This window comes from Podarcis erhardii (genome assembly GCF_964252035.2).
Source record: "Podarcis erhardii genome assembly, chromosome: 11".
In the NCBI taxonomy this organism is placed as follows: domain Eukaryota; kingdom Metazoa; phylum Chordata; class Lepidosauria; order Squamata; family Lacertidae; genus Podarcis; species Podarcis erhardii.
This window is the reverse complement of record NC_138501.1, coordinates 12,791,349-12,935,527: the sequence shown is the minus strand read 5'-3', so window position 1 is coordinate 12,935,527 and position 144,179 is coordinate 12,791,349. Positions and strand designations below refer to the sequence as shown.

The window sequence follows — 144,179 nt, the reverse complement described above, 5'->3', positions numbered from 1 at the left end:
TTCAGACCAAGGGAGTTGGTGTTTGCTGGCAGACAGCTTTAGGGGTCATGTGGCCAGCAGGACTAAACCGCTTCCAGCACAACAGGACACCATGACAGAAGCCAGAGCGCATGGAAATGCAGTTTACCTTCCCGCTGCAGCAGTACCGATTTATCTCCTTACAATGGCATGCTTTCAAACTGCTAGGTTGGCAAGAGCTGGGACAGAGCAACATATGCACATATACACAGGGGAAAAAAACATAAAAAAAGATATTTGTGGACTGAAGCCAGGGCACAAACGTGAATCGTGTTTACATGTTCACGTTTGTGATGTGTGAAAGGTGGATAGATCCATCCATTAATAAATGGAGCCCTTGGGAGTGGGGATATTGGTTTCATGGAATCAGAGAATCAAGTTTGGGAGGGACCATGAGGGCCATCTAGCCCAACCCCTTACAATGCAGGAATCTTTTGCCAAATGTGGGGCTCAAACCCGCTGGCATGCTTTTGAACTGCTAGCTTGGCAGGAGCTGGGACAGAGCAATGGGAGCTCACCCCGTCATGGGGATTCAAACCGCCGACTTTCTGATCAGCAAGCTCCAAAGGCCCAGTGGTTTAGACCACAGCGCCATTACTGGGGTACAACAGCGAGAGAGGGCTGAGAGTTTTCCAGAGGTTTCTAGTTGGCCGCTGTGGAAACATGTTGGAACAGATAATCCAGCAGAGCTCTTCTTACATTTTTCATGAGCACTCTGTGCCCCTTAAAGTTGGGAGGTTCCGTGCAACTTTGCCGATACTGTATATGGGCAGTGGCATCATCCCAAAGGCTGGAGTAATGAAACACAGGATTTCCTTACGAAGTGTATGCTACAATGAGAGATGTAGAGAAATGTCATAAGGATCACTGCTACCCAGGAAGCATGGTTCTTCCCCTTCTTATCCCTCAACCCTGATGCACTGGACAGAAGGGAAGGGCAGATTACTGTATCAAACACAGTATGGTTAAACCCATAGATTTAAGTGGGCTTAAATATACTAGCGGCCAAAACTGTGGAAACCTTTTGGAAAAGATGTATTTCCAAGGTCTGATGGCTCATAACACCTGATTGGCTCTCTAAACACTCATGCTCATTGGCTACATTCAAGTGAAAGAAAGCTACTGTGTATCAACCTAAGCAGGTTGTGCTTCCTTTTTCTGGTTATTTGGCTATAACATTTGATAGAATACAGATAATTGATCAAACTTTGTTGCATTACAATTGTCATTAAATTTTCTTTCCATTGATATATAATTTTATGGTATTACTCAAAAATAAAGTGGTGTTATGAGCCATCAAACCTCAGAAATACACTTCTCCCTAAAGGTTTCCACAATTTTGGCCAGTAGTATATGTTCAGCAGTGCAGTCCAAATCATCAATCTGTTAGGATGAGCGAGATTGGATGCAACAAATTATTGGATTTTCCCAGCTCGGCCTGGGCCTAAGTCAACCAGCCAGAAGAATTTGCACTGGCATAAGTTCCACCCCTGAAAGGGGGTGTTTTAAGGATGGGGTTAGGAAAAGGCAAGGAGCAGTGGCGTAGCGTGGGGGGTGCAGGGGGTGCCAGCCGCACCGGGCGCAGCATTTTTGGGGGCGCACTCGCAGCTCTCTGCCCCTACCTGGCTCACTCTCTCTCTCTCACAGTGCTGGCTGACGGGGCTGGCCTGGCTCCGCGTCTCCGCCCGCCCACCTTGCGGAGCCCAGGCAGGAAGGCGGAAGAGCCGGGAGGCGCCGCTGCCGGGAGGGAGCCGAGGGCGCTGCCGGCGCGTCTGGCGGGGTGAGGCCGGGGGGGGGGGTCCGGGCTCGCCTCTCCTTTCCCTCTCCGATACGCGGGCGCGCGCGCGGGGGGGTCCCCTGCTTTGTCTCGGCTTCGAGGAAGGGGCCTCACCGCCGCCTCCTCGTCTGCTCCCTGCCTGCTTCGCCCGCACAGGGACCGCGGTGTTTGCGGGGGGGGGGGCTGTTGCTCTGCCGTCTGGTAGCTGTGCCTGCCCCCCCCCGCCGCCGCCGCAGCAGCATCGCTTGCATTCTTTCTTTCTTGGTTCTTGGGGGAGATCTGGCTGCTCTCCGCTCCGCTTGAAGGGGGGGGTGGCTTGGAGCAGGAGGGGCTCCTCTCTGTCCAGGTGGGCGAGGGATGCGCTGCGCGAGATTCTTTGTCAGGAGTGGCGGGGGGGGGACTTGGGGGATCCTCGCCCCCAGTGGCGTAGCGTGGGGGGTGCAGGGGGGGCCGGCTGCACTGGGCGCAACATCTGGGGGTTAGGGTTAGGGGGCGCAAATCCACGGGTTAGGGGGCGCAAATCCACGGGTTAGAGGGCGCAAATTACTTGCCTTGCCCCGGGTGCTGACAACCCACGCTACGCCACTGGCAAGGAGAGACTTAACACCTGTTCCAACCCCCTTTAGACTTTGTCAGATGATCTAGTAAAGGGACCCCTGACCATTAGGTCCAGTCGTGGCCTACTCTGGGGTTGCGGCGCTCATCTCGCTTTACTGGCCGAGGGAACCGGCGTACAGCTTCCAGGTCATCTGGCCAGCATGACTAAGCCGCTTCTGGCGAACCAGAGCAGCACATGGAAACGCCGTTTGCCTTCCTGCCAGAGCAGTACCTATTTAATTACTTGCACTTCATGCTTTCGAACTGCTAGGTTGGCAGGAGCAGGGACTGAGCAACGGGAGCTCATCCTATCGCGGGGATTCGAACCGCCAACCTTCTGATCGGCAAGCCCTAGGTTTAACCCACAGCACTACCCGTGTCAGATGATCTAACAACCTGGTAAATCCTAGCCAGCAAAAAGGAAGAATTCAAAATTATTCATATACCCCATGAATGGAGTTTGGAATAGTTGTAACATAAGCCAATGTAAGTTGGGGGGGGGGGCTTGTTATATGCCTGCTGCCCATGCCACATGCCTGCACTGTATTTGTCACCTAAAATCAGGTTACAGTGGTACCTCATGTTAAAAACTTAATTCGTTCTCGAGGACTTAAAAATAATTTGGTAAGTTGTGTGTCCTTGTTTCTCAGTTTGATCCTTTCACATGGTTTTGTATGTTCTGTGATATTTTGTGCCGTTATTTTTATTGATGAGAGTTTAGTACAGTGGTACTTCGGGTTAAGAACTTAATGCATTCTGGAGGTCCGTTCTTAACCTGAAACTGTTCTTAACCTGAGGTACCACTTTAGCTAATGAGGCCTCCCACTGCCGCTGCATTGCCGCCAGACAATTTCTGTTCTCATCCTGAAGCAAAGTTCTTAATACGAGGTACTATTTCTGGGTTAGAGGAGTCTGTAACCTGAAGTGTCTGTAACCTGAAGCGTCTGTAACCCGAGGTACCATGGTACTATTAACAAGCTGTCCCACAGCTGCAAAGAAGAGGACTGCATGTATATTGTAAAGGTGAGGTTTCCTTCCATCTTTGATACGAGGTGTGGAGGCACCAAAAGTTTGGGAATCTATCTTAGAATAAGGGCTGGGGCCCTTCCCAAGAAAGGATAATAGACTTTGCATAAGCTAAACTATAATGTCTAATGTATCTTATCAGGAGCAATGTAGCTATAAAAATGTAGGACAAAAAAAGGAGTAAATGGGTCATTGGTTACAAACAATATTGAATAGGTTTAGTCTTGAGGTTTTGATCCAGAAAACAGCCATTGTAATTTGCATGAGAGAGGTCAAAGAGATGCTGTGGTTACAATAGTTAATGGCTTTGCTATAGCTAAGCAGAGCTACAAATATCCAATGGCCACATTCTCTCAAGTACCTTGTTCACGCTGCTATAAAAATGTTTATTGTTAGTAGCACGAAATGGCTGAACTCAAACTACTTCATTACCTAAGAGGGGAAATGGAAAGGATTTTGGAAGCTACATGATGCAGCAAGACAAAAATCAGAATAAAGATGACTTATGTGCTTTTAGCCTTTAGTAGACCATTAGGTGATGAATGTTCATCTGTAGTCTCTGACGAGCTTCAAAATCACACAGCCAGGAGCAAGTTCCTTCCTGAGTCATTTAAGCAATATTTGATAGCACTGCAACAAATCATAAGATTGACTCCTGGATAGTACTTATATCGCCTTCAGCAAGTGATAAATGCATGCCTTCCTGGCCCAATAATGATAAAGAATTTTTATTTAGAATTGCCTGCCAACTGGCAATCAAAAGCTGGTAAAAAGATAAGAATTGTTCAGATTCTGATTTAATGGTTCTTAAAAGAAGCAGATTGGGACGTGGGTGGCACTGTGGGTTAAACCACAGAGCCTAGGACTTGCCGATCAGAAGTTCAGCGGTTCGAATCCCTGTGACGGTGTGAGCTCCCGTTGCTCGGTCCCAGCTCCTGCCCACCTAGCAGTTTGAAAGCATGTCAAAGTGCAAGTAGATAAATAGGTACCGCTCCGGCGGGAAGGTAAACGGCGTTTCCGTGCGCTGCTCTGGTTCGCCAGAAGCAGCTTAGTCATGCTGGCCACATGACCCGGAAGCTGTACACCGGCTCCCTCGGCCAATAAAGCGAGATGAGCACCGCAACCCCAGAGTCGGTCACAACTGGACCTAATGGTCAAGTGTCCCTTTACCTTTATAAAAGAAGCAGGTATATATCAAACATTATTGGTAGGTAAGGACCCACAGAGCTGGTAGTTGATAAGCAAATGTGATTATATTTATCAAGTATTAGACAGTGAGTATGGGTGGGTCTCGTTACAAAAAAATTAATGGTTTCCCATTTGCTTACAGACTGTACTCATGATAAATTCAGTCTGGGAGTATTCTGTATTCCAGTTATCTCTACGTCACACCCAGTTAACAGGGCATATACTCCAATGTGTATAAAATATGCACACTTAGGTGTGTATACATGCATCTTACAATTAATCCTGAATGTGGTAGCTAGACTGGTGACTGGGAGTGGCCACTGAGACCATATAACAGCGGTCCTGAAAGACCTCCATTGGCTCCCAGTTCATTTCCGAGCACAATTCAAAGTGTTGGTGCTGACCTTTAAAACCCTAAACGGCCTGGGCCCAGTATACCTGAAGGAGTGTCTCCACCCCCATCGTTCAGCCCGGACACTGAGGTCCAGCTCCATGTGCCTTCTGGTGGTTCCCTCGCTGCAAGAAGTGAGATTACAGGGAACCAGGCAGAGGGCCTTCTCGGTAGTGGCATCCACGCTGTGGAACACCCTCCTATCAGATGTCAAGGAAATAAACACTATCTGACTTTTAGAAGACATCTGAAGGCAGCCGTGTTTAGGGAAGTTTTTAGTGTTTGATGTTTTGTCGCTTTAAAAAAAGTTATTATTAATATTCTGTTGGGAGCTGCTCAGAGTGGCTGGGGAAACCCAGCTGGATGGGTGGGGTATGTATGTATGTATGTATGTATGTATGTATAAATAAATAAATAAATAAATAAATAAATAAAATCATCATCATCTTACATTCTTAGGCGACTTCATGCATCTGGGGGAGCAGGATGCCGCAATAGTGTAATTTCACTTTATTGGTAGCATTTTAGGCAGCAAGAAGCATTTTACAACCAGATTGCAGTGAAAATGGTTCTCTTGTTACTCCCTGGAGATCTCTACAGTTTGCAACATAAATCAGCATGTGTTTCCAGGGACTACTCCATTTTTCAGATAATGATCTAAGGGTTGCAAGTGTGTTTTGCCACACAAACACTCCCTTTCATGGATGGTCAGGTAGCGATAGCGCCACCAAGTAGTAATAGGGTAAAGTCATTTTCCCCAAAGTATTACACATTCCCCTGGGTTTCAAAGGGTGCGTGACATATTTTTTAATCGTGATTTTTTTTAGCTGCAGAAAACAATTCAAAGATAAAGTATTATTATTAAAACTACCCCCAAATAATCTTTGCCCAAGACTAAGCTCTCAAAATAGGTGCGCAATATGTAAGTTTGGAAGCACCAGGATAAGGGATTCACAGTTATGTAGCACATGCCTCCAGATACTCGATGGCCCTTGTGGTCTCTTCCAACTCTATGATTCTATGATTCTATGATTCTATGATTCTATGTGTCAGGGGCTCAGGAGCAGAGGCACAGGAGAGGGAGGAAATGGAGAGCGAGGGGGAGGAATCCGAGGGAAGCACAGGAGATGAAAGTGGTCCGAGGGATTCCATGAGCCTCTCCAGCGAATCGGAAGATTCACAGAAGGGAGCGCCAATGGCCAGGGCAAGGGGGGTGCCAAGGGGGAAACCCCAGAAGGAAGGGGCCAGCGGGGACTCCCAGAGCAGCAGTTGGAAATCAGGACCAGCTTCCCCACCAGAGCGCAGTGGGGGGGAGGAGTCCCAGGCATCGGGACCAGTGTTCTCACCACCAGCGAGAGGAGATGAGTCAGGATTGACCACGCCTCCATCGGAGAGCGGGGAAACGGTCAAGAGGAAGGTTACCGGCTGGGCGCGCGCGCCAAGTTCAAATGTACAGGCGAGCGGCACAGCAGGTAGGGAGCCAGGTCCTAAAGCCCGCCGGAAGGAGGGGCAAGACTCAGGGGGGTCAGCGTCAGAAGAGTCCAGAAAGGAGGAAACCCCAGGGGGCAGAAGGACCCAGAGGAGGAAAGAACAACGGAAGAGGTGGAGTAAGGCTAGAGTCTTAAACTGGTGTCTAGGAGGCGGAGACTCAGATGGAGCTTCGCCGGTCTAGCTTCTAAGATGTAGAGTTGCACGCTGCGGTTTGGAAATGGAAACTAACCTTCAATAAAGACTTTTATACGTTATTACTGGCTAGCGTTGGTCCTCTGTGAGCTGGGACCTAGAGGCAGCTCTGACACTATGATATTACTGTGGTATTTGAAAACCATCAACAAATTTGCGCTGCACATTCTTAAAATGTGGCAGGCTTGCCAAAGCCCGCATAAACCACACTTCAGAGACTGATCTAGGAACTAGCCACCATGTCATTTGAACCTTTCCTATGTGCTAGAAATAATAATAATAATAATAATAATAATAATAATAATAATAATAATAATAATTTATTTATACCCCGCCCACTCTGGGCGGCTTCCAACAGAATATTAAAATACAATAGTCTATTAAACATTAAAAACTTCCCTAAGATGTCTTCTAAAAGTCTGGGAGTTGTTTTTCTCTTTGACATCTGGTGGGAGGGTGTTCCACAGGGCAGGTGCCACTACCGAGAAGGCCCTCTGCCTGGTTCCCTGCAGCTTTGCTTCTCGCAGTGAGGGAACCACCAGAAGGTCCTTGGCGCTGGACCTCAGTGTCCGGGCAGAACGGCGGGAAATATTCCAACACTCCCCATATTTATCCTGCAAGTTTTTTTGTACTTGGCTTTTTAATAAGTAGAAGTGATACAGGTCGAAATGATTTCTTTCAATATTCTGAAGAGCGACAGCAGAGCATTTCCTAGCCACAGAAGCAAACAAGTGAGACCTGCAACAAAATGTTGGAACAATGAGCTCTCCTGGTTGGCGCTCCAGCCAAGCCCACCCTCAGCCAGCATAATCCATCAGAGTTCTTTGCCCATTTTTCTAACAGTCAATATTTAATGCCCCTCCATTTCAGAGGGGGGAGTCTTTTTAAAAATTGTACTTCTACAAACTTACTTTTTCAAAATGTACCTCTGCAAGCCTCCAAGCCTGCTTCTGTTTCCCTCTTGAGTTTCTGACTGTGCTATTGGCTACGTAAGGATCTGCACTGACATAACTAGTTTACTATTAGCCTATAGGCCCAGGAGACTGCCTGATGTGCCATAATCCCAGGAGCTCCCACTTCAGGAAAACATCCTTACATATTTACTTTCTGGTGCTCCCTGCACCTCTAGAGGAGACACACCGAGGGGCTCCTCACTACGAGGTTTAAGAGTGATCTCTGCTCCCTGTTTTCTAAAGGTAAAACCTCACATATCTATTCCTTTTTGCAAGTGTGACTAAGTTTTCTATATGCACTCAGAGTGCATGCAGTCCCTTTCCTTGTCTGTCCCCTTCTCCCCCAGCAATTTCCTTTTCCATACTTTTCCCAGGGTCTGTCTGAGGTAAAGTTGGTTTCCAGCCTATTTGCCTGCTGCTTAGCCTGGATAAAACTGACGCAAGATCAGCTGAGAGAGAAAAACAACTAGAGGAAATGGAGGAGGTTATAATTGCTTCCTGGACCAAGAGAATGCACCCACCTTTTGTTTCTCAGTGAATCAGCTTTGCTGAATATTTAGCTTGGTGTTCTTGGCTTTTTTTCAGCAATAAACTAAACCTGCCGGAGCTACATTCCCTACAAGAAGTGTCTTGGGAAAGAATAATAGTGTCTAAAAGCAGCAGCCCCCCAAATCCAGTTCATCAGTGTGCATACTTAAACTCTTCCTGCCCCATACCTCCTCAAAACCAATGTGTACATTTTGTAGGGATGCGGGTGGCGCTGTGGTCTAAGCCACTGAGCCTCTTGGGCTTACTGAACAGAAGGTTGGCAGTTCGAATCCCCGCAATGGGGTGAGCTCCCGTTGCTCTGTCCCACCTCCTGCCAACCTAGCAGTTCAAAAGCACATCAGAGCAAGTAGATCAACAGGTGCTTTTGTGACATCACAAGAAACCCACAGCCAATGGCAACAGCTGAGGAGGCATCATCTTCATTGCTTTGAGCCTCACAATGGCGGGTGGACCTATCAGTGGTTGTGTGCTTGTTTATTTGGGACACGGGTGGAGCTGTGGTCTAAACCACTGAGTTTCTTGGGCTTGCGGATCAGAAGGTCAGCAGTTTGAATCCCCGCAATGGGGTGAGCTCCTGTTGCTCTGTCCCAGCTTCTGCCAACCTAGCGGTTTGAAAGCATGCCAGTGCAAGTAGATAAATAGGTACCACTCCAGCGGAAAGGTAAATGGCATTTCCGTGTGCTGCTGTGGTTCTTAGCTGTTCAGTGGCAAGCTACTTTTGAAGTTGTAGCCTTTAACTGTCATGAATAGTTCTGTCCTCAGAAATGGAGAAATCTACTTTGCACAAGTTAAGAGAGAGATTTTGTTGGAGTTGAGCAAGAGGGAAAGTAAAAAAGGTAAAAAGGTAAAGGACCACTAGATGCTTAAGTCCAGTCAAAGGCGACCATGGGGGTGTGGTGCTCATCTTGCTTTCAGGCTGAGGGAGCGGGCGTTTGTCCAAAAACAGCTTTCTGGGTCATGTGACCAGCATGACTAAGCCACATCTGGTGCAACGGGACACTATGACAGAAGCCAGAGAGTACAGAAATGCCGTTTACCTTCCTGCCGCAGCGGTACCTATTTATCTACTTGCACTAGTATGCTTTCAAACTGCTAGGTTGGCAGGAGCTGGGACTGAGCAACGGGAGCTCACCCCATTGTGGGGATTCGAACCGCCAACCTTCTGATCGGCAGGCCCCAGGAGCTCAGTAGTTTATACCACAGCGCCACCAATGTCCAAGAGGGAAAGTAATGTGTCTTCAGAATAAACATTCAGGCTGGCGCTTCTCTTCTGCTGCTTAATGTTCTGAATTTCAATAGTTGTTTACCATGCTTGTTTAACTTATATGAACAAATTTAAAGGTGTCTGTATTTTATGTGGCAGCAGGAGATTGTTGCCAGATCTTTTTGCAAACAGCTTCAAGGGCAGCAAATAATTTACTGCAAAATCAAATCCATCTATGACCACTGAAGCCAAAACAAAAAAGGCAAGAGAACTCATTGATTAATACCAATTTGTAAGACCTTGCCCCCAGGTTGGAAGTACTGTGTATCTGAGCCTTGCAAAAGCGAAGGAGATTGTTATTGTTGCCCTGTTAAATCTTAGCAATATTTTTTGCATTGCATTTCTTAACATCTATTTGATCCTTGGGTGGGAGGGTGGATAAATTCAAATTTCCCCGATACAATTTATTTGGCTATAAAACACTCCTTTGTCTTCACTATTAATGGCAAGTCTTTGTTCTCACAGACTGCTGAGGGAGGGAAGCGTTGAATGAACTCAGCTCATCTTGAGGTAAAAATCCCACCCAATGCTATCTCACAAAAATTGCTTGATAATAGGGCGGGGGGGGGACTCAATCCCTTATTTAGTTTTATTTGCATCAAGTGGCTATTATTTCCCTTATTTTTGTTGTTGCTCCTTCCTGTGTCAACACCATTCTTTCACAAAAAGGCCTGATTGCTGGACAGAAACATTTAGAAATAGATGCTTTGTGGGGGTGCTCCTCTTGTCACACTTTAACAAGAGCTGCCACGGTCATTTCACAAAGCCCTCCGTAGACACACAGCAGCATGTTTAATGCTTAGACATATTGCTGGGGAGGAATTTGCCCATGGGGACAGCACACTGCTCTAATCTCTTTGCGGTCCACAGCAGGAACTTCAGATCTATAAATTGCTTGCTAAAAGCTGCTGCAATCAGATGCACAGCAAAAGCATTCATAAACACACACACAGAGTGAATTGCATAGAGATGCTATCAGTCTTGTGTTAGGAATTAATCTTGGAGTATACATCTATTTTAATTTATGATAAATATTTGATTGTATCTTTTTCCAGTGTGTGTGCTATTATTATTATTAATATTATTATTATTATTATTAAATCAAATACCTTTATTGGCATCACAGTATAAAATGTTTCAAGTAATTGGAATAATTAAAAAGACAAGGGTGAAGCTATCAAGCGTTATAAGGTCACGCTATAGTTGTGCGCATTTGGATGTTCTGCTACGCCCTATCTATTTCCCGAAAGGATAGTTCGTTGGGAACCATTTCGGGTAAAATTGTAATATCTCTGTCCCAATCTGCCAGGAGAAACATATTTGACTTCTTCTTGAAGTTATGAGCCGGAGATCCAACATTTTGCTCAGCATCAGTTGGCGAGGTCTGCTGTGTAAAGGGCACTCTAAGAGAATGTGACCCATTGTTATTATTTATTAAATCTGCCTATCTTTTTTTTTATAATTTTTATTAATTTTCCAATTTTAACAACGAAAGAACACCAAACAATACAAACAACAACAAACATAGACACATACATACATTTTTGCTTTCTTAACCTCATTTTCATAAGCCTCTTTTCTCGGACTTCCCCGTACCTTCCCCCTTTTGCATCCTAATTTCAAAATTTTTCAGCAACCCTTTTAGCCAATTATAGTGTAACTTATTCTCCTTTCAATTACACTTTGAATCAAAAGATATATATAGCTGTAATTATACATCTTCCTTTCCCTTAACACTTTAACACTCCTCAATTTTATAGCAATTTTTAAGATATGCTTTAAACTTCTTCCAGTCTTCCTCCACAGTCTCTTTCTCTTGGTCATGGATTCTGCCGGTCATTTCTGCCAATCCCATAAAGTCGATCACTTTCGCCTGCCACTCTTCCAGCGTGGGTAACTCTTGTGTCTTCCAATACTTTGCTAGAAGGATCCTTGCTGCCGTTGTGGCGTACATAAAAAAGATCTTATCCCTCCTTGACACCAATTGGCCGACCATACCCAAAAGAAATGCCTCTGGTTTCTTATGAAAAGTACATTTAAGTACTTTCTTAATTTCATTATAAATCAGTTCCCAGAAGGCCTTAATCTTTGGGCAGGTCCACCAAAGGTGAAAAAAGGTACCTTCGGTCTCATTACATTTCCAACATTTATTATTGGGCAAATGATAAATCTTCGCAAGCTTGGCTGGGGTCATGTACCACCTGTAAATCATTTTCATAATGTTTTCTCTTAAGGCATTACAAGCCGTGAATTTAATACCTGTGGTCCACAACTGTTCCCAGTCAGCAAACATAATATCATGACCTAAGTCCTGTGCCCATCTAATCATGGCTGATTTAACTGTCTCATCAATTGTATTCCACTTCAACAGCAAGTTATACATCCTTGATAAATTCTTCGTATTGGGTTCTAACAATTCAGTTTCTAATTTCGATTTTTCCACCTGGAATCCAATTTTCCTGTCTTCTTTAAAGGCCTCCATTATTTGAAAATAATAGCGCCAATCTCGTACCTTGGACTTTATCTTCTCAAAGCTCTGTAATTTAAATTCACCACTTTCTAGTTCCAAAATCTCAGAATATTTTGGCCAATTAGTTCTCATATTAAGTTTCTTCACCTCTTTAGCCTCCATTGGTGATAGCCACCTGGGAGTTTTGTTTTCCAACAAATCCTTATACCGAATCCAAACATTATATAGTGCTTTCCTGACAATATGGTTTTTGAAACCCTTGTGCACTTTAAGCTTGTCATACCAGATATATGCATGCCAACCAAACATATTGTTAAAACCTTCCAAATCCAGAATGTCTGCATTTTCAAGTAGTAGCCAGTCTTTCAACCAGCAAAATGCTGCCGCTTCATAATACAGTCTTAAGTCCGGCAGGGCAAAACCCCCTCTTTCTTTTGCATCAGTAAGTATCTTAAACTTTATTCTGGGCTTTTTGCCCTGCCAGACAAATTTAGATATATCTTTCTGCCACTTCTTGAAACAATTTAATTTATCCACAATTTGTAGTGTCTGAAACAAAAATAACATTCTAGGCAGCACATTCATTTTAATCACTGCAATTCGGCCTAACAAGGAAAGCTTCAAGTTCGACTATATTTCTAAGTCTTTCTTTATCTCTGTCCAGCACTTATCATAATTGTCTTTAAATAAGTTCACATTTTTAGATGTCATGTTAATTCCCAGATATTTCACTCTTTTTACCATAATTAATCCAGTTTCCTCTTGGAACCTCTCTCTTTCCACATTTGTTAAATTTTTTTCCAAAACCTTAGTTTTTTGCTTATTCAGTTTAAATCCTGCAATCTGACCAAAAACTCGAATTAATTCTAAAACTCTTTTTGTACTAGTGTCTGGCTCTTGTAAGGTCAAAACTAAGTCATCTGCAAAAGCCTTCAATTTGTACTCTCTGGCTCCGACCTGAACCCCTTTCACCAGCTGGTCCCCCCTTATCATATTCAACAAAACCTCCAGGACTGATATAAAGAGTAACGGGGAAATTGGGCATCCCTGCCGTGTCCCTTTTTCTATGGAAAGTTCATCAGTAACCACATTATTTACAATTAGTTTTGCCTTTTGTTCCGAATATATTGCACCTATACCGTTTTCAAACCTTTGGCCTACCCCCATCCCATGGAGATTCTTCTTCATAAAATTCCAAGAGATATTGTCAAAGGCTTTCTCCGCGTCCACAAAAATCAAAACTGCCTTTGTATTAGTATTAACTGTCAACATTTCTATAATGTCAATTATATTCCTTACGTTATCTGATAAATGTCTACCCGGGAGAAAGCCTGCTTGGTCCTTTTGAATCTCCTCCACCAACACCTTCTTTAATCTTTTTGCCAAAATGTCTGCAAATATTTTGTAATCCACATTAAGTAATGATATAGGGCGATAGTTCTTGATCTGTTTCTTGTCAGCTTCAGTCTTTGGTATAAGTGAAATGAAAGCTTCTTTCCACGATTCAGGTGCCTTTCTCCCCTCTAATATTTCATTACAAACCTCCTTAAGCGGCTGTATTAACCATTCCTTTAGTGCTTTGTAGTATCTGGAGGTTAGTCCATCTGGTCCTGGAGATTTCCCTAATTGCATATTTTGAATGGCCCCCTCTATTTCTTGCTCGGTTATTTTCTCATTTAAAACCATCATACTCTGTTGCGAAATTTTTTGTAATCCATAGTTCTTAAGAAAATCTTCCATTTCTCCTTCATTTTCCGGCCCTTGTGCATACAGTCTTCTGAAATAACTCTGAAAGCAGTTACTAATCTCATTTGGCTTAGAGATATTCTTTCCATCCACCTCCAAACTTGTGACCGTATTCAGTTTCTGTCTCTTCTTCAGTTGCCATGATAGAAGTTTCCCACATTTATCTGCTGATTCAAATGTCCTTTGTCTCATTTGCTTAATTTTCCATTCTATCTCCTGATTCATCAATTCCATATACTGCATCTGGTAAAACTTAATTTCTCTCAAAATCTCATGAGACTTTGGTTTCGACCTCAGTTTCTTTTCGCCTTCTTTAATTTTATCCAAAATCCTGTCTTTCTTCTCATTTTGTTTCCTCCTTTTTAAGGAATTCTGCTGTATTAGGAAACCTCGCATCACGGCCTTGCTTGCGTCCCAGATCACTCTTTTCTCCACCTCTGTCCTCAAATTTATCTCAAAATAGTCCCTCAAAGTTTTTTGGGCCTTTTTGTAAACTTCTGGATCTCTAAAAAGGGTGTCATTCATTCTCCATCTAAAGGAACCAGTTGTTGTTACCTTCATTTCCATCTTTACCGCGTTATGGTCGGAGCATGTCTTTGGGCAGATTTCCACTTTTTTTATCTTTGGAGCCATTCCACTAGTAATCCATATTTGATCTATTCTTGTCCATGTCATCTGTGACTCTGAAAAGAATGTCCCCTCTCTCTCGAGAGGGTTTCTTGTTCTCCAAATGTCAATCAAGTCCATATTTTCAGTCATTTCAAAAAATATCTTAGGTAATCTCCCATCCTTTGAAATCACCTGTCTTTGTGCTTTGTCCATATTTGTAGAAACGACACCGTTCATATCTCCTAAAAGAATCACCTTATAATCCAAAAAGTCCATCAATGTCTCATGCAATTTCTTGTAAAATTCTGCCTTCCCTTCATTTGGTGCATATATGCCAACTATCAAAAACTTTTCTCCTTGGATTTGTATTTCAATTGCCAAAATTCTTCCATGTTCATCTTTAAAAATCAGTTTTGGGTCCAGTTTCTCTTTTACATAAATCACCACGCCTCTTTTCTTGACTTTATCTGATGAAATAAACTCTTGTCCTAATCTTTTGTTTATAAGTAATCTTCTATGTGCCCTTGTCACATGGGTTTCTTGTAGACAAATCACATCCAATTGTTCTCTTTTCAAAATATGAAAAACTTCACGCCTTTTTCTGGGAAGGTTCAATCCGTTACAATTCCAGGTTAGGAATCGCAGAGACATTGTTGGTTAGTTTCCTCCAGCCGCACCCTGCGGCTGTTCTTCTTCCGTTGGTGACTTAAGCCCAAATGTCAGGTTTCCCAAGTCTGTGTCAGATGTCGAGTTCAGCACTCCTTTCACCAAGTCCTCCTCGTATCTGTCCAGGAATTGTTCTTTATCTTGTACTGTTCTTATCTTGACTTTCTTTCCTTTGAAATTAAAGGACAGACCTTGTGGATATTCCCACCTGAAAGGTATGTTGTTCTTTTTCAGCAGGTCAACCAAGTTCTTGAAGTAGGTTCTTACCTCTAGAATATATTTTGGGATGTCCCTATAGATTTGCACAGTAGCGTTTTCGATCTGAAGAGTTTTCTGGTAATGCAAGTTTAATATTTTGTCTCTTTCCTCTTTGGATCTCAAAGTTATCAGGCAATCCCTTGGGATCTTTCTACCTTGCCTTCTGCCCAATCTGAAGGCAGTTGTTATCTCAAATTCTTCTTCCTCTAGGTTCACCTGCCAAAATTCCAAAAGTTCTGCCTATCGCCCTATATCCATAGAGCTCAGGGCAGTTCACAACCTAAAATCACATTATAAAAAAAAACAGAAAATACATAATAAAACAACTCAATAATCTTGGGTAGAATAGTGCATCAGGTATATTTTTAAGGGTAGTTCCAAGGTATGCACAGATGGTTTTGACCCCAGACTGATTAACGTAGATCACAGTGGTACAACAATCAACTTAAAAACAAAAATAAAATAGTATTGCCGTTAGTTCTTTATCATTTGCTGTGCTATTGCTACCTTGCTCAGCATACATTAACAGATTCTGGAGGAGGTCAGTTTTAATTCACTGATGGATGACAACAAGAAAAGCCTTGGCTTGGACCTGTTTCTCACATTGGCTTTCAGATCCCTTGCCAGTGGCGTAGCATGGGTTGTCAGCACCCGGGGCAAGGCAAGTAATTTGCGCCCCCTAACCTTGAGTGAGCCAGGTAGGGGCAGAGAGCTGCGAGTGCGAGCGCCCCCCCAGATGTTGCGCCCGGTGCGGCCGGCACCCCCCACACTACGCCACTGTCCCTTGCTCAGTGTGGCATGTCAGAAATTAAAATGAGCCAAGCTCTGTGTATGCTGCTGATCTCGTGGCTTCCTCAATGTGAGCTACCATCTCAGGCTAACTGTGACTTTGAGAATCAGCAAGGCATCCTGACTGTCCCCAAACCCCAATGCTCACCAGGCAAACATCACATCTCATACATCTTTGTGTGCAACATATCTAGCCAACGTGCTGCATCCGTAGCTGGTTGAGGCTGATGGAAGACGAAATCCAAAAACACCTGGAAGAAACCAAATGTTGGTTATCCCTTCTAGCAACACCCTGCAAAATTCCTCAGATAACTCTGTTTGCTGCTGTGGTCAATACTTCTTCATTTCCACAGCAAAGTCACCTTGAGATCTGAAACCATCGTTCCTGTTTTGCTTTCCTCTAAGATGGGTTTTTCTGAGATCCTCCAGACCATCTCCCATCATCCCTGACTGAGGAAGATGGAAGTTGAAGTCCAACAACATCTGGAGAGATGCAAGTCCCCCATATCTGCTCTCAGTTCACAGCAGTAAATAAAAATATCTAAGCGGCCATGCCGAAGCATGTCTATTGGCATTATGAAAAAATATTGCTTGGTAGTACCTCTATGTGGGCATCATTGCTTCATTTTTTTTAACATGCTCATTAAAGTTGCACCCACACATTCTACTTGCATCGAGGGATTTTTCTTTGCAGTATTGATTATGACTCATTTTTGCAAAGATGACAGCTCTGAATACAGCTTTCATGTACCCATGAAAGGCTCCTCATCGGGTGTGTGGGTGAGTATTTCATGTAAAGTTGTAATTTTTTAAGTGTGTGTTTTCACAGACTTTGTTATTAAGAGATTAAGGGCTTTGTTACAGTACAGCCGCTGATGTAGGCGGAGTCAGCAGGCTGATTCCTGTAGGATGCTATGAAGACAAAGGCAGCTGGGGTTAGTACCAAGCAGGCTTGGTAGTGCAGGATCCACAGGTCTTTGGCCCATGTAAGCATGGGCTACCAAACACATTGCTCCAAAAAAGGAGAAGAAGAAGATGCAGCTTAGGATCAGATTTGCTTATTCTGGTGAATATCTGCAAATAACAATAGTTAAATGGAAATGCAAAGCAGCCTATGAAGGGCTGGCTGAACAAAATCTGGGAATGTCTCTTTGAGAATGTTATCTTATCAAAATCAGGTGATAAGAGGAATTTCTTAAAAGTTTGATCCTATTTAGACTCCTTTCCCAATCTCCTTTCCCAAGTTATTTTGAACATCCTTTTCAATTCATTGTATATCATTTCCCAGTAAGCTTTAACCTTACTACAAGACCACCACGTACGATAAAAAGAACCTTCTTTCTCTTAACATTTCCAATACTTGTTAGATGTATATATTTTTGCCAGTTTACTCAGTATTAGATACCAACGATATATCATTTTCATATAATTTCCTCTTAAACCATAAGATAAAGGGACCCCTGACCATTAGGTCCAGCCGTGGCCAACTCTGGACCACGCTCATCTCACTTTATTGGCCGAGGGAGCCGGCGTACAACTTCCGGGTCATGTGGCCAGCATGACTAAGCTGCTTCTGGCAAACCAGAGCAGCGCACGGAAACACCGTTTACCTTCCCGCTGGAGCAGTACCTATTTATCTACTTGCACTTTGATATGCTTTCGAACTGCTAAGTTGGCAGGAGCAGGGACTGAGCAATGGGAGCTCACCCCTTCGCGAGGATTCGAACCGCCGACCTTCTGATCGGCAAGTCCTAAACCATAACATGCTGTAAATTTTATATCCTCCCCCACAAAAAAACACTCTGTGAAGTGAGTGAGGCTGAGAGACTTCAGAGAAGTGTGACTAGCCCAAGGTCACCCAGCAGCTGCATGTGGAGGAGTGGGGAATCGAATCCGGTTCACCAGATTGTGAGACTCTTAACCACTACACCACACTGGCACATGCCAAGAGCTTATGCCAAGACCCAACATTATGAATGGATTTTAATGTTACGGCAACAGAGGATTTCCCCAGAGGAATGCCACAATTAATATTCACTCTTCAGAGTAATGATATAGAATAGTGAATATGCTTTAGTCCTATGATACAAATGTTGGAGTGCTTTAGGCATGTATGTGATTAGCTGATTAGCTCCGACTCCTCCAAGCCAAGTTTGCTCAGTCAGCAACTGGCACAAATGATTAGCCACCGTGTTTCCGGATATGGGTTTATTTCCCCTAAGGCAGCCCTGAATGCATTCATATGATCAAACCTTACGACTGTAACATTAAAATTTGCTTTGTTAGCCTTTTATTTAACTATTTCAGATTATATGTGGTGGAGAAGGTATTTTTACATAATAAACGTTTCTGGCAAATGGCAAGATGTGAAGCATAGCTTATTCTTTTGACTCTCTACCCGTCTGACTTGCTCAACAGAGGCTCTGACATGGATTTATTTATTTGCTTCTTTCTTTCTTCCTCAGGAAGCGTCAGTCCTAAGACCAAACTTAGACATTATATGGGGAACATGCCACTGCTATTTCCATCTCGCACAGGGTTGGGTGGCTTCTGTAGGGGAGAATCAGTGGGACAGGGTGTATAAACCTTCTCTTCGTAGTTTGACATTTCCTTTCCATTGAAATGAAAGTGAGTTATGTAAATAGTTATGTAAGTTGAGTGAGTTGCAAAACCTATGTTGAATAGCAGACAGTGAAATGAATAATATAGTACTTAGGGGAAACCAAACTGCAGCAGAATGGAAACAGGGCTGGTTGTGATGAATACAGGTCAGAACAGAAATCAATGCTGCCTTACACCCCTAGTTGTAAGCTGCTGCCTCCTTCACCTGCATTCCCTATTATCTCAGCAAATGTTGTCTTAGGGCTACATTTGTCAAGTTAACATCCAAGTACAGTGGTACCTCGGGTTACAGATGCTTCAGGTTACAGACGCTTCAGGTTACAGACACTTCAGGTTACGGACTCCGCTAACCCAGAAATAGTACCTTGGGTTAAGAAATTTGCTTCAGGATGAGAACAGAAATCGTGCCCTGGTGGCGCGGCGGCAGCGGGAGGCCCCATTAGCTAAAGTGGTACCTCAGGTTAAGAACAGTTTCAGGTTAAGAACGGACCTCCAGAATGAATTAAGTTCTTAATCCGAGGTACCACTGTAGTGGCCTCCTTCAGTGTCAGACTACAGTGGTACCTCGTGTTACAAACACCTCGGGTTACAAACACTTCGGGTTACAGACTCCGCTAAACCAGAAATAGTACCTCGGGTTAAGAACTTTACCTCAGGATGAGAACAGAAATCGTGCAGTGGTGGCATGGTGACAGCAGGAAGCCCCATTAGCTAAAGTGGTACCTCAGGTTAAGAACAATTTCAGGTTAAGAATGGACCTCCGGAACAAATTAAGTTCGTAACCAAAGGTACCACTGTACTTCTCTGCCTCCGTCTGTCTATCTGTCTCTATCATCTATCTATCGATCGATCGATCGATCGATCGATCGATCGATCTTTCACAGTTCTACAGCAACAGCAATATTGTTCTTTATGGTCAGAGGCACCAATATCCACGCAACATTGGGCAGGAGCTTGTCGTGTGCACATGATGTCACATGTGTTTTTCCTTTCAGATGTGTGACGAAATCAAAAGTGAGAAAAATAGATTTGACGTTAGATTTGTGGTCCACCAGGCATATGAAACCTTTGTCCCTCCATATATTGCTGAACTACAGCTCCCATCATCCCTACCCATTGGCCCTGTTTGCTGAGGTTGATGGGAGTTGTAGTACAGCGGCCCTTGAAGGGCCTAAGGTTTCCCACACCTGCTCAATGGAAATGTGTAAGCTGGTGTAAGGTTGATAGTAGAAGGAATAGTCTTTCTTACTAGCTGTGCCCACCCAGTATAAACGTATGTTTTGAAATAATAATAATAGCCTTGGAAATTTTCTGCACAATCTCCTACTAAAAATTGCATTGAACAGGAGGTGCAATCCACATCCATCCCATGACATAATGTCACCTATTGTTCCTATTTAGTGCTCTGAGTCCTTAACTCCTTAAAGTACAGCATAATTTCCTGTGATTGTTTTGGGCCAAAGTCCTGCGCTTTCATCCATTATCCTAGCTCTCCCTGCTTTGCTGCCTTTTCATTTATTTCTTGAGCTGTATTGCAAAAGTGGCCCATTCACCAAGACACCCGTTAGTTTCTTCAGCTAATTTTTGTTCCTTTTTTCAAGCCAGGAGTGGGGAACTTGTGGTTGCCCAGATGCAGACTTCTATCAGGCCCAGTGAGCATGGTCAATGGTTGGAGATAATGGCAGTCATAGTCTCCATTCATGCTCCAGCCATATTTGGAGGATCACAGTCTCCATTCATGCTTTAAGCAGAAGCCAAACTAGGCTACATCACCATCTGGCGAACCATCTACTTCACAGACCCTTTTCGGCCCCACCCCATTTGGGAGACACTTTTTGTCGTTGTTGGCATATTAGATTTCGTTTGTTGGGACAGATCTGTAATTGCATAAATTCCATTTTCAATAAAGGAAGCATTTTTTAATAGGAAACACAAGAAGCTTACTACTGGAACAATGAGAGACAAAATGGCTGGACACAACTAGATGGGACCTAGGAGACCCATGATCAAAATTTTCAAATATATATATATCAATATATCATCCAAAACTGCTTTGAAGTCCATATCGTGATATCGTTTTCATAATTTTGGACCTGGAAATATATTGTGAGTCATGATATGTGTGTGTACTATGCAAAAATCCCAATGTGTGGGAAACTGTGAAGCCAGTCAATACCTCCACATAGCTCCATCCTTATTTCAGACATTGTGATTTATTGGTATATTGTGATATATCGCCCAGCCTTAGTTACGAATAGACCTAAAGTAGGTTAGGATTTTATTTATTGGTGGCAGGGAGACTTATTTATTTATTTATTGGTGGCAGGGAGACTTAACCATTTTTTCTGATTTGAATCACTCCCCTTACCCTCAGGTTGCTCTTTCTCGCTTGGAAGGAGATATACAGGTTGGTGTCGTGTACGTTCAAGTATACGCAGTATAAAAAAATTGTTACACACCACCCCTAAGCGGTGCAAAATTCGCAGGGTTCCAGGTGCTTACCCAGGGTTCAGTTTCCTTGGAATGAGGGATAGTGGAGACACTGGTTTCTTTATGATATATACTTTATTTACACATATATGGCCTGAGTTTACAACAGAGGGGCTCACAGCATTAACACCCCATGAGGGTCTTGCTTCTCCCATAACCGCAGCCTTGGATTCCAGCAGAAATCAGGCATGGCCCTGTCTCACAGGCTTCAGCCTGCAACCTTGCTTCCAACTTCTAATTTATACACACCTCAGCTTTCAACAAGGGACGTGGGTGGCGCTGTGGGTTAAACCACAGAGCTAGGACTTGCCGATCAGAAGGTCGGCCGTTTGAATCCCCGTGACGGGGTGAGCGCCAGTTGCTTGGTCCCTGCTCCTACCCACCTAGCAGTTCAAAAGCATGTCAAAGTGCAAGTAGATAAATAGGTACCGCTCTGGCGGGGAGGTAAACGGTGTTTCTGTGCACTGCTCTAGTTCGCCAGAAGCGGCTTAGTCATGCTGGCCACATGACCCGGAAGCTGTACGCCGGCTCCCTCAGCCAATAAAGCAAAATGAGTGCCGCAACCCCCGAGTCGGCCACAACTGGACCTAATGTTCAGGGGTCCCTTTACCTTTACCTTTACAGCTTTCAAATCTGACCTTAGTCTTCTAACTACTAGCAAGTTGAAGGAGGGGAGCCTGTCCATTTGTTGTCTGTCACAGAGCCACTTCCTTTCCTATCTTAATGGCCCATACGTAGAGGGACATTACTTCACCAGGAATCTAGCCTGGCTATTCCAGGAACTAAATCCATGGAATTAGAATCCAGGAATTAGAAAGGGGCTCAGGCATACAGCCTACCCCCCCCAACTCCTAACAGTATGCTTAAGTGCTTTCTTTCATTAAAACAGGTTTGCGTGTTCTTTGGCAAACTCACCGTCCGGAATCTTTGTTGCGATTAAACTCACCCACGAAAATAGCAGGCAAACAAACTTTGTGCTGGTCCTATTATGGCAGTCATATGCTTCTGTTGCAACGAAGAGGAAATGTGCCTCAGTTGTTGATCAATTGCACATGATAGCCGAAAGCGGTCCATGTTTATTCCAAGTGGATGCTTAATTTCCTTTCAAAGCCCTCTCTTCCACGGTTTGGGAAGTGGGAGAGCCCCGGGGTCATTGGACAAGAAGGATGAAACAATTGACTTGTTGCCATTGCTTCGGGGAAACTTGGAGACACAAACTATTCTCGGTCATTGCATAAGCAAGCAAGACTCTCTATTGGGGTAGCTAATGTGGTGTTCAGGACCATAGCTAGGGGGTGGTGAGGTGGGCCCCCGCCAGGGGCACAGGTGTGTTTTTTTGGGGGGGACACAAAATTGGCTAAAAAATATGTCCATAAATATAAATATTGATTGTTGTCTCATAATAAATGGTTTTTAATAGAGGGTGAATTGAAGGGGGGGGTTTAGAGGAGAGACAGAAAGAAGAGCTAATTTGTCCATGGCTAAGGGGTGCAATCTGAACGCTTCTGCCAGGAGCACAAGATCACCTAGCTACAGCTCTGGTGGTGTTCTCCAGATTGATTTTTTTTTTTTAATGTCATAACATTTTTATTGTAATGAGAGATTAGTTTTCATTCACATTAACAGTCTGTAGGCTTTTGAAATTGGTAACTGGCACATATGGGACCAGTGTATACACAGTTTATTAGGCGAATCCTCATCTTCGTTGCATTTTCTGGATAAACACATATGGATATGGTAAGGAACATTTTTTATTCCTTTTGGCCAGACAGCCTTGTTCAAGCTGGTGTCAGTGTGTACACCAGGAGTCCCCCATCTCCTTCATTGCAAATTTACAGATCTCCTTGAAAGCACGAAGAGCCCACTTCTTGAAGCCCACGCCATGAATCCGTTTGTGAGGGTTTGTAGTATATTCTAGAGTAACCACCTCATTGATGGCTGATCGTCCAGATGCTGATGAATCTGCTCCCATTTGGCCTGCAATTGCTCAATACCACCACCCCACAAAAGGTGGGGTTCTCCGTTTTGTATTGTCCTCCTCAATTAAGGCCAAGGGTTGCTTCACATGACTACTCCAGAATACAGCATTTATGGGGAAAGTCTTGCCTGCCCTTGCTTCTAACTGCATCAGACTGGCAAGATTCTTTGCTTGGAAACCAGCCCTCTCTAACCTGATGCCCTCCAGATGCCTTGGTCTCTTCCTCCTCCCATTACCTGGTCCAAAAAATCTAGAAGCCAGCAGACTGGGAAGGGTATGCGCAGGGCCGGATTTAGGTTTTATGAGGCCCTAAGCTACTGAAGGTAATGGGGCCCTTTATATGTCCAGCTGTCCTTTGTCAACAACAAATTGTTGCTGTTTTTTGTGTACAAGCACTCTTTAATAACAGGCACAACAGCTTGGCCTACATTCAACTGTGCTTCACTGCAGTCTGCAGCTCCATGCTACGTGTTGCCCTGCAGCCAGTCTATGCAGAATGTAGGCCCCCGATATATAGAAATGAGCAAACCAGTGATATTTTAGGGAGCAGGTGGGGCCCATTACTTACATCATAGGAGCCTACACAACACAAAACACGGTTGGTGTTTATATCTGAAGGAGCGTCTCCACCCCCATCGTTCTACCTGGACGCTGAGGTCCAGCACCAAGGGCCTTCTGGCGGTTCCAGCACTGAGAGAAGCCAAGTTACAGGGAACCAGGCAGAGGGCCTTCTCGGTAGTGGCGCCCGCCCTGTGGAATGCCCTCCCACCAGATGTCAAAGAGAAAAATAACTACCAGACTTTTAGAAGATATCTGAAGGCAGCCCCATTTAGGGAAGCTTTTAATGTTTGATGTATTACGGTATTTTAATTTTTTTTTGAAGCCGCCCAGAGTGGCTGGGGAAGCCCAGCCAGATGGGCGGGGTATAAATAATAAATTATTATTATTATTATTATTATTATTATTATTATTATTATTAAATCATCATTCGCTTTCATCATTTGTATGTAGGTTTTATTTTATTTGTTTTTTATCTTATATTTTGGAAGTATCCATCCAGTTTTTTCCCCTTTAAATTTTTTGGGGGCCCCCAAGAGAATAGGGCCCTAAGCTATTGTTTGTTTAGCTTATATGTAAGTCCGGCACTGAGTATGGGTAACTTGCATTTGCAAGTTTCAGTTTGGTGTTTGCAGCCAGAGCAAGTCCCAATATTAGCAGATGGGGGAGGAAGGCAAATATTCCATTTGTTCCAATGCCAGAGAGGTGGGCGTTGAATCTGAAATGGCACTCCCAAAGGGTGCGTGAAATATGGGCCAGTTAGAGGGAGGAACAGCTATCACACCTGATATGAATTCCCCATCTGTCTATGCAGTCCTGTTCAGTTCAAGCATTCTATTGAAAGAACAATCCCTTTTTCACTCCATACTCATTACCTTTGATGTCTCCGACATTTCTGGACATCTTTTATGCTGTGTGAGCATGACTGTACCTTTAAAACAGGCACCACTTTTGTTGTTAAAAAAGAAAACTATTTGTCAGCTGTCTCCTAGCACACCTGACTGCCAGCTGCAGGTAAACACTAGCAAGAAACAGGAAGGATATAACACAGTTGCTTCTTCCTCCTTGTCAGTCTCCTTGTCAAGATAAGAGTGCCTAGGATTCTGCAATTTATTTTTTCCGTGGGCAAAGGAGGCCTGAAATGAAAGCAGGCTTTTGGAATGCACAGCCTTAAACCACCAGCAGCTTGTGGCCTTATAAAGACGGCTGACTCGCTAACACCCTCTTAGTTATTTCTCTCTCGATAGCAATATTGGCTGTAAATCAAGTCTATACCAGGATTTGCAGCTTGCTCGCTGATACAATAAAGGGAGTGCAGTAAAAACAAAAGTGAATTTTCAAAATTAAATTTGCAGCCGTGCTCACATAACCTGGAAGCTGTGGGAATTACAGTCATTTATTTCATATTCTATATGTAGCTAATTAAAAACTCTCCCCCCCCACTTCTTTTTTACTATATGCACCCCAAACCCAGTCATGTGAAAGGCTTCAGTCCTAAACCCACTTAAAAAGGTAAAGGGACCCCTGACCATTAGGTTCAGTTGTGACCGACTCTGGGGTTACGGCGCTCATCTCACTTTATTGGCCGAGGGAGCTGGCGTACAGCTTCCGGGTCATGTGGCCAACATGACTAAGCTACTTCTGGCGAACCAGAGAAGCGCACAGAAACGCTCTTTACCTCCCCACCGGAGCGGTACCTATTTATCTACTTTCTCTTTGACGTGCTTTCAAACTGCTAGGTGGGCAGGAACAGGGACCGAGCAACTGGCGCTCACCCCGTCACGGGGATTCGAAACGCCAACCTTCTCATCGGCAAGTCCTAGGCTCTGTGGTTTAACCCACAGCATCATCAAAGTTGGTTAGAACGTGGTGTTGATAACGCCAAGGTTGCAGGTTCAGGGTCTATATACGACAGCTGCATATTCCTGCATTGGTTGGAATAGATGATCTTCAGTGTTCCTTCCAACTCTACAATTCTATGATTTAAAATAAAAGTGTGTAAGGCTACAATTCTATACACACTTATCTGGGAGTAACTGAAATCCATACAACCTCCTTCTTCTTTGATAATACTTTTTATTAGTTTTCAATTACAACAATCCAATAAAAGCCTCATTATAGCAATGCCAAATTCTAATACAATTAATAATACTAATCATTGAGATGCCAAATTATTTAATTTAGGTGGGCCTCCCGCATGCTAGAATTGATGGTTTGATGATTTACTTTATTTCTGCATTCCAAAATCTTAGAAATTTCAATTACACTCCAGTCAAAATAACAATCCCTTATATTGCAACTGCAGTTTTAATGACTTCCATTCGTATTGACACATTAAATGATTTATACATCGACAGGTAAAGTATTCAAACTATATCCTTGTTCTGCCTGTGTGCGGCAATTATTCTGTCCATAATACACCTACTTCTGAGGCACCTAGGGTTGCATCTCTCAATCAGAATATAGCATCCAAATCATAGACATGCTTACTCAAAACATGGAAGCAAAGATCTTGCTTTCAACAGAACTTTTTTTTAAGGGCAGAACTGCACTCATTCTCAAAGTCAACTTTGCATAGCAATGGTTGGGAAGCATTTGCATGTAGGAAGCAGTGGGCAGAAGGGGGTGTTTTTAACTTCCTCCCTGCATGCTATTTTCCCTTCCATCTCCCACAAACTTTCCCCTGGCTACATTTCTTTGCTTGACCAGAAAATAAATGCTGGCATTTGCTGGTTGAAAAGGAAGAGTTACAGAAGAAAAGCAACTAATGCAAAAAAAATTACACTCTCTCTCACTTCCCTCCTACAAATTCAAGGGAAGCTCTGTGGTAAAGTGTCGCCATTGCATGCAGATGTTTCAAGGTGCAATCCGAAGCATCTCAAGGTAGGCTAGGAATGCCCCCCATCTGAAACACTTGAGAGACACAGCCAGCCAGCGTAGATAATATCAAAACATGGTGGACCAATGGGCTGACTCAATATAAGGCAGCTTCCTAGCCCTCTCTACCTTGCAACAAGTTGGTTGGCAATACCATGAAGCTCAACATCAAAAAAACCAAGATCATGGCCACTGGGCCCATCACCTCCTGGCAAACAGAAGGGGAAGAAATGGAGGCAGTGAGAGATTTCACTTTCTTGGGCTCCATGATCACTGCAGATGGTGACAGCAGCCACGAAATTAAAAGACGCCTGCTTCTTGGGAGAAAAGCAATGACAAACCTAGACAGCATCTTAAAAAGCAGAGACATCACCTTGCCAACAAAGGTCCGTATAGTTAAAGCTATGGTTTTCCCAGTAGTGATGTATGGAAGTGAGAGATGGACCATCAAGAAGGCTGATCACCAAAGAATTGATGCTTTTGAATTATGGTGCTGGAGGAGACTCTTGAGAGTCCCATGGACTGCAAGAAGAACAAACCTATACATTCTGAAGGAAATCAGCCCTGAGTGCTCACTGGAAGGACAGATTGTGAAGCTGAGGCTCCAGTACTTTGGCCACCTCATGAGAAGAGAAGACTCCCTGGAAAAGACCCTGATGCTGGGGAAGATGGAGGGCACAAGGAGAAGGGGACGACAGAGGACAAGGTGGTTGGATAGTGTTCTCGAAACTACTAGCATGAGTTTGACCAAAGTGCAGGAGGCAGTGGAAGACAAGAGTGCCTAGCGTGCTCTGGTCCATGGGGTCATGAAGAGTCAGGCACGACTAAACGACTAAACAACAAACCATGATTTCTACCAAATGTGTTGTTCCACCAAAAGGAAGCATGTTGTTTGAGACATGGTCTTCGTAGAGTGTTTAGCAACTCTCCATATCAGGCTACCAAACATGTTGTTCAGTTGCAAGCAATTGTGGTTTGACGCACAAGTCTTTCCAAAGTATGTGGCAACTTTTTGCATCAGGCTGAATGTAGTTGTTTCGTTCCATCTGACTTAACTGGAAATGTGTGTGTGTGTGTGTGTGTGTGTGTGTCATTATTTCATAACTGGAAAGGTTTGCTTGTCTTCCTCTTTCCTTCTCCCATTTTCCATTTGAATAATGACTTAACAGATAATAAGACAGAAGAAAGCCCAGGGCCTGTTATTTGTTTATTTATTTTAATAAAAATGTCCTTTACCGCACCTAGACAATGAAAGGCACTTTATAAATAAACCATCACTGAAGCACAGAGCATATATGTGATTACAAGATGATTTTCAGGTATTGAGAGAAATATTATTTAAAAGTGAAATTTGTACATTGTTCCAATCAATCCAAAGGTGATTTTCATTTCAGATTGCACTCTTCTTGCTTGAATGTTTAAAATATTTAATAAACTTTAAAGCTGTATTTCCATAGATTCAAACTTGTATGAGAGGCTTCACCTGTGTTGCAGTGACTGGGCTGCGGACACCTGAGGTCTGAGCATCACTGGTAAGCATTGCTTGAGGAAAAGAATATAGAAATTTCATCCTGACACATTTTCAGGTAATAAGACTGCGCTTCCAAAGGCTATACCCTTTTCAGAACAGACAGCTGCATTGAAGCTGCATTTCTATACAGTGATATATTATTTTAGGGGAGGGGCTACTACTGACTTGCGAATATTGCCGCAAGTTATCAAGTTACACCCTAGAAGGAACTTTGCCCCGTGTCAAAGCAGCTGCCGTATAAAATGTGTTTATCGCTTGTTGGCTGAAATGATTCACCGCGTTCTCAACCCAGTGTTCCTCTAAACGAAAGCAATGTATAGTTCAAGCTCTGGACTTGTTAGTTCCCTAAGCAGAAAGAGAGTTTGCAAAGGATGCAGGTTCTGCTATTTTGGAGCAGCTGTAAAAAACAAAAACAAAAACAAAACAAATAGGAGTTCAATTAATGTGGCCTAGAAAAGTGATAGCTGATAGAGAGCCCTGCCCTGCCCCATTGGTTGGGTTGTAATGAGGAGCTGTTGCCTGGGAGGCACTATTAAAGGGGGCGGGGAGAAAGGCAAGTTCTTCCACCTGGGCCCCATATAAGGAAGAGCTGTTTCCTATATATTTACTCTTGCTTTCACTTGCATTTTTGCAGGGGCTGCCCTTTGCCTTTCTTGGCAGGAACATCAATGTGTTTGGTTGGTTGTTGTTGTTTTAAGTTAAGATTTTGCTATCTTTTTCTAAGCATTTGAATTTTGTATTTGTGCATTATTCTGCAGGAAGCACCTTGGGTGCCCTTTTCTTTGGCTGAAAGGCACAGATAAACAATAAATTAAATATATTCTAAATTCTAGAATATGTTATTTGTTTTGGAACGGGCTAATATATCGTCCTCTCATAAAATATCAAACTGGCCTGCAGCAATATATTAAAAAAGCACTCCAGTACAAAACAATCATTAAAATGACTGGCAACTCAAGGACATTTCAAACAACTGCAAAGGCCTGTGGGTATTTAAAAAAACCTCTTCAAGATACACCTGAAAGTCAAAAGTAAGGTACACCCATGCCATGCACACATGTGAATCTGCCACTTCAGTCTCTGGTATTGCCACTGAATTTTCTGATACCATCTCTCTCTGAGCCTTTGCACCAATGTAACACCTCTGCTGCTAAAAATAAGGAAAGGTGTTTCCCAAGACCGCCGCATGCCACCTGTTGAACATCCAGAATATATTGTTTCAACTGATAGCCAAAGCATTGTGGGTAGATATGGCAGCCTTGGGTGATATTGATCTTGCTCATAAAGCATATCGATACTGTAGTTATTTTCCCATATATGCAGGGCCAGATTTAAGTTTGATGAGGCCCTAAGCTACTGAAGGTAATGGGGCCCTTTATATGTTCAGCTGTCCTTTGTCAACAACAAACTGTTGATGTTTTTTTGTGTTGAATATATGCTATATGGTAATTTATGGACCTAATAGATATCTAAAGCCATTTGCACATGCAGAATGTAGGCACCCTATATATAGAAATGAGCAAACTAATGATGTTTTAGGGAGCAGGCTAGCAGGCAGGGCCCATTACTAACATCCTAAGAGCCTACTCAACACAGGTTTTATTTCATTTGTTCTTTATCTTATATTTTGTAAATGTACATCCAGGTTTTTTTCCTTTAAATTTTTTTTGGGCCTCCAAGAGAGTGGGGCCCTAAGCTATAACTTGTTTAGCTTATACGTAAATCTGGCACTGCATATATGTCTCTGTCTCCTTTTTAAAAATTTTGTTTGTTCATAAGGGAAGCCATCACGTTTGGTAGCTGGGGGGGGGGGGAGTATCAAAATTAGCCAGAAAATTGGCTGCAAGTCAAAAATGTCAACAATGCCTGAGTCACCATAAATTGTCAACGCAACTGGCAGTCCAATAATTAAGGAATGGGGTAACAGATTGCCTTCGCCAGGGCCAAAATATATTTCCCAGCCGGCTTGCAGTGCCACATATCCATTAGGTAAATTTAGTTTTGTTTGCGGGTCTATAAATTAAATATCTAGTTGAATCAGGTGGATAAAGTACAGCTCCAAGGGTGAATGGAAGAATGGAGAAAGCCAGTCCTGTGTAAGGGTTGGAGTGTAGGGCTGGACGGGGGCTCACATTTTGCTGGCCATAAAGCTCCCTGTGTGAACTTGAGCCAATCTCTCACCTTCCTCCTTACCTGCTTACCCGGGGGTAAGCCCCACTGAAGCCAATGGGATTTAGTTTTAAGTAGATGTGCTGCCAGATGCACTTTTTTAAGCACCCCCTGTGAAAACTATTTACGTATCAGAAAGTGCTGGTCTCTGGATCAAACAGGTGGTTAAGCTTTACAGCTGTACTATGGGTCTCAAACTTAATCCATTCCGGAAGTCCGTTCCAAAACCAAAGCGTTCCAAAACCAAGGCACACTTTCCCATAGAAAGTAATGCAAAACGGATGAATCCATTCCAGGCTTTAAAAACACACACCCTAAAACAGCAATTTAACATGAATTTTACTATCTAACGAGACCATTGATCCATAAAATGAAAGTAATAATCAATGTTCTGTACTATAAAATAAATAAGACAGTATTGTAGAAGATAAAAATTAAAATTATTATTTTTTTCTTAACTGCACTGATGATGGTCATTGTTTGGATGGGGGGCTTTTATCCATTTCCACAGTCACACAATCCATCAATCATAAAATGAAAAACAAGCCACAGACACAAAAATGAAAAATCCACACAAACAAAAACAAAAAAATAGCAAAAACAAAAGCACCAAATATCACCTCAGAACACTACAATTAGAAATAGAAGGCTTTAATTAGGATGGGGGGCCTTTAATTTGCTGCTTAAGGGTAAAACAGGAGCAAATAAGCCTTAATTAGGACGAAGGGTAAAAACGGGAGCAAATAAACCTTAATTACTATGCGGGGGACTCAAAATTGCTGCACAACAGTAAAAACGGAAGCTCAGGATCACATTCAGCTTCCGGGGCAAAGTTCAAAAACTGGAACACCTACTTCCAGGTTTGCAGCGTTCAGGTTCCGAGTTGTTCGGGAACTAAGCTGCTCGAAAACCGAAGTACCACTGTAATAAGGCAAATTTATACAAGTAGTAAAATCAGATGAAAGATTGGTTAAACATTTACCATGCTTTAATAAAGCGGATGGACCATTTTGTCTGTATATAATGGGTGTTAACAGGTAATCCCCCCAAATATTCCCAAAATAATAATCACTGTTGATTCTAGTGGAACTAGAAGAGCTCAAGAAACAGACTGCAGTGATTTTTTAAAATCTGTTAGTAATAGTCGATGACACCTAAGAAGTGGATGCAAAGATCTTAGTTTATTCCCACCAGGGATTTGAGAATGTCTTGGGCTACAAAGGCTCAAAAAGTTGTGAAAATATACCCAGAAACACTGCATTATAAAACTAGGATTGGGTTTTCATTTGAGTAGATGCCGGAAGTATTATAAATATGTTAAACATCAACCAACTTGATGGCTGTTTCTTATCTTTGAGGGTTAATTCTGCTTTGGAGGTCAAGAATATCAAACAAATATATATTTTTATATTAATTTACCCAGAATAAGAAGTAATATTTCTAGACCATATCCCTGAGGAGGAAGGTTTGGGGAAGTTGCATAGGTAAAATACAGAGTTCTGTGGAGTCACTAATTTGGCCCCGATTCAAAATAACTTACTGTACACTGCATGTCTCTTCAGAAGCAAGTCCCATTATGATCAGCAAGGTTTACTCAGAGATAAATGTGGCAATTCCATTGAACTTCAATAGTATGTACTTCTGAGAAGACAGAGATAGAACTGCTTTATTATTTATTTATAGTTTTTCTACCCACTTTAAACTACCATTTTCTCATTATTTATTTTATTCTAATAGTTTATGTTTGCAGCAGGGAGAGCATAATGCATCAGTGATTGTTAGCACAGAACTAGATGGTTCTGCTATATTATTCATTTTCTCACATTTATATCCCGCATTTTCCTTCTCCCGTGGAATCCGGCATTCATTCATGCGGTTCCCAAGAGGTCTCTTACACAGACACTTACCAGATGCAAACTTGCTTTATTTCTGTAAGGTGGCGTGGTTTCATGTGCCTTTAAACCACAATTTGCTGTTTTGGGTGGTAGATGGGAATCCCATTCATAAACGAGTGCTTTTCTGTCTCTGGTGCCTGCTCACTGAAATTCTCTGAAACCACTCAAATGATTTGCAACACCAACCAAGTAGTTTAAAACCCGTGGCAATATTTATTCCGTTGAACTTAATGAAGGTTGCTGGTGGAGATTAACTTTTCAAGGTCTCAAGTCCATCTCTACATTATTCGTAGTTTCCTAACTATTACCGGTACTTGCTCTACACCAGGGGTAGGCAACCTAAGGCCTGGGGGCTCGATGCGGCCCAATGGCCTTCTCAATCCGGCCCACGCATGGTCCGGGAATCAGCATGTTTTTACAATGAGTAGAATGTGTGCTTTTATTTAAAATGCACCTCTGGTTTATTTGTGGGGCATAGGAATTCGTTCATTCCCCCCCAAAAATATATATATATATAGTCCAGTCCACCACATGGTCTGAGGGACGGTGGACTGGCCCACAGCTGAAAAAGGTTGCTGACCCCTGCTCTACACCTCTGTGATGTTAGAGAACCTAAGACTCAACAGGCCAGGGCCAGCTCTGCCATTAGGCAGAGTGAGGAAATTCTCCACCCCAGCCACTCTTCCCAAGCTATTTCCTTGGGTTGGAACACAGAGCTATGGGTGCTTCAGACCTCTCAGACACCTCATAAAGCAGCCTGCTTCTTTCAGATGCACTTGATTGGATGTAATGTATTTTTATACTGCTTTCCGTTCAAAAGGAAACCCAAAGTGGCTTACAATCACAGGTGCTTAGTTGCATGTGTGTGACATCACAGGGGTGCCTGTTGCATCGGGAAGAGGCCAATAATGGGAGGAGGCATACATCAAATCATAATGGCAATGACTGGGTCTGCACAACACAATCTTCTGCTCAATGTCATTATTTGTAGCACAGGAAGGGGGCTTTGGAGGGTTCTGATAAAATAATGGAGTCTCTTTGATAGAACAATGAGAACACAGCCATTGCAAAAAAACCACCACTTTCTCGAGCATCGGCAAGCCATTCTAAATATTTCTGAAATGACCCTTCCACACAAAACTCAAAAACACACTCAGGAAAACGAAACACAAGCCTTTTGGGCTGCTAAATAGTGAGTCTGAGAGCCATAAGCCTGGCCGGAAACAGCATGGAAGAGAAATGTCCCATCACCTCACCATGCCCTTGCGGAAGAACCCCAGGCTGCCAAGGTAACAGACTCCCTATGGGTTGGCTGACCGAAACACCTCTTCAGACCCCTGAGCATGGCGCCTATGCCCAGCTCTGTGCAAAAGAGAAAGTGCAGTTCAAACCATTTGAGAAAAGGTGGAGAGAGGACCACCCACTCTGGGAAGTTTGCACTTCAGTGTGCCACAGGGGGGGCACTTGGAGGCAGTACCAGCGTCAGATTATTTTGTGCTATAGACAAGACTAACAACTTGCACCCCACCCCAAATGGCTAACTTCAATTGTCCACACCTGTCCACACCACAACTGTCATTTCATTTAAAAAAATAATGAAATACCCCAAACTTACACCTCTTGCTAGATTACAAACTTACAACTTGCTAGATTTATATTAAATTGCAATAATAAGTAACACAAGAATCTTTTATTATCTTTCTCAAATACAAAAGAACATGTTTTCGCACACAAATCATTTCGAATAATATTGTGAATTGTGGTGTTAAAATTTAAGTCTCTTAAGTTTCAACTTCAGGCACATCAAAATCTCACTTTGCATGCCTTTTGCTTTGCAAATGTTGTCACCAACTCCTGCTGTTCAAGTGCAGATGCTTGGGGCATGTTCAGTTGATATATCTGCCAAGCGAACTAGTCTCTTTTGCAACATTGTTGACCATATGTAAGTTTTTATAAGTGTGAGCTTTGACAAACTGAGTTTACCACTTGCCACTGAATCAGTCTCTTCTTCTCTAGACTTAGTAGTTCTTTCACTTTTCTTGACATCCTCTTCTTTTCCTCTGTGTGTTTTCCAGAAATATCTCCAATTTGTGAAACTTCTGCCTAAGAGTTTACATCGTCTGTAGTGGGAGCACCACATTCAGAGCCAAGAGCTTAGGAGGAACAAATGAAATCCACCACAGGCTCATCTAGGGGCCGTCCCTGAAAGGCTTCCAATAATTTGTCTCTCTGTGGTTCTTATGCACAGCGTCACCCATTGCTGTGTTTTCAAAGTGGGCATGTGAATATTATAGTCAAATGCATTGATTGGTTTGATCTGCAGTCAATTTTCAGGCGCTTCTTCCTTTCTAGCCTTTGCTTTGCTCAATCCACCAACTCCCAGGAAAACTCTCCTTTGACATATTTCTATTTGACCTCCATGTAGCACCTATTTTGGGATGCAGGTGGCACTGTGGTCTAAACCACAGAGCCTAGGGCTTGCCGATCAGAAGGTCGGCGGTTCGAATCCCCGCGACGGGGTGAGTTCCCGTTGCTCGGTCCCTGCTTCTGCCAACCTAGCAGTTCGAAGCTCCGGTGGGAAGGTAAACGGTGTTTCCGTAAGCTGCTCTGGTTTGCCAGAAGCGGCTTCGTCATGCTGGCCACATGACCCGGAAACTGTCTGCGGACAAATGCCGGCTCCCTCGGCCAGTAAAGCGAGATGAGCGTTGCAACCTCAGAGTCATCCATGACTGGACCTAATGGTCAGGGGTACCTTTACCTTTACCTAGCACCTATTTTAACTTACACAACTATATTGGATAACTATATAGCATTAGTTACAGGTAGGGAGCCGTGTTGGTCTGCCATAGTTGAAACAAAATAAAATAAATAAAATATAATAATAATAAAAATTCCTTCCAGTAGCACCTTAGAGACCAACAAAGTTAGTTATTGGCATGAGCTTTCGTGTGCATGCACACTTCTTCAGATACCTTATAAATATAGCACTGTATTTGTGGAAGCGAAGTCTCAAACACCTTCTTTTTCTTATTCTTTGGCGATCACTCGTAGCCGAGTAAGATTGTCTTCCATGAACACGGTTTTAACAATGAGTCCGTAAGTGACTGTGGAAGCCAATTCTGGATCGACACGCCCTTCCACAGTGGGGACATAGGTTTCTGGGTGGGAGTTTTCACAGTCCTGCCCCCATTACCATTTGCCAATTTGCATGTGACTTTTGGGGGGGTTGGGTTTGGGATGGGTTTTTGGAAGACGCCTCTGCGTGAATTTGTATTATGTGTGTACATCAGTGCACATTGACCAAAGCACAGTCTTTGTAATAAGACAACAACTGGCTGGTCTGTGTGGTGGGACAGAATGTTCATAGAATCATAGAATCTTAGAGCTGGAAAGGATCATCTAGTCCAACTCCCTGCAATGCGGCAATCTCAGCTAAAGCAACCATGACAGATGGCCATCCAGTGTCTGCTTAAAAACCTCCAAGGATGGAGAATCCTTAAAATGTCTTCAGCTCAACTTCTGTGCGAAAAGGAAAAGCTGACTGGTTGGTATCCGAATCTCAAATGGGGGCAGGCAGTCGGAGGACTAGGGAGATATCCTAGCATGGCTGAGTGGGGAGCCAGGTTTAAAAAAAAGAAATCTGAAGGAAGGGTAAGTTGCTTGAGGAAAAGGGGAGATGGGACAGGGATGCAAACACAGAGAGAATTGTGGGGTGGGATGCAAGGGGGAACTATTCTAGCTATCATGGGCCAATGTATGGTATGGAGTATAGGGCTGGGCAATATATCAATACAGTGAACCCTCCGGATATGAACTTAATTCATTCTGAGGGTCTGTCCACAACCTGAAAAGTCTGTATCCAGAGGCGCCACACATGTGGCACAATAGAACACTTCTACACATGCTCGAGGTGCACAGAGTGCTTCTGCGCATGGGTGCAGGGCAAAACCCAGAAATATATACTTCTGGGTTTCCCGCGTTTGCAACCCAAATCCGGAAGGATACATAAGTAGAGGTACAATTGTATATCATCCACAACCACTTTGAAGTCCATATAATGATACCGATTTCATCGTTTTTGACCTGGCAATATATCATGAGTCACGATGTGCATGTGTGATGCAAAAAACAGAATGTGGGAAAAACTGTGAAGCCACTCAATGCCTCTACATATGTCCCTCCTTTTTCCTCCAGACATCATGATATACAGTGGTACCTCGGGTTAAGAACATAATTAGTTCTGGAGGTCCGTTCTTAACCTGAAACTGTTCTTAACCTGAAGCACCACTTTAGCTAATGGGGCCTCCCGCTGCCGCCGCGCCGCCGTTGTGCGATTTCTGTTCTCATCCTGAAGCAAAGTTCTTAACCCGAGGTACTATTTCTGAGTTAGCAGAGTCTGTAACCTGAAGCGTCTTTAACCTGAGGTACCACTGTATTGCTATATTGAGATATTGAGCTGGTCATATATCACAACGTTAAAACCAGATATCATCCAGCCCTAATGGAGGGTGGAGCTGAAAGACGTGCCAGGTAGGCTGGTCAACAGTTACGATGGCTTAAGGAAGGGGTTGCTGATGGCAGAAATATTGCCAGTTGCGGCTTCTGTTGTCACTGGCATCTTTACTTGACAACCCAGAAGGCACTAAGTAAAGGGAGGACCAGGGCCATACAGACTGAATTTCATCTATTGATTTAAAGTTGTGCAGGTGGCCACTGAGCCTCTTGGGCTTGCCAATCAGAAGGTTGGCAGTTCGAATCCCCATGACAGGGTGAGCTCCTGTTGCTCTGTCCCAGCTCCTGCCAACCTAGCAGTTTGAAAGCACACCAGTGCAAGTAGATAAATAGGTACTGCTGCGGCAGGAAGGTAAACAGCGTTTCTGTGCACTCAGGTTTCTGTCACAGTGTTCTGTTGCGCCAGAAGCGGTTTAGTCCTGCTGGCCACATGACCCAGAAAAGGCGAGATGAGCGCCACAACCCCATAGTCGCCTTTGACTGGACCTAACTATCCGGGGGTCCTTTACCTTCTTTTACCTTTACCTATTGATTTAAAAGGGGACGCAGGTGGCGTTGTGGGTTAAACCACAAAGCCTAGGACTTGCCAATCAGAAGGTGGGCGGTTCGAATCCCCGCAATGGGGTGAACTCCCATTGCTCGGTCCCTGCTCCTGCCAACCTAGCAGTTTGAAAGCACATCAAAGTGCAAGTAGATAAATAGGTACTGCTCTGGCGGGAAGGTAAACGGTGTTTCCATGCGCTGCTCTGGTTCGCCAGAAGTGGCTTAGTCATGCTGGCCACATCACCCAGAAGCTGTACGCCGGCTCCCTCAGCCAATAAAGCGAGATGAGCGCCGCAACCCCAGAGTCCTCTGCAACTGGACCTAATGGTCAGGGATCCCTTTACCTTTTGAAACGGCGGAGCCTAGGTTGTGACTGGCACCACAAGAAACCGGTTTGGCCCTATCCAAAAGCGCACCCACCCACCCACCCACACCAGCTGCTACATTGCGTTTCCTGAGAGAACCCTTTCCCCGCAAACTACAATTCCCAGAGTCCTTTGGTGTGCGCGTGTGCGTGTGAAAGGCGAGGTTACAACAAGCATAAAATCGTTTCAATTTGTGGTGCAGACGCCTCTTGCTGGTCGTTGGACAGCACCCCGCTTCCCCCCGTAGCCAGCCAGCCAGCCAGCCGGCCGGCCGGTCTTCCCCCTCCTTTGGCGCGCCTCTTCCCCGCCTCGGGTCCCCCCAGGCCGCTCATGCGCGGTTCTCCTCGCAGTCCGCCGAAGCGCCTTCGCAGCCCCTCCGAGGCGCGTCTCTCGACCGGCATTCGCTCCGTGTCAGCGGGCTGGGGAGGAGGAGGAGGAGGAAGAAGAGGAGGAGGTCCTACCCATCTACCCTCCCGCTTGCCGGGGCTGGGGGAGAGTGAGCAGGAGCCGCCGCCGCCGCCTCATCCCTCCGCCACCCGGGCTGCGCGGGCTTCTCCCCTCCAGGCAGACCGAGGCCGAGGCGAGGGCGCAAAGCGAAAGGAAGCGAGCGGGGACGGCGACGCCTCCTTTCCCCCCGGCCGCCTGCCTCTTCGCCCGCGTCGGCTTCAGCGCAGCTTCCTCTCCGCCATCCCCGGAGCTGCGGGGAGGGGAGCCGAGACCAAACGCGACAGGACGCCGGTGCAGAAAGGGAGCTAGACAAAGGAGGCTGCCGGAGAGGGAGAGGTGAGTGGCAGGCGGAGAGAGCGAGGCGCCTTGTTAGGGACGCTTCCCCCTCCCTCCCTCCCCCGCAAAGCCCGGCGTTCCATTGCTTAGGAGGGTGGTGTCGGAGAGACCAGGTAAGCCCCCCCCCCGCCTTCCCCTCCCCTCCCCCGCAATCGCATCCCGCCTATCCAGCCTGCGGCGGCGAGAAGGCACTGATGGAGCGGCGCGCTCGGGCTGCTGCGTAAAGGTGGCGGTGGCGCAGGGCAAGGATCGTGGCTGCAAGAATGCTCAGCCCTTGGCGATATAAGGTGCTCTTCTTGGGAAGCTGGGAGAGGGACGGGGGTGGGTGGGTTTTTTTTCTCCTTCCACCTTTGCATCTCTCCAGCGATGTGGAGTCCGAGGCCTCCCCAAACCCTGGCACCCTTGGCTGCAGCCCTATGATCCATACTGGGGGCTGGGTGGGGGTGAAAGTCTGGGTGTTTTGTTTCCCCCCCTAATCCGTCCTCGGCTCCATGGCGCTGCCCTTTCCTTCCCAGGGAAAGGAGGGGTGCCGAATGGGAAATAACATGGCAAGAAGGTGAAGTCTCAAATACCAAACACACGCACGCCCCGACAAGAATTCAGAGGCATTAGGGGGAAGCGTCAGAAAAAAGGAAAGCGTTGGCTGATTTTTGTGTGCTTTCTGGGGATGGAGCTAGCCAGCCATGCTGCCAGGAGCTGGGTAGGTCTCGCAGTGCCATACCAATCGGCACCTCTGCCATTTTCAGGAAATGATACCCTATCGAGTCTTCTTCGTATATGCAGAGCTTGGAAAGAAAATGATGGTTTTCTGTTTTCTCTGAATTCTGCCATTGATTGGCTCAGTAAGTAAAGGGGCGAGAGTCTTCGCTCATTCCTCTCCCACTCAAATAGCAGAGAAGAATATGGACAGCATTTATGGGTTGCGTTTTCCTTATGGGGTTAAAGCGATAGAAGGTGCACCCACCCTCCCATTTATTTACAATGTCTCAAGATGCCAGGTTCGTTCTTGCAATAACTGCTGCCTGGGAAATCGGGAGCGTGTGATCTTTTAGTAGCCAGCGTGCACTTGACGGAAGTGGACAACATCAACAGTTGCAAATTTTTTAATTGCTGGTTCTGGGTGAAGGTAATAGTCACGAGGGAGAAGGTGGTGTGTACAGGTTGTTCAGTAGCAGTATTTCCTGGACTCAAGGACAAATGGAGGCTTCTTTACTTCTGTAGTTTGTTTGGTGTGTGTTTTTCCTTGGGAGAGAGGGTGTGGTGGCAATGCCTCTGTAATGCAGCACTGCTAAGCATTGCGTGGAAGCAGGAGGCTGCTGCTTGTGCCTGTGTAGTAGAAACAGATCTTGCAGGGCGGAGGGAAGAGATGTTACCTTAGGCTTAATTTCCAAAGCTCCCACTGTCAAAACAATATACTAAAATAAATGCGTAGAAGAGAGGAAGCTAGCTAACAGTATGTGCTAAACCTCGCCATAAAAATAGATTTGATTATATTATAATATATATATTCCAGTGAATATATATTCAGTGATATTCAACTAAGTTTTACCCACTGAAATTAATTAACCTAAGTTAGCCATTTTCATTAATTTCTATGAGCATTTTTACCAGTTGGCTTTAAACTCTCGACATTCAGCAACAGCTCAGTCCCATTCATATTTACTCAGAAGATATCCCTGTCTGAGATTCATGAGGCTTCATTCCAGATAAGGCTGTAAGTCATATATCCATTTACCTGGAAGTAATCTCCACTAACTCACTGGGGCTTGCTTTTCAGTAGACACAGAGGTGTCTTTAGGATTTTGGCCTGAATTTATTGAGACTCCTTTTGTATGATGAGTTTCCCCATCCACAGATGATTTCTCCAAGCTGCTGCAAAATGCATGGATCCTGGCTCCAGAGTGGCCAATCTGATGTAAATTAAAGGGTGATGCATGCTTTGGAGTGAATATGCTTTCAAATCAAATCCTGCCTTTCCTTAAAGAGGTGCAGTTTAAATACAATGGCATAGGCATATCTACAGATAATTGAAATGTACCTGTTACTCTGAACTGAAACCTAGAAGTGGTAACTGTGATAATGCTAAGCTAGATATTTCTAAATGATGAGTTCATGTTTTAAGGATACTTTAAAAAAAATAATAATAATAATGAAGGAAACTAAGTAGTTTGGAATATTTTGATTATACTCATTTTCAAGATTCATTCCTAGATCATGTTTATATATGGATTCATATTGTTTATGACACAGGTGTATTTGGAATGAACATGACTGTATAAGTGTGTGTTCTTCTTTCTCTCTTTGTCCAGTATACTCATTATTTATTATTTATTGTACTTAAGCCCCATTCTTGCTCTCCGCCAAGGAATTCAAGGCAGCAGACATGATTCTCTCCTTTCTCATTCAATCCCCAGGCGCAACAACGCTATTAGATTAGTTAGGATGAGCAGCAGTTAATGGCCCAAGTTTACCCAGTGAGCGTCATGTCTGAGCGAGGATTTGAACCCACATCTCCTAGTCTGACACGCTAACCATTATACCACATTGCTTCCCATTGGGTAGACATTTCCAGCACCTGTATCAGGCACAGTGAAGGGAATACACTGGTGTGGCCATTCTCATGTTATAAATGCACTTATTTGGCCTGGGCAAAAAGAAAACCTGGGAATCACTTCGGTTTGTAGTAACTCACTGGCTGGCAACAGTGTTATGTTGGAGCTGTAACAGGGAGCTTTAAAGTTTCTTATAGTTACAATGTGATGGCTGTTAAAGTTTACTCTTGCCTTTGGTGAGACGGATCCTTGGGGCAGAGAAAGGAAGAAAAACGAGAAAGGCAGAAAGACCTTCCCTGTCTAATGTATTTTTTTTAAAAAAAACTTGATTTTAAGTATTATGTATTTGTTGTTGTTCTTATGCAAGTGACTCCGTCAGGTCTTCAGCTTGCCATTTTTGGTGAGTCATTTCCAGTTGTGTCCTCTTTTCACCTCTCTGGACCCATGCTTTGTATAAAACTGCTACGCTGCATCTATTGCTGACATGGAAATATAAACCTGCGCTTTTTTCTGGTGGTGTTACATCCTGGTTTCCCTCATGAAAGGGCAAATCTGTCTCCCACCCTAGCTATAATGCTGCGTTGATTTAGGAGTCACGCCCCCATCCTAAATGTCTGTTTTGTCAATGTGCTATCTTTCAGTAACTGAGCTGATATAGTGTAGAATGTTAATCACTAACCGTAGGCTCTGGTTTGATTTCAGCTCAGAAGACGAGATGTTTTATCCTCTTGTTTTCTCACAGCCCTTTCACCTCTAGCCAGAGCTTTCCCGACAAAATAGAATCATAGAACTGGAGAGTTAGAAGGGACCCTGACAGTCATCTAGGCCGTAGCTGTCAACGTTTCCCTTTTTTGAAGGAAAATTCCCTTATTCCGAATAGGATTCCTCGCAAGAAAAGGGAAAAGTTGACAGCTATGATCTAGGCCAAACCCCTGCAATGCAGGAAACTTTTCCCCAATGTGGGGCTTGAACCCACAATCCTGAGTTTAGGAGCACCATACTCTACAGATTATGGGACACGGGTGGCGCTGTGGGTTAAACCACAGAGCCTAGGACTTGCCGATCAGAAGGTTGGCAGTTCGAATCCCCGCGACGGGGTGAGCTCCCATTGCTCGGTCCCTGCTCCTGCCAACCTAGCAGTTCGAAAGCATATCAAAGTGCAAGTTGATAAATAGGTACCGCTCCAGCGGGAAGGTAAACAGCATTTCCGTGCACTGCTCTGGTTTGCCAGAAGCGGCTTAGTCATGCTGGCCACATGACCCAGAAGCTGTACGCCGGCTCCCTTGGCCAATAAAGCGAGATGAGCGCCGCAACCCCAGAGTCGGCCACGACTGGACCTAATGGTCAGGGGTCCCTTTACCTTTTACTCTACTGATTGAGATATCCCACCTCTTAATAATTCACCTCTCTAGTCATTCAGGCCACAATAAAATCCCAGGCTCTCCTTAAATCCCTACACTGGTTTGCTATCTATGGGCATCCATAGCCCCCCCTGAATGAACCATAACCCCCAGATTGCCAGCTGTCACCTTTTAAAAAAGGGTATGTTTTTAGGGATTTGCGGAATCTGTAGGTTTGAAGACCCTGAAATATAGGGCCAAATGTACAGGTACTGTTTTTCTCACTTTTGTGCATGAGAAACTGCATTGTCAAAAAATTCCCAGGAATGCCCTTGTTTCTATTTGTCCTGGATGCAGCATAAAGTTTATGCCATAAACTCTTCCTCCTAGCCCTTAAACCCTTTTCTTGCCTTGCGCCTCTTAGCAATCTGCTCATATCCCAAAATATTCCTGCTCTGTGGCTTTCACTTTTCCAGATCCACCACCCTCGTCTGCCCAAAGATCTCCAGCTCCCTTAAATATTTTTTGCCCTTTCCTCACCAATTCCCAATTAAATGTGGACCCATCTTGCAGAGCACTTATGGTACCACCTCTCCTTAAAGTTACCTTTTCTGTGAAGCCTTTGGCACGACCTCTTAGTCATCCCCTAGTGAAAGTAAACATAAATACATGTACTAGAAATGGGGAAATGTGGCGATTTCGTTTCTTGTTTCATTTTTCCAATCTTAAATCTGTTCTCCATGTTTCTATATCTGTTTACAGTTCTTTTTTTTTAAAAAAAAAACCCTCATAAAAATCAACCAGCATCTTACTGCGAATTTCTTCTAATACACATGTTTTTGTGTGCAGTCTCCCTAATGTGCATGTTTTTGCAAAGGCAGTGTCCCTTAGCACAATGCATTTTGTATATTGTTTTCACTCATATATTCCTTCTATGCCCACCTTGCCCTAATATGTGCATGTTTTTTGTACACATAACATGGCTGGATAACTACACTGCAAAATTGAAAGTGTGCATTTCAAGGAATGGTTGTGTATTGCTTTGAAAGTGCACATTTTATGCTGTGAACTGCCCTGCAAATTAAACAAAAAAATTAATTATTTGGCAGGTTCAGATTCTCCTCCACCCAACCCATTTCTACACATGTAACTAAAAATACATTTTTCATTTCCATTCATTGCTTACTTTCTCTTCCCTCCATTACTCACCTGTAGCAAATCTTAGATTGGCAGCTCCTTGGGTCAGGGACCTTTCTTTTGGCTCTTGTTCTGCAAAGTGCCGTGCACATTGTTGGCATGGTATACTAATACTATTAACAGGATGAGGCCATAAAGTTTGTTCTTGGACAATTTTGCCCATTCAATTTCCATTCACTTAATGGAGTTATGTAGGCCGATCAATATTTGAGACCTGCCCATATATCCATAATGTCTTGTTTAATTTTTTATTATGTAAACCCTTTTTGTTTGTTTGAGTCACCTTATTTTCAGCTGTTCTCTTCAGTGCAGTCCTAAAGTAAGCCTTCTCAAAAGTAAGCCTTACTGACTTTGTTAGAACTGACTCCAAAGTAAGTGGGTTTAGGATCGTGGCCTTAGCTATTATTGAAAGCCCCTTTCATACTGTATTTTCCCCATGTCTCAATTATTTTAAAGCCTTGCGTTTTGCTCTGTGTCTTCTTATTTCTCGGGTTTACACTGACATTTCTTTCTTTGCCTATGCATGCTGTGTTAGAGATAAGTATTGGGAGGGTGATAAGGCCTTAAGTCATTAAATGCTTCCACAACTGAGTAGTCTTATCAATTTTCCTAGTCAGTTCAGTCATTTTATGTGGTCCTTGGATGAAGGGTGGTATATAAATTTAAATAATAATAATAATAATAATATTTTTTCAGTACAAGTTAAAGTATGTAAATAAATACTTTTGGGACTGGGTCCTTATATATATCAGTAGGTTGTCTCCTTGATTGACAAGCATTAGATTCTCTGCTGGCAGCAATTATCTGTGTTGACTTCACTGCCAGAGCAGGGAGACCACAGTCCTCCAGATACTGCTAAACTAAAACTCCAGTAATCTCTGACCATTGCCCATGCGAACTTGGACTGATGGGAGTTAGAGTCCAGTAGCACTGGGCTCCCCACTTTTGAGGGCCATGGATCCCCTACTCTTTCTTTGCCCTCATAAAACTTTCTTATAGCATAATCATATGCATGTTTGCTCAGAGGTGGGCCTGGCTGGGTTCAGTGAGGCTCACTTCCGAGTGGATATTCTTAGGATTGCAGCCTTTAAGCCCTTTTGCAGTTAGACAACTCTGCCCACTTCATAACTGGCTTGCAGCTTGAACTGCTACTAATTCTGCTTCAGAAATTCCCAATAGTAGTTCCGTGATGGTAATTTGCATTGCCTTTACAACTTCCATCGTGTTGTTGAAAGGGAGTAGAGAACAGCCAATTCTTAGCATAGAAAGAGAGAAATCGGAGTAAACAGATAATAATTTCATCTGGAAAAGTATAGAAGATACTAGTTACCTGTGGGAAGAGAATCTGTCTTCTATCAAAATAATACTAAATGTGAATGCGCCTTCTGAAATCCTGGCCCTCTACTAAGGAATAACTTTGTCAACTTCACAAGCTTTTTGTTACAACCAGTGCTGGCAATCCCTTATGCCCAGTGTTCGTTTTCTAAAAAAATAAAATAAAAAATTTAGGGGTACTCTCATTTTGACTCAAGAAAACCACCATTTTATAGTTCAAATTGGGAAAAATAAAAATAAATACAGTAAATGGACAAAAGTACAAAGATTCACAAAACGTTTAGGGCAGGCATAGGCAAACTCGGCCCTCCAGATGTTTTGGGACTACAAATCCCATGATCCCTAGCTAACAGGACCAGTGGTCAGGAATGATGGGAATTGTAGTCCCAAAACATCTGGTGGGCCGAGTTTGCCTATGCCTGATTTAGGGGTATGTGTACCTCTGTGCCCCCCCCCAGAAAAGAAACACTGCTTATTCCAAATGTGTGTGTGTGAGGAATTCTATTTGTGTGGCAAGAAAACCCAAATGCAAAATTCATTTTGCATAGTTTCTTAGTTTGCCTGAGCTGTTTGCAACACAATACCATTATTGAATTCTGTCGCAAGAACTTGTGGGGACAGAAATATGTGCTTGTCCAGGAAATCTAGCCCCCCCCAAAAAAAACTTAGGTCAAACTTTATTTTTGCTTTTTGAGGCTTCTGTTGATATTGTCTACATACCCTCAAACTTCTCTTCACAGCCAAGGTGGTCTAGAAACTTTGGGTATGGCAACAGTTGTCTATTTTGGTAGATTTAATAAGCTTGAGTAGCTTCGCACAGGATTTCTGCCTTTAAAAGGAGAACAAAGAGAACGGGGGTTCTTGGGTCACTGCACATCTGTATCAGATGTCTGAAATCCAGTGCAAGCAACTTTGCTCTGGTACAAAGACTTATAAGCAGTTCCATACCAAATCCCTGCAGCAAGATAAAGCAATCTGCCTAGTGGCCTTTCAGTAACGCTGACCCCCATATTGCTCTCCTGCAGCCTGCTTCATTTGAACTGCCATTATATGAGCAAAGGCTCCTCATGTCTTGTCAGGACAGAAAGACAGCAGGAGTTTTTTCAACATCTTGCCATGGTATTCCTTGCCTGTGACAAGGGGGAGAAAATTTGACTGAATTCAGCAGAGAGGGAAGGGCAGTCTAAGTAACCAAAAGGCAAATGTAGCAACAGCGTTCAGACTCAGAGGCCTGCTCAGAGTAGCACTAATTCAGATTCATTCATTTCAGTGGGTCTGCTTTGAGTTGGGCTTAGCCAACTGCAACCCAGTGTTGCAATCAGAGTAGACCTGTTAAAATCAGTGCTGTCTATTTTCCTTTTTTTGCTGTTGTATCTCTTCAGGATGGCATGCATTCTTTCTTACTGCACAATTTTTTAAAAAAGACAAATGATTTTGCGGTAAAGTGTAAGAAAAATAACATGTTGATGTGGTACAAATCGGTATAATTAGCATTTTCATGAGTGAATGCCATATTGTCCCCTAGAAGCATGTAATGGAAAATGGATTGCGGACATAAAATCAATTAACCTCTGCCTTGTAAATAAACCACTAATTGTGACCGAGGCTACTGGTTGTCACTCTTGTTGATAGTGTTTGGCTTTATTTTTTAAAAAATATATGATTTCCACCTGCTTCATCCTTCCCTTCCTTGGTTTGCTGTTGTTCGAATCCCAGATCAAGGATGACTTTATTTAATTGTTTGGAAGCTGGATCAATAATGTGGCGTCTTTACTACTCTATTAAGCTTATTTGTATTAGAATTTTAAATGAGATTTGCATTGACATTTTAAGCGGTTATGGTCTCCTTTCTTTAGAGGTGATTAACACATCAGGGTTAGAAATGAAGGTTGATGAAGGGTTAGAAATGAAGGTAGAAATGAGGTTGATGCATTACTGATACACCTTAAATAAAACAATCTCTTGGATGTTGGTGTGCCCTAGAATTAGTTTTGGTTGTTTAATGGTAGCTTACTGCTTCAATTTGTGCCATATTTATTTTGAGATGGATTTGGGACCACCATGGAGGCTAATAATAATAATAAAATTATTTCCCACCCATCTGACTGTGTTGTCCCAGCCACTCAACCAAAGTGGCTTGCAATAGAGAGAATATATACAAATTGAATATTGGCTGTTCGCCAGATATAAAAACTTACAATATCTGGACCACTTCTGAAGTTGGCTCCCAGTTTCATGCTGAATCTTTGGATCAGTAGGAAAACTTTCCTTACAGGGCTCGTTCAGGGCTTTGAATAAGTGCCCACATCCCCACATCTGATTTCTTTCCGCAGGGCCTGTAAGACAGAGTTGTTCCGCCTGGCCTTTGGCTTGGAGCGAATTTGATTCCCTCCCCCTCTTTCTTTTTCCTTTCTCCTCCTGTGATGAGGCTGCATTTTAATATTTTAATGTTTCAATATTTTAATGTTGTATTTTAATCTTGTTTTTAAGTTGTATTCATTCAACTTGTTTTTATTATTGCTTGTTAGCCACCCTGAGCCTGGCCTTGGCTGGGGAGGGCGGGGTAGAAATAATAATAATAATAATAATAATAATAATAATAATAATAATAATTCTGCTGTTCACTGGAAAATGTTCTGCCTGCCACCAAGTAATTGTGACTGTGCTAGGGACAGTCTGTGTTTCTTCCATTTAGCTGCATCCTCAGGCTGCTCCATGCTTTTTAATGTGTGTCATGCTACTTAAATGTGTGTCATGCTAGTTAAATGAAAACTTAGAAGGGTAGTTGATGATATAGGGAGATTTAGAATCTGAATTAATTCATTAATTCCATCATGCTGGTCAGCTTTACAGTGTGTGTACATAGCTATTGCATCCATGTGACACTCTGTGCTCTGGCAAGTGGGTTATAGTGGTTAAGAGTGGTAGTCTTGTAATATGGGGAACTGGGTTCGCGTCTCCGCTCCTCCACATGCAGCTGCTGGGTGGCCTTGGGCTAGTCACACTTCTCTGAAGTCTCTCAGCCTCACTCACCTCACAGAGTGTTTGTTGTGGGGGAGGAAGGGAAAGGAGAATGTTAGCTGCTTTGAGACTCCTTTGGGTAGTGATAAAGCGGGATATCAAATCCAAACTCTTCTTAAACTTCCACTTTTAAAACTTGATTTGTCAAAAGCTGTCCAGGTTGACATGGGTGGCGCTGTGGTCTAAACCTCTGAGCCTCTTGGGCAGGGGTCAGCAAACTTTTCCAGCAGGGGGCCGGTCCACTGTCCCTCAGACCTTGTGGGGGGGGCCCGACTATATTTTTGGGGGGGAAATGAATGAATTCCTATGCCCCACAAATAACCCAGAGATGCATTTTAAATAAAAGGACACATTCTACTAATGTAAAAACACACTGATTCCCAGACCATCTGCGGGCCGGCTTAAGAAGCCGATTGGGTCAGATCAGGCCCCCGGGCCTTAGTTTGCCTACCCATGCTCTTGGGCTTGCCAATAAGAAGTTCGGCGGTTTGAATCCCCACGACGGAGTGAGCTCCTGTTGCTCTGTCCCAGCGCCTGCCAACCTAGCAGTTCAAAAGCATACCAGTGCAAGTAGATAAATAGGTACCACTGTAGTGGGAAGGTAAACAGCATTTCCATGCGCTCTGGTTTCCATCACGGTGTCCCGTTGCGCCAGAAGTGGTTTAGTCCTGCTGCCCACATGGTCTGTCGGTGGACAAAGCTGTCAGTGGACAAACGCTGGCTCCCTCGACCTGAAAGAAGGATGAGCGCCACAACCCCGTGGTCACCTTTGACTGGACTTAACCACCCAGGGATCCTTTACCTTTTACCTTTATGCCTATGATCTTGTCTGTCTGCTTAATGCATCTGATGAAGTAAGCTATTGACCAGCAAAAACTCAGCCCGCATATAAACCAGTTAGCCTCAAAGGTGCCACAACATTTTAATTATATATTTGTCATCTTGGTGCTACAGACTTAATGTGGCTCTTTTTCTTGAACATTTAGCTTAAGTGGTTCCTTAGACGTCAAGATGATTGATTTTTGCTTGCTCCAAATCTTATCTAATGTATCTTCACAGTAGAGTACTTGTACAATAATAGTACTTTATGACACAAGTAGGGATAAAATATTTAATTCTCTGCAACTATTTTCGGGCAGAACAATGAGCCATTTGTTCTCTCTCTGTATAAAACAGGATCCAGAGACAGCAAGCCATTTGTTTGCGGAATAACTAGAGGTCACACGTGGCTTCTAAACATACTAATGTATTATAAGGTTATAATTAATTGTGTAATTCTTGCTTGCAGATGAATTTCTCTCTTCCACTCTTCCTCTCAGGTTCAGTTTTCATAGCAACCCAAATCTGTGAAGTACACAATTCTTCAGATAGGGAAATTGTGGTGCTAGGCAGGTAGTATTTCATATTCTTCTGCATCCATTTTAATATAGGTATATGCCATGGCATATGTATATATTGAATGAAATAAGAAAATATTTAGCAAAACCCTTCCACCGATGTTTAGAAAACTGTTGTATAAAACAAAGTATTGCGTCTGTGTTTTGGTTTTTTTCTTTCTTTCTTTCAATCGAGCACAATAATCTTTTGTACTTGTTTAGACAGCTTTGAAAACTAGCTTGTTCATAAGAATGTTGATGTTGTTGATCTTCATTAGTTGTAGAACGTTTTCCTTTTTTTTTTTTTTTTTAAATAATTTTTATTGGGTTTTTACATTTTATAACAACAGACACACACACAAAGACAAAGACAAACAAACACACAAATACAATTACATACCCTAAGTTTCTTTACCCACTTTCATTGACTTCCCCCCACCCCCTCCTCTTACATCCCAATTCCAAAATTAATTCAGCAAGTTCTTACCTAACCTCTTAAAGATATTCACATTGCTTTTAAAAATTAAATTCTTTTGTTTATCTATATTCAACTATCCAATTCTCTTATAATCATTAATTTCTTTTTTTTTTAAGGTCGATCTAACTTCCCCTTCACAAATTTTCCCTTTATTATATTAATTATAGGTCACATTGACCAAGTAAAACAAAACATAACATTTTATAATTCTATTCTCTCCCCCCCCTGCCCCGGTTTCTGTCCCTTCCTAGACAAATGTCCAGAAAACAAACAAAAAATATTTCTAGCCCGGATTCCTCACGTCCGAGGCGTCTGATTCTCTGTCAGTCCCTCTCTGCCAGCTATATTGGTGGTCCTCTTTGATGGTCCTAAGACCCCGAAGGAGTTCAGTCAGAGTCAGATCATATTTTCTTTCATTCAGAATGTTGAAGAGTGTTTGCTGCGAAAGACCGTCTAGTTTTCCATACTCAAGAGAAAAGTCCCAATCATATTGCTTTGTTCTTTCTAGTTTTAATATTCCAAGTACTCCAGGGGCTTCTCTCTTCTTCTTTCTCATCTTTCGCAGGTCTGTAATCCAGAGGTCTTCTTGCTCATACTCTAACGCTGCAGATTCCTGGTTGATATTTTCCACTTGTAGTGTCTGAACTCCTTCTTTTTTCTCTGTCAATTCCAAAGGCATCTCTTCCTGCTCAGCTGCAGAATTTTTATCATACATCTCCTTTGTGCATTCAGCAGAGTTGTTTGTTTCAGGATTCAAGGTCATAAAAACTTTACTCAGAGCCATACTCTGCTCCTGCAGGATTCCCACGAGAAAGAACATTTTTTCTATCTCCGCCAGTAATTTTCCCTCTGCAGCCATTGTAATGTCACTAATTCCCCCTAGGGGGCTTTCAGTTATTTAGTAGTCCTTTTCCAATAATCTGTTACTTTGTTATTATCAATACTTTGTTTCCATTCGCCTCAGTCCAAATGTATCAGCTTTAATTCCACGAGTTATTAAATAGCAAAATTCTTTACTTTGTCCGCCCGTTTGACAGCTTCTTTGACAGCTGTCAAACTCCTTTCACTTCTTCCTCCGGGACCCAAATAGGACACTCCCGGGTTTTTTGGGGGGGATACACACAAAGTTCCAAATTCCCTTTCTCTCCAGCACAAAAGTCTTGTTCTATCAAATTTGTGAGAAACTTTTAAATCATCAAAACAGTATTCATTCCGCCTTAATTCTCCGTTCCTTGCTTTGAAACGTCTATAAGTAGAGGGGGTGCGGACTTCCCTTTAACACATCCCCCGATCGTGCCGAATTCACAGGATAAAATTTTTAAAGTCCAAATTCCACTACTCACGGGTCCTTTGTTATCCAGTCCAAATTTTGGGAAGAAAGTCAGCGCTCTCCGGCCATGGCTTGCGGCTTCGCTCTACTGAGGTAGCGGTCTACTCTCAGCACCACGCCACTCTCCGTACCCTCTCCGCAGCCTTTAAAAAGGCTCTTCGTGGGTCGGGGAGGGCGCTTAAGGTGCCCACCGAGTCACCAAGTCCGCAGGCTTCCGCGCCTGCGGTTTCTGAGGGTCCCCGTGTCGCCGGCACGGCAAGACCCGTCCTCAGCAGAGCCGATTCCCTCCGGAGCTCGGAGGGAATCCGCCATTAGCCGTTCGCGCTAACCCGGAAGTCCAGTTGTAGAACGTTTTCCTTTTTGTTTTACGGAAGGGGAGACATTATCTGACCCATAAGCCTTTGTCTCCTGTATTACCCAGAACCTTACAAAGTCATGATTGATTGATTGATTTATATATAGCCTTTACATTAGTGACAACCAGGAATGGTCAGGTAGATTGAGATCTGTTGCTAGATCTCTGGGTTAGTTGCAATAGATCTGCAAAGGCTTCTGTCCTCCGATACTTAACCAGTGCTAAGTGAACTTTAAAAGAAAATAAACCTCTGGGTAGACTTGCCTTCTGCTAATCACTTCTGTCAGCTTTCACGTTCCTCACCTAAAATAGTATTAGTCGGATGCCTTTTACTTAGATAAGGAAAACTGTTGACTAAATAAACACTTTGCTACTTTCCCTCCAAAATATATTTACAGTACTGTAGACTTGACCAAATCTTAAGAGTGATTTATTTTGTCTCGTTTTTAAAAGTTTATTCCATACTGAATTCGGATTCCCAGAAGTTAGAATGCAGTTACTAAATCTCTGAAAGGAACTTGAAATTAAGTTGTTTACAAGGTACGTTTGTGAGAATTGTGTAGTTCACATTCTCTTTTTTGTGTCTAAGGAGATTTCATGATCCCTGATGCCAGAAGGAATTTTGGTACAACAGTGGCAATTTGTCTAACCACTGTGATTGTAGATGCTTATGCAAAACACAGTGGTCAGAGACTTTCATTTGCTTCCATGCCTTATGCTTGGCAATGCAATAAGTACTGTGCATTAATCATATTAAGTGATGATTTCCCCCTAATTCCTTTGCAATCTTTTGTGTGCCCGTCTTCATCCTCATGCAATTGCATGAAGCCACTGTGGTTCAAATGATGATTCTTTGCTTTTACAAATTGTTTGCAGAACCAGTTTACCATGTGGTCATTCAAAAAAATAGTAAGGCAACTTTTTAAAGATACAGCTAACCTTCAAAAACCATCTGCAGATTTCTTTTTCTCTGGTGAATAAGAGATTTGTCCCAGTAGGGTGCATACTCAGGTGTTACGCTTAGTAGATCCTGTGGGAATGCTCGAGGACAGAACAGTAGAGACATTGACATTTAAGACTAGAATGGAAAGTTTAAACATAATTATTTGTTTAGGTTGCCTAATGTAAGTTATGTAATTGCATGTAGGTATAATGTTTGGAAAACTACTAGTTGCGTTACTCAAAGCATTCATTATTCTCTCTGCCTAGTACAGTGCTTTGAAATTAAAGATCTCTATAGAGAAGACATTAAGTCTCCTACACCCAAAATATAATGTTGCTGGGCAAAGGACCTTTGTAACCGCGTGTACTGGAATGTTGTAACTTCTTGGGAAACATCTCCATTAGTATCAAAAATAATTATGTGTTAGTGCAAAAGTTCAGGGGATGCACACCTGATCTGACTTTGTGTCTGGTCTGGAATACTTTGTTGTGTCTGTTGTATATTATTTTAACAAGCTGTGGGTTTTTAAAATAAAAAATATGCCTCTTGTCCTGTCTGAAATAATGGACCTTTTCCCCAACCCCCTTGTATGCCTTTTCCTCACCATAATTCAAGGTAAGGGTGGTATTGTGGGCAGTGCCTTCTGGGGAAGGGGGCTGCAACTTATTTTTCTAGCATTTCCTCCCCCTTGCTCCTGCTCTCAAGTTAGGGAGTGTGTGCCAGGGAGAGGGGTCCATTGGAAAAGAGAGTTTTTGGAAGGACTGGATTCAAGTTCCTTTCGTTATTAATTCACTGTGTGGGCAAGTCGCTCTCTCTGAGTTTCAATTCCCCACAAACAAAATCATGTCCTCATTGTGATGTTGCAAGGGCTAAGTACAATAAAGGCTGTGAGGTTCTTTGCAAAAATAAAAGTTCCATGTATATGTTAAAAAAGAAAGGGAAAAGGTAAAGGACCCCGGGACGGTTAAGTTATTTAAAAGCAATGCCCTAACTCAATACTTTCTACAGTACTTACACTGACAGCAACATCACAATGTCTTCAGAAAAGGCCTTTCTCAGCTTGCCTCCTTCAGATTATTTGAACCAGGGATGCCACAAATAGACATTATTGCTATGTTTCTCCTGCTTCTACTCCTCTTTGTGCTTTGGTAAAAGGTAAAGGTAAAGGACCCCTGGACAGATAAGTGCAGTTGAAATCGACTATGGGGTGTGGCACTCATCTCTGCTTTCAGGCCGAGGAAGCTGGTGTTTGTCCATAGACAGCTTTCCGGGTCATGTGGCCAGCAGGACTAAACTGCTTCTGGCACGATGGGACACCGTGACGGAAGCCAGAGTACACAGAAATGCCGTTTACCTTCCTGCCGCAGCAGTACCTATTTATCTACTCACACTGGCGTGCTTTCAAACTGTTAGGTTGGCAGGAGCTGGGACAGAGCGACGGGACCTCACCTTCTCATGGAGATTCAAACTGCTGACCTTCTGATTTGCAAGCCCAAGAGGCTCAGTGGTTTAGACCACAGCGCCACCCATGTCCCAAATAAACAAGCACACAATCACTGATAGGTCCACCTGCCATTGTGAGGCTCAAAGCAATGAAGATGATGCCTCCCCAGCTGTTGCCATTGGCTGTGGGTTTCTTGTGATGTCACAAAAGCACTTGGCAGCTGAGTGGATAGAAAGGCAGGCCAAGGGGAAAGCCCTTTTCTGTTTCCAGCAGGACACACCTGGCAGTGGATGTGACATTCAGCACTGCCCAGGTTTCTTCCACTTGGAGGAGGCAAACTGGTGAATGGAAGGAGGCAGTCCTCTGTCAGTGGGATGCTAGGGAGCGATAATAAGGCAGGTTTGCTTGCTTGAGGGCTGCTGGTATCTCTGACTAAAAGCTGGCAGATGTCTCATGATGGACCTAACAGTAGCTTCTGGCAGAATGGAACACCATGACGGAAACCAGAGTGCACGAAAACAGTTTCCCTTCCTGTTACAGAGGAGCAGTACCTATTTATCTACTTGCACTGGCATGCTTTCAAACTGCTAGGTTGGCAGGAGCTGGGACAGAGCAACAGGAGCTCACCCCATCACGCAGATTTGAACCCCCAACCTTCTGATTGGCAAGCCCAAGAGGCTCAGTGGTTTAGACCATAGCGCCATCTGTGTCCCTTTACCTTTGCCATGTATACGATAAATTCCACAGAGGTGATGGCAATAAGTAGCTTGTAGCTTGCTAGACCCATTGTTCAGGTTCTATGGCTCCCAGTAAGTCCATGTAGGTAAGTGTGAGTGGGTGTTTTTTGGGTTTGTTTGTTTTTTGGAACATTACTAGCTTATTTTTCAAATTTCCATTTTTCATTTATTGTGCCCAAGGGTCTAGAGCAGGGGTGGCTAACTTTTTTTTTTTTTTTTGGCCCAGCCACATTGAGGGTTGGTCACCCCTATGAGGACTGTATGCCATCATTTGTGCATGCATGTCATACATGTGCAAACTGACACAGCACATGCACACAGTGGAGGGAACAGAGAGACTCGGTAGCATGCATAAACACTCACTCTCAGCAAGAACGCTATCTCCCCTACCCCAACACTGCCATGCAGAGGAAAAGCACAGCAGATTTTCTCTCCAGGGTATTGCTGGGACCATTATTATAATTATTAATTGAATTTATTTACTGGCCTATACTTGCAGGTCTCAAGGTGGTTTACAGAATAAAATCAAAATATAAAACCGCAAAATCCATAATCAAAATAATAACAACAACAACCCAATAACCCACTCCCCCCCAAACTCCACATTTTAAAAGGGCATAGGATGTCAATCAGATCAACCAAAGACCTGGTTAAAAAGAAACGTTTTTGCTTGGTGCCTAAAGGTGTATAATGAAGGCACCAGGTGAACCTTCCAGGGGAGAGAATTCCACAGACAGGAAGCCACAGCAGAAAAGTCCCCGTTCTCGTGTTGCCACCCTCCGAATTTCTTGAGGAGGAGGCACATGAAGAAGGGCCTCACAAGATGATCTCAGCTGCCGTGTGGAGGAAAAAAACAGCTCCAGTTGGCAGTCATTGATGGCTGCCAAAAAAAATATGGTGGTTTGCAGTTGTCTTTCAGAGCAGGTGCTTTGGCTGCTCTCAGTAATAATTGTGACAGATCGTCTCTCTTTAGAAGTCAAGCACAGAAATTCATGTGGAAGCAAAGACACAGTCTTCTTGTGAACATGGGTCACAAGAAGCAGTTTTGGGGTGCAGTTTGGACAGTAAAATATCCCAGGACCAGAGCAGACACAGCAGACAGCTCTGAAACTATATGGTCAGTGCTAAAATGAATCCAGTCTCTTTAGCAGGAAACTCCAAGCATTTTACACCTGCTGCTCAAGATTTGGAACATGGCCTATCTCATAATAGCCAAAATTGTAGTGCTCAGCAAGCATGCGGTCATTTCTATTCCTGAACCAGCTTCTGGGGAGAAGAAGTGAGACCTACAGTGACAGTCACGAAGTTATCTATGCATGCAAAATGCAGCTGTGTTTACAACTGTCTGATTACCTAGGTAGAGGGCTAAATTGCAAGCCAATTACAATAATAAAGTGTTATAAATTGCATTTGGATAGCATAGCTCTTCAGTGTCTCAGATATGGACAAGGTTTGTGGGTGTGTTTTAAAAATCTCATTTCATACAATAAGGCACTTAATTTTGTGATTGAAAAGCAGCTGCAGCTTTTCTCATTGATAAGAAAAGTGTTCGTACTTCATATTTACCTCAGCAATGTATCTGATACCGGATGTATCTGAATTTTGTGTGTATGTGTGAAACTTAAACATAGCACCTAGAAGATATTGGTTGTACTCTTTTAGTTGCAGTGTGAATTAACTGAGTTTCATTCATGCCATGGGGAGAGGCATAATTTTTAAGGGACTTCTATAATTCTCACTCCTGCCTGTTTTCATAACGCTCAGAGCTAGTCGGAATAGTTATCTTAGCCCGTGGAATTTGTGGAAGTCACTTTCATTTAGATAATGTGCTGTTAGGTTTTTTATTTAATTTGGCACTTCTTGTCAAAGCATTTCTGAGCCCGAGTCCATGTGGGACACTCAAGTTTAATAGCACTTCTCATAATAGAGGTTCTGGCAAAGTTTAGTTTAAAACCTGCAATTCATCACTTGCAAATTATGCTTACACTGACTTTGGAAAGCAAAGGTCAGCTTTGTGAATTTTTGTACCCACAAGCACAGTTCTGCATTATGAGGACTCCTCGGGGGACGTTACTGTGTTTGTCTTTAGGTGCCACAGGCCTCGCGTATTCTCACCTCAATTGACCTCTCATCTATTTCCCCTACTCCAAAAATAAAAATAAAAATTGAACAATGTGACAGATTAGATATGCCTAGCCAGTACTCGTGTGTGGCAAGCAATGTAAGTTTTATCGAGGCTTCTCTTTGAGATTGGAAAGTGTCTTCGAGAAAAACAAGCATCTTTCCCTATGAGGCAGTGCTTCCCAAACTTGGGTCTCCAGTTGCTTTTGGACTACAATTCCCATCAATCCTAGCCACTGGTCTTGCTAGCTAGGAATGATGGGAGTCGTAGTGCAAAAACAACTGGAGACCCAAGTTTGGGAAACATTGTTTCTGAGACAATCCACAGGGTGAATTGGGGGAGCCAGCTGTGGAGATAGCTACTGCTTGTGTGGGCTGTGCTGAAATTGTTGACATCTCTTGGTTGTGGTGGCGCTGTGGTCTAAACCACTGAGCCTCTTGGGCTTGCCGATCAGAAGGTTGGCGGTTTGAATCCCCGCGACGGAGTGAGCTCCTGTTGCTCTGTCCCAGCTCCTGCCAACCTAGCAGTTTGAAAGCATGCCAGTGCAAGTAGATAAATAGATACCACTGTAGCGGGAAGGTAAACAGTGTTTCCATGTTCTCTGGTTTCTGTCACGGTGTCCCATTGTGCCAGAAGTGGTTCAGTCATGCTGGCCACATAACCTGGAAAGCTGTCTGTGGACAAATGCCGGCTCCCTCATCCTGAAAACGAGAGGAGCGTTGCAACCCCATAGTCACCTTTGACTGGACTTAACTGTCCAGGGGTCCTTTACCTTTACATTTTTACCAGTGTTGAAGGAAGAGTTGTCTTAGTAATAGCTATGTAGTGGTTTGGAAAATGCATATTATGCTGCTTGGAAGTATGTGTCATTGCTGTTGAACAGTTCTGTTTGCAAAACATGTTCTGTTTAGCCACCTTAAGCCCTCCAGGTGATTTAGCCTACAGCTCCCATCAGCCTCAGCTAGCATGGCCAATGGCCAAAGATGATGAGAGTTATAGTCCAACAGTGACTGGAGGGTACTATGCCTAATAAAAAAGGTAAAGGGACCCCCGACCATTAGGTCCAGTCGTGACCGTCTCTGGGGTTGCAGCGCTCATCTCACTTTATTGTCCGAGGGAGCCGGCATTTGTCTGCAGACAGCTTCCGGGTCATGTGGCCAGCATGACTAAGCTGCTTCTGGTGAACCAGAGCAGCGCACAGAAACACCATTTACCTTCCCGCCGGAGCGGTACCTATTTATCTACTTGCTCTTTGAGGTGCTTTTGAACTGCTAGGTTGGCAGGAGCAGGGACCGAGCAACGGGAGCTCACCCTGTTGCGGGGATTCAAACCGCCAACCTTCTGATCGGCAAGCCCTAAGCTCTGTGGTTTAACCCACAGCGCCACCCGTGTCCCACTAATACTCCTGCTTTATTTGTGAGTAGGTGAATCTGCAAAGAATTGCAGCTCTTTCTTTTGTTCGTTCGTTTCAAGGAGAGGAAAATATGAAGAGAATCACTCATTCAGTCTAACCAAACATAGGATGCCTTTATCAATGTGGAGTTCTTGGAAGGAGTACATGATAAAGTATAAATGCAGTTTAAACACCTCAAACAGCGAAATAAAAGTCGGCTGAAGTGCAGAGATTGCCTGAGAATTGCTATTAAAAAACTGTATACCTTCAGTCAGAAACCGGTTAACTGGAGTGTTAATAAAAGAGATGAGCTAAATCGCTTGTTACAGATGAAGCAGAGTTCATGGATTACAGCAAATGTAGGTTAGGTAAGTGTTTAGTTTAATTAGAGAAAAAATGTTTTAAGGCAGAGAAATCAGAAGTTAATGGGGGGGGGGGAGTCCTAGGTATTGCAAGGTATGAGGGAGTCCTCCCTAGGAATGTTTTGGGGGTTGTTAGAGTATGTGTGAGATAACAAAATCTTGACATAGTGTGAATGATAAAAACAAATGGCTGTAAATGAGAGTGGTGGATTTACCAAGGATCACTTATCTCTCTTGTTAATTAACTGCCATCTTTGGAAACAAAACAAAAAATCACCTCCCTCCCCTTCACAACATTTACACACCATTTGACTGCAATAAAGCGCCAAAGCAGTTCACAAAAAGAGCAAAACAATCAAATTATTGGTAAAGAACAGTTGAAACAACTATTATGAAACGTTAAATGATAATACAATTATTTATAATTGAAGAATTACCATACATCATCGGAGAAGACTTGCTCCTGTGTCTGAAAGAAAGCTTCATTTTTGCAGAACCACAAGCCTTATACTACCATTGTTAGTATCCATCCAAGTTCGTCTTTAATTCTGACATTTTCAGAATTACTCATACCACTGTTTGAAAAACTTCCTGAATCACACATACTTGGATGAAAACACCCATTTGTCCTTGCATACAGTTCATCTCCTTTAACAAACAGACCCCTTTGTTAAAAGATACAGCCCATTTATCTAAGCTCTAGCTGAGCTAATATAGCTGTTATTTCTTCCCGGAGAATAAATTTGATAGGAAACAGCTATGGGTGGGCTTATCTCATGCAACCAGGTTGTTGTCCCTAGAAAGGTGGCGACAGTGGGAACCTTTGTAAGGTCCTGATTCATTAAACACTCTGCAGTCGACTTGTTGAGGTATGAGGCTGCTTTGCTAGCAGTTGAAATGTTTGCCAAGACCTTTTAAAGGACATGTAAATTTTCAAAGCTTTTGTGGTGTCAGCTTTGAATAATAGGACACTCTGCTAAGGCTCTCACTTGCCCCAAATATGTGGGGAATGCTTGCCCCAACTACGCTACTCCAGTTTGAACATGTACAGAATCTGTGATAGGAATTGACCAGAGAGCCTTGTTTTGAGAAGAAGTGCTCAGTTTTTCAGAGAAGAAGAAGAAGAAGAAGAGTTTGGATTTGATATCCCACTTTAACACTACCCAAAGGAGTCTCAAAGCAGCTAACATTCTCCTTTTCCCTTCCTTCCCCCACAACAAACACTCTGTGAGGTGAGTGAGGCTGAGAGACTTCAGAGAAGTGTGACTAGCCCAAGGTCACCCAGCAGCTGCATGTGGCGGAGCGGGGAATCGAACCCGGTTCACCAGATTACGAGTCTACCGCTCTTAACCACTACATCACATTCCTACTCATGAATGATAGGATATGGCAGCACCTAACACTAAAGCTTTTCCCCACAAGCCTTGATAAACTGTCTTTTATGAATTGCTGCATGTGGGCAGGATCAGGCCGAGAGTATCTACCAGCTGTGAGTTGCTGCACTGCATAAACCAAGAGGGTCACTAAGGATTTCTTTTAGTGTTGTAGGGGATGCTGAGATGAGAATCTCTCTTCATGCTCACTTACCCACAATGCAGCATTTCTGACTCAGCATCCTTTGTTACATTAAACGGGACCTGTAGGTGGACCTCTCCAACTGCACGCTCCTTCACTCATGTCCTAAAAGTTGCTGTCTTAAAGCAACTAGGTTCCATGCACAGTTGGGCCAGAACTGGATAAGGAAGAAGGATCCACTCTGTCTATGTTCAGTGGTGCTGGGTTGGGTCCTGGCTAAGTTAGTTGTGCTTAGTGCCTATCAAAATCACCAGGCCGTAAATTAAGCCTTTTGAAGGAAAGTGATAAATTGGTTAATTTTCCATGAGTCAGCAGAGACGACTCATGCCCCACAAGGCAGCTGCAGACATCTTGTAACTGCCTTATCAGTATTGCTGGGCAGAATTGGCACATGAGGCTGGGTAGATAAGGCGCTCAGGCTATAGCATTTATTGTGGTAGGACATTGAGAGAATCTGTGTGAGACTGTGTGGAACAGAAAAAGGAAGAGGAAGAATTGGGATTCTGGGCAAGACTGAAGAGTTGCAGGAGTTTGAAAGCAGCTGAATTTAGGACTTGGCAGCAAGGACTTTGAAGCAAGGAACCCTCTCTGGGCTCAGAGAGAGAAGACTACTTGTAGCATCTGTAAATAGTGTGTGTATGCATAGTGGTGTTTGTTGGTGTCTGCCTAGTAAAGACAAGTCTGCTAAATGGCTGTTTTATGCAGTGAGCTTGACTGAACTCCCATGGTAAAGGTAAAGGGACCCCTGGCCATTAGGTCCAGTCGTGGCCATCTCTGGGGTTGCAGCGCTCATCTCGCTTTATTGGCCGAGGGAGCCGGTGTACAGCTTCCAGGTCATGTGGCCAGCATGACTAAGCCGCTTCTGGCGAACCACAGCAGCACACGGAAATGCCGTTTACCTTCCCACCGGAGCGGTACCTATTTATCTACTTGCACTTTGACGTGCTTTCGAACTGCTAGGTTGGCAGGAGCAGGGACCAAGCAATGGGAGCTCACCCCATCGCGGGGATTCGAACCGCCGACCTTCTGATCGGCAAGTTCTAGGCTCTGTGGTTTAATCCACAGTGTCACCTGCGTCCAACAGGAGCAATACTTTGATATAAATGATTTAGGTAAAAAGGGAAGCCTGCTTAGAACTTGTCAGCCTCTCTTTTAGGATGTTCTCTTCAAGTAGCAAACTGTGTTTCCTGAACTTAAATACTGAAATCACTGACAGAGCTGCTCATATGGGTAGTTTTGCAGAGATTACAGTATATCAGTGCAAAGTTCCTATTTCCAGTTCTCTAAATTGTTTTCTGCTGCTGCAGCATACCACAAACTGGCAAATTGTTGCAACCCTAAGGGAATCTGTGACTTCCCACATAGTTTCTACCACCTCTGGAGCATAACACCCTTGCTGACAAATGGTGCATTTATTGCATATTTATAAAGTAGTGTTTATTTTACGTGTTTATAATCTGGATCTTAGTGTTTATCCTCCATTATACACACCAACATTTTTTGGGGTGGGGCTTAGGGGTGACTTGAGTGAAATGTTGTAAACAGTTGTCATTGCCAATACAGATACAACTCCACTGTGCTTAGCATCTATGTCGCTTCTGGAAGCTTAACTTGCTTTCGCTTTTGAAGGAACAAGGAAATACTGCAGTTAGGAAGATAAGGAAGGACCATTATCCAAAGAGTCCTTTTTGTGGCAAGGGCACAAGAGCTGGGGGTTCAAGAGTAACCCCAGGATTAAACAGGTTGTTTAACTGCAGAAAGAACAAAGCTCAAGCTACACGCCATTTTTAATGTGTTGTGCATTTGCACGTGTGTGTTTGAAAAGCATCATAGGGGACTCCTGGAGTTGCTCGGTGGTAGAGCATATGTTTTGTATGCAAAAATAAAAATGCCTGGTTCAATCGCTAGCATCTTCAAGTAGGTCTGGTAAAAGATTCCTGCCTGAAACCCTGGAGAGCTGATGCCTGTCCGTGTAAACAGTAATGAGCTAGATCAGGGGTCAGCAAACTTTTTCAGCAGGGGGCCAGTCCACTGTCCCTCAGACCTGGGGGGTGGTGGTATATTTTGGGAAAAACCAAAAGAACAAATTCCTATGCCCCACAAATAACCCAGAGATGCCTTTTAAATAAAAGCACACATTAATGTGAAAGCATGCTGATTCCCGGACCATTCTGTGTGAGGGATTTAGAAGGCAATTGGGCCGGATCTGGCCCCCGGGCCTTAGTTTGCCTACCCATGAGCTAGATGGTAAAGGTAATGGACCCCTCGGTGGTAAAGTCCAGCCAAAGGTGACTGTGGGGTTGCAGTGCTCATCTTGCTCTCAGGCCGAGGGAGCTGGCGTTTGTCCGCAGACAGGCTTCCAGGTCATGTGGCCACCATGACTAAACCGCTTCTGGCACAACAGAACACCGTGATGGAAATCAGAGCGCACGGAAATGCCATTTACCTTCCCGCTGGAGGGGTACCTATTTATCTACTTGCACTGGTGTGCTTTTGAACTGCTAGTTTGGCAGGAGCTGGGACAGAACAACAGGAGCTCACCCCATCATGGGGGTTCGAACTGCTGACCTTCTGATCGGCAAGCCCAAGAGGCTCAGTGGTGTAGACCACAGTGCCACCCGCCTCCCATGTCCTAGATGGACCAATGGTACGACTGTGGTTGGACTAGATGATCCTCAGGGTCCCTTCCAACTCTACAGTTCTATGACTTAGGCAAGAGTAGCCCACTTTCCTATATTCCTATGATTGGGAGTGCTATGATTGGTGGAGGAGGCATCCTGAAACTCCTCCCCTCCTACACTGTGGTCCTGATCAATATTCCCATTTCCAGAAACCACTGTTTGTGCTCAGAAGAAAACTGCCAGCAGTTCAAGGTTCCCCCTCTCCCCCTCCCCAGCTTTAATCCTCACATTCCTGTGCGGCAAATTAGATTGAAAGTTACCCACAGAGTTTCATAGCCAAGCGGGGTTTCCCCTAGGTCTCTTAAGACCATTCACAATCCACTATGTCATGCTGGCTCCAGGTCTGAGCTGGACAGCTGACTTGAGTATATTGTGCTGATATGTCAGATATAAGTACTTGGACTTGCTGTAAAGTCACATAGAGGAACTTTACTTCCAAGTAATGCTGTTTCAGTGAAGATGGCAACTTTATGACTACAATTCCTTCCCCTTTTTGGTATCATTTTCATTACGTTTTTCTGTTTTACCTTGTAGAATATTAATTTGGGGGGTGAAGTTTGGTAATCCAAAGGGTACATAATTATTAACTATTTTGTTTTAATTTGTTCTGTCATTTGTATGGAAGTTGGGAAAGCCGTGGAAGGAAAAAACTGATCGACTTTAAGAAATATGTTAAAGAATAAGAAATGATGTATAAGATATTTTAGATTAGATAAGTTAAAATTGGTTTTTAGAATGGTTAAAATGAAATGAAATTAAGGCATGTAAAAGTAATTAAATGGAAGAAAGAGGAAAGGTAAAACAACAGTATGTAAAAATTATTAAGTGAAGGTTGAGAAATAAGTAATAAGGATTTGCGGGATTAATAACTTGAATGGGAATACAAGAAGGGGAGGAGTGAGGAGGTCTGAGAAAGAAGTTATATGAAAATAAGCAACTGAAATTTTATTTGTTTTTAATTGTCTTTTTAAAGTTTTTTGTATTTTTTGTTATTTTCTCTTTTTCTTTTTTTTGTTTATGTTTATTATTGAAAATGCTAATAAATATTCATAAAAATACCTTGTAGAATATTAATTTACACAACCTTAAAATATCAGTGACTTCCTTTCTTCTCTTTCCATGGTTCATTTTGTATAACATAAATCCCTGCATATTTTACATAAACTAAACCATTCAGTATTTCATTACTACATCAATCAAAACTTATTTACACTGTTGAATTTATCTTAATGCTGCCAACATTTCCGAGTGTACACAATCCCCCCCCAATATTTTCAATAAGCATTTTCCAATCTTCTTTAAACCTATGTTCTTCTTGTTCTCTTATTCTATATGTTAAGTCTGCAAGCTGCACATATTACATCAGTAGAAATTGCCATTCTTCTTTAGTATAACAATTCCTAGGACTCCTACTTATATTCTCTCATGGAGAGTCACTTTTATCAATAATAGATAATGTGAAAACCCATCCCTTTACCACTCCTTTAAAGAACTGTGATTGGATTAAAAGAAGGTAGTTAAATTAATCTAGACTGAGAAAAGCTTAGCCACTTTATCTTAATCCCTTTCAGGGTGGTTAGAGTGACAAAGGGGTAGACTGAGAACTGCAGCCAGGGCATGAGAGGCAGAAAGGTATCTACTCCTGTGACGTTCAGCTTATCATGCAAGATGTGAGTGGAATCAGGTTCTCTGTGTGCACTAGTAAAGGTGCAGATACTGGTATTTTCACTACTGTGAGTACCAAAGCTTCCTGGAATGGAATGGTTGGAATGAAACTGAAACAGGGCTGTCAGGAAAGTAGGCATCTGATTAACATAATCCACTTTGAGTGGTCTCAAATATGCACTCCAAGGGTGCTGCCAAATGGCTTCTTCCTGCTGCAATGGAGGGATGTTTGCTACCATCCAGCCTCAGGCTTGCCAGAAGACCCTTTATGTTTTATGTTTTATGTTGCTAAGTGCTGTGCTGCATCTGCAACAAGCAGGAATCTCTTCCCCAAATGGGATGGAATAGAAGGCCTTCCACATGGGCTCATAGGGACGTGGGTGTCGCTGTGGGTTAAACCACAGAGCCTAGGACTTGCCGATCAGAAGGTCGGCGGTTCGAATCCCCATGACGGGGTGTGCTCCCGTTGCTCGGTCCCTGCTCCTGCCAACCTAGCAGTTCGAAAGCACGTCAAAGTGCAAGTAGATAAATAGGTACTTGCTCCGGCAGGAAGGTAAACGGCATTTCCGTGCGCTGCTTTGGTTCTCCAGAAGCGGCTTAGTCATGCTGGCTACATGACCCGGAAGCTGTATACTGGCTCCCTCAGCCAGTAAAGCGAGATGAGCTCTGCAACCCCAGAGTTGTTTGCGACTTGACCTAATGGTCAGGGGTCCCTTTACCTTTACGTTTACATGGGCTCATGCAGACCTGGCAATGGGAAAGAGCAGTCTGTGCTGCTTATTTTGGTTATTGTTTTTAATTTCCATTTGCAGGAGGGGTTTTTTCTCCTTCAAATTACACACCCACCCACACAAATAAGTGACAGGTGTCATTTGCGGATATTGTTGTGTATTCAGTAGCTTTGACTTTATTTGTTAGGTAATAGTCTTCACCAGAGCATCCTAAAGTGGGTTATGCAATAGTAAAACAAGGTCATGCATAAAGTCAAAATGGCTATAAAATTGCCATTTGTCACAAGCAATGTGAAATCACTAACATGCAGGGTGAACAACTAATCAAACATTGTCCATGATTTGCATAAGAAGGTACTCAAGGTGCCAATCTGTTAACCACTGACAGATGATAATCACCTCTGCTCAGAAATTGTTCATATTGCACTAAACCATTAGCAATAACATAGTGTTCTCCATGTGCATGTGTGTGTGTGTTCTACAAACAGTTTTCATGAATGGAACTGACATAAAGGGGGGTGCTCCACAATAGGTTTATGCAAGATTCTGTGGCCTGGTTACTCTGATACTGGACACATCCTAGAATATCTTCAGCCTGTGAGTAAGAGATTCCCTCCCCCTCTTCTTTTTACCTTTCTCCTCCTGTGATGGAACTCCTCTTTGGGGACTTCCCTGGCTTTTTCCTGTCCCATGTAGGACCAGTCTGGAAAGTTAGCCTTGGTGAAGACTTGACGTTTTCATCCCCCCCAAAAGTTTTTGATTCGAGTTTCCATTGAAATGAGGCTGTATTTTAATATTTTAATGTTGTATTTTAATCTTGTTTTTAAGTTGTATTTCAATCAATTTGTTTTTATTTCGGGTGTTAGCCTCCCTGAGCCCTGTCTTGGCTGGGGAGGGCGGGGTATAAATAGAAATGTTTATTATTATTATTATTATTATTATTATTATTATTAGCTGTAGGCAAGGTCTGTTCTTCACCATGAGTCCCAGTTTAGCCAAACCTTTGCTTAGCTCAGGGTAGAAACAAAAAGGGCTGGGGTGGATCAAAGTGCACCTCTCTAGCAACACACATGTACATGTGACCCCCTTAAGCCATAGTTTCTATTGTTTGTGTGATTCCAGGAAGTCACAAAACCAAGCCATTTGTGTTTCATGCATGTTGTATCAGAACTGGCCAAGGATCTGTGTTTCAAACACTTTCAGACTAAACTGCTTGGCATAGGGGTCTTTCCTTCTTTTGAATATTTCTGGGTGTAATGGCCAGACAACTGCAAGAACCAAATAACCAAAGACTGTGTTGTTAACAATGAGCTACTTAATAATTTTGTGTGTGTGGGTGTGGATTTTCTTAGGCCCGTTGAGTAACTGCTCTCTTTGAACAACTGTAGAGTGATTCTAATTAGGGATGAAAACTAGATGTTCACATGCATCTCTGTAGTCTGTTTTGATTTCCCCCTTGTATGTGCTCACAAAGAGTCAAAGCAGCTATGAATACGTTACGTCTCCTTATTTCTGCATGCTACAGATGTCAACCTAAAGGGCAATGTTTCTGAAATGAGCACATTTTCTCCTGCACCAGCTGTAGCCTTGGAGACTCTGGACAACCTTTATTTGCCATCAAGCTCAGTAATGCACTGATATTTTTTTATTTTTTAATATTTTCAAATTATTGTGCATGTTACATATATGCATGGTTGTCTTTTCTGCGTAACTGGTGCAAATTCTGCCTTCCATTTCAGATTCTCTTAGGAAGGTTTGTATGCATGCAATTTCTCTTTCCGGATTTGCTTTTCGCCAGAGACCTTACCCCTTCAGGGGTTTACCAGTAGTACTATGCTATACAGCTGGCTCGGATTCAGTTTACATCACAGTAATCCAACTGCGAGGCTAGCAATGCGTGCACAATTCCAGCTGTTAAAGCTACCTGATGCAGGAATGGCCCATAGTCTTACCCAGCGGTTGTCAGCACCCGGGGCAAGGCAAGTAATTTGCGCCCCCTAACCCAGGGCAAGGCAAGCAATTTGCGCCCCTAACCCCTAACCTGCCACCGCTGCCAGCTTCTTCTTGCTGCTGCCTGCGTGCACACACAGCTCGTCGGTTCCGCGAGACATGGGGCTCTGCTACAGCCTGCGCCTGAGGCTCTTCGGTGACTCCGGAGGCGGCGAGTGCGCCCCCCCCAGATGTTGCGCCCGGTGCGGCCGGCCCCCCCTGCACCCCCCATGCTATGCCACTGGTCTTACCAACTGAAAATGGTAAAAGGCACGCCTAGCGACTGAGGGATTCACAAATTAAGAGAGGCAGGTAGCCTTGGAGGTGTTTGCTGACGTTGACAGTTTGCCAGAATTATGTTTAACCGCTTAACTCATATCTAATTCTTGTTTTGATACTGCATGATCTTGCTGACCCCCATCCTGCTGATATAGAAAGGTAAAATAAAGCCATACTGACAGTCCATAATTTAACTGAGTGTACAACACAGCATGATTTAAAATATATAAAAAATACTGTACTTGTTTTGCAGTGAATGTAGTTGTGAGCTACCAGAATTCAGCCTTCATTTTTATTTACAGCATGTCATTTGCATGCCCCTCCCTCTTTTTCTTTCTGCTGTCCCTGCCATTAAAGACCTTGATGGAAAATCTCCATAAATCAATTTAGTGCTGAGACAAACATGCATTAGAGTTGGAAAGGATCTAGCCAGCGTGCCATTTAGCCCAACTCTCTGCATGGAAGATGATACGTTCTGTACCGAAAGGCACTCTCAGCAAATGCCAGTTCAGCCATGAAAACTTCTGTGGCAGAAACAGAGAGCATCGTAATGTGAAAATTAGGATTTTAGTTTTCACTTTTAGTATTTTGCCCACCAGAGAATGCTCTGGGTAAAAGGCAATCTATATATATGTCATCTGGGCTGGTGACTTCATGTCTAAAAAACATAAGATTTGCTCACATTTTCTCTGTCTGTACAATTGATAGCTATCGTCACTTGAATATTATGTTTTTTCTTTCTTTTTTATAATGTTTTATTGGTTTTACATAAATTTTTACACAATCACTGTAACCATTCCAAAACATAAAAAAATAAAAAGGTTCTTTCGAATCTACAGACCTCCTCCCCTCCCTCCATGGGTTCCATTTACAAAGATTTTATATTTTTCATTTTTTCTGCATCTTTTACCGTTATCCATCTGTTACATAATCATAGTAACCAAAATTCATTTCACATTACAAGTGTCATTGTCTCCCCGCCAATGATTTTAACTGTCTATGGTGGCTTTTTAAGTACGGTATGTTAAAAAGTTACAGTGGTACCTCAGGTTACATATGCTTCAGGTTACAGACTCCGCTAACCCAGAAATAGTGCTTCAGGTTAAGAACTTTGCTTCAGGATAAGTACAGAAATCGTGCTCCGGTGGCGCAGCAGCAGTGGGAGGCCCCATTAGCTAAAGTGGTGCTTCAGGTTAAGAACAGTTTCAGGTTAAGAACAGACCTCCAGAATGAATTAAGTACTTAACCCAAGGTACCACTGTATTCCAATCTTTTAGGAATACTTGATCTTCCTGGTTTCTGATCTTTCCCATCTGCCTCACCATATTCCATCAGCTTGGTCTGCCATTCCTCTCTGGTCCGCACTTCTCCTTCCTTCCATCTTTGGGCTAGAAGCATTCTTGCTGCCATCGTTGATACATAATCAGTCTTTTATTTTCTTTTGGTAGTTGTTTTTTCAAACCTAGCCCTGGTGTTTGTTGATTTTGTCCTATTCTCTGTGGATATAGGAGTATAGGCATCCAATATCCTTGCTTCTAGTACCCTTTTGAAATATTTGAAAAAAATTGAAATACATATAGTTAATGAGTGTGAACTGGGAGCCATATGGTTTGAGACTGGGACTTAACCTAGTGAATTTCTTGGCTCTGATCATGCTCAGGATTTGGTGCCCTCTTAGGGACAGGTCAGAATAGAGATGTGAAAGAATAGCACCTTATGTTTGGCACGGGTGGTACTGTGGTCTAAACCACCGAGCCTCTTGGGCTCCCTTATCACTCCCTAGCATCCCACTGCCAGAGGACTGCCTCCTTCCATTCACCACTTTGCCTCCTGCAAGTGGAAGAAACCTGCCAAGTGCTTTTGTGACATCATAATAAACCCACAGCCAATGGCAACAGCTGAGGAGGCATCATCTTCATTGCTTTGAGCCTCACAATGGCAGGTGGACCTATCAGCGATTGTGTGCTTGTTTATTCAGGACGCGGATGGCACTGTGGTCTAAACCACGGAGCCTCTTGGACTTGCCAATCAGAAGGTCAGTGGTTCAAATCCCTGTGACGGGGTGAGCTCATGTTGCTCTGTCCCAGCTCCTGCCAACCTGGCACTTTGAAAGTACACCAGTACAAGTAGATAAATAGGCACCACTGCAGCAGCAAGGCAAATGGCGTTTCCATGCGCTCTGGCACTCGTCGAGGTCCTCCGTGCACCAGTAGCGGCCACATGACCTGGAAAACTGTCTGTGGACAAAGGCCGGCTCCCTCAGCCTGAAAGTGAGATGAGCGCTGCAACCCCATAGTCACCTTTGACTGAACTTAACCATCCAGGGATCCTTTACCTTTACCTTTTACCTTATGTTTGGCAGACCTGGTATGAACAGGAATGCCCTCCTAATCTTGCCTGGTCAACAAAGTAGTGCTTTCTGTATACCATTCTGCATCTCTTTAACTTGCAACTGAGCATGACACAAGCTCAGCCCTGTATTTGGGTAAAGCCATTGGGACTTCAATCCTGTGCTGATGTTTCCAACCACAATTCTTGCCATCTCTCTCCTCTTGTAACTCTACAGTTGTGGTCTTGCAAGTGCTGTTTCATTATGCTAGCTTGTTGTTTTTCTGCAGCACTTCTTCAGAGTAGCCTCTGCAATGAAGAAGAATCATTTCCATTTACTAGACATAGCTGCCTGTAGTGGGTGTTTGGAGGTGCAAGAGAGCCTGATTATGAAACCAGGCAATCAGAAATCTATCTGTTTGCTTTTAACCCTCCAAATGGTTAGGCTAAATAGCAAGAACAGATGGGGAAGCAAATTCATCATGGTACTGTGCTCAGCAAAGCATGACAGGGCATTTAACCTCAAATAGATTTGATCTGGTTTCATGGCATTCTTTCATGAATTTCTAAACAGCATTTGAAGTACCTCTCTGGTAATGAGCCTCTGAAGAGCAGTACATTGGAATTATGATATGCAAATATCTTTTGTTTCCACAGGAGAAACAGACTTATTAATATTCATATATAATACAAACTAACTTTGACCAAAGGTGCCGGTGCTTTATGACCCTCAGTTAATTGAGTGAATTATTTTTGACAGTAATTATTTCTCCTGCTGCCCCTACTGGAATTAGTAGTGTTTATGGCATCCAGTCTACCTTTAATTTAGAAGTAGACTAATTTTCTGCTTCTTGTTTTTCTGGCATGGGAGAAACAATTCACTAGTCAATATGTGGATGAAGGCCATTCTTCTCATCAAAATTTAAAGGGAATTGTTCCATTGGAAAAATACTTATATGTTGAAACAAGTTAGATGTTTGCAATGGACAAAATGTCTAGGTTATTCCAGATTAGAGCTTTTATTGTATCGTAGAACATGATCTTCCATCTAGAATATTTTTTTATTCCTGCAATGTGCTACATTTCTGTCATTTTTCAGTACCATCTTGGGGGCGGGGACTGCAACCCTTTTTGTAAGCTTCTTTGTAACAACAGGCACCTGTGATTGGCAATTATGTTTGAGTCTTCTTTTATGAATACTGCTTGAGCATTTATTTCCCCTAGCTATTAATGTGGCACACTAAGATTAAATTGAATGTGTATAGTTTGCTTGAACTTCAAGGAGGTGGTGGCTGAGGAATTATGCCCATGTTTTAAATTCAATTAAGACCACTAAGAGTACTACAGTGGTACCTCGGGTTACATACGCTTCAGGTTACATACGCTTCAGGTTACAGACGCCGCTAACCCAGAAATAGTGCTTCAGGTTAAGAACTTTGCTTCAGGATGAGAACAGAAATCACGCTCTGGCGGCGTGGCAGCAGCAGGAGGCCCCATCAGATAAAGTGGTGCTTCAGGTTAAGAACAGTTTCAGGTTAAGTACGGACCTCCAGGAATGAATTAAGTACTTAACCCAAGGTACCACTGTATTTTCATTCAATCCAGAATCCCCACCCCCCAAAACATGACTTCATATATAAGGCTATAGATTTTGGTTAGATTTTCCCTACAGCCCAAATAGCCAGATGTGCCTCCATTCACCTGCTGAAGTTCTTATCTTTTCCTTTCTTAAAGTCTCTAGCCCTTATTGTTAGGCAATATGAGAGGCATAGCTGTCAACGTTTCCCATTTTTTAAGGGAAATTCCCTTATTCCGAATAGGATTCCTCGCAAGAAAAGGGAAAAGTTGACAGCTATGATGAGAGGAAATATGTGAGCACATTTCCTAAAATGAATGTGTGAAGTAGACCCTAATTCCACCTAAGGGTTGAAATAAAATTTGCATGTAAATGCATCTTTCATTATCTGTGTTCATGTGTCTAAGTCCAAGATGCAAATACAATAGTGTTTACAAAGACCATTGGGTTTTAGTTGCATACTTCTATACGCTGCTGTAATGCTGAATGCGGGTGGCGCTGTGGTCTAAACCACAGAGCCTAGGGCTTGCCAATCAGAAGGTTGGTGGTTCGAATCCCCGCGATGGGGTGAGCTCCAATTGCTCAGTCCCTGCTCCTGCCCACCTAGCAGTTCGAAAGCATGTCAAAGTGCAAGTAGATAAATAGGTACCACTCTGGCGGGAAGGTAAATGGCGTTTCCGTGCACTGCTCTGGTTCGCCAGAAGCGGCTTAGTCATGCTGGCCACATGACCCAGAAGCTGTACGCCGGCTCCCTCGGCCAATAAAGCGAGATGAGCGTGAAACCCCAGAGTCGTCCGTGACTGGACCTAATCGTCAGGGGTCCCTTTACCTTTATCTTTAAGGCTTTGTACTTAACCACATAGTTTGACACACAGTGGGACTTAACTTTCACGTAAATTGGTTCAGTGTAAGGACACACAGTTGTCCAAGGGGCCAGGAAAAACAACTTACACTATTAAGGGGTAAGGTTTAAAGCAAAACAAATTAAGTTTTCAGGGAGTTTCAGAGGTGTGAATGCAATTAGATTTGTTAATGTAGAAAGTCCATTTATTTCAGCTCTGTTTAATGGTAGTTGTTTGGACAGCTAACTGATTTTTTTTTTTTAAGGCCCATTAGATTGCTAATAACTTGCAACATCTGCAACACAATCCACAGGGGTGTTTATTTACAACCATCTTTGCACATGTTTTTAGCAGGACTGTTGCACCTTCTAATCAGTCATTCATTCATTATTTATAGGGTTCAATATTTTACCTTTCTTGCCAAAAGAAAGTGATAAAATAAATTGCCTGCACAGTTACCTACATTTAGTACCCTATGCATATATAACAAGGTGACTTTTATTTTATTTTTAAACTGTAATTCTGTTAAAACATATTGTAGCACATTCTTTTTATAATTATTGGAAGCATGTCAAACTTCGCTGTTAGGTTTCTTCCTACTCTACCTGCAAGTAGGTAGAAAAACTTTGTCATAGTATCTTGATTCCCTTGGGTGTGTGGTGCTCATAATGAAACAGAAATTTCACAGAGGTTTTCTGGTTTTGGTGTTCTGCTAAATAATATTCATTGGTCCTTCAGGCACATCTCTGTGTCACTCTTCTTCCAACCAAAGTTTGTTTTTGTTATTGACACAGCCAAATATTAAATACTTATGTATGGTAGAAGCACAGATAATCTTTATGCAGATAGCTGTTCTGAAAACCAATGATGATGATATAATAATAATAATAATAATAATAATAATAATAATAATAATGTACCCTGCCCATCTAGCAGGGCTTCCCCAGCCACTCTGGGCAGCTTCCAACAAAATATTAAAATACAGTAATCCATCAAACATTAAAAGCTTCCCTAAACAGGACTGCCTTCAGATGTCTTCCAAAAGTCTGGTAGTTGTTGTTCTCTTTGACATCTGGTGGGATTGCTTCTACAGGTCACCTTTGAAAGAAGGCACTGTGGACTGTGGCCTGTCATTTGTTGCTGCAGCATTTAAGTTCATCTTGTTAGTGCTTCTACAATGCCAAATTGCAACATATTTAAAAACTAGTAGCCTAGATCGAACACAATTGTTTAAGTGAGCTGAATTTTAACGGTAGACGTGGTCTTCTTGAACTTTGCCAAAAATGCTCAACAACTTTGGTTTCTGGAATTTCACTTTTTGAAATATGGCAACCCTATTCTTCAAGAAGATCTTTGTTGAAGTTCTCAATTTATCCTGGTTTAAAATGACAGAGAAACTTCCATCATCAGTGTTTTTCTCTAATTATGAGGTGAGGAAATTGTCTTCTAATCTTCTAAGGGTCATTTCCTTAGTTTCAGTTAGCTTTTATAATGACACTTCAGATAATAATATTTGAAAAGTTTAGAAGCTGTCACACCCAACTGGATACTTGCTTTGAACCAACTATAGCCAAAGGTGACCCTCTTATTGTCCGTAACGGTTCTGGGTTAATACAGCTACAAGATGCAGTCATTTGTTCCAGTAAAAAAAGATAGTCCCGTCAAGCATTTAAGATTATATCAGCAAGACAATGAACCATTGTTACGCGGTACTAAATGAATTAATATGAGATCTATATTTTCACAGCTGAGTATTCTACCAATCTATGCTGCTTTGCCATCACCCTGTTTTTCCTACTCTTCTTCTGCCCGCTTTCTCAAAATTTGCCCCATGCAGTTGCCTCTGATACTTGTTACTACATTTGAAAGTTTGCTGGTGCTACTGCAGACTAGTTAAAATGTTCAGTTCCTGGTAGAAAACATGATTCTACTTCCTTTTGACTGTGTTTTGACACAAAGCAAAATTTGTAGGGAATTCAATTAAACCAACCAGTATTCTTGTGAAAGTGTGTGATTTTGTTACCCAGGACTGAATTCCCAGATCATTCCATTTCATTGTCTCCTGTTACATTCCACGAATGACTTTTTTTGACGCAGTGTTTTCGCACGTATACCATTTTGCCAACTATTTTGCCTTGTTGGGTGAAGAACACTGCAGTCTTCAGGCCTCCAAATCCCAAGATGTGGCTTGAAAAGTTTGTGTGTGTGTGTTTTTAAAATAAAAATAATAATCATATGCCTAATTTGATTATTTAGAGTAAAGCCATTTTTAAAAAAGTTACTGGATTCCAAATAAATGGTCTTGAAGAGCGTTTTGCTTTCTTGGAACAACTTCTGGCAGACACATGTGACTTGTGAAACTTGGGCCGTATTCCCTGCATGACTCTTCATATGTAAATAGTCATGATTGAGTGGCTGGGATTGTTCAAGTGGGAGGGGACAGCAAGGGCTCTATTCTCTCTGTGTTTGTGCACTGAAAAAAAGATAATGAAGGCCTTTGTACCCCCTCCAAAGACCTGCATTTCAGCAGGAATTGGCTGTGCAGCTGCAACCCTGGCAACAAGACCTGGCAGAAAAGAATTAGGGCAGTCTTCCAAAATGCAAGGCAGAGAGAGAGAGAGATTTGGAGATGCATGAAATGCCAAGCTTCTGCGATAAGCAAGAGAAGCACCTTCCTGAGGCATAAGGGTGCATTTTTGTTTTCTTTCTTTGTTTTGAAACAGCTAAATAGCAGCTTCCAGACTGCTGCTGTTACGTGTGTAATCTATTTATTATATATGGTGAGCTGGAACCTGTATGACTGCATGAAAAGGATTTGCATGCATGCGAAAGTTTTAAAAACCTAAGCCAGTTTCAGATTCCCCCTTTCTCACCCTCCATTTCACTAGGTAGCCTAAAACATCCATGTATTATTTTGTGTGTGTGTGTCAGGGCCAGATTTAGGTTTGATGAGGCCCTAAGCTATTGAAAGTAATGGGGCCCTTTATATGTCCAGCTGTACTTTGTCAACAACAAATTGTTGCTGTTTTTTGTGTTGAATATATGCTATATGGTAATTTATGGACCTAATAGGTATCTAAAGCTATTTGCACATGCAGAATGTAGGCATCCTATATATAGAAATGAGCAAACCAGTGATATTTTAGGGACCAGGCTAGCAGGCAGGGCCCATTACTTACATCATAAATGTAAAGGGACCCCTGACTATTAGGTCCAGTTGTGGCCGACTCTGGGGTTGCGGCGCTCATCTCGCTTTATTGGCCGAGGGAGCCGGCGTACAGCTTCCGGGTCATGTGGCCAGCATGACTAAGCCGCTTCTGGCGAACCAGAGCAGTCCACGGAAACGCCGTTTACCTTCCCGCCGGAGCAGTACCTATTTAGCTACTTGCACTTTGACGTGCTTTCGAACTGCTAGGTTGGCAGGAGCTGGGACTGAGCAACGGGAGCTCATCCCGTCCCAGGGATTCGAACCACCGACCACTGATCAGGAAGTCCTAGGCTCTGTGGTTTAACCCACAGCGCCACCCGCGTCCCTTTCCTCATAGGAGCCTACAAAACACGGTTGCTGTATGTAGGTTTTATTTTATTTGTTTTTTATCTTATATTTTGGAAGTGTTACATCCAGGTTTTTTCCCTTTAATTTTTTTGGGGGCCCAAAGCTATAGCTTGTTCAGCTTATACGTAAATCCAGCACTAGTGTGTGTGTGTGTGTGTGTGTGTGTGAGAGAGAGAGAGAGAGAGAGAGAGAGAGAGAGAGAGATGCACTGATTAAAAAACACAACAACTCTCACTCTTGATACTTTAAAACCTCAATGTAATACTTTTAATTTCTCTTTCTATCCCATCTGTCTGTTGATGCAACTTTTAGAAGGTTAGGGGTAGATGGTGTAAACTCTTGCTGATGAGCAATACCTATTGTTGCATAATCCTTTGACGGCATTAACTCAAAATCTTTCATTGGGAATAAGATATGTGTGTCTTCAGCCGTGTGATTTGCTGTTTGCGTAAGCACGGGTTTAATAAGGATAACAGTGCTGATGTGAATACAATAGGCTTCATTAATTACCCAGCTGTTTAATGTGATTCCATGAGCAGAGTTGCACTACTGGCTTGGCAGGAATAAGAGTTTGGGTGAACTAGCCCCTGATTGTTCATGAAAGGGTAGAATGAATCTCTAGAGCTCAAGAAAATGACATTACCCATCCTAGTGACAAACAGGGAGCTATGAATCTGGCTATGCATTGCAAAGCAATGTTGAAAGCATACTTCACCTCTGTATATTAAACGGTGAAGTACTTTCAGAAATTTGGGTTAATGCAAATTACCTTTTTGGTTTCTCTTGTTGTCGTTCCCGGCAAAACCAATAGTAAACATCAGTGGAGGTCTGTCTTTTTCTGAATAGTAAAAATAAAATAAAGATCCAGTGCAAAGTAGGTTAAGTGCTGGGGGTTTTGTCTGTTGGCCGTAATAAGTTGGTGGCAATGATAAATACTGTCAGTCCTCTTTACAGATAGGTAGCTGTGTTGGTCTGCCGTAGTTAAAATAAAATAAACTAAAATCCTTCCAGTAGCACCTTAGAGACCAACTAAGTTAGTTATTGGTATGAGCTTTCATGTGCATGAAGAAGTGTGCATGCACACGAAAGCTCATACCAATAACTAACTTAGTTGGTCTCTAAGGTGCTACTGGAAGGAATTATTATTATTATTATTTGTTTTGTTTTGTTTTGTCAGTCCTCTTGTTCTTCTCCGTACTTTTAATAGGAATGCTTTCATGCACATCCACACAAAAAGCAGCAAGGCTGTGGGGAAGGGACAGAGGGCCTGGCCTAGAGGCAGAGCACATGCTGCAAAGGTCCAAAACTCAATTCCTGGCATCTGTAGGTAGGAGTGGGAAGACAGGCCCTTGCCCGAAAGCTTGTACGGCTGCTGCCAGTCTGGGTCAACAGTACTAGGGTGGATGGACCAATGATCAGACTCAGTGCAAGTTATCTATCTTCCTGTGTACTGTGCAATCAGAGCATTTTTGCAAGACCTCGTGGAACTCATAGGATTGGGGCAGGTTTCCTCTGTTCAGGTCTAGAAATGGATTTTAATGCAAAACTAGGGAGTGCAAAAGCAATTTAATGCTCCAAGATGCAACTGCCAGGCTTAAATGATCATCATGATACAGTCTAGAGCTGTCGTTCCCAACATGGGGCACACAGGGGGGCAATTTGATTTTTAAGGGGGGCAATTTGAGAATGAGTTATAAACAGTGAATGGCCTTTTAGGCCTCCTCCATGTGAATGGGAGTTCACTTTTTGAATAATAAGAATTATATGCCAAGAATTTATGCTTTTGAATTATGGTGCTAGAGGAGACTCTTGAGAGTCCCATGGACTGCAAGAAGATCAAACCTATCCATTCTTAAGGAAATCAGCCCTGAGTGCTCACTGGAAGGACAGATCCTGAAGCTGAGGCTCCAATACTTTGGCCACCTCATGAGAAGAGAAGACTCCCTGGAAAAGACCCTGATGTTGGGAAAGATGGAGGGCACAAGGAGAAGGGGACGACAGAGGACGAGATGGTTGGACAGTGTTCTCGAAGCTACCAGCATGAGTTTGACCAAGCTGTGGGAGGCAGTGGAAGACAGGAGTGCCTGGCGTGCTCTGGCCCATGGGGTCACGAAGAGTCAGACATGACTAAACAACAACAACAACAAGGTGGGGCATGGCCAAAAAATGGTTGGGAACCACTGAGCTAGATGGTTATTATATAAGGCCATGATCCATAGGGCGTCCTTGAGACGCAAAAATGCCACTCATGCAGATATAAACATAGCCTTGTGCAACCTATGTGTACGATTGACTGAGGCTTCGGTCAGCAAAGGAGGTTGTCGAGATGCAGCTTAATTTCCCCCCTGCAAGCAACAGAGTTTGGAACTGCTTTTGCTTATAGAAAGACTCCTGCCTAAAACCTTGTTCAGTTATTCTTGGTCAGTTTCAACAGCCCTGTGCTTGATGGACCGTTGATCTGATCTTGTACAGTGGTACCTCCGGTTAAGTTCTTAATTCGTTCTGGAGGTCCGTACTTAACCTGAAACTGTTCTTAACCTGAAGCACCACTTTAGCTAATGGGGCCTCCCGCTGCTGCCGTGCCGCCAGAGCACAATTTCTGTTCTCATCCTGAAGCAAAGTGCTTAACCTGAAGCACTATTTCTGGGTTAGCAGAGTCTGTAACCTGAAGTGTATGTAACCCGAGGTACCACTGTATAAAACAGCATTTCTCTTTCCTTTAGCTTAGTTGGTGTACCTGTGTGCAGTGCTGATAAATAGCTGCCCATGTCCTTTACACGTCAGTTGCAGATGTACTAAGTCTGATTCTTGGAGTTTTTGACGGGGGCCCTTCAGCCAATGTATGCCTACAGCGTCATCCTGTTTCCCTTTTATCTCTTGTCAACCCACACCAGGCCGGGGCTCTCACAGAAGCCCACTTGAACTGTACAGTCTGCAAAAGGGAATGTGTGCTTTGAGTCCACGATAAGAGACCTGCCTTTGAATGGCATCTATTCAGCTTCCTTTATAGATCTCTTTATCTTAACGAAGCTGTTATCTGAACACGCTCCTGCAGCCTTTCATATGCATAGCATTCTAACTAGTACAGCTCCCCTTTCAGCAGCTGTAATGTGATTTCACATGTAATGGAGGCAAGGCAAGACACAGCCTTCCCACAAGGGTATAGTTGTGCTACTGTTGCTGTTCACACTATGTAAAACCTGATTAAAATGTTTGCTTTCATGCAGATTGGACAGAGCTGCTATAAGTGAGCCAACAGTAGTAGCAGTTATTTATTGAATTTATATACCACCCTATATGGGACGCAGGTGGCGCTGTGGTCTAAACCACTGAACCTAGGGCTTGCCGATTGGAAGGTTGGTGGTTCGAATCCCCGGAACGGGGCTCCGTTGCTTGGTCCCAGCTCCTGCCAACCTAGCAGTTCAAAAGCACGTCAAAGTGCAAGTAGATAAATAGGTACCGCTCCGGCAGGAAGGTAAATAGTGTTTCCGTGTGCTGCTCTGGTTTCACCAGAAGCGGCTTAGTCATGCTGGCCACATGACCCAGAAAAACTTCTCTTCGGACAAACGCCGGCTCCCTCGGCCGGTAAAGTAAGATGAGCGCCGCAACCCCAGAGTCAGGGGTCCTTTACCTTTTTTACTGCCCTATACCCTGAGGTCTCAGGGCAGTTCACAGAATAAAATTAAGACATAAAACCAAAAAATACATAATAAAAATAAAACCGACAACCCAATAACTCCCTGCCACACCCCCCCCCCATTTTTAAAGGGCATAGAATGTCAATCAAATCAACCTGGTTGATTTCGCCTGCTTAAAAAGGAACATTTTTGCCTGGCAGCTAAAGGTGTATCATGAATGTGCCAGGCGAACTTCTCTGGGGAGAGTATTCCACAGATGGGGAGCCACTGCAGAGAAGGCCCTTTTTTGTGTTGTCACCCTCCTGACCTCTCGAGGAGGAGGCACATAAAGAAGGGCCTCAGAAGATGATCTCAGGGACTGGGTAGGTTCATATGGAAAGAGGCGGTCCTTGAGGTATTGCGGTCCTGAGAACAGTTCTCCCTAGAAAAAGCGTAATGCCATAGAATCATAGAATTGTACAGTTGGAAAGGACACTAAGGGTCCAACCCTCTGCAATAGGAAGAATATGTAGCTGTCCTATACAGGGATCGAACCTGCAAACTTGGCACTATCATCACCATCCTCTAACCAACTGAGCTATCCAGATACATATTTAAAAGTTGCATGCAGTGTCATTGAGTCAAATACTTATCCGTGGTTTGACGCTTTAGTCTTGAAATCATATACATTTAACATCCCGTTATTATGGATCTCGTTTAGCTGCTGTTGTTTGCTTCGCTATAGCAGCAAATCCCTGAACAGTTCTGCTATGGTAACTCTGAAACCATATATAGGTGAGAGCAGAGATTTCCCCCCAGCTGGAATTCACTGGAACTCTGTTTCGGCACCTCTCAGGTGGGCGCCGTTGCCATTATAAGAGAACAAGGGAGACATTCATGGTGAGTTCTGGCACTTCTTTTTCTATCAAAAAAAGCACTGGGTTGAGAGCAGATTGAGCTGGGGAGTGTGTCGTGGGCTTTTATTTGATCCTAGCAAGCTTTTGGCCACTGGGATTCCACACTGTAGACAGCCACTGTCCTCTGTTTTCTTTATGACCTGGAAATAATAATAATAATAATAATAATAATAATAATAATAATAATAATAATAATTTATTTAGACCCCCCCCTCCCCGGGCAGGGCTGGGCTCAGGGAAGCTAAGACCAAATATAAATTACAATAAAACGTAATAGGGAACCCCCCCCAAAAAACCACAACAGTTAATTAAAATGCGGCTTAAAATACAGCTTAAAATATAGCCTCATTTTAGTAGTAGCCCATAGATCAAGACCATAAAGGGAGGAAACATCAGATATTCACCTGGGCCAGCTATCCATGCTGGTCCTACATGGGCCAGCAAAAAAAGTCAAGGGAAAATTTATATACCAAATCTTATATAAGGGGTCAGAGTGATTCTAAGCCAAAGACCAGGCAGAACAGCTCCATCTTGCAGGCCCTGTGGAAAGATGTCAAATTCTGCAGGGCCTTGGTCTCTTGTGACAGAGCATTCCACCAAATCGGGGCCAGTGCTAAAAAGGCCCTGGCCCTAGTTGACACCAATCTAACCTCCTCGAGGTTCGGGACCTCCAAAGTGTTGTTATTTATGGACCTTTAGGTCCACAAATGGACCTCTTCAGAGTGATGCTGCCCATATATCTGAATACATATTATGGACAGCTCAAACTGAAAAGCTTAAACTTCAGCTGACCACTCTTGTTGAAGGTTGTCTGAGTGCCTGGCTAAGAGGATTTCTCTCTCTCCTTTTATTTATAAAATTGTTGACATCATCGTAGCATTTTACTAAAACACCTGTGTGCTGCTGCTTCTGCTTCATGTAGGCAAGGAATAATTTTGCCGGAAGCCATGCTAACAGGTACTGATCTCACTGAGATCAGATTACTTTATATCTGTTCAGCTATAATCAGGGGCATTATAGCCCTAATGGATGTATTGAGTGATTGGTACCCAGATATATATATGCTGACTAAGCACCAGGACCTATACTTGGAATGTTATATTTAATATATTAGCTCAACTTGAGGCACAGGATGAAAGGTATAATACGAGCTGCTTGGTTAACAAGCAAATTGTGGAGTTACAGTAGAGGCAATAAAAATGTCATGTTTAAATCTTCTTTACTGCCCTAATACATGCACACACAGCAGATTTACAATCATACTGTGCCCTTCCCCACCAGAGAATGGCTTGTGGTGTATGGTGCTGAATTCTTATATGTAATGTCAGCCAATTCTCAAAGCAATACTTATCTCATGTCCTCCAGAACTGGGAAACAGTAGGAACATTGTTGGGTCCTCTATCCAGGTCCACAGCATGGTGAGATACTACCTTTGTTTTCAACATGAGGTAAGCGAATGAAGTGTTATTTTCCTTAGATGTCGATCTAGTTGTAAATACGCCCCCCCCCCCCATTAGACAAGAATCAAAAGCTTAAGGCTGCCAGTTATTGTTTGTTTTGAAGCGTATTGCAGTCTGGATTTAGTTGTGCTATTGTCCAGCTTTGATATGCATTCTGAACTTCCTGTGCTATTTCTGCAGTTTACTAAGACTGTTCTTTTGGTTACAAATAACACGCAAGCCTTAAAAACAAATTTGCAGATGACATGAAGCTTGGAGAGATAGCTAACACTATGGAAGACTCAAGATTCAATTGATCTAGACCAGGGTTTCCCAAACTTGAGTCTCCAGCTGTTTTTGGACTACAACTTCCATCATCTCTAGCTGGAAGGAGCAGTGGTCAGGGATGATGGGAATTGTAGTCCAAAAACAGCTGGAGACCCAAGTTTGGGAAACACTGATCTAGACAGATTTGGAACACTGAGCCAAAACCAATAGGATGATATTCAAGAGAGATAAATGATAAAACCCTGCATAGGTGCAAAAAAAAAAAAAAAAAGCAAACACACGTACAGAATGAGGATTATCCGCAGGGCCGTCTTACCCATAGACACTAGGGGTGTGGGGCACCCGGGCGCTGGGCTCTCAGGGGCGCCAGGCCAAGAGTCCGGGGCCTGAGATTTGAGTCCGGGGAAGAGCCCACCCATCAGTCGGACCATGGCAGCAGGCTCTTCTGCCGTGGGCGGCTCTGCACCATGAGTTCAGGGGTGACCGAGCCAGTGAGACGCTGAGGTGGCCGGCTGGCTCCACCCTCCTGCACGTCTGGGACTGGGCAACCTGGGGGGGGGGGCTGGGTGGATCTTTGTACCCCAGCACCGCATATGCTTAAGACAGCCCTGGTTATCTGGTTTGGTAGCAGCACATGTGAAAATTTAGACTTTTGGAAACTTTACTTGTGCAAGCTAGGTGGTGTGCATTTAAAAGATAAATATTTCATTATGATACTTGGTGTCTGTCATCACTGGATAAATACTTTACAATAGATGGAAATGTGGCTTGATTGTATTACTCATAGGCAAACCAGCGCTCAGTTTAGGTCTACCACTCTCAGCTGCTGAAAAATTTTCTCGTTTTGTAAATCAGATTATGTTTCTTGGGAACTGAATTTTTGCGTGCATGATGAGGTCAAATGACTGAGTTTTGTCAACAGTGCTGTGCTTGAAAATGGGAGTTGTGCGTGCACTTCTTCGCTAGCTTTCAGCAATTTTGTATGTTAGAATTTTGCCTATTGTTCCCTTAGCAGACTGTCTGTTGTGATTAGAGAAGTGGAGCAAAAATCTTTGCAAAATGGGGGGAGCCAGACATATTGCTGGTGTGTTCTGCTTTCTTTCTCTCAGCTTTTCTTTGGAGCAGTGCTTAACTGAGAGGGGCTGGGTTTCATCCCTACCTGGAATTCATGCTGACTGACTTGGATGCCCTTCATCTGATGAGTGGCTGATGGATGAGATTAGAGAACATGAGAATAGGAGGGGGCCAAGTCCTGCACATTTTCTTTATGGTGATCAGAGCATATGGGGAGGGACATAAAATTGGCTTTCCTGGTCTCTTAAATGGTTGTCCTACTCCTCAAACAACACAAATTTGATCATATAGTTGACATCTTGCCTCTCACCTAAGTGTTAACTTCATTTTAAAATGAATATTGTGGTTATTATTTGGCAAGCCAGGTGTAGGTGTGTCATGTGTTGGACTGCTTGGGTAAACAAAGTTCAGGAGGTGGCACTGACATGTATTAGCTTTAATCCAAGTAAGCTATGCATAAGAACCAGCGAGGGGAACTTATTTTTAGAAAATTATAGGGTAGAGATGAAAAATTCAGAGTTATAAATTCAGCTCAGAGGCTGCATTAACGAATGTCTGTTTCCAAAGCATTCACATTTTCTTTAATTACTTCACTGATGCTATCTGTTGTGTTGAGATAAATGGTTTGCATCATTTTAAAGCAGGCCAAGAGGATGAAGAAGACTTAAAATCTTTTTCAGGTTCTGCAGATCCGGCAAAAATCTCCTTCTAGTTGAGCTTTGTCTAGTACAGTAACGCTCACAAAGCAGCGAAAATCCAAAAATAACCACATTACTTACAAGACCTTAAATAGTCATAGGCCCCGTCAGCTGCAAGAGGAAGTGGTGTGGGAGTAACTGCAGCATGATGTACTGTGTGAAAGAGAATGGTAATGCGTAACTTTAAAATACACAAACTTTTAGATTATGATTAATGTGGGGAAGACATTCATTTTGCTTTCGAGTGCAGGGGCCAATCTAATTCAGGCATTAGCTTTAATATCTAATTCAGTGCAATATAGTTTTAATAACTGACTGTGCACAGAACTATTTATAACCTGTTTTATACTAAAGAATGGTGTGGGTGGAGAGACCTGTCAGGAGTAAGCATGGACCAATGGTACCAAATAGTATGGGAAACAGCCCTACTAGAAAAAATAACCAATAAACTGAAACTGACATGGGGACAAATAGAAGAAGATACCACAGAGCCTAGGACTTGCTGATCAGAAGGTTGGCAGTTCGAATCCCCGCGACAGGGTGAGCTCCCGTTGCTCGGTCCCGGCTCCTGCCAACCTAGCAGTTCGAAAGCACTTCAAAGTGCAAGTAGATAAATAGGTACCACTCCAGCAGGAAGGTAAACAGCGCTTCCGTGCGCTGCTCTGGTTCGCTAGAAGCAGCTTAGTCATGCTGGCCACATGACCCGGAAGCTGTGTGCCGGCTCCCTCGGCCAATAAAGCGAGATGAGCGCCGCAACCCCAGAGTTGTCCGCGACTGGACCTAATGGTCAGGGGTCCCTTTACCTTTACCTTCACCCCGGTATGGCTCCCCTTTATCACATACACAGCCCAACAAGATAACGACAAGAATCCACCAACAGCATACAAATCAATATGGCTAACCTGATTCAGAAACACCCACCCACCCCACTCAAACACAAAAACAAAGTTCACCACAGCCAATCACAAAGAAGCATCCACACCCTAGGCCAACCCCAATTTCTCTCACCACCAAAGGAACACAAGCAAATAAAGAGAACCCGCACAAACGACGCTGACACAAAACCCCACATATACATGAAGCAAATTAGAAACATCGCCTCCCAACACCCCCCCACTCGCCTCTCCTCCCCCCTTTTCTTCCTAATGTAACCCTAATGTCTCAACAGATGAAACTGACCTAAGGAAAATGTAACTTGAAAAAAGAGACATTGCACATACCTTTGTAAACCAATAAAACTTTAATAATGATGATGATGATGATGATGATGATGATGAACTGGGGTGGGGGAGAATGGGGTGGGGTGGGGGGAGAAATGTAGAAGAGTTTCTGTGCTAGCCACATCCATAACCAGGAAAGATAGGATAATTCTTCAGAGCTCTTTGGCACTTTGTGTACTGCAGTAGTTTTGAAGAAGGCCTGCCCAGCTTATGAATGTCATGGATGGAGGGGCAAATGTAGTCTACAAAACCATATAACATAGTTTGCCAGGTACAGTCATACCTCATGTTGCATCCGCTTCAGGTTGCATTTTTTCGAGTTGCAGGCTGCCAAAACCCAGAAGTACCGGAATTGGTTACTTCCGGGTTTCGGCAGTTGCGCATGCGCAGAAGCACCGAATCGCAACCCGTGCATGCGCAGACACGGGTTGCGAACGTGCATCCCCCATGGATCACGTTCCCAACCCGAGCGTCCACTGTACTTGACAAACCTCCTGTTTTTCCACACTGTGCAACCTAATTGGGGGGTGGGGAATTATCCAGGGAAGGCCCAGGCTAAATATAATATCACATAAATTATGGAGTTCCGTGGTATCTTCTCAACGTTGCTGTGATAACATCTAGAAATGGCTGAAGTGAATTACATGACTCCCACACTAAGGTAAAAGTAAAGGACCCATGGATGGTTAAGTCCAGTCAAAGGCGACTATGGGGTTCTGGCACTCATTTCGCTTTCAGGCCAAGGGAACCAGCGTTTGTCCGCAGACAGCTTTCCGGGTCATGTGGCCAGCAGGACTAAGCTGCTTCTGGCACAATGGGACACCGTGACGGCAACCAGAGCACACGGAAACGCTGTTTACCTTCCCACTGCAGCGGTACCTATTTATCTACTTGCACTGGCATGCTTTCGAATTGCTAGGTTGGCAGGAGCTGGGACAATGCAACAGGAGCTCACCCCATCACGGGGATTCAAACCTCTGACCTTCCGATCAGCAAGCCCAAGAGGCTCAGTGGTTTAGACCACAGCACCGCCCACGTCCCGAATAAACAAGCACATAATCACTGATAGGTCCACCCGCCATTGTGAGTCTCAGAGCAATGAAGACAATGCCTCCCCAGCTGTTGCCGTTGGCTGTGGGTTTCTTGTGATGTCACAAGGCAGGCCAAGGGGAAAGCCCCTTTTTATTTCCAACAGGACACACCTGGCTATGGATGTGACATTCAGCTTCTGGCACAACGGGTCACCATGATGGAAACCAGAGCAAACGGAAACACCGTTTACCTTCCAGCCACCGCAGTACCTATTTATCTACTTGCACTGGCGTGCTTTCGAACTGCTAGGTTGGCAGGAGCTGGGACAGAGCAATGGGAGCTCACTCCATTGCGGGGATTCAAACCGCTGACCTTCTGATCGGCAAGCCCAAGAGGCTCAGTGAAGCATCACCTGCTTTATTTCAGCTGGAAATGGCTGGAGTGAATTACATGACTCCCACACTAGCATCTTTTGGCCCCTTGGGAAAATAATACTGTTGTAGAAGAGATTTTTTGACATTAGAGTTTTCTGATGGAGCTGTCAGGCCCCATGAGGTCCAAAAGCAAGGGTCCAGTACAAAAGCTATATCCATCCATTCTTATAATTCCTGCACAACTGTGTAATGTCTGTACGTGATCTTGGAACTCAGTCTAGGCTACAACTGTGCCATGGTCAGAAAGCAAAACAAAAACAAAAAAACCAACTTCCTTGCAAAGCAGGTAGCTAAAGGAAGTCCACCGGGTTGCAGACCTCCCAGTAAGGGGGCACACATGCCCCATATGATCAGAAGAGTTAAGCACGCAGGAAACATTCGAAGTCCCATTTCCCTGTTTTTGACATCAGACACACCTGTCCATTCAAATACAAGAAGTAGAAATAGTCATGCATTCACTGGCAGACAAGAAACAGAAATAGTCCATTGTACGCACAACTCAAGACAATGGTGGCCCTGGACTGTGACTTGTTATTTCCATTACTACCAGAGCATGGCATCAAAACAGGTGCAGGGTTTCGCTAGCTAACATACCCTGAATTACTAAATGTGGCCCAGCAGCTCTGCCTCCACCCTAGTGGGGTAGGAAAGCTGAAAAAGAATCGGATCAGGCAACCAATGCACCCCTTGGATTTCAGATAGTAGATGTGTAGACGAGTCTAAGAAGCCAGGGACACAAATTTTCAAGGCTCTCTAATGGCTATGGTGGCTCATTTGCTGGAAGTAACATATTTAGCGTAACTCTGGGAGTGTATACTTGATGTTGACCAAAGGAAGCCTCTTAGAGCAAAGGCCTAGGAAGAACTCAGTACAGTGGTATTTCAGGTTAAGAACTTCATTCGTTCTGGAGGTCCATTCTTAACCTGAAGTACCACTTTAGCTAATGGGGCCTCCTGTTGCTGCTGCAGTGCGATTTCTGTTCTCATCCTGAAGCAAAGTTCTTAACCTGAGGTACTATTTCTGGGTTAGCGGAGTCTGTAACCTGAAGCGTCTGTAATCTGAGGTACCACTGTATAAAGGTAAAGACTCTAGGGTTGCATGCTCATCTCGCTCTAGAGGCCGTGAGCCGGCGCCGTCCGAAGACACTTCCGGGTCACGTGGCCAGCATGACGAAGCTGCAGCTGGCGAGCCAGCACCAGCGCAGCACACGGAACGCCGTTTACCTTGCCGCTATAAAGCAATACCTATTTATCTACTTGCACTGGTGTGCTTTCGAACTGCTAGGTGGGCAGGAGCTGGGACCGAACGACGGGAGCTCACTCCGCCGCGGGGATTTGAACCACTGACCATATGATCAGCAAGTCCTAGGCACTGAGGTTTTACCCACAGCGCCACCCGCGTCCCTATACCACTGTATACACTTATATAAACTAAGCGTAGGAGTCTTAGTTTGGTCAGAATCGACCATAACCCAGTTGGCAGTGTTGCACATACTGCCACCCCCCCCTCTCTCACACACACATACACAGAGTGTGTATTTGAAGCCCAGACAAGCGATACCCAGTAGACAGAACCCTCATGATGTGTTAACACCTGCAGTCCTTCTTCCTCTGGTTTTCTGTACTGTACTCTTTATCTCTTCCTCCCAATACTGAAGCAGCTGCATTACCACATTTCCTGTCTGAAGTTGCAGCAAAGAAGCAAGGCAGCCAGAAAGCAAGAAAAGAAGGGTTGATCCTTAAAAGTGAGCCTCTTAAATATTTAAAAATTGTGCCAGGGGGTTTCTGCTCTTGAATGGTAATAACTTAGCAATTTCATTTGGATGTTGCCTTTATATTCAGATAGAGGGAGAGGGGTCTGCAGCCTGACAAAAGCTATATTTTTTCTTATGCCACGTTGTGAGAGTTTATTAACATTAAACTTCTGCTGCCGCTCTGAAATCATCCTGCTTCCAGTCTGTTCGCTCTGAGCAACGCTTTTACTTTTCCCTGCTTCAGAGTTACAACTATGTAACCTCCCCGCTCTCAGTTAGTAACTTCATGTTCTCCGTTGTTACTCATTAAGAGGTTTGATTAAGGACTAAAAAAATGCTGCTTCGAGAGAGACAAGAACCCTCTCGTTCATTAGAACGATGAGGGTACATGCAGCTTGAAAGTGTTTTTGGAATTATTAGGCATATTTTGCTGCCAGCTCCTTGGCAAGCTTTGAGATGCAGCCAAGTAGGGACTGTATAGAGATGCTGTTAGTCTTTGGGGTCGTATATACAGTGCCGGATTTATGTATAAGCTAAACAAGCTATAGCTTAGGGCCCCACTATCTTGGGCCCCCCTCCCAAAAAGAAAAAAAACTGGATGTACATTTCCAAAATATAAGATAAAAACAAATAAAATAAAACCTACATACAGCAACAGTGCTTTGTGTTGTGTATTGACCTATTAGGTCTATAAATTACCATATATAGCATATATTCAACACAAAAAACAGTGACAATTTGTTGTTGACAAAGGACAGCTGGACATATAAAGGGATCCATTACCTTCAGTAGCTTAGGGCAGGCGCCCCCAAACTCAGCCGTCCAGGTCCCTAGCTAACAGGACCCTCCACTGGTCCTGTTAGCTAGGGATGATGGGAGTTGTAGTCCCAAAACATTGGAGGGCAGAGTTTGGGGGTTCCTGGCTTAGGGCCTCATCAAACCTAAATCCGGCCCTGCATATATGCAGCGAGTGGGATTTGCATGCTCATGGCAGCGCTTTTTGAAGCCATCACGAATGCAGAAATTGCAATGGCCACGAAGATAGCCACCATAAGGAAGCACCATTTCAAAGAAACAAGGGCATGTCGCAAATTGGACAGCAACCCTTTGTGCCCTGATGCGCTCCCCTATGGACTGAATTGGCACTTGTATACATTATAGTCCCCAGCTAATACCATAAACCTGCCCATGATTTGAAAGGGGCTGGAGAGGCATCTAAGCTCAGTTAGTTGATATGTATCTCCTCCTTCATATGTGTCCGTTGCCTTTATTTTGTTGAGAATTTGCCCTGCTGAGTTGTGCGTGGCACATGCTCCCTATCATTTCTGACGGAGGTCTTTATTTGCTGCCCTGGTGGCATTGTTGGTTTAAGGTTGTTTGGTTTCTTTTTAATTTCTATAAGGTTGCCTTGGATTGATTGATTGATTGATTTATACATACATACATACATACATACATACCCTGCCCATCTAGCTGGGTTTGCCCAGCCACTCTGGGCAGTGCCCAACAGAATATTAAAAACACGATAAAACATCAAACATCAAAAACTTCCTTAAATAGGGCTCACCTTCAGATGTCTTCTAAAAGTCAGATAGTTACTTATCTCCTTGACATCTGATGGGAGGGCATTCCACAGGGCAGTCACCACCACCGAGAAGGCCCTCTGCCTTGTTCCCTGTAACCTCACTTCTCGCCATGAGGGAACCACCAGAAGGCCCTCAGAGCTGGACCTCAGTATCTGGGCTGAACGATGGGGGTGGAGACACTACTTCATTTATGGGCCGAGGCCATTTAGGGCTTGAAGGGTCAGCACCAACACTTTGAATTGTGCTCGGAAAAGTTAGTTGTGCTTATTTTCATTGAAATAAATGAGAAGTAAGTCAATAACTTGATGGGACCTAAGTACAGCTAGCATACCCGTTACTTTGGTTGTAATTTTATTATGTGTACTAGTAATATTATTAGTTTCCTTAATGTAAGAACTTTTGCCTGCAATTCCATGCCTTGTTTCCCATGTTCAACAACTAGATTCCTTTGGGAAGCCTACAAACATGAGGGCAATGGCCCTACCCTACTGTTGTTCCTCAGCAAGTTGTATTCAGAGACGTGCTACCTGTGATCCTGAAGCTAGAATACAACCATAATGACTAGTAGCCATTCTTAGCCCTTGATAGCCTTATCCTCCAACAATTTGTCAAAATCACTTTCAATTGGTGGCCATCAATAGGGCTGGGCGATATCTGGTTTTCAACATCACGATATATCACCAGCTAAACATCACAATATATTGCTATATCACAATGTCTGAAATAAGGTTGGAACTATGTAGAGGCAAATAGGAGGGCTGGGTGATACCTGGTTTTCAACATCATGATGTATCACCAGCTCAACATCACGATATACAGTGGTACCTTGGTTTAAGAACAGCCCTGTTTACGAACTATTTGGTTTACAAACTCCACAAAACCGGAAGTAGTGTCCCGGTTTATAAACTTTACCTCGGTCTACGAACAGGAACCGAACTGTGGAAGGGCACCTGCGGCGGGAGGCCTCATTAGGGATGGTGTGCCTCGGTTTACGCACGGTTTCAGTTTAAGAACAGACTTCCGGAACGGATTAAGTTCGTAAACCGAGATACCACTGTACTGATATATCATGATGTCTGAAATATGGCTGGAGCTATGTAGAGGCATTGGATGGCCTCACGTTTTCCCCCACATTGTGATTTTTGCATACACACAAACACACACACACACACACACACACACAATTTGCGATATACTGCCAGGTTAAAATTTATGAAACTGATATCACAATGTGGACTTCAAACTGGTTCTGGACAATATTTTGCCCAGCCCTAACACATTTCATGATTCGCGATATATTGCCAGGTCAAAAATTATGAAACCGATAGCACCAGTTTTGGACAATATATTGATATATAGCCCATCCCTAGCTGTCACTACATCTTGTGGTTGTGAACTCTGGAGGGTTGTGTGAAGAAATATGCAGGTAATAGGTGTCAAAAGCCTCGTTCTGAAAGCATAGGCATATTTGGCTTAGGTACCCATGTAAAGTTAATAAACCTGGGATTAGGTCCTTACATATTGCCTCACAGAGGAAAGGGTTTTGGAAGTTCCCCTCTGAAAACCTCTCTCCTCTTTCACCTGTAAGTTTACAGGAACCAGGTGATGTTGTTAAAGGAAGGCAGTAGCACAGTTTCAGTGGGGAAAACAGCAAGCTCTTCAGCCTTGGTTAGTCATCTATGAAATGAGAATAATGGTCCTGTTTCTCACACCAAATATAGTTGTGGGTGAAGAAGATAGGGAAGCCTCTCCAATTCTGAGCTCTAGTGCTAGCTGTAAATCTAAGTTCTTAATAAATTCATCACTCTAGCTAATAAGATTAGGGATATAAAGTGATTAGGAGTGCATTGCAAGAGTCTCCTTTACCTAGAATGCCGTTGCTGAATTATGCAACGCTACAATTTTAGCCAATTAAAAATATTGGTTGTCTGCAACTATACTTCAATCTTGTTTAAGGGGATAATCTCATGGGCCTTCATTAATCTGAGAAACCTAGACAGGCAAGAACTGTACTACATGTAATAATTTGGTTTGTCTCTCAGAGTGCAGCATTTAGGTCCTGAACTTTCCTCACATTGTGCTGTGTTTCCCAAAGATCAGTATTAATAAAAAAAAATATATTTAGAATGCTTGGCATCTTATTATACTTATGCACAGATAAATGTATTTTTAAAATGTCATATAATCCCCTTGGGGTAGCCACATGTCCTGTTTTACAGAGGGCAGTCCTCTGTTTGAAGGGCTTTCTGGTCCAAGTGTTGTTTAAAGATAATGAACATCAGGAAGAAGGGAGAGCAGCAGGCCCCATGATGTAATTTTTTTTATTTGTTTGTTTGTTTGTTTATTATTAATTCAATTTATATACAGTGTTACCTTGTTTTGAGTCTGGGATCCGTTCTGGAGCCCCAGACACTTGATGAAAAGGGTGCTCGACAAAGAACCGCTGTGCATTTGCAAAGCGCGATTTAGCTTTTTTTGTGCCTGCGCGAGCGGCAAAGCCAGAAGTAACCCATTCTGGGTTTGCCAGAGATGTCTGCCAAAATGGATGCCGGACAGGGCAGACTTATACGGAGGTATGACTGTACCACTCTTTATCAGAAGATCCCAGGGCAGTGTACAACATTTCAGAACATCAATGCTAAAAATGAAATAAAAACTTAATAAAAAGCATACTGACAGACAGCCTAATAATAAAATAGTCATCAGAATAACAGTCCTTTCCCCCACACTTTCCCCGGCCATAGATAATTTAATAGCCATTGGCCTGGGTAAAGAGGAATGTTTTTGCCTAGTGACTAAAGACATGTAGTGATGGCGCCAGGCAAGCCTCTCTGGGGAGAGAATTCCACCATCGGGGAGCATTATTATCAATTTACAGTGAGGTAGAAGGTTCACAGGCTATGAAGGACTTGTTCACAATTTTTTTGACAGCTGCATGCATTATTATAGACAGGAAGTGGAAGGGGCAAGCAGAATATAAAATGGAAGAATGGTATAAAGAGGTGTGGGATATAGTTATTAATGATAAATTAACATGTGCCATTAAGGTAAGATGGGGAATATGCAGGAGAAATGATTTTGTGGACATATGGAAGGTGTTTGTAGAATTTGTACTGTTGAAACGGAAAGGGGTCAAACCATCGCAAGAGGCATTGAAATTTTGGGAGGTTGGATAGTTACAGAGGAATGGTCTCTGTGATGGGGTGCACATTTTTTATTCTTATTTATTTATGGTTATTACTTTGTCAAAATAAAATAAAAAATTAAAAGGAGAGAGAGAAAAGAAAAACAGAAAGGCTGCGAATTCGATTCAGCTCTGGTATTCCAAATAAATTATTGTGCTCAATGTTAAAAAATAAAATAATTGGGGAGCCACTACAGAAAAGGCCCATTCTCTTGATCCTCATAAACAGTTAGCACCGGGATAATACACAAGCACACTGTCTTCCCCACTATGTTTTTGAGCAATGCAAAGTTTGTCCTGAATGTTTGATCCCCTTCTTCCTCAAACCCACCAAGAGTGTAGCCACCATCACTTCACTTGCTCAGAACCAGAATGTTTCAAAATACTTTTTCTCCCCACGAACAGCTTAATAACTCCATTTCCGAAAAACAATAAAGATTAATTTTTACCTAGAGAAACTAGTTGAACTGTCACAAAATTCCTTGCTTAAAAATCCAGTAATAATTATACGCCCGACTTAGCTTAATTATACTTCATGTAATAAACCTGTGCTTTCATGGCAGTATTTATACAGGAAGTTCTAGGAATTAATTGGAGTGCCTGATCTGCAGGTGTTGGAACCGGCAGATGGAAACACACATTTAGAGATAGATTTTCCATCTCTCGCATGAGTCGTCGAAAGCTTTGATCCATTCACCAGAAGCAACATGCAATCTGGGCCAAGAAGGAAAAGTAGCTGGCCACACATTTGGCAGTTGTGTGCGTTGGCCCTCAGCCTACCAAACTGTGGCTGGCTCAGACTTTCTCTATAGCATCCGGTGTCAACAGACTGGGCCTGGTTCTTGCAGTCATGGAGGAAAGAAAGAAGCACAGTCTTTTCTTAAAAAGGTAAAGGACCCCTGACAGTTAAGTCCAGTCGCGAATGACTCTGGGGTTGCGGCGCTCATCTCGCTTTACTGGCCGAGAGAGCCGACGTTTGTCCGCAGACAGTTTTTCCAGGCCATGTGGCCAGCATGACTAAGTGTGCTGGTCCCGAGGGTTAACCGTGCGGCGAGGTCCAAGTCCAGTCCCAGGTCGAGGGTGCTGTATGGAGGCTGTCCATCAAAGCTGAAGCTGGGTCCAAGGCAGGGAGTCGGGTGAGGTCAGGAACTCTGGCTGAAGAGCAGGACAGGGTGCCAGCAGGAAGAGGTTACCAACAATGTTGCTCCCGCAACCTGGGACTGGGGCTGGCTGGCTTTTATCTGCCCCGAGGCATAGGGCAGCCCCGGTCCACAGGTGACTCGCCTCTCCTGGCCTGGAGGCGAGCACTCTTCCTGCGGGAACTTAGTTCCCTCTGCCTCTCTGCCCTGAGGCTCTGCAGCTCAGGAGAGGCTGGAGGATTACCAGACTCAGAGGCAACCTCAGCTCCCTCTGATGGGGCTGAGAGTGGAGCACTTGCTGGCAATGGGTCCTCCATCACCTCTGGAGCCAGAGCAGATACAGCTGGTGCCTGCACCTGAGGATCCAGCACAGGTGAGGACCCTTCAGGCTCAAGCCCCAGCCCTGGCTCAGCTGGTTCTGGAGGTGGGGAATCCTCTGCAGGCTGGGATCCCTCAGGTTCAGCCTCCGAGTCCGAATCCCAGGCCATCACACTAAGCCAGCATGACTAAACTAGAGCAGCACACGGAAACGCCACTTACCTTCCCGCCAGAGCGGTACCTATTTATTTACTTGCACTGTGTGCTTTCGAACTGCTAGGTTGGCAGGAGCTGGGACTGAGCAATGGGAGCTCACCCCATTGTAGGGATTCGAAACACCAACCTTTCGATCGGCAAGGCCAAGCGGCACAGTGGTTTAACCACAAATTGCCCCCTGCCTTCAGAAATGCTTGTCTCCTTAAACTATGGAAGGTAACACTACTACTCCTGCTGCAGGTCACTGACACCCCATTTGACCAAAAGACCTTCTGCGGTCACTGTCAATCTCATGCCTTCAGAAAAAGAATCAATGTGAAAAGAACCAGCTAGATCCAAAATCTCAGATGAGATCGCATTCTAGATCTAGATCAACATCCAGATCCAGGTCATGGACTAGTTCTGAGTTCAGTGGTCACCAACAATGTACCTTGTTTTTTTTAGGCATGTATCATCCAGTCACACAGTTGAGTTATTATGTTGCAACATTGCTTAAAATAACTTCTGTCTGTTATCCTGTCAGCAGACAATTAATACTATTAAAACACAATCTTCTACAAAAGAGTCCACTTTGTTAAATGTCTTGGGCAACTACTGACGTCCTTGTGGTGTTTCTTTGTATAAATTTTTGTAAAAGACTTTCATTTTTATGCTTCAAATATCAATGGTACATTGATTATGACAGTAGTTTACAGCAGGGGTCAGCAAAATTTTTCACAGGGGGCTGGTCCACTCTCCCTCAGGCCTTGTGGGGGGCCGGACTATATTTTGAAAAAAAATATTAAACGAATTCCTATGCCCCACAAATAACCCAGAGATGCACTTTAAATAAAAGCACACATTCTACTCATGTAAAAACATGCTGATTCCCGGACCGTCTGCGAGCTGGATTTAGAAGGCGATTGGGCTGGATCCAGCCCCCAGGCCTTAGTTTGCCTACCCATGGTTTACAGCTTGTCCTAATGTACTCACCCACAAGAGAGATTACACTTGTTCTTACTTTAAACACCAGAATTCAAGAGGAGCTCCCCCCCAACAAAATGATGTTTATCCTAATTTCTAATAGGAGCCTTGCAGTACTATTTAGATGCTTAGGGGGTGGGGAGAGAGGTTTTGGAAGTGGGGCGGGGAGGAGATACTTTTTTCATTCTTTCCCACCACCCTGAAACTTTCCACCACTGTGCTATATACAGTGGTACCTCAGGTTAAGTACTTAATTCATTCCGGAGGTCCGTTCTTAACCTGAAACTGTTCTTAACCTGAAGCACCACTTTAGCTAATGGGGCCTCCCGCTGCTGCCACGCCGCTGGAGCACGATTTCTGTTCTCATCCTGAAGCAAAGTTCTTAACCTGAGGTACTATTTCTGGGTTAGCGGAGTCTGTAACCTGAAGTGTATGTAACCCGAGGTACCACTGTAATGCTAAAGGACTAATAGCCACAAAATTTCATAGCTCAGCTGTTCTCAGCAGGTGCTGGAAGGCAAGGAACATAGGTCTTGATCAGGTCCCCCCCCCCCCCCCCGTTTCTTTCATTTTTAATTTGCAAAGTAATATACTTCTGCATACCTGGGGAGCTCACTTTGTATGCAGAATGGGTTATCTCTGTTTTTTTATGGCCCATTTCGTTCCAAACTGATAAGTATAGGACCACCCAAAATCAGCATTAAGAGGAAGCACGCTGTCAGGGTTTCTGGGAGAAGTGAGGAGATGGCAGAGGAGACGGAAAGCGAGTGGGAGGAGGGAGAGAGAGACGAGGAAGAAGATGACGGAATTCGAAGGGAATCTATGAGCCTAAGCAGTGAGTCAGAGGATTCCCAAAAGGGAGCTAGCATGATCAGGCGAAAAGCAGGAGAAGAGAGAAGCTGTGAAAAGTCAGGAAAGGAGGGGAGAAAGCCCAGTGAAGCACAGACGCTGTCAGAGGGGTCTCAGCCGGAACGGAGTAAAGGGGGTGGAGTTGTCAGCCTCTCGGAGGGAGGAGGAACAGGAGAAAACAGAGAGAGGGGGTTGGAGCAAGGTGTTCAGCCGGAAAGGGTAGAGAGTGGAACAGGGGGCAGTAGAGAGGACGAAGGAAAGGTCAAAAGCAACGTACGCGCGCCAAGTTCAAACATAGAGGCGCGCGGAAGTGGGGAAAGTTCAGAGGAGGAGCCCGGCCCCAAAGCCAGAAGGAGGGGGCAGGAGGCGGCAGAGGATTCAGCCTCAGGCGAATCCCGGAAAGAGAGGACCCAGGGGGGCAGAAAGACCCTGCGGAAAAGAAAGGAGAGGAAGAGGTGGTCTAGAGCCAGGCTATTAAGTTGGTGTGGAGGAGGGGAGGAGTCAGAGGGGGACTTCGGCGGTCTAACGTGACAGACGTACAGCCACAATGCTGAACTGTGAAAGAAGCAATTATCTTCAATAAACTTTTCCTGTAAGTAAACTATAACGGAGTAGGGTCTCTCGTGAGCTGGGACCCACCTGGGTGGCTGTGACAGAAAGTCCCCCTCTCTCTGAAAGCAAAAATTTTTTTTTGCGAAGCTCACGAACGGGGCAGCCATGAGTGCTGAGGAACAGCTGGCTGCACTCCGGGATCAGATTACCACTCTCACAACGGCAGTCATTGCTTCGCAGAAGAAGAATGCTGACTTGGAGAAAGCGTGCCAGGATTTGCAAGCAAGGTGGGAAAATGCGGACAAGGCGGGGACCCCGGGCTCCAGAGCGGAGGGCATTGCGCTTGGAAGGAGGGGGGGTGCCCTAGTTTCGCATTTTAATGGCAACTTGCAAGACTATCCCAACTTCAGGGCAGATGTCGTGTATGCACTGCATTTACTCCGTCATGATTTTAGAGATGAGGAGGAGAGAGTGGGATTTATTGTTTCGCACCTGCATGGGGAGGCCAGGGCTTGGCTACGCAATCTGTGGCGCGAAGATGGACCAGCCCGTCGCAATGCAGATGCGTTTATCAAGGCAATGGATGCTTGTTTTCAATCCTCTGTGGATAAGGACATTGCGCGCCGGCAGATGCACGGGCTGAGGCAGGGGAGAGCCACTGTACGCCAATATCATTCTAAATTTTTTGCATTGCTCACCGCCTTAGATTGGCCGAAGGACAGTCTACCGGTCAGGGATCTTTTTTGGGAGGGATTGAGCCCCTCCGTCAAGGATGAGATCGCAAGGGGGGACAGACCCCAGACCCTGGAAGACGTGGTGCAACGGGCTTTGGCTATAGGAATTCGACATGAGGGACGTCCGTGGCACGAGGAGGGGGGGCCCCAAGCGCGCGCGCAAGCAAAAGCTCTCCCTTTTGTGCACAGGGATTTCAGCCGTGCGCACCCCTCACCAATGGGGAAGGAAGGCGAAGAGCCAATGGAGATTGGTGGTGCTAGGGCTCAAAAGCCATCCCAGAGCCCCATCCCTGCTGCAGCCAAAGCGAAGCCTCCTAGAGGGACCAGGAAGTGTTACATCTGCGACAGTGCACACCATATGGCGAAAGAGTGCCCCCAGAGGCTCCAGAAGCACACTGCAGCACTAGCAACTGTGACAGCACAGGTGCAATCAGAGGAGCAGCTTCAGGGAAACTGCAGTGCCTGGCTGGAAGCAGAGCTACTGGGGCTCAGCCAGGCGGATCTGTAGAGAAGTCCCCAGCATCCTTGCAGCGCATGGACCCGTTACCTCCCAAACCAGCAGTTTTACTCACAGCAACACTCCAGCTGCCTGATGGGCGACTTCTCGAGGTTCCAACAACCATCGATTCGGGAAGCAACGCCGATTTCGTGGGATTAGAGTTCGTCAAGCAGCATAACATAGCGCTCCTGCCTGCAACGACGCCTCTGAACGTGGTCACGGTAGACGGCAGGAAGTTGCTGGGGGGGCAAGTGGTGCAGCAAACCCCTCCCATGATGATGCAAATTGGAGACCATCGAGAGCTTATTAGTTTCAATGTCACCCACTTATCGGACACGCCCATCGTGTTGGGCATGAGTTGGCTGGACAGGCACAGTCCCGCGGTTGCTTGGTACCAGAGGCAGATCACCTTTTGTTCATCGTATTGCGCCCAGAATTGCATCCAAACCGATCAAGGAGGAGAAGCCGAACAGCAGCTGCATCTGAGTATGGTGCAAGCGGTTCCTCACAAGTACGCGGAGTTCTTGGAGGTTTTCTGCGAAAAGGAAGCTGACAAATTGCCGCCTCACAGACCTTACGACTGCGCGATTGACTTAGTGCCAGGCGCGCAGTTGCCAACTGCCAAGCTGTACTCCATGTCGGAAGACGAGCTGCAAGAGCTTCGGGAGTTCATAGAACACAACCTCAAGCGCGGATTCATCCAGGAATCTAAAGCAGCGGGAGGCAGTCCTGTTTTCTTTGTGAAAAAGAAAGACACGCCCCAGAAGAGGCTCATTGTGGATTACCGGTTCATAAACAGACTAACTAAGCCCAAGGCCTTCCCCATGCCCAAAATTGACGACCTTTTGGCTACAGTCAGGAGGGGGAAGATTTTTACCAAGCTGGATTTACGTGGAGCTTACAACCTCATCCGCATCAGGAAGGGCGACGAGTGGAAGACGGCCATGTTCACTCCTTTGGGCACGTACGAATACAGAGTTATGCCCTTCGGTCTACAAAATGGCAGCCATGTTTTCCAAGCATTCATGCATCACGTCCTGGCAGGTCTCCTCTACAAGAAGTGTGTCTGTTTTCTCGACGATATCCTGATTTTCTCGGAATCGCCAGAGGATCACGATAAGGACGTGAAGGAAGTTTTGCAGAGGCTGAAGGAACACAGGCTGTACGCCAAGTTGGAGAAGTGCCAGTTTGATGTGAGAGAGGTAGATTTCCTTGGCTACAAGCTGTCCGACGAGGGACTGGCCATGGACAAGACTAAAGTCCAAGCGCTGTTGGACTGGAAGAGCCCTCGAAATCGGAAGGAGGTCCAGAGGTTCATCGGCTTTGCCAATTTTTATCGCAAGTTTATTAAAGGTTTTGCAAACGCGACGGCGGCAATCACTGACACCCTCAGTTCCAAGAAGAAGAAGTTCGTCTGGACCGAACAAGCAGAGCGATCCTTTCGGAAGCTTAAAAGCCTTTTCGCCTCCGAGGAGCAGCTGCTGCACGTGAATCCTGGCAGGCCCATGCGGGTAGAGACAGATGCATCAGACAGAGCAGTTGGGGCCGTCCTCTTGCAAGAGGATTCGCAAGGCAACTGGAGACCGGGTGCATTCTACTCCCGGAAGCTCAGCAAGACGGAGCGCAACTACACCATATGGGACAGGGAGTTGTTGGCCATTCATGCAGCTTTCAAAGCGTGGCGACACTTCTTGATAGGAGCCAAGCACACGGTGCAGGTCCGCACGGATCACAAGAACTTGGAGTATTGGCGGACGGCTAAATTGCAAACCCAACGACACATGCGCTGGGCGGAATTCTTTGCGGATTTCGATTTCAAAATAGAATACATCCCTGGAGACTCCAATGTTATAGCAGACGCGCTGTCCCGAAAGCCTCAATACCTGGAGGAAGTAGCTCCAATCGCAGCAAAGTACATTTTCGCACCGCAGGCGTGGACGTGCGCTACCATCGCAGTCGACCTGGACGCGGTGCGACGCGCGCTGCAAGAGGATCAGTTTGCACAATCCAAGATGGAGGAGCTCCGCAGAGGGTCGCCTGACAACAATGAGTTTCAGTTGCAGGATGGACTTTTGACTCGCAAGGGCGCCCTTTACGTGCCCACCGACGAGCTTCGCGCCACGGTTTTGCAACAATTGCACGATGCCCCGAGTGCGGGCCATTTCGGCAAAGAGAAGACGATGGAGTTGGTGGCAAGGGACTTTTGGTGGCCCCAGATGAGAGGAGAGGTGGCGGACTACGTAGCCAGGTGCGATATCTGCCAGAGGTCCAAACCAGTGCATCAGAAGCAGGCGGGATTGTTAGAACCGCTGGAGACACCGCAGCAACCGTGGGAGAGGGTAGCGTTGGACTTTGTTACAGACCTGCCCAGCTCCAGAGGTAAGACGGCGGTGTTAGTGGTTGTGGACTTGTTCACCAAGATGGCGCACTTCATTCCTTGTGCCAAGGTGGCGACGGCAGAACAGACCGCAAAGCTCTTCATCGATCACGTCTTCAGAGTGCATGGACTACCGCAGTCCGTCTTGTCCGACAGGGGGCGCCAATTTGTTTCCACTTTCTGGCGGAAGCTTCTGGGCATCTTGCACGTCAAGATCAACCTAACGTCGGCGAGGCATCCACAGACCAACGGTCAAGCGGAGAGGGTCAACGCGATCATGCAGCAGTACCTACGGTGTTACGCCAACCAGCGACCCGCGGCGTGGGTGGACTACCTGCCGATGGCTGAGTTCGCCTACAACAACACGAAGCACGCATCCACCGGGGTGACGCCTTTCTTCGCGAACTATGGACGTCATCCCAGAACCTTCCCGAGCTTTACAGCGCCTGAAGGGGGGGGACCTCAAAATGCCGACCAGTTTGCAGCAGAGTTGCAAGAGGTGCACGAGGAGCTGCGGAGACATTTGGAGCTGGCAAAGCAGGCGTATAAGGTGCAAGCCGATAAACACAGAAGGGCGGGGGAAGACATTCAGGTTGGGGACTGGGTATGGTTAGCAGCCCACGCGATGCCGGCCAGGTCGTTGGCCAAAAAGAAGTTAGAACACAGGCAGCTAGGACCATATCAAGTTGAGGCTAAGATCAATCCGGTGGCTTTTCGCCTAGCCCTTCCGGAGGGCTCCAGGGTGCACCCGGTCTTTCATAGGTCGGTGCTCACTCCCTACAAAGCCCCACACAGGTTTCAAGAGTCAGGAGCACCTCCAGAGCCACGTAGAAGGGCGCCTGAGGGAGGGGAGTCGCCAAGACCAGAACCTCTTAATGAGGTCACAGAGATACTGGATTCACGATGGGGGGAGGAGGGAGTTGAATATTTTCTCGCCAGGGAAGGCACTCCAGTCTCTGCAAATAGCTGGGTGCCGGGTTACGCTTTGGACGAACCCCTGTTGAAGGAGGAGTTTCATGCAATTTTTCCGCACAAACCCATGCCCGAGGAGTATTTTGATGATTGGCTTTTCACGCCCACCTTGTCGGGCAGCACGTTCGGGGGTTTCTCCTCGCCCGAGGGCTCTACGCCCAAAACAAGCCCGACCAGGGATCCCCGCCTGGGGGGGGGAGAGACAAACCCTTATTGGTGGGTGGATCAGCCGAGGGAGGTATGGAGTCAGAGGTGGATGATAGGTCCTTGGCAGGCAGCGCCAGGAGAAGCAGTGAGGGAGGAAGAGACTGTGATGCCTTCAGGGGGGGAACCCGAGTTCGAACACACGTATACGGAGCTGCCAGAGGAGAAGATTGACGTGGACACCCGGTATCCTGAACCGACCCAGGAAGAACCACATTTCCCTCAACCTGCACCCAGCGACCGGGAGGGGGGAAGGGGGGGCTTCGAGGGGGGGATGGATGTCAGGGTTTCTGGGAGAAGTGAGGAGATGGCAGAGGAGACGGAAAGCGAGTGGGAGGAGGGAGAGAGAGACGAGGAAGAAGATGACGGAATTCGAAGGGAATCTATGAGCCTAAGCAGTGAGTCAGAGGATTCCCAAAAGGGAGCTAGCATGATCAGGCGAAAAGCAGGAGAAGAGAGAAGCTGTGAAAAGTCAGGAAAGGAGGGGAGAAAGCCCAGTGAAGCACAGACGCTGTCAGAGGGGTCTCAGCCGGAACGGAGTAAAGGGGGTGGAGTTGTCAGCCTCTCGGAGGGAGGAGGAACAGGAGAAAACAGAGAGAGGGGGTTGGAGCAAGGTGTTCAGCCGGAAAGGGTAGAGAGTGGAACAGGGGGCAGTAGAGAGGACGAAGGAAAGGTCAAAAGCAACGTACGCGCGCCAAGTTCAAACATAGAGGCGCGCGGAAGTGGGGAAAGTTCAGAGGAGGAGCCCGGCCCCAAAGCCAGAAGGAGGGGGCAGGAGGCGGCAGAGGATTCAGCCTCAGGCGAATCCCGGAAAGAGAGGACCCAGGGGGGCAGAAAGACCCTGCGGAAAAGAAAGGAGAGGAAGAGGTGGTCTAGAGCCAGGCTATTAAGTTGGTGTGGAGGAGGGGAGGAGTCAGAGGGGGACTTCGGCGGTCTAACGTGACAGACGTACAGCCACAATGCTGAACTGTGAAAGAAGCAATTATCTTCAATAAACTTTTCCTGTAAGTAAACTATAACGGAGTAGGGTCTCTCGTGAGCTGGGACCCACCTGGGTGGCTGTGACACACGCGATTATATGAATTTCACAAAGGGCTCACAATGGTGCCTTTGGCGTTCTCTGTCTTCTGCGTAATATATTTTGACCTTGATTTACAAGGCAAGGCTGGGAAAAGAGGTAATATGCCAAATGACCAAAGTAATGCTTCATTGCCCTTTCAAAGTGTAACTGCTATATAGTTTCAGGTTAGAGATTAACTAGCCCTTCAATTTCACAAAAGAATGGGTGGAATTTTGTGTGTCTCAGTTTTTCCGCTCCAGGAGCTTAAAACCTTTTAAGGTAACAGCTCATACTTCAAATATTATTTTCCGTTTTGAAAAACACTATTACTTGAAGCAGCAGGATAGCAGTTGTAAATTATGCCCGTCTGGCAGCATGCGGACACCAACCAGGTTGTTGAAACACACTTAAACAAGGCTGGGTTATTTAATGAGCTTGTGGTATGAACAAACAGTGGTGGCGTGGAGGGGGCACTCTGTCAGTACCTTAATTGTGTTAAGGGGAAAAAAAAGGAATATTTTTAAAGCTGGAGGAGGACTTCGTTGCCCTTGTCACATTGTAATACAATGTAGAAAGTATAGACTATTTGCGTGGGTTTGGTGGGGGTACTGTTAAGCCCTTAATACTCATAGGAGAGGAAGAAAGGTAATATAGTGTTTGTGCTCTGATTCTCTGTATTTTGAGATTTATTTTCTACTGAGTAAAAACGGATTATTTTTTATATTGAATGATGTCTGGTGCATAATGTTGTAGAACCTAGAATGTTCTCGAACCTAGTAGGTTCTAAGTGCCGAGCAACAGATTTTAAACCAGCATTGTGAATTTTATTTTTACTTTTTCTTTTCCCAGGTTACAATTTGGAAGCTGGAGTAGAACATTGTTTTCTGTAATGCCGGGCCCAATATCTTGAGAGGGAAGAGAAAGAGAAAGCAGCTACTCTGGTGCCAACGCGAACTGCAGGGGAAAGTTTAAAAGACGGATTTTATTTCCCCTTTGTGGGACCTGTGCACATTGACTAAGTACTAAGAGGAGATACTATCTCACAGATTTGGAGCTTTATCTCTCGCTCCTAACCTCTGTATTTGCACTTTGAACTGGTAGCAAAAATGAGCGAGTTCTGGTTGTGTTTCAACTGCTGTATTGCAGAACAGCCTCAGCCCGTAAGTATGAATTTTGCATTGCTTTCCATTGTTCGGTAATGTTGGTTCCATTCACTTTTTCTTGTGCATTTTCATACGTGGGCTATCGTGATGTCTCTGCTGCATTGTAGAAGCAGTCAAACCTGCTGGCTTTTGTCCAATATAGTGTTGACAATGGCTATTCCTAAGTTCCATTAGTGCTGTGGAACAAGTCCTTTTTGATGTATCTGGTTGGACTCAAATCAGCAGGGCCGTCTTACCCATAGGTGCTGGGGTGTGGAGCACCCAGGCACTGGGCTCTCAGGGGTGCCAGGCCGAGAGTCCGGGGCCCGAGAGTTGAGTCCGGGGAAGAGCCCGCCCGTCGGTCGGAGCGCCATGGTCGGCTCTTCTGCAAGTGGATCTGAGCCACGAGTTCGGGGGTGACCGAACCAGCGAGACACTGAGACGGCCGGCTGGCTCCGCCCTCCTGTGTGCCTGGGGGGGGGGCGGGGACGCCAGGAGAATCTTTGCACCCTGGCACCGTATACAGTGGTACCTTGGGTTACATACACTTCAGGTTACATATGCTTCAGGTTACAGACTCTGCTAACCCAGAAATAGTGCTTCAGGTTAAGAACTTTGCTTCAGGATGAGAAGAGAAATCGTTCTTCGGCAGAGCGGCAGCAGCAGGAGGCCCCATTAGCTAAAGTGATGCTTCAGGTTAAGAACAGTTTCAGGTTAAGTATGGACCTCTGGAATGAATTAAGTACTTAACCCGAGGTACCACTGTATTCTTAAGACAGCCCTGCAAATCAGTCCTCTGATGTGACAAGTGACAAACTTACAGCAGCCGCACCTCTTTCCATTCATACTGTAGTTCTGATTTGAAAATATCGTTTAGTGCATGTAGATAGAAACACACACACACACACCCATATATAATCTGAATGTTATATATAAACGAGTACCCTTCAACTTTGCCTATTTTCCTTTTATGCCTCCTAGATGCTGGCTTGTAATAATTTGCACCTAAGAAAAGGAGTACATATTACAAATATGCCTCTCAGGCAAAGGCATGTTTCATCTCTTGCTCTAATGCCAGATATGAAGTTCTAAATACTATTATATTACCAGATTTGTGTAGAGCATATTGTGCTATTAAACTAGTCCATATCAAGCTTGACAGTGGCTATATACTCATCTGACATAGCAACAGCGGGAGGGAGGGAGGGAGAAACATGCAGGCTTACATATCTCAGTGCCAGAACAGAGGTGGTTGCTATGTGATTCACAAACTAAATGTTATTTCTAATATTTATACTTTGCTCTTTAAAAGACACACAGAGTTCCCTTGGAAGAAAGTTAAAATACATGGGCTGTGTGCAACTAAGTTGTTATGTAGACAGAACAACTTCTGTGAGCACGGTGGAATATATTTTCATCCTGTGGGCCCCCAAATCTACTTTCCTCCCAACCCTTTGCAACAGATTGGGGGACAGCAGTTCCGTTGCGCATGGGGAATTTGTTCTGCTTGCACAGTGATTTAGTTGAATTACAACCCCATGACAATCAGGCGATAAAATAATAATAAACATGAATGAGAAATGCAGCAAAGAACACTTATCAGCAAGGAGCAGAGTTAAAATCAACTGATTTAAAAGGTGTGGTAGAAATGGAAATGTTTTTTTAAAATAAAAAATAAAATAATCAGTGCTTTTTTCTGGGGGCACGCAGGGGTACACATACCCCTAAACATTTTGTGAATCTTTGTATTTTTGTCCATTTACTGTATTTATTTTTCCCAATTTGAACTATAAAACGGTGATTTTCTTGAGTCAAAATGAGAGGGCATTCCACAGGGCGGGCACCACCACCAAGAAGGCCCTCTGCCTGGTTCCCTGTAACCTTCCTTCTTGCAGGGAGGGAACCGCCAGTAGACCCTCGGAGCTGGATCTCAGTGGCTGGGCTGAACGATGGGGGTGGAGATGCTCCTTCAAGAAACTTAGGTGTGTGGGGGTACCATGCCTTGGATGAAAACATACAGAAGGCAAAATAGGGACTGTAAAGTACTTGAAATCATAATGTGAATGGTTACATTCAGACACTATCTAGATGGATTTCAGTTTTTTTGAAAATTTCAAACCTTTGCAAAAACAGAAACCTCAGCTGCACTGCTGCTGAGACTGTCTGAGAATGCAATTTTGAAGAGCCTGACAAAGGAATATTCTGAAAATGATGCTAATATTTGACTGTGAGCAAGTTACTCCTCCACAGTTCACACTATAAAAATGACCAAATGCCAGCTTTAATGAACAGAATTTTGGGAGGACTTGATGCCTTAGATGCCAGAATGGGGAGTTACTAGATCTTTAAAAATAAAGTGTCAATTTTGAACTCTTCGGGCTGATTTAAATGTTTTGTCCTTCTAGGGCTGTATTACTTGATAATGCTATTGGACAGCCACGTAACTGAACACAAACAGATCCCCAACATAAACTCTTCTATTGAATTCTGGAGGTGTTGCGTTCCAGAAGAGCTGTGCAAACTACTTATTTCCTTGCTTGTTTCAGGAAAGTGCAGATTAACTCTTAGGCACATTGTCTTCTATTAACATCTAAAGTTTCAAAACAGAGTGCTTGGATATGAGTAAATGTGCATATGTGATTTATGAAAGCTTTCTGAGATAAAATCCAAAATCATTTCCACATTTTTTAATTGTAGGAACTACAAAAACATTGAAAGTCATTTTTCTTCTTTTTTTAAAAAAAAATATATTTTTATTAGTTTTCAATAACAATCCAATATATGCCTCATTGTATCAATACCAAATTATAATATCAATTCCAATATCAATCAGTCAAATACCCAATTACATAAATACAAATACCCAATTACGTTTGAGAACCAAGGTATGATTATACCTATAGAACAGGCTTCTTCAACCTCGGCCATCCAGATGTTTGTGGCCTACGACTCCCATGATCCCTAGTTAGCAGGACCAGTGGTCAGGAATGATGGGAATTGTAGTCTCAAAACATCTGGAGGGCCAAGGTTGAGGAAGCCTGCTATAGAATATTTGACAGTAGCCATTAAAATAATTCAATTCAGTTTAAGCAGCTTGGACACACTAAAGTTAAAATGCCTCACATTTATTTTAGAAACATCTAGTGGGTGTGTGGGTGTTTGTATGTATGCATACACAGAGAGACAGATACATATTCTCATTCTTTTTACTTAAAATTGCATTGGCAGTTAATGAAATGATATTAAGATCATATATCGACCGCTGGGTGTTTGTGATAAATGGAAACTTTGGGGAAGAGGATTGGGCTGCTACTTAGGCAAAAAAAACATTCATGGAATATTTCAATGTATGCAATACATCTGTAGCACAATTGGCCATTGTTCCCTTTTGGATACACTTCCAGAGCTTGAGATTTCTATAGCAGTTCAAGCTCTCTCTCAAAAAGTGGGCTACTGTGATTTATTTCTAAGTGATTTGCTTGGACTTAGGATATACTTTATGTACTTGTAAAATGAATACTGCAGAATGTCATCTGTAGTTGGTACCGTGCTTCAATTCTAATAATTTTTGTGGAAAATAGGTGAAGCAGCTGCTGCCCCTAAAAACAAGTCAATTTCACATGCAATGAAGAATAACCAATTCGATTGGTAGCTATATCTTGCACAGTGGTCAGATGTAGCATAAAACTCTGAATTTGTCAGTACTATATTTTGGAATTTTTTACTTGTAGAAAAATTCCGTGTCATCTGCAAACACATACTTTAATTGAAAGGTGAGGTATGTAAAAATATTTGCAAATAATATTAAAAAGCTCTCTCAGCCAGACATCTTTCTCAGGTGGTTTGTAGAACTTTTTCCTGTCTAGAGTTAGCAGTATTTCAGTTTAGCTAATGATTTATTTTGTTTCTAACTTTTAAACCATTTGAAAGCATGTACTCTGTGACCATGTGTGGGCACTGGAATTAAGTATATACAGAGCTCAGATGGAAGTGGCTCCCTACTCAAATGAATAGGACAAAACTATTCCTGCAGCATTCTCTCCCTGGTATTTATTTACAAGTTTCGAAGCATTCTCCATAATTCAGAAAACTATAATGTCAGTACAGTTGTACCTTGGCTCCAAAATGGATGCTGGACAGTACTGCAGTCCAGCATTTAGGACCAAACTGGATATGATGTTCAGTGTATGCTCATTATTAATGAGTCTGTCTATTTATTTTTAAATGGGAATAGTAGCTGCAGGTAGGATATTGGGATTGGGAATATGGCTTAATCTCGGCAACCATAGTCCCAATGAAAATCATGCCTGTCCCAAAACTGATATGCACCTAGGGACAGCAATTTGCATTGGTATGGATCCTGGTTTGCCCCCCACCTGCCCTGCAGTTCTAATTAGAATTTAAAACTGGATGTGTCAATTACAGTTAAGGGCATTGACTGTTAATTTATTTCAAAACTCAGATGTGTTTTATTAGGCTAATGTCTCCTTGCTAATCTCCCCACATGAATTCTGCTGTATAATCTCTCTTTAAAGCAGTTTTTCCCAAACTTGGGTCTCTAGCAGGTTTTGGACTACAACTCCCATCATTCCTAGCTAGCAGAACCAGTGGTCAGGGATGATGGGAATTGTAGTCCAAAAAAAAATCTAGAGACCCAAGTTTGGGAAACACTGATTTAAAGGACCGTATACTTTTTTTTGAATGCTCTGAGATTACTTCAGCCAGTAAAAGCTCCACTTCCAGTGATTCAAACTTGGCTGTTCAGCGAGATCACCAAAAGGGCATGTTTGTGCATGTAGCGTCACTCCTTTTGAACTGTGATCTTATTCAGCTTGGTATTGGTATAAACACAGCCGGCATTAGATGCCATTGGTGGGACTGCCAACTGATTAAAGGTGTTTGATTGCTCAAATATCTTACATTCTAGCAAATTATTAATGGATGAAGGCTGACCAGCATGTAAATACAGTGGTACCTCTGGTTACATACTTAATTTGTTCCGGAGGTCCGTTCTTAACCTGTAACTGTTCCTGGTTTTAATTTTAATTAAAATGTTGTGCATATAAAATTATCTTTAATGCATGGTCTAAATGAATATTTCAGTACACTGTTTTTGCAGTCTTCAAAATCTCCACACAATTCAAGGTTGCTGACTTCTTAAAATAATTGCTTGCAAAGCAAGGAGGGGGGCTTGCTATTTTTTGAAAAAAACCTCCACTTAATCAGTCTCTAATTACCCGAAGTATTTCTAGGTGTCACACCAATAGGATCTCCTCAAAGGCTACGTGGTACGTCCCACCCAGAGCCGTCTTTCCCATAGGGCTTAGTGGTGCGTCGCGCCAGGGCACCAGCCTCTCAGGGGCACCCCAGCAAGTGCGGGAGCTGTGTGGCTTTCCTGGCAGCCTCCCCTTTCCCTGCACGCCCACCAGCCGTGCCCCGCCAACCATAAGGCTGGCAGGCACGCAACTTCACTCCCAAGCCTCTGCGGGGATCACTCTCCCGCAGCGGCATGGGGGAGAGTTGCGCCCCGCCTGGATGGCTGACAGTGCACAGCTATGGCCGCCCCAGCACTAACCATGGTATTTGGGGGCGCTGGGCAGATATTTGCACCCCGGCGCCGCATCTGCTAAAGACCTGGTCCCACCCATCCCAGAGTAAAAAATGCCATGGCACAGTGATTTGGTGCCACTGATGCCAACATAAGAACATCTTGATACACATCCTCTGAGACTGCAAATGCTGACCAGGGAGAGAACCTGTGCTTACTTTGGTAGCATGTATAATACTATTAAAACAGGGCGAGAACCCATAGGAGAAAGGGGCACTGGCAGATCTGGGCAATATTAGCAGACAAGCCAGTGCAACCCAACCACTTACTAGCAGGATATCCGGTTTCCATAGGAGCAGCTGGGAATGGGGAAAGTCCCAAATTCTTTTATTATGACAGCCGGGGTGTGGGAGAATCTTGCCACTTTCTCCACATGTCCTTTTATATACAGTGGTACCTCGCAAGACGAAATTAATTCGTTCGTGAGTTTTTTCGTCTTGCGAATTTTTCATCTTGCGAAGCACGGATTTTGGAAAAGCTTCAAAAATCACCAAAGTCTTCAAAAACCTCAAAAAAGGCTACCACACCGCGTGCTATGAGTTGCTCCTCGAAGTAAAGTCGCAACTGCACCCCCTGAATGCACCCTGGGTATTAACGGTTTTAAGAAAAAGGAAACAAACTTGCAAGACGTTTTTGTCTTGTGAAGCAAGCCCATAGGGAAATTCGTCTTGCGAAGCAACTCAAAAAACGAAAAACTCTTTTGTCTTGCGAGTTTTTCATCTTACGAGGCATTCGTCTTGCGAGGTACCACTGTATTTCCATCATGCACTTCCAGCCTCTGATCATCTTGGCTCTATTTTCTGCTCATCCTAAGATAAGAGCACTTCATTTTCTGATGAGTTTGACATCATCTAACAAACTGGGGGGGGGGAACCATTCACAAAAATAATGGAGTAATGCGAGGATTTTAATTGGACTCTGATTCCACTGGAGATAAGCAGTATATTATAGTATGGTCATTATAGATAGCATCTTTGCCATCTCTGTTAAGTCAGTGGTAATCAGGATGGTAAGGGATGAAACAGGATTACCATGCTGAGTTCCTTTCTTGGCCAAAAATATTTCACTTGAGAGGAAAACAAGAGAAGTGATAGAAGGCCACGTATTAGTTCTGAATTCAGCGTGCTCTATGTGAAGTATTGCTTCTGCAGAAATGACCATCAGGAAAAGCCTGTGGTTGCTTAAAAGCACCAGTTGCTTAAATGGGTGAGGACCATTTTCAGGGTGTGTCTACTTAGGCAGTACAAAATGTTGTGAGGGGCATCAAATTAGAATTTGTCTGCATATCAACAGTATGGAATGGCAATCTCTTGCCCTGTACAAGTTTCCAGTTGCAGCTAGAATTGCTGTTTTGTATACACCTTGCTGTGGTTGGGTAAAGCAACAGCACTTCCCCGCCTTAGACTCAGACGCCTTAGACGTAGATTTCTTGGTGTTCTTTAGACAGTAATATCTACCAGTGATGGCACTAGCACTTTAAGACCTCTAGATAGGTTCTTCAAGGACTGCAGATGTTTGAAAGCTTGAGAGTAACATGTAGGTCAAAGACTCTCTCGGCTCTCATTGTATCTGCACACTTTGCTGTTTAGAGTCCGTTCCCCTCGATGTTTAAAAGACAAACTCACAACAGACTCAATTGCTGCAGAAACCAGAGCAATGTGACTTTGTGCAAGGAAAACCGCTGCACAGATGTAATTGTTGCTGCACCACGTCTTACAAAGCTGTTCTTTCTGACTCGCAACCTTCCCCTGGGATTGGTGGGGGGAGATACTTCTGCAAAGTGAACAGTGTTTTCATAGCCCTTCTGTAAAATTGAAATGGACAAGTAGATGTCATCTGGCTAGTCACTCTGAACAAATCTTGTTCTGAACGTGTTGCACCCCTTCATAGTGAATTAAAGCAATTCAATTCCTTGTCTGCTAAAATGAAACGAGTGATCAACCAGTTCTAAAGTAGGGCATTAAATTCCCTTTAGGCACACACAGCAAAACAAATCTGTAAGAGTGCTCTAGATATGCTACACTTTCTGAGTCTTACTGAGCTGCTGACACCAGTATATGGGCATTTTCCTGGCATTGAATGAATATATGTTTATCTACTGTATATCTTTTTCATATATTCATCTAGTTGCATGCCCACAGGAGATGTTCATCTAAAATGAGTCATGTTCCTGCCAGTGTTAGAATGCATTTGTGCTGGAACACCTCAATGTTTGAATTGGACATCCACAGCTTGAATCAGAGCTTACATGGTGCCTTTCGCTCCAAAGAACCATGAGCAGAATTAAAAAGATCTGTTTGAGATATTCCACAAACTCATGGGCAAGCTAGTGCAACACTTATTGCCTTGCAATGTCACCGTGTACAGTATTACAGTATGAGAAACCTGGTGAATAAGTAAGATGCAAGCTTTATCATACACGGTGTGACCGGAAAGTTTGATGAATGGTCACAGAAATCAGACAGCAAGAAATATTCGAACATACAGCCGGCATCGGAAACCCATGAAATGCTCACAAATTGTGTGACCATTGATGAGCAGAACAGTGGCAAATGGTGGCAGAGTTGGTGAGTTATTGGTGTGGGATCGGCATTTGTCCATCCGAATGATGGCGGAAGAATTGCATATTCCACGTGAAATTGTTCCTGAAGTTACTGAGTTGTCCCACCCTCCATATCCTCCCGATCTGGCTCCACCAGATTTCTTTCTTTTTCCAAAACTGAAATCTGCACTGAAAGGGCACAGATTTTCCAACATTTTATATGTCCAAGCTGCTGTGATGAGGGAACTGAAAGCAGTACAAAAAGTGGACTTCTCCAGAAGTTTCCAACAGTTCTACGAACATTGTCAATGGTGCATTGTATCAGAGGTGGCCTACTTTGAAAGCCTGTAAGGTATGCATAGTTTAATATTTCTCACTGTCCGATTTCTGTGACCATTCACCGAATTTTCTGGTCACAACTTGTAAAAGCTCTTGTAGACTATGAAAGAGTCTTTAAAGAAAGACAACATGCAGAAAATGACAGATTTCCCTGTATTTGGGAACACTTTTATTACTTTTCTGCTAGGCTGGGTTTAGACTTTCCATGAGTAAAAGAGGCTCTCCAGTATTGGAATGACACTACAGTGGATGCTCGGGTTGCGAACGTGATCCATGCAGGATGCACGTTCACAACCCGCGTTTGCACATCTGCGCACGCGCGGGTTGCAGTTCGGCACTTCTGCACATGCACAAAGCACGATTTAGCGCTTCTGCGCATGCGCAACTGCCAAAACCCTGAAGTAACCCATTCCGGTACTTCCAGGTTTTGGCAGTCTGTAACCCGAAAAAAACGCAATCTGAAGTGGCTGTAACCCGAGGTATGACTGTACTGGGTCGAGGTGTTAGTCTTTCAAAGTGATAGCTATTAAGATTTCAGAGTCACTTCAAAACATACAAAATGTCACTGCTTGGCCCGAATTACAGCACAATGCAAATCACCGATGTTATGTGCTGGGCAGGGTAGATGAGGCAGAGGTCTCCCTGCACCCAGCCTAGAACAGCTCCGACAACCTCTGCTAGCATCATTCTACTGGTGAGCCCTGTCTGCTCAGCAAAAGGGCAGGCAGGTGTACGTACCCTGGGCAGGTTTTACAACAGCCACTGCTACCTGCAAAAACCCTTAAATGAGATATTGCGGGGGGGGGGGGAGTAGTGTGGTTTGTGTGTACATCCTGACATCCTTCCTTTAAGGAGCATGCTGCATTTTTTGAAATTATTTTGCTGATTTTGAAATGGGATAGGTGCTTAAAGTGGTGTGCTCCACATACACATCTGAATTTCATAACCTGCCTACAGCTGCTGAATAATCGCAAGATTGCAAAATGGCCGCCGCCTCCAGATGAAAAGTGAATCCAAGACGAAAAGTGAACAACAATATCTGAATAAGTTATTTTGCCTTCATTGGGCAGATATTTGAAGCTTTGTGTGTGCATGGGAATTGCGGTGAAAATGAAATGAGTGGTAGAAATAGTGGGCTGGACAGAGGGGAAAGGTGTTGTCACAAAGTTAGGTTCCTGGGCAATTTCTAGTCCACTTGTATGCCTTCACCTGCAGACCAATTTCAGGATTATCAGAGATTGGATACGAGTCCATTTCTTCAAGCCAGCATGAGCTAAGGAGCCATGCACAGTTGCTGAGGAGCAAGACTAGCCTGACTGATGGGCAGAGTGAGTTGTCTAGCTAAGGCAGTAGGTGCTGCGGAGTAGGAAATGTTGGCAAGGAGTTGGGAGGACAGAGCTGTGGGTACCACCTGGCTTGCCATGTGCCTCCAAAGCCTGCTTCCCTCAAGTGTGGTGGAACTATGGGATATGTTGTCCTGTCACCATCATTGAAATAAGGTTCAGCTGCCAGCCCTGTGGACTATTGTGCCTGGCAGTAAATTCCCTTGAGCTGAACCTGTTGAGGAGAAAGAGATGTGTCTCTTACTGCAATGGAGTGTTAAGGCCTGAGAGAGAACACTCTCTGGAGAACTGTTACATAAGGAAAAACTGACAGATAAACTGAAAGGAGCCCAGGACAGAGAGAGCCACCCAGAAGGAAACTGTCAAATGGATCAACAATGGTTCAGATCTGATTCACCTTTATTCAGTCTACAACTTGGCAGAAGTTCAACAGCTGTAGTTCAAGTGACTGAAACCAAGAGGCCTGCAATTTAGGGGGTCATGAATTGAGCTTTAAGAGAGAAGGGTTTAAGAGTTTAAAAAGAAATCTGAAATCATGTTAAAACAAAAAAACAAAAAAACCCTCTCCAAGCTGTGTATGCACATAAACACAGCTAAAATCCACAAACCAATTAGAAAACAAATACAGTGGTGCCCCACAAGACGAATGCCTCGCAAGACGGAAAACTCGCTAGACGAAAGAGTTTTCCGTTTTGGAGGTGCTTCGCAAAACGAATTTCCTATGGGCTTGCTTTGCAAGATGAAAATGTCTTGCGAGTTCCTGCGGGTTTTTTCCCCTTCCCCCCCTTTTTCTAAGCCGCTTATCCGCTAAGCCGATAAGCCGCTAAAAGCCGCTAACAGCCGCTAAACCGCTAATAGCGCTAATCCGCTAAGCCGTCAATGGGCTTGCTTCGCAAGACGAAAAAACCGCTAGACGAAGAGACTCGCGGAACGGATTCTTTTCGTCTTGCGAGGCACCACTGTATACATAAAACTATCCCCATAAAATATAAAAAACTTTATAAAACAGATATAGGAAACTAAATTATATGTCCAGGTACATATGTGTGTGTAACTCATTACACAGTCTGCCCCTTGTAGAACCTGTCTGCCCCTTGTAGAAGCTTTGTTGTGGTCCAGGAAAAGCAGCTCTTTCTAAAAAACAGTTTCCCACTTCTAAGTACTATAACTTGTTTCTTTTTTTCCAGTGCTTCAATCAGATGAAACAGCCACAATAACTTGTGAAGTCTCAGATCACAGTAAAGAATGACTGTGGTTGTCTGTCTGAAAAAACAATTTATTTTGATTGTTTGAAGGAGAAACACATCTGTGTTTCATAGCTATTATGTGAGGCTGTTAGGGAACCATCCGTTTTCCCTAGTAAATCTGTTGCCTAGTATCTTCCTGTGAAATATGACCGCTGTTTTGTTGTTTAGAATACGCATAAAGGTATTACTGTTCTGTCTGGTGAGAAGATTAAACAAGCACCGTTCTTAAGATAAGGGCTTAAAGTACGAGCCAGCAAGTTGACGAGGAGAAAAGCGAGGTCTTGACAGAGATAGTCAGGTTGGTGCCTTTGAGATATTTTGGACAACTCCCATCAGCTCAGCCAACATAGGCAATACAGTCGTACCTTGGTTGTCGAACGCCTTGGGACTCATACGTTTCGGCTCCCGAACAATTGAAACCCGGAAGTTTTAACAGGGAGAAATGTAAAGTATTGCACTTGGGCAAAAAAAATGAGAGGCACAAATACAAGATGGGTGACACCTGGCTTGAGAGCAGTACATGTGAAAAGGATCTAGGAGTCTTGGTTGACCACAAACTTGACATGAGCCAACAGTGTGACGCGGCAGCTAAAAAAGCCAATGCAATTCTGGGCTGCATCAATAGGAGTATAGCATCTAGATCAAGGGAAGTAATAGTGCCACTGTATTCTGCTCTGGTCAGACCTCACCTGGGTACTGTGTCCAGTTCTGGGCACTACAGTTCAAGAAGGACACTGACAAACTGGAACGTGTCCAGAGGAGGGCAACCAAAATGGTCAAAGGCCTGGAAACGATGCCTTATGAGGAACGGCTAAGGGAGCTGGGCATGTTTAGCCTGGAGAAGAGGAGGTTAAGGGGTGATATGATAGCCATGTTCAAATATATAAAAGGATGTCACATAGAGGAGGGAGAAAGGTTGTTTTCTGCTGCTCCAGAGAAGCGGACACGGAGCAATGGCTCCAAACTACAAGAAAGAAGATTCCACCTAAACATTAGGAAGAACTTCCTGACAGTAAGAGCTGTTCGACAGTGGAATTTGCTGCCAAGGAGTGTGGTGGGGTCTCCTTCTTTGGAGGTCTTTAAGCAGAGGCTTGACAACCATATGTCAGGAGTGCTCTGATGGTGTTTCCTGCTTGGCAGGGGGTTGGACTCGATGGCCCTTGTGGTCTCTTCCAACTCTATGAGTTTCCTGCAGCCAATCAGAAGCCGCACTTCGGTTTTGGAAGTCAAACAGGCTTCTGGAACGGATTCCGTTTGAGTTCCAAAGTACGACTGTAATGTCATTTGCAGTATCTGGAGAGCACCTCGTTGGCTACCCCTGCATGTGTCTAACAGCCTAGGGGTTCAATGTAAGTACCGATTCTGGTCACAACCCACCTCCCCATTTGGAGGGCTCTGGGAAAGCAGGTTTCTCCCAGTTACATTGCCATGCTAATTTCACTTCCCAAGCATTCACTTCATGTAAAAACAGACCTTCCACCCCAACTGTATTATATATAAATAGGACACATGCATGAATAAAATCCATTGGGCCTGAGCACCACATCTAGTGTGTCCCTAGAATGTCTGTTTTCTTTTTTAAGAAGTGCAATACAAAATATATTTGATTACATTTTGAGTATTTGCCTGCAAAGGGGTATGTCCACCATATTCTGCACATCTGTATTTGATGGCTGAATTATTCTTACTTTAAGGAGCACCTGAATTGTCTGTAAATCAACTGAACTACAAAATGACATGAAAACTAGAAGGAAGTTTATTCTCCTTAGTAGGCTGTGGGTTCCTGCAGAGATACTTGTTCCCTACACTGTTGCTGTTTTTTTCTGAACGCCAACTCTCTGCTTTTTTCCTTCTCAATTGGAACTGACATTTATTTGGTTGAATAGGAAGGGTTTTCATGTTGTAACTACTGACACACATCCTGTCGTGGAGCTGTAGCGTTTCATCATGTCGGTTGACCTCTCTCTAAATATTTCCTGTGCAAGTTTCAAGAGACTCAGCAAATAAAATTAAACTCCCCCCTCCCTTGTTACTACTCTTTGTTTATAAGCAGCTATCACTTTAGTAACTGCCAGTGTACTCTTTACATATTATATTTAATTTTCTGATTTCTTTTTAAAAAGTAGATATTAGGAATGTTCTTTTAGCCACAGTGACTTCTGCCCTTGTTCATTTATTACTTGGCTCCTGAGAGCCTACTTGGGTTGAGGGCAGACCTAAGGCTTTTTCTGCCAAGTTCTTGCAAGATCCTACATTCAAATAAACACAGGATCTTGAAATTCAGCTGTTAGATCCTTCTTTACAGAATCAGAATAATCTTTATTTGCATCAGCCACTAGCCATAGCAATAAAATAACATAAAATGTAGTGAAGATAGAGGTAAAAACAGCGATAGAAAATACATTTTGCAGGTTTACATCAATAATCAAATAATAGATCTTATTCTAATTGCCCCTGCTGAAAACCTTGCAGTTTTTGCTGTCACCTGATCATCCTGATCTGCTAAAATAAAGGACACAGTAGCAGTGGTTGAGCAACCAGTCATGGACAATAGTAGATGGGTAAAAACCTCACTCCTCAAATCTTTATAACGAGTGCAAGCCAGAAGCACATGAGCCACTGACTCAATACTGCCATCTCCACAGGGACATAACTGTTTTTCCAGCAGAATTTTTTGAAATAGACCCTCAAGTACAGCCAAAGGCAGTATATTCTATCTTGTGACAGTGAACGTGAGTCTGTATTTTGGAACTGTTAAGTTTTGCAAATACAGTGGTACCTCGGGTTACATACGCTTCAGGTTACATACGCTTCAGGTTACAGACTCTGCTAACCCAGAAATAGTGCTTCAGGTTAAGAACTTTGCTTCAGGTTGAGAACAGAAATCATGCTCCGGCGGCACGGCAGCAGCAGGAGGCCCCATTAGCTAAAGTGGTGCTTCAGGTTAAGAACAGTTTCAGGTTAAGTACGGACGTCCGGAACGAATTAAGTACTTAACCTGAGGTACCACTGTACAGTCATACCTTGGTTTTCAAATGCCTTGGGAGTCAAACGTTTTGGCTCCTGAACAATCAAAAACTGGAAGTAATGGTTCCAGTTCTCGAACGTTCTTTGGAACCTGAATGTCCGACGTGACTTCGGCAGCTTTTGATTGGCTGCAGGAGCTTCCAGCAGCCAATTGGAAGCTGTGCCTTGGTTCCTGAACATTTTAGAAGTCAAATGGACTTCCAGAACAGATTCCGTTCGACTTCCAAGGTACCACTATAGATCCTTCCTTTAGTGATGGAAGGGAGGACTGGCCTGGGCCTGGCAACAACTGAAGGGACCCTCATTCAATTAAGTCAATTCTGCATTATCATATTACATGTATTTTTATCCCAGGAAAAGGCTATAGAAAAACTATGCCATGTGCTAAGAGAAGTTTTAAAAATAAATAAACAAATAAAGCCAGCCTTCAGAGAACAGCTTCCATTTTTGCCATGATAAATTGCGAGGGAGCCGAAAGCATTCATAAAGATTAGCATACCTTCCCCACTGGAAACAGTTTCCAGGTTATGGTCTAGTACAGGGGTCAGCAAACTTTTTCAGCATGTGGCTGGTCCACTGTTCCTCAGACCTTGTGGGGGGGGGACTATATTTTTGGGGGGAGAAATGAACAAATTCCTATGCCCCACAAATAACCCAGAGATGCCTTTTAAATGAGGACATATTCTACTCATGTAAAAATATGCTGATTCCCGGACCATCCGCGGGCTGGATTTAGAAGGTGTTTGGGCCGGATCTAGCCCCCGGGCCTTAGTTTGCCTACCCATGGTCTAGTAGGACAATAAGTTTGGAAGGAAATCTGCAACACAAATATCATTGAGCCCTTTTAATTCCTTCGTCAGCTGGCCGGTGTTTTCAGGATGGCAACCATTTAGCACTAGTTTGAAAGGCAGCTTTCCCCTCAAAGCCAGACGCTTTGTATGTGTAGTGGAATTGCAGCCTTAAAAGCTTTATGACGGTTGCTTTCAGAAATAAAAATAGGTGCCTCCTCTGAACTCTGTGTTCATAAACCAAAATTAGTTTGACATAGTCTATTATATTTACGATTTAAAGAAATGCCTATTTTCATTTGATTAAACAATTGCCCATAAATTCAGGTTTTTACAAATTACATAGATTATTGCACGTACAGTTGACCTTAGGCAAAGAGATCTTTAAAAAAATCTTCTGCTTCCCTATTTTATAAGAAATCAATTCAACATTAAGTGTAGAAAGTACACAGGAACGTCTTTTCTGATGGGCAATTGCTGCATACAGAAGCTAAGTTTTGTGCAAATCGCAGCTAGTTACAGAAAGGTTAAAACCCCATTCTCAGGACTACTTAGGTCCTGATGAAAAACTGGGTTTCAGTGTTGACACCCCCTCCCAAAAAAAGAGCAGACAAGATTGCATGCCACACATTTAATGTAATGTATACTTTGGCCCTTAGAATTGCAGAAAACCATTAGTTGGGTTTTTTTTAATGGAACTGAGTTATTAACAGTAACTTTTTGTTGCATGAGGATCTGATAAATTGAAGTTCTAGTTTGTCTTCCTGTTGCAAAGGACTTTTATCCATGTTCATTTTATCAGAAGTAAAAGACTTGTATTAAAGGACATTATTTACCAAAGATACTTAATGGAGCTTGAGCAGAGCTTTAGAATGACAGATGAATTCTTTCCCCCTGTCATCCAGTCTAAACATGCTTCTTGAAAGAACTATTATTTTTCAGGAATCATCTGACAAATGTTTCTGTTTGTTTAAGAAGCATGCCCCAAAATTGCTAGTTTATCATGTGATGACTAAGACCACCACAACATAATGGCATAGTGGGTAAACAGTTTAGAGGCTGCATTCTTCACTTTAAAAGATTGCTAAGGTGACGGTGTGCTGAGCCAGCTAAAAAGAAAAGGAACTTTGTGATTCAGCAGAGCAACATCAGTGTGTGAGGTCTTTGCTTTCAAAGTATGATGATTAGTTTTTGTACAAAATCAGGATCTGTTTAAAGAATGACAACAAAATCCCCAACAAAAACCCAGACATCTGGCTGTAAAAGACTAGACTGCAGATTGACAATATTTGGAACAAGAGAAATACAACAGATTTCCCCCTCACCTTTAGACTAGTGGGTCAGTGACATGTTTGATCTTTGATGCTTAAAAATATAATGCTAATAATAAAAACGATACTCCTCAAAACCTCACTTCCCTTTATATGTGCATTTTGAACTGTGCTGGACCTTCTGCGTTCATTGTCATATTACTCAGGTTCCTCTGTTGCTAACTTCTCTTCCTTTTTTCCTTCAATTTTCTTTCGACTACGGGCTGCTTCTTGGTTTTTCTGCCTCTTTTATAAGTGGGTTGGGCATAGAGATGGGCTATGGGTTAGTTTTGTAATTTTTTGGTAACCTGTTTTTCAACAAAGTGATTTTCTTTATCCCTGCCCAAAGTTTTCCTGACATAACTAAACTTTCTCCCACCCACTGCCTGTGTGAGTGAAATTATATATAGGATGACAAATTTAAACTGAAGTGTGAAATCAACGTAGCTGCCATCTTACCTGGGAGTGATCCCCACTGAATTCAACAGAACTTACACACTTAGGTTTGAAGACATACATGGCTTTGTGGTGGGTCCTAACTTAGTCAAAAAAGGTAAAGGACCCCTGGACGGTTAAGTCCAGTCAAAGGTGACTATGGGGTTGCGGCGCTCATCTCACTTTCAGGCCAAGGGAGCTGATGTTTGTCCACAGACAGGTCATATGGCCAGCATGACTGAACTGCTTCTGGCGCAACGGAACACCGTGATGGAAGCCAGAGCGCATGGAAACACCGTTTACAATTTAAAAGGGATGCAGGTAGCGTTGTGGTCTAAACCACTGAGCCTCTTGGGCTTGCTGTTCAGAAAGTCAGCGGTTTGAATCCCTGTGATGGACTGAGCTCCCATTGCTCTGTCCCAGCTCCTGCCAACCTAGCAATTCGAAAGCATGCCAGTGGGTTTGAGCCCCACATTTGGCAAAAGATTCCTGAATTATAAGGGGTTGGGCTAGATGACCCTCATGGTCCCTCCCAAACTCGATTCTCTGATTCTCTGATTCCATGAAACCAATATCCCCCCTCCCCTGGGTTCCGTCTATTCATGAATATCTACCTTTCACACATCACATTTGTGAACATGCATACACCATTCTGCCTAAAGCACATTTGAAACCCCCCATGTACTCACACAAACATATACCAGCTGACATCCAAAAAGATGACATCCAATCACATTCATGCCCTGGCTTCATTCCACAAAGATCCACTGGCTTCTGTTGACTGTCTTCCAAAGATGAACTTTCATCAGCCGACATCCACAAACATCAGTCTGCTTTAGCCTTGTAGCCTCCACTGACTTCCAAATCCAAATGCCACTAGCTTTCATCCACCAATATCTGCCAGCTTCTCTAAGGTCCATCATGAGACGTCCACCAGCTTCCAACCACAGATACCAGCAGCCTCCAAGCAAGCAAACTTACCTTATTATCACTCCCTAGCATCCCACTGCCAGAGGATTGCCTCCTTCCTTTCACCAGTTTGCCTCCTGCAAGTGGAAGAAACCTGGGCAGTGATGTGTCCTGCTGGAAATAGAAAAGGGCTTTCCCCTTGGCCTGCCTGTATATCCACACAGTTGCCAAGTGCTTTTGTGACATCACAAGAAACCCACAGCCAATGGCAACAGCTGGGGAGGCATCATCTTCATTGCTTTGAGCCTCACAATGGTGGGTGGACCTATCAGTGATTGTGTGCTTGTTTGTTTGGGATGTGGGTGGTGTTGTGGTCTAAAGCACTGAGCCTCTTGGGCTTGCCAATCAGAAGGTCAGCAGTTTGAATCTTTGTGATGGGGTGAGCTCCTGTTGCTCTATCCCAGCTCCTGCTAACCTAGCACTTTGAAATGGGTACCACTGTGGTGGGAAGGTAAATGGCGTTTCTGTACGCTCTGGTTTCTGTCATGGTGTTCTATTCTGCCAGAAGCGGTTTAGTCCTGCTGCCTACGTGACCCGGAAAGCTGTCTGTGGACAAACGCTGGCTCCCTTGGCCTGCAAACAAGATGAGCCCTGCAAAGCCATAGTCTCCTTTGACTGGACTTAACCATCCAGGGGTCCTTTACCTTTACCTTTTACTTAGTCACTTCATTGACTTTGTCTGAAGGATTTGCAAGACTCTTCATTGCAAAAGACTTCCCCTCTGTAAATTCATTAACTTTGAAATGGAACATGCAGGGAATGTAATAGATTTCTAAATATCTGTTGATGGCTGAGATATGCACATCTTTTGTGTGCTGTGTAAAGTATATCTTCGTGTCAGTGGACATGAAAATGAACTGCGATCAACTTCAGTGGACCATCAAAGTGAAAGTGAATATTGAAACAGAAGGTGACATAGTTTATGCATCCCACTCCTATTCGCGTTTGATTATTATGGCTTTCTCCAAAGAATCCTGAAACATGGTTTGGTGACCTCAGTTAGATTTCCTAACTCTCCAACCTACAGCTCCCAGGGTTCCCCATGGAAGCAGGAATGGCTATTAGTTTGTCTGTAGCATAAAATGCTCTAAGCATGGTATGGAAAGGACGAGTGCAGTGCATGTGTTCTCTGCAGAAGTTATTTTCCACCTGAATACCTCTGCTTAATGTGCTTCACCTAGTGGGTCATTGGCATCAGTTTTCTAGGTAGCAATTACACTGTTGATGCTCCTGCACTTCATCCTTTGGCAGAAGATAAGGGAGGTAAACTAGAAATGTAATAAGAAGAGTTGTCTTCTGAAAGACACAGAAATAACTGAGAAATAGAAAAAGGGTTGATGAAAATGAGCGAGGCAAGTAAAAGCATGAAGAAAAGTTCATGCTGAGGTTATACAGAAGATTTGATACTGCTAATTAGATAAATAATCCAGCCGCCCATCATAATCCTTTGAAAGTTAGATGCATCTAATTGAACCATGTCTGTATTTGCAGCAGTTAGCAATTAAAATGCTGAAAACAAACTTTCGAATCCTTCATGACTCTTTTTCCCCATTGTATGTTTGGAAGAAAGGGTGGGGTGAGAGAGATATAGCTTTGACAGGACAGTGTTTACCTGGCTCAAGCGATGGACTGTAGAACATATTTTATTTTTCATCAAAGCTGCAATTTGGCAAGTATTTGAAATGTTAAAATCTATAAAGGGGGCGGGGTTAGGCAGGTAAGTAGGTAAATAATTACATTAAGAGCTGCCCCTCACATTCTGAATTTCCTACACAGGTATTGCTTGTGGGTAGAAAATGTGATGCTGTACATGTATTGCCCTTGTAACTTCCCACAGAGGAAAACGGTCTTGTTTTAAGTGGCGCTGAAAGAAAGGGAAAGAGTGGGAGTGAAAAGGATACAGAAGCACATTTGATATATATATATATGTATATATACACACACACACAGAGAGAGAGAGATACTAGATCCTATGCATATTCTAGCAGTGCTCTGTGGGGGTGTGACGTTTGTGTTTAGCAGCTTTAAAACGGAACAACTTCAACTAGTGCCTCGGTTGCCATAGTAACTGGGGCCTGTATTTTCAAAGGTTCGCCCCATGTATGGGTAGAGAAATTGTCAAAAAAGAGAAGGCGATGACTTGCAATATGGCATGACTCCATGTTTTGAAAAGAAATTTCACTGGGAAGACATCTCACCTCCCACCCCCAATTTTGATCCCAAACAAGTGTCTGAATTAACAGTTTTTGCACGGGATCATGCAGGTTGGGGTTACACAGCATGGCCAGTTGCCCCCCCCCAAAAGAGGACATGAATCACACACATACATAAAAGGGAATCAAAGAGAACACCGATTTGTTTTTGCAAGTGGTAGTAGCTATAAACCACAGGATCATGTAGAGGTAATAACAGGAATAGGTTCTCACATTAAGCCCACTAGGTTCTGTAGCATCTAGACTCAGAACCTGGTTGAAGGCCATAGCTCAGTGGCCCAGGTTGAGCCCTTGATGTCTTCAAGTAGAGCTGGAAAAGACCGCTGCTGAACTAGATGGTCTGACTTGATATAAGCAGTTTCTTGTTTTCATAATATAGCCAATGGGGTGGGGACAGGTTATGAAACCCTTATTTCCAAGATGATTGTTGGCAGTGGAATGCCCAGGGGATTCTTCTTCTTCTTCTTCTTTGGCGATAACTCTTAGCCGAGTAAGATTGTCTTCCATGAACACGCTCTTAACAGTGAGTCCGTAAGTGACTATGGAGGCCAATTCTGGATCCACACGTCCTTCCACAGTGGGGACATAGGTTTCCAGGCGGGAGTTGATCATGGTGAGGGTTTGCCAAACATGGCTTCCTCTTAGCACGTTTCTCATCTTGAGTTTGAGCGTCTTCAAAGCCCATGACACCTTTAGTTAAGGCTGTTCTTCAACTGGAGCGCTCGCAGGCCAGTGTTTCCCAGTTGTCTGTGTGTATACTACATTTTTAAAGATTTGCCTTAAGAGAGTCTTTAAACCTCTTTTGTTGACCTCCAGCTTTCCATTTTTAAGTTTTGAACAGAGTTGTTGCTTTGGAAAATGATAATCAGGCATCTGAACAACATGACCAGTCCAACAAAGTTGATGTTGAAGAATCATTGCTTTGACACTGGCAATCTCTGCTTCTTCAGTGTCTATAGCACAGACCAAACTTCAATTCAGAGAACTGCCTGCTTTTGTGATCTCAGTGTTCATTTGAATCTTAGCCAAAACCACACAAAAACCTGTGAATGATAGATCCGTGCAGATGCTTAAATGCCTTTAATGGTGAGAAACATATGCATCTTCGTTAACAATTCTACTGTCAGGCTGTTTAGGGGAAGTCTCTTCAGTCTGACTCATCAGTGCAGACTGAGGGGAGATGGGAGAGGGGGTTATAAGTGACTGTGAAGGGCAATTCTGGATCCACACGTCCTTCCATGGTGACCCAGGGGATTATGACTGTCCTATCTAGAGCATAGGGACACGGGTGGTGCTGTGGGTTAAACCACATAACCTAGGGCTTGCCTATCAGGTCGGCTGTTCAAATCCCCGCAACGGGGTTAGCTCCCATTGCTCGGTCCCTGCTCCTGCCAACCTAGCAGTTTGAAAGTGCATCAAACTGGAACGTGTCCAGAGGAGGGCAACCAAAATGGTCAAAGGCCTGGAAACGATGCCTTATGAGGAACGGCTAAAGGAGCTGGGCATGTTTAGCCTGGAGAAGAGGAGATTAAGGGGTGATATGATAGCCATGTTCAAATATATAAAAGGATGTCACATAGAGGAGGGAGAAAGGTTGTTTTCTGCTGCTCCAGAGAAGCGGACACAGAGCAATGGTTCCAAACTACAAGAAAAAAGATTCCACCTAAACATTAGGAGGAACTTCCTGACAGTGAGAGCTGTTTGACAGTGGAATTTGCTGCCAAGGAGTGTGGTGGAGTCTCCTTCTTTGGAGGTCTTTAAGCAGAGGCTTGACGACCATATGTCAGGAGTACTCTGATGGCGTTTCCTGCTTGGCAGGGGGTTGGACTCGATGGCCCTTGTGGTCTCTTCCAACTCTATGATTCTATGATTCTATGATTCTAAGTGTAAGTAGATAAATAGGTATCGCTCTGGTGGGAAGGTAAATGGCATTTCCATGCGCTGCTGTGGTTCGCCAGAAGTGGCTTAGTCATGCTGGCCACATGACCCAGCATGTATGCCGGCTCCCTCGGCCAATAAAGCGAGATGAACGCCGCAACCCCAGAGTCATCCGCGACTGGACCTAATGGTCAGGGGTCCCTTTACCTTTACCTTTATCTAGAGAATAAGTATACATGCTACGATAGCAAGATAATTGTGTTTGTGAAATTCGCCCCCATGAGAAAGTGATGGCCACCAGTCAGTCACAGGTGAGCAGAGTGTTCTTGGGCTTCCTGTTCTGCTTCTGGGCTTCCTGTGGGCATCTGGTTTGTCAGTGTGGCAACAGGATGCTGGACTAATTGGGCTTTGGCCTAATCCAGGAGGACCCTTTGGTTATCTGAGCCTCTTGGGCTTGCCAATCAGAAGGTCAGCGGTTCTAATCCCCGTGGTGGGGTGAGCTCCCGTTGTTCGGTCCCAGCTCCCACCCACGTAGTAGTTTGAAAATACGTCAAGTGCAAGTAGATAAATAGGTACCACTCTGGTGGGAAGGTAAACAGTGTTTCCGTGTGCTGCTCTGGTTCACCAGAAGCGGCTTAGTTATGCTGGCCACATGACCTGGAAGCTGTCTACGGACAAACGCCGGCTCCCTTGGCCAGTAAAGCGAGCTGGGCACCACAACCCCAGTCGTCTACGACTGGACCTAACGGTCAGGGGGTACCTTTACCTTTTAACTTTAGGCTGATTTTCCTCTGGGTCAGCAAGGGGAAATGTCTGGAAGACACCTCTAGCTGTGTGCTAGAAGTACCGTATTTTTCGCTCTATAAGACACACTTTTCCCCTCCTAAAAAGTAAGGGGAAATGTCTGTGTCTCTTATGGAGCGAATGCAGGCTGCACAGCTATCCCTGAAGCCAGGAGAACGAGAAGAATCGGTGCGCACCGATCCCTCTTGCTCTCCTGGCTTCGGGGATAGCCGCCTGAAGCCTCCTGAGCGCAGCGGGAGTGCTCCCGCTGCACTCAGGAGGCTTCACGTTGCTTTCATTGAAGCCAGGAGAGCAAGAGGGATTGATCCCTCTTGCTCTCCTGGCTTCGCTTTGCAAGAGAGCCGCTGCACAGCTTTCCCTCTCTCTGTAGTGCCCCTTCAGTGAAGCGGCAGGAGGAACAGAGCCTCTTCCATTTCTCCTGCCGCTTCGCTGAAGGGGCGCTGCGCAGAGACGAAAAGCTGCGAAGTGTCCCCTCAGCGAAGCGGGAGGAGAAACGGAGCCCCTTCCGTTTCTCCTCCTGCTTTGCTGGAGAGGCACTGAGCAGAGAGGGAGAGAACATTTTTTTTCTTGTTCTCCTCCTCTAGAACTAGGTGCGTCTTATGGTTGGGTGCATCTTATAGAGCGAAAAATACGGTACTCTCTTGACATTAGAGCTGGGCAATATATGGTTTTCAGCATTGTGATATATTTCCAGCTAAACCTGGTGATATACTGATATATCACGATATCTGAATTAAGGATGGCGCTATGTAGAGGCATTGGCTGGCTGCATGGTTTTCCCCGCATTGCATTTTTTGCACACGCACACAAAACAGTGATTTGCAATATATTGCCAGATCAAAATTATGAAACTGATATCACGATAGGGGCTTGAAAACGGTTTTGGATTATATATTGATATATCGCCCAACCCTACTTGGCCTTAGCTTCAATAGCATAATATTGTGTGGATTGTTATTTTTTAAGCCGCTCTCCTTTGTCCTCTCCCATTTGACAGGTTCCTCGATAACATTCTCTTGAAGTGGCTAAAATGGAGAATAGGATGGGGGTGCAATCTTAAGCCCTGAAAAAAAAGTAAATTCCATTGACATTGATGGGGTCTGCATACAAGTACATGTGTTTAGGATTATAGGGCCAGCAGTCTTGTTTTTGTTTTGTAGATCTGGCATGTTTTGAGATACTTAACATTCATGTAAAGGAGTCCAGAAATCCTGGTGTGTTAGTTATCCGGAATAAGTGGGGGGCCTGGGAGAAGGGCATGTGTGTTGTGGGCTCGAGTTCATTCCAAACATATTTTGCTTTTATGGGCTATGGCCCATGATGTATTCTCAGCTGTGGCTTTGATTTGCAGTGACTCAACTGGGGCAGTGTTTGGACAGCAAAAAAATCCTGCTGATGAGACGTGTAAACTCCCACCCAGAGCTCTAGGTGGTCTTGCCATCTCATCACATACCAAGAGTAGGAGGATACTGAGCCCTTTAAATATGTGACGGAGAGCAGGTTTATAGGGCCAGCAGTGAAGGGCTCAAGAAAACTCTTCAGGGCAATTGCATAATGTTAATTTTTTTTGGCTCTTAAAAAAAGAAATACATGCCTAGAATTAGCTATTTGATTCTGCTTCACGGATAGGTATGAGAATATTTTGTATGTTGGAATGAAGATTACTAAACCGAGATTTCAATTCCATCTTGCTAAACAGATTTCAAAACAAAAACAAAACTTAGAGGGCAAATCCAGTGTTAAGTTGTTAGAAAACAACTTATGGTAATTCTGTGCTGACACTGTAGGGTGACCTCACCACACAGCATAAGAATGCCGCGTTTGCTTGATATTAGGAATAACATGATATTTGGCTCCATCTTAGAAAAAATGGAAGTCACGGGAGATTAAAGTTTAATACACTATGCTTTCTCAAAGAGAGCAAGCTGTTCAAATAGGTGTGTTAAGTGGTAATTAAACAAAGAAATTAGCTGTGATCCTTTAGTTAAAAACATGATGATGATGTACCAGTATTCTTCTTACCTTGATAAAAGTGCCATGGGTGCAAACATAAAATGACTACCAAACACAAAAAAACCTACTCCATACCCAGTGAGTGCAATCACAAAAAGTCCTAGTAAATATCTAGTTCAGACAAGGAATTATCATGCATCAAGTGAAAGCAGATTAAACATATACATACAACAGGTTTTCCCCCGGACACATGATAATGATGATGATGATGATGATGATTTATTTGTACCCCACCCATCTGACTGGGTTGTCCCAGCCACTCTGGGTGGCTTCCAACATACATAAAAATGTAATAAAACATTAAATCTTAAAAAGCATAAGATTCCTGTTTTTCTTTTTAAACTCTCCTCTATGCTCAACAGTTGAGGACCTCTTTTCGTCAGCCCTTTGGCAAGTTACAGACTTGTATAGAATATGTATAGAAGGAGAAAGGAACGGAGCCAGGCACAAGAGGAACATTTGATCTAGATTATAAACAGAGTACAGAGGGATGCGGGTGGCACTGTGGGTTAAACCACTTGGGCTTGTCAATCAGAAGGTTGGCGGTTCAAATCCCTGCGATGGGGTGAGCTCCCGTTGCTCAGTCCCAGCTCCTGCCAACCTAGCAGTTTGAAAGCACATCAAAGTGTAAATAGATAGTCACCGCTCCGGCAGGAAGGCAATCTCTCTCGCCCTGACCTAGCCACTGTGATCCATGCGACGGTCACCTCCAGACTGGATTATTGTAACTCGCTCTACGTGGGGCTGCCCTTAAGACTGACCCAGAAACTCCAGCGGGTGCAGAATGCCGCGGCGAGACTCCTTATGGGGTCTTCGCTGCGAGATCACATTCAACCGGTACTATACCAGCTGCACTGGCTCCCGGTGGAGTACAGGATCAGGTTTAAGGTGCTGGTTTTAACCTTTAAAGCCCTATACGGCCTAGGACCCTCGTACCTACGGGACCGCCTCTCCTGGTATGCCCCACAGAGAAACCTACGGTCTGCAAATAATAACATCCTCAAGGTCCCAGGCCTCAGAGAGGTTAGGCTGGCCTCAACTAGAGCCAGGGCCTTCTCGGCTGCGGCTCCAATCTGGTGGAACGCTCTGTCACAAGAGACTAGGGCCCTGCGGGACCTGACATCCTTCCGCAGGGCCTGCAAGACAGAGTTGTTCCACCAGGCCTTTGGTCAGGGCGCAGCCTGACTCCCTCCTCTGGCAACCTGCTTAGAATCTTGCTTAATTAGTTGCCATTAATTTGATTTTAATTGATTTTTATAATGTAATATTTTTAGAATGTGTGAATATCTGATTGTTTGATTGTTGATTGTTGTTAGCCGCCCTGAGCCCGGCTTCGGCTGGGGAGGGCGGGATATAAATAAAATTTATTATTATTATTATTATTATTATTATTAAACGGTGTTTCCGTGTGCTGCTCTGGTTCGCCAGAAGCAGCTTAGTCATGCTGGCCACATGTACGCCAGCTCCCTCGACCAATAAAGCAAGATGAGCACTGCAACCCCCGAGTCAGCCACAACTGGACCTAATGGTCAGGGGTCTCTTTACTTTTATAAACAGAGTTAGAATTTGACTCCTCCTTGATATACCTTTGCTGACTCCTGTCTTGCACACGCATCTTATACTTGCACTTATAAACAATTACAAAGAAATTAAGTTATGAAATATGGACCACGGAGAAGTCAGCTACCCAAATGTGATACAAAGAATGAGGACACCAGGAGTGTGCCTCATCTCTGGAAAAGTATATGAATTGACCTAGATGGCTTATAGAGGCAATGTGAGCCGTTTAAAAACACACCATGGATTGTGCTTTCAAGCAAGAAGATGAGTTCTGAACTAAAATGCATTAAACTCTTTGCAAGCAGTTAAAAGCAGTGCTTTTTTCTGGGGGTACACAGGGGTACGCATACCCCTAAACATTTTGTGAATCTTTGCACTTCTTGTGTATTTATTTTTCCCGATTTGAACTTTAAAATGGTGATTTTCTTGAGTCAAAAAGAGAGTACCCCTAAACATTTTTTTTTAGAAGGAAAAAAAGCACTGATTAAGAGTAAGTTTCCAGTTGCATTTATTATTCGGCTCATGCTTCATATTTAAACCTTATTTGCCTTTGAATGAAACTGGTGTCTTTTTCTCCCCTTTCAGAAAAGACGGCGGCGAATCGATCGGAGTATGATTGGTGAGCCAACAAACTTTGTTCACACAGCTCATGTAGGTTCAGGAGATCTCTTTAGTGGAATGAATTCGGTAAGTTTTTGCCAGGAATCCTGCAACATTTTATTTTATTTTTCCAGCTTTTTTCTTTTCTTTATTACATTTATTTACATTTTATACATTTTTTTGACAAAGTAATAAACATAAATAAAGAAGAAAAATGTGCACCCCACCGCCGAGACCATTCCATGGTAACTATCCAACCTCCCAAAATTTCAACACCTTGCGATGGTTTGACCCCTTTCCCTTTTAAAAGTACAAATTCTACAAACACCCTCCATATCTCCTCAAAATAATTTCTCCCACATATTCCCTGTCTTGCCTTAATGGCACATGTTAATTTATCATTAATAGCTATATCCCACACCTCTTTATACCATTCTTCCATTTTATATTCCGCTTGGCCCTTCCACTTCCTAGCTATAATAATGCATGCAGCTGTCAATAAATTTGTGAGTAAGTCCTTCATAGCCTGTGAACCTTGCACCCCATCCCTGCAGCATTTTAGACTGTATCCTTGAATATCTATATATCCTAAAACATTAAACAATTTAGATTTGTGGTGTAGTCCACCCTACACTAAAGATTAGAGATGTGACGTAAAATATTGCTTCAATTTTTTTTACAAGATGACACAGATGCTCAATTACTTATATTTTAATGCCAAAAATAGGTTGGATGCCTTTTGGCCACGCCATTTTGCAGCTCTTACGAGGCAGTATATATTCAGGAGGGCAGGAGGGAATGGATGAGTACTGGGAAAAGAAGTAGAAAGGAAAACTCAAAGGTGCAAAGGAATTGGTTAACTTATTCAAGCATCACCATTTGTAATTAGTTAAAGAAGTCTTCTTCACGGGCAGCTAGAAAACAAATACAGTGGTACCTCAGTTTTCAAATGTAATCCATTCCGGAAGACCGTTCAACTTCCAAAACATTCGAAAACGGAAGCATTTATTTCTGGATGCATTTACTTATGGAAAACTCAATATGGAAGCCACGTGGCACGTTCGACTTCCAAAAAGCATTCGAAAACCGAAGCAGTTACTTCCGGGTTTTTGGCATTCGAAAACCGAAACGTTCAACTTCTGAGACGTTAGAAAACCGAGGTACTACTGTATATATTTACAGTGTAATTGTGCTTGTGTTTGAATAAGTTTATATATAGGACTGTAGCCTTGGTGTATCCTATTAAGAAAATTATGGATTCATTTATACCTTTAACACACCAGCATATCAAATATAAGAGTATTGTAGCTGATTCACTCAAATGAATAATATCAGAAAGCCTGTAACACAGACAACCTAAATGGCATATTATAGATTGTTTCAAAGTAAGGGGGGGTAAACAGTGTTAGAAGCATAATATCACTTCTCTTTTCAGAACATTTGTAGTGTTGTCTAGTAAACAGAAAATGTTGTACTTTCTCCCCAAGAAGATGTCAGTCTGTAATAAAAAATGCATGTTAGAACACAGACAGCTTCAGCTTCCTTCTTGCAACCCAAAATGCTCTTTCCTATATCCCTTTTATTGTACAAGAAACTCTTGTTATCATTTTTTTAATAGGCGCAAATCTGCCATGTAAAAATGTATGCTAACTAGTTTCTTCAAAGGAAAGGCTGAAACTGTTTCTTGAAAGGCCAAAATGTGTGTTTGCCTGCAGCTAGCTATCTAACTGTACAAGAAAAAAACCTAGGAGCTGCTAATGAAGGAAAATAACGCTCACCACTGATAAAATTAACATATCAGCTGTTCTAAAATTCTTTGATTGGCATGACCTTTGAAATATCCTGGGGAAAACTTGGATAGCCCTAGCTAGAAATCCCTAAAGTCACACATTCGTATGTTAACATAGTTCACTAGAAGCAAGAATCAAAAGAACTCACATCTTCACTGAGGAAGGCCAGAGATGGTGTTTGCAAACCTAGAATTGAGATGAATAATTGAGGTTTAGGCTGCACATATTGGAGGGCAGGTTTGGCTGTTAACTTGCTGCACAAGCACAGAGGGAACAAACTCGCTGTGTTTTTTGTTCCGCCAGGACAGCACTATATTTAAAATGCATTAAAGGTGTTTACAAGGTTGGAGAAATCCCTGTCCATTCCTTATATGGATTTGGAGTTTCTGTGAAGGCATGGGGAATGAGCTGCATTGAAGTTACAGATCCAAATGCCCTTAAATCGGTGTTCTCTTTATCATCTCCTCATTTCATGCTGCTTGGGGATCTGAGCTCCCAGAATACATATTTCAATTTAAAAAATTGCAAAAATAAAGAGAATTTTAAATTTCACCTTACAAAAAGGGGCATACTAATATCTGATTTTAAAATCTGAATTCTTGCATTTTTAAAATAAATTATGCATGTACAATATTATTATGACTTCATGCTAAGCTGTTTTGCGTTTTTATTGCACACATAACTTTTTCCCAATTTTCCCAAATAAGTTTGTTCTCCCTAAAGGTTGTTTTGATTCATGGCTTACAAATCACAGTAATAAATGCCATTTTCTTATATTATTATGGATAAGCGTTTCAAAACATTTTTGTCTCTGTCTATTTCGTCCTAGAAGAATTTATTTCACCTAACAGAATTGATATGTTAACATTCCGCTTAAATAAATCTCCTGTTAAGAGAGTAAGAGATGAATCAGTTGGAAGAAAACATGGATCTTTTTTGCATAGCTATGTATACATCTATTTTTAAGACATCTGTTACAGTGCATACATCCTGTATAAGAAAATTTGGACTCTTATATGATATTCACAATTCTATTTGTCTCTCCTAAAAAGAAAAACATTTTCTGTTTCTAAGCTATGTTTATAATTCAAGATCACACATGTATATCAGCTGCAACATCAAACGATGTACAAAACACTAATCCCATGCTGCAGCTTCGAGGGACCAAAGGTCCCTTCATATGTTACTCACACAAAGTGGTGATCATGTGATCACACAGTTCCCCCTGGCCCTGATGTCCAGGCATTAGGCATGAGAACCCCCACGACGGGGTGAGCTCCCGTCGCTCTGTCCCAGCTCCTGCCAAGCTAGCAGTTCAAAAGCATGCCAGTGCAAGTAGAAAAACAGGTACCACTGTGGCGGGAAGGTAAATGGCATTTCCATGCGCTCTGGTTTCCATCACAGTGTCCCGTTGCGCCAGAAGCGGTTTAGTCCTGCTGGTCACTTGACCTGGAAAACTGTCCGTGGACAAACACCAGCTCCCTCAACCTGAAATTGAGATGAGCTCTGCAACCCCATAGTCGCCTTTGGGGACAGCATTGGTTTAGTAAAGAGATATTATTCTCCTTATGGAAACTAAACAACTAGTAAAAGTGCTATCCATGTCAAATGTGTTAAAATACCAGAAAACCTACCGTCTAGGAATGAACTTGTGTTAAATCGTGTCCTCCCTTAAAGAGGGCACGTGTTGTGGTGAGACCTGGACAACTGACCCCCTGTGTTGTGGGTGGGTACATTTGATCAGCCACAACACCCGATTGGTAGGTCCCCCGAAGTTGGGTATAATCTGGCCAATGGGACGCAGTCCAAGCGGTTCGAGGGACTTATTTATGCCCATGCACGTGACCCAGAGCTTCCTCTTTCGGCACATGCATTCGGAACACCCGCCCACCTCTCCCTACTTTTAGGGTTTGTTGCGCTTGACCTTGCTATGCCGTCATGTGTCGTCTGTCATTGGGACGGGGCACGGCAGGAATTTTCCCCACTTGGCTGATTGGCTGTTGCCATTTGGGTTTCGCCTGCCGCGTAGCAAATTGTCACAACTTGTAAGGTTGCGGATAGGCTCTGGTTCAGGTGATAGGGATGGGAGAACGCTCTCGCCATCCCTATGTGAAGGGTATTCCGCTAAAGGAATCCGGGGACTCGATGGTTTGGTCAACCCCTGTGAAGGGGCTGTGCCCGTGCCTGAATCCAGGGAGACATTTGGGTGGCAGAGTTAGCCCGTTCTCGGCTTTCCGCTTATCCAGGTGTTCACCCTTGGCTAACCTATGCTGGTGTCCTGGGTCAGCGCTACCTGCATGGCAGGGAGCTAGTCGAACCAGAGCCTATGCAACCAGTTACTTTCTGTAATCAATAAAGTTGTGGCCTAATTTCTGACAAAAACCAAAATTTGAGTCAAGTATGAATTTATTTTAGGGGGAGGTTTCTGTGTCTGAACTTGAAAGTCCACCAGTTCATGGCTGATCGTACCCCTTTCTTTCCTACCCTTTCCCTGTATGTCTAGGTGAGTTCAATTCAGAACCAAATGCAGTCCAAAGGAGGCTATGGAGGAGGAATGTCTGCAAATGTTCAAATGCAGCTTGTAGATACAAAGGCGGGATAACCGTGGGACATACTTTGAGTGAGTATTACAGAATTTGCAAGCACTATTGCAGACTTTTCTCTGCTAGTAACAGAAAAGAAGCTGCTGTGCTCCTTTTAAGCGATTCTCTGTAAATAGCTTGTTCGTTATATTTGCCGCTAGCCCAGGAGCCTGATGCAAGAAATATGTGCCTGCAAATGTGTGTTAGGTATTATGCAATGAGCGATAAGATCAAGTACTTCCAGTACCAATTATGAGAAAGAGATTTTGTTTGACTGATTTCGCACACTCGTCCGCCAGGAATTAGCTTTAGACCTTTGGCGCTCATCTTTGTAGGAATTGTTGGCCCCTGAAGTTCTCAATGGTACCAAAATGGGAACAGTTAAATTGCAGAGAAGGGGGAACATCACAGTTAAAGCATGATTGCATAAATAGAGCATGCAAGCATTTTTTTATTTCTGATAGCAGTAGGTGGTTTCATCAAACAATCTCTTAAGTTCCTTAGTTCCCTGCTCCCACACATGGTTTCCTGCTGCTGCTGGAGGATAGGAAACACACATTGTAATGATGTCTCAACGTGAGATGAAATTTGCGCTATGTGTCACAGTTTGAGAGAACACAGCCTATGGCTGCCATGTTCAGTGGTAGCTGCTTGCAAGCTACATTTCCTTCTTTTCCCACTTTTTATTCATTCTTTTATTTCTATTTTATGCATTTATTTACATTTTATACACTTTTTTTTTTTACAAAGTAATAAGAATAAATAAACCCCACCACCAAGACCATTCCATTGTAACTATCTAGCCTCCCAAAATTTCAGCACCTCTTCCAATGATGGTTTGACCCCTTTCCCTTTTAACAGTACAAATTCTACAAACATCCTCCATATCTCCTCAAAATCATTTCCTCTGTATATTCCCCGGCTTACCTTAATGGCACATGTTAATTTAGCATGAATAGCAATATCCCACATCTCTTTATACCATTCTTTCGTTTTATATTCTGCTTCCCCCTTCCACTTCCTGGCTATCATCATTTGTGCGGCTGTCAATAAATTTGTGAGCAAGTCCTTCATAGGCTGCGAACCTTCAACCGCATCGTAGATTGATAATAGTGCTGCCTCTGGAACTTTGGTCAACTTTACCCCAGTAATTTCTGTTATATATATTTTTACATATTTACACCCCTACCACATGTGAACATAATTCCGCAAGCTACATTTCTGCCCTCGTTCTGAGAATGTCTTGTTTGTCTTCTTACTCATTCATTGCTCTGTTTTTCCCCCACAGATCCTTGTGAATATCTGTACCTTCTTTCCTGTGTTCCTCTATGCCTTGGTGACTGCTTCCTGTGCTCATGAGAGAAGTTGATGGTTCATCACCCACCCCTTGTGATTATGCCGTTGAAACATTCCTTTTCTGCTGTGAGGGTGGCATTTATCAGACTGGTCTTGTCATGCTTTTCAAGTGGCAAGCTTACATCTCACTGCTACCAAAACATCTGTGGACATGTATTGGTTGGTTGAGTTGTTCTTTGGGGGACATTTTTAGTCTATTCTCAGCATTTTAAAACAACATTTCTAAGCGATCGAAACATGTAGTTTGGTGTTGGGTTGACCTCTTTATTTGTACTCCCTCTGCAAGGCCTCGTTTATGGCATTCTCATCGGTTGGTTGTGGTTTTTTTTAATCCTTATTTCCTTTTCTGTGATTAGAAGCAAGCAAGTTCCTATTAATATGTTGAACCTGTCATTGTTAATATAATTTTATTATTTTTTAGGGAAAAGGTCTGGGACCTGCAAGCACAATGATCATTTCACACAGTCAGAAATCAGCAGAGTATATGAGCGCATGCTTTGTGAATTTGCTTGGTATGGTGGCCTGTTGGGTGCCAAAAACATTTTTTTTTTTAATGCTTGTTCTTTCAGATGGATGATATTATTGCTGATTAAAAAGTTTTGCAATGGCACCAGATCATGCTAATCTCTCTGGGGGAAAAGGTCTTGTATCTGTTAGCTGCTTTGGAAATACATCGTCTTAGGTTTTGATCCAGCTGATCTTGAAATAATAAAGAGAGCTTGCATTCATAAGGCATCTTGTTGTAAATGTTCAGTATATTTATTTGAAAGAGCTGACCTCAAGATTGTAACCCGGTGTAGTAACGTACATACTAAATGTTGTGGTTGCGCTTTTGTCTGGTTAAAGAGGCATTGTTATGTTGGCTGCTTTTTTCTTTTCTCTCTCCCCCCACTTTTTTTTTTTAAAAAAAAGCTTAATTTTAGGCCATTCCGGCATTGCCAGTAGCAGCATGTTGAACTGCCTGCAATATTATAGCTGGAATTTAGTTGACCTCTCTAAGTAGTTGGCAGTTTCTGCGTACTAAATATTTAGGGGCCATGTAAGTTGCTGAAAGCAACATAGTAACCTGGCAGAAACTGGTGCCAGCGAAAACAACATACAGGGTGGCTTTTTGCTATATTGGTCAAGAAGCCTTTTGCTCAGGTTCCAAAGCATGTTCCTCTTTCAGAAAGTGTGAAAATTGTGTTTTTTAATATTGCACTGTTCTTGAAATATTTCTGTAAGTGGTCCTATTTTCTTTTCTTTCTTCATCTTCCCTACCCTCGTGCCCCCTTGGTCATAAGAAGCTGAAGTCAGTTGATTAAACACTAGCAAAATATTTTTTAAAAACCACATTTAGAATGCTCCTCATACATTTTTAACATCTTAACTGGCAAGTGGCATTACTGAGCCTAATTGGGAAAGTTTTTGAAAGTGACAAGCACAGATAGACACAACACAAAAGAGAGAGAAAGCAAGAAAAGAGAATTTGCTGCATAAAATCCATTCATTTCCACATGGTTCATGCAGAAACGTCATGAAACTAGCATTGCTTTGTAGTTAATGCCAAAATATTTCTCTCTGCTCCCACTGATAATTTGTAATGGGAAAACACTAGAATGAAAAGTAATAAAAAAACAGTTTTAATTTTTTTTCCTGGTACTACTGAAAGTATTAATATTTTTCAAAAGCTAATAAAACAACATCAATTGGATAAGGATCCAAGACCACTGTTGAAGGCCCAATCTACCAAGGAAGTCATATGTCTAAACATCTCTGAAATGAGTAGAAGCAGCGGCTGAGCACATCTGTGCAAGATACTGCTCCACATTCATTTCAGTGAGCTAAGTTCATCGATCCCATAGACTTTCTGAGGACAGCAAGGCTATAGGACCGTAATATGATTTTGTGGGGCAAAGATCCAATTTAGATGTCCCATCAAATCATCTTCACTGACTGGAAGTCCTGATTTATGAGGTTGCACCTCTCTGTGGCTGTTTGGGTCAAATAAATGGCAACTTGATGATAGTTATCTTAGTTCAATTGTGTACATTCTCAAAAATGCTCTTCAAAATATAGGATTTCAGAATTATTTTCACTTTTGTCCTTGCTGACGGAAAATAAAATTTTTGGAGCATTTGTTTTGTCTGGGGGGAAAAGTAATAATCTTCAGCTCAGTCGCCAGAAAAGAGAGACATATTTTTATAACAAGCATACTTTTTTTTGTACATTATGTTCATTCTTAAATAATGTAAGTTCAATGTTGTCTTGTAGATATTAAAAGGAGAATATTGACTTTTGATTCAATAAATGTTTTCTTTCAGCTGCTGGTTTACCTAATTCTTTATCATAACCACTCTTGGTACCTCTTGGTTTGGAGGGATCAGAGCCTGCAGGCCTTTGAAACACAGTTTCACCTTTTCAGTTTTAGTGCTATACTGGAAGGTAAAGGTGGGGACCATATGAAAGCAGCTTTGTACATTCTCTTTTAGATCACTATTTGACAAAATATTGAAGCCTGGAGCATTGCTATGGAAGATTTCACCCACTTTTCTCAAATCAGATTCTGTAGAAATAATTATATATACACCCTGCCCATCTGTCTGGGTGTCTGGGCGGCTCGCAACAGAACACCAATAACAATAATAAAAAAGGAGCAACATCAAACATTTAAAGCTTCCCTAAACAGGGCTGCCTTCCGATGTCTTCTAAAAGTCAGATAGTTGCTTATTTCCTTGACATCTGATGGGAGGGCGTTCCACAGGGCAGGCGCCACCACCGAGAAGGCCCCACAGCAATGCATCATATTTGAGACTGCCTAGATCAATGACCAAGGAATTGCAACAGGTGGTTCACAAATAATCTTGTGGACGGATTATTAACTGCTACCCACCATGTTGATTCTGTTTCACAAGTATTGAAAGATAGCCATTGGCTTCCAGTTTGTATGTGGGTGCCATTCAAAGGGCTGATTTGGACTTATAACACCCTAATATCTCGAGAATTTAACATCACTACTTCAGATGTCTTCTAAAAGTCAGATAGTTGTTTATTTCCTTCATATCTGATGGGAGGGCATTCCACAGGGCGGGCACCACTACTGAGAAGGCCCTCTGCCTGGTTCCCTGTAACCTCACTTCTCGCAGCGAGGGAACCGCCAGAAGGCCCTCGGAGCTGGACCTCAGTGTCCGGGCTGAATGTTGGGGGTGGAGAAGCTCCTTCAGGTCTACTGTGCCGAGGCCGTTTAGGTCACTATAGGGATGGGGAACCCACACCTAAAGGACGGCATGGATGAATCATACACCAATGGGAACATGTGAGTAGTTCCATATATTTATGTTAGTCTCTGAGTGTCATTGCTTATGTAGTCCAAATGGCTCCACACCTGCCCAAGAGTGAGGTATATACAGGCTCGGGGGAGGTAAATCTAAGGAGGGAAGGAGCCCCCCCAAACAACCCAATGCAGACAGAGTATACTCAGTGGCCATGGGAAGTTGACTGAGTGTTGGGGGTGGAGGGATTGAAAACTGGGTGGTGCTTGCAGCTGCTGTTGAAATTGTAAAGCAATGAACGGGGCGGAGCAATGGAGAACTTCTGAAACCACAATGGGATATTAGCTCTGCCCAAGGCATGATGGAAAGCAGCAACGGCTGGGAAAAGATAAGACATAACATTTTACAAGGACAGGAAGATACAACACGGACAGAATAATTGCCACACACAGGAGGAATATGAAAATAGTTTGAATGCCTCACCTATAGCTTTATAAATCATTTAATGTGTCAAGGCGAATGGATGTCATCAATATTGCAGTTGTCGTATAAGGGATTGTTATTTTGGCTGGAATGTAATTGAGTTGAATAAGATTTTGGAACGCAGAAACAAAGTAAACCATCAAACCATCAATTCTAGCACACGGGAGGCCACCTAAATTATACAATTTGGCACCTGAATGATTGGGATGAGAAATTGTATTATAAGTGGGCATTGTTATAATGAGGCTACCATTGGATTATTGTAATTGAAAACTAATAAAAATTATTGGGGGACTGGACGGAAAATTGAGCGAGGGGAGTAAGAATAGAATCCTCTCCAGGGCTGTCAGATCAACCCAAGGGTTACCAATAAATTAGCATGTATTCAGAGAAATGGACTCCGTTGGGAAGATGGGTGGGGTATAAATCTAATAAATAATACATAAATAAATTTTGGTCCTCAAAATGTTGCAGAAGATGCTGCATCTTCCTTGGCTTTTTCCAATAATTCTTCAAAGCTTGGGGACACCAACCCCAGGAGAACTTCTCTATCACAAGCAACTTCCTTACCAGTATCCCTGCTTTTAATGCTTAACTCATTATTTATATGGTCTTTATTATTTCTCTCTTCTATTTGATATGTCTCAGCTAAGCAGCTAGAATAAATAAAAAGTTTTAAAATAACCCCCAAAAAAGAACCAAAACACAAGTAGTTTTTAAATTAATATTTAATTTGGAATACTCGTTGATAATTCCATGTCAGGATCTTGTTGATATATTTAACACTGCGTAAAACATATTCTTGGCCTAGTTGCGTGTGAAGACCCTCAAAACCACCCCCAAATGAAGACACAATAGACACAGATTTTAGTTTAAGGTTTTTGGCATTAAATTTTGGGCACAACTTTATTGATTGCAGCATGCGACTGGTTGCTTAGGCATTGGTTCCAGACCATCTGAACCTGCACGCTGGCAGGAACAGGACTGACACTGGGCACCACCATATGTCAGTAAGGGAAAGCATCCTGGGGGAGCGAGAACTCCTTCCATCTCACAGCTCACCCGAGATGCTCCCAGGGGCTCTGGCGTGGCCTTAGCCCCTGGACAGGGTTCGGACAAAAGCAAGGCAAGCCCCTAGATTCCTTTAACGGAATTCCCTAACAGCAGCAGTGGAGGGGCCGGCACAGCAAACCACGTCCCCTCCTCAAAACATTGAACCAAATGCCTAACCGCCAACCTTACAAAGTTGTGATGATTTGCTACACGGTAGGCAAAAACCAAGTGGCAGCAGCCAATCAGCCAAATGGCAAAATTCCTACCGGGCCCCTGCTCCAAAATAGAGACCCCTAGACAGGCATTGTTGTTGTTTAGTCATTTAGTCGTGTCCAACTCTTCGTGACCCCATGGACCAGAGCACGCCAGGCACTCCTGTCTTCCACTGCCTCCCGCAGTTTGGTCAAACTCATGCTGGTAGCTTCAAGAACACTGTCCTGCCATCTCATCCTCTGTCGTCCCCTTCTCCTTGTGCCCTCCATCTTTCCCAACATCAGGGTCTTTTCCAGGGAGTCTTCTCTTCTCATGAGGTGGCCAAAGTATTGGAGCCTCAGCTTCACAATCTGTCCTTCCAGTGAGCACTCAGGGCTGATTTCCTTCAGAATGGAGAGGTTTGATCTTGTTGCAGTCCATGGGACTCTCAAAAGTCTCCTCCAGCACCATAATTCAAAAGCATCAATTCTTCAGCAATCAGCCTTCAAGGCCATAAGAACAACCCTAAATATAGGGAGATGAGGGTGGGTGATCCGCTGCATGTTGTAAGAAAGTGAAACTCTCCAACGATGTGCAGCAGCCTAAGTAGCCCCTCAGCAGCCAATAGCCAACAGAGAGGCAACCAATGAGGTATTGTGGCCATCCAGATGGTCCCGCCTCACAACAGGGAGGCAGTTTCTTGTGATCTCACTGCAACATGTGTCCTCATGATGGAGGACCTGACTTATGTAATGGAATGTGTAATTCATCTCTATCTCTGTAAGCTTCTGGGTTTTTTTTTCCTCTCCCCCTTTCCTCCCATTTTCTTGTTTGTTTGAAAAGTCTCCTGACTTAACCTGACAGTTTCAATCTCTTGTCTCACCATCTCCTGACATTCAAACATTTGTCTTCTATTGTACTTTGCACAAGTGTCAAACTTGGGAGGTGAGCATTCCTAATTCAAACAAGAATGTGCTCCAAGAACTTAAACTTGTTAAACATTAACAGCCAAGTTGTGAAACTTGCTCTGCTGGAAAAACGAAAGCTCAGTTTACAGATAGTATTTAATTCTGAGTAGGCCTGCTAAGATTGAATTGGATACATTCTAGAGTTGCAATGAGGTTGAGGGAAGGTTCTTTCATATGTGGTGGACCTGTAAAAGGGTAAAAGAGAATTGGGAAATAATTCATAATGAATTGAAAAAGGGACTTCCGGGTTGACGCGATCGGTCTAATGGCGGATTCCCTCCGAGCTCCGGAGGGAATCGGCTCCGCTGAGGACGGGTCTTGCCGCGCCGGCGACGCGGGGACCCTTAGAAACCACAGGTGCTGATACCTGTGGACTTGGTGGACTTGGTGACTCAGTGGGCACCTTAAGCGCCCTCCTCGACAATCGAAGAGCCTTTTTAAAGGCTGCGGAGAGGGTACGAGGAATGGCGTGGTGCTGGGAGTAGACCGCTACTTCAGTGGAGTGAAGCCGCAAGCCATTACCGGAGAGCGTCAACTTTCTTCCCGACATTTGGACTGGAAATAAATACCCCGTGAGTAGAAGGAAATTTGGACTTTAAAAGAAATTTATACCTTTAATTTGGAACGAACGGGGGGATGTGCTAAAGGGAAGTCCGCACCCCCCCTACATACAGACAATTTAAAGCAAGGAGCGAAAACCTAAGATCGGAATAAAAAATTTCGCGTCTTTTGGGACTGATAAGAGATTCCATTAATTTGTGAGAATAAGCTTTTATTTATTTTTAAGTTGCGCTGGAGGGAAGAGGTGAACTTTGAAAACTTTTGTGTACCCCCCCCCCCTGGACCCGGGAGCATCCTGCATCAACCTAGCGTGAAAGAACAGGAGTTTGACAGCTGTCAATTGAGCTGTCAAACGGCTGGATCAAGATAAGAACTGCATTACTTTATATCTCTCTGATTTAAAGGTGTTACATTTAACTAGAAGTGGTTGGAAACAAAGTAAATAACAAGGTATAAGACTGTTGGCAAAGAACTCTAACAATGGCAATCCCCCTAGGGGGAACCAGTGACACTACAATGGCTGCAGAAGGAAAATTACTAGCACAAATAGAAAGAGCCTTTTTTCTCGTGGGAACTTTACAAGAGCAAGCTATGGCTATGGACAAACAACTCACGACCTTGATCGCTAAAACAAGTAATCTTGCTGATGGAACTAAGGATCTGACTCTGAAAGATTCTGCAGCTGAAACAGAAAAGATATCTTTGGAGCTGGTGGAAAAGGAGGCTGGAGGGGAAAAAGTACAGATAAAAAATTTTGAACAGGACCTTTTGCAGTCAGGGAACAGAGAAGTTTTTTGGATTACAAACCATGAGAAGAGAAAAGCAAAGGAGGAAGCCATTGGACACTATGGAACATGGGAAGTTAAAAGAGTAAAGAAACATAACTGGGACTTCCTCCTCTTTTCTGGCTTGGATGACTTTGAAATTTGGGGACCCCTGGCAGAACCCTGGCAGCAAGCTTTTCCAATTAGGTTTGATTCGAGAAAAGATGAAGTGACTGTGACAGACATCCCTCGAGATCTGAAGACCAACAAAAAAGACTATCAACAGAACAGACAGAGAGAGACTGAAAGAGACTTAAAGGCCTCTGATGTGAGGAATCCGGGCTAGGAGTTTCATGGGAGGACAGTTATTTGGGAAGGGACAGATACCTGGGCAGGGAGGAAGGGGGAAAAACAGAATTCAAAAATTTTATGATTTTGGGGTTTTATAATTTTGATTTATATTTCAATATAAAAAAGGGAAATTTATGGTATAAGAACCTTGATCGATCTTAGATAAAGGATCTAATGTATATAAGTGAATGGGACAATAAATTGGGCCTAACAGAAAGAATTAAGTCTATACATAATAAGAATAGGGTTAAGGAGAGAAACAAGAACTTGCTGAATTAAATATGGAAATTGGGATGTATGGGGGGGTGGGGGGAAGTCAGGGAAAGAGGGTTATGAAAGTAAGGATATGAAAATATTCATGTGTTTTTTTT

The 144,179-nt window shown here is 43.7% G+C and overlaps 1 protein-coding gene and 1 long non-coding RNA gene across 5 annotated transcripts; both read left to right on the top strand.

The window, feature by feature from the left end:
- The first annotated feature begins 3,248 nt into the window (after positions 1 to 3,248).
- Positions 3,249 to 8,243, top strand: LOC309352259. The gene is made up of 2 exons (XR_014161205.1): positions 3,249 to 3,415; positions 8,008 to 8,243. It is a non-coding gene; the product is annotated as an uncharacterized lncRNA (long non-coding RNA).
- A 30,075-nt stretch (positions 8,244 to 38,318) lies between these two features.
- CDC42SE2 (CDC42 small effector 2) lies at positions 38,319 to 136,920 on the top strand. 4 transcript variants are annotated; one of them, XM_081880633.1, is made up of 5 exons: positions 38,319 to 38,420; positions 103,489 to 103,799; positions 130,443 to 130,544; positions 134,751 to 134,867; positions 136,118 to 136,920. In XM_081880633.1, the coding sequence occupies exons 2-4, from the start codon at positions 103,746 to 103,748 to the stop codon at positions 134,847 to 134,849; spliced, it is 255 nt and encodes an 84-aa protein (XP_081736759.1). In that variant the 5' UTR covers positions 38,319 to 38,420; positions 103,489 to 103,745; the 3' UTR covers positions 134,850 to 134,867; positions 136,118 to 136,920. The 4 variants fall into 4 exon arrangements, with proteins under 4 accessions (XP_081736759.1, XP_081736757.1, XP_081736756.1 ...); XM_081880631.1 differs by lacking the exon at positions 38,319 to 38,420 and adding an exon at positions 38,477 to 38,594; XM_081880630.1 differs by lacking the exon at positions 38,319 to 38,420 and adding an exon at positions 65,421 to 65,541.
- The last annotated feature ends 7,259 nt before the right edge of the window (positions 136,921 to 144,179 follow it).

Coding starts and splice junctions, on each gene's coding strand:
- CDC42SE2 (XM_081880633.1), top strand. CDS start 103,746: ATGAGCGAGTTCTGGTTGTGTTTCAACTGCTGTATTGCAGAACAGCCT. Junction 103,800..130,442: donor TTGCAGAACAGCCTCAGCCC/GTAAGTATGAAT, acceptor CTCCCCTTTCAG/AAAAGACGGCGGCGAATCGA. Junction 130,545..134,750: donor TCTTTAGTGGAATGAATTCG/GTAAGTTTTTGC, acceptor CTGTATGTCTAG/GTGAGTTCAATTCAGAACCA.